The sequence below is a fragment of the Podarcis erhardii genome, assembly GCF_964252035.2.
Source record: "Podarcis erhardii genome assembly, chromosome: 17".
In the NCBI taxonomy this organism is placed as follows: Eukaryota; Metazoa; Chordata; class Lepidosauria; order Squamata; family Lacertidae; genus Podarcis; species Podarcis erhardii.
In genome coordinates this window covers 8268070-8410783 of record NC_138515.1, presented here as the reverse complement: position 1 = coordinate 8410783, position 142714 = coordinate 8268070, and the positions used below count along the sequence as shown (strand labels likewise).

The 142714-nt window shown below is 46.5% G+C and overlaps 4 protein-coding genes across 9 annotated transcripts in view; 2 read left to right on the top strand and 2 right to left on the bottom strand.

Annotated features, from left to right (window-relative positions):
* Nucleotides 1–33548, bottom strand: part of RAB3D (RAB3D, member RAS oncogene family) — a 37819-nt gene extending 4271 nt beyond the window's left edge. Inside the window, exons 1-2 of one of the 2 annotated variants that reach the window (XM_081845631.1) lie at nucleotides 33356–33548; nucleotides 5881–6108 (exon numbers count right to left, since the gene is read on the bottom strand). In XM_081845631.1, the coding sequence (XP_081701757.1) occupies nucleotides 5881–6108 (228 nt within the window). In that variant the 5' untranslated portion in view covers nucleotides 33356–33548. Of the gene's footprint in view, nucleotides 1–5880; nucleotides 6109–9893; nucleotides 10015–33355 lie in introns of those variants that run through there. The other variant, XM_081845632.1, reaches the window with a different exon arrangement.
* Nucleotides 33549–50791: 17243 nt separating this feature from the next.
* TMEM205 (transmembrane protein 205) lies at nucleotides 50792–64558 on the bottom strand. Its single transcript, XM_081845674.1, has 4 exons — nucleotides 64451–64558; nucleotides 56769–56890; nucleotides 55405–55568; nucleotides 50792–51483 (listed from the first exon to the last, which is right to left on the bottom strand). Exons 2-4 carry the CDS (start codon nucleotides 56866–56868, stop codon nucleotides 51181–51183), a joined length of 567 nt encoding a protein of 188 aa, XP_081701800.1. The 5' UTR covers nucleotides 56869–56890; nucleotides 64451–64558; the 3' UTR covers nucleotides 50792–51180.
* A 45-nt stretch (nucleotides 64559–64603) lies between these two features.
* CCDC159 (coiled-coil domain containing 159) lies at nucleotides 64604–89539 on the top strand. 2 transcript variants are annotated; one of them, XM_081845536.1, is made up of 12 exons: nucleotides 64604–64751; nucleotides 66621–66713; nucleotides 67544–67586; nucleotides 68276–68352; nucleotides 70329–70410; nucleotides 71541–71712; nucleotides 72706–72773; nucleotides 81387–81463; nucleotides 82358–82446; nucleotides 84500–84576; nucleotides 88030–88139; nucleotides 89436–89539. In XM_081845536.1, the coding sequence occupies exons 1-11, from the start codon at nucleotides 64716–64718 to the stop codon at nucleotides 88128–88130; spliced, it is 915 nt and encodes a 304-aa protein (XP_081701662.1). In that variant the 5' UTR covers nucleotides 64604–64715; the 3' UTR covers nucleotides 88131–88139; nucleotides 89436–89539. The 2 variants fall into 2 exon arrangements, with proteins under 2 accessions (XP_081701662.1, XP_081701663.1); XM_081845537.1 differs by having other exon boundaries at nucleotides 64635–64733.
* A 6152-nt stretch (nucleotides 89540–95691) lies between these two features.
* PLPPR2 (phospholipid phosphatase related 2) lies at nucleotides 95692–136641 on the top strand. Of its 4 annotated transcripts, XM_081845415.1 has the most exons (10): nucleotides 95692–96461; nucleotides 104623–104728; nucleotides 107810–107998; nucleotides 116017–116137; nucleotides 118985–119241; nucleotides 121860–122036; nucleotides 128247–128387; nucleotides 134087–134211; nucleotides 134913–134957; nucleotides 136400–136473. In XM_081845415.1, the coding sequence occupies exons 2-9, from the start codon at nucleotides 104663–104665 to the stop codon at nucleotides 134935–134937; spliced, it is 1101 nt and encodes a 366-aa protein (XP_081701541.1). In that variant the 5' UTR covers nucleotides 95692–96461; nucleotides 104623–104662; the 3' UTR covers nucleotides 134938–134957; nucleotides 136400–136473. The 4 variants fall into 4 exon arrangements, with proteins under 4 accessions (XP_081701541.1, XP_081701540.1, XP_081701542.1 ...); XM_081845414.1 differs by lacking the exon at nucleotides 134913–134957 and having other exon boundaries at nucleotides 95694–96461; nucleotides 134090–134211; nucleotides 136400–136641; XM_081845413.1 differs by lacking the exon at nucleotides 134913–134957 and having other exon boundaries at nucleotides 96282–96461; nucleotides 136400–136638.
* Nucleotides 136642–142714: the final 6073 nt, after the last annotated feature.

The window sequence follows — 142714 nt, the reverse complement described above, 5'->3', positions numbered from 1 at the left end:
ATTGTAAAACAGAAAAATTAAAAAAAGTATATTAAAAAAAGAGAAAGAGAAGGTGGTTAGCCAGTAAGAATACAGTCCTTTCAGCCAAAATTCCCAGGAAGGATCCATCTCACTTCACCCACTGTAAGGAATCCTAAGAGCTCTACTGAATCAGATCAAACTTAATAATAATAATAATAATAATAATAATAATAATAATAATAATAATTTTGTACCCTGCCCATCTGCCTGGGTTTTCCCAGCCACTCTAGGCAGCTTCCATCTTGTCTGGCAACCTGTTTCTCAAAGTGGCAAAAAAATTTCTCAGGCTTTCCCCAAACACAACACCCTTCCCTTCCACCTACCCACCCAGAACCAGTTATTGCCTGACCAGCCATACACCTTCCAGACTGGTTTGTGGCTGAAAGATGATGCCATATGCACCCAGCTTTATACACTTGGCTTTTCGTAACTCCTCGAGAGGTCAGGCTTCTCATTTGGGGTGGGAATCTATATTTTTAATTTTAAGACCACCATGTTTATTTGTGCATCACTGCGAGCCCTCTCTTGCGTGGAAAACATGACTCATAAATACATATAATAGAGCACTAGAGGAATACACAATGATGACCAAGTGAGATATGGAGCAAGCGCTAAGGTCACACATAAAGCACAGATGCAGAAAGGCTGTGGAATGATAGCTCATCCCCAGCTGCTTAGCCTTGGAGACAAGAGTCGTCCCTGGTTCTTCCTGGACACCTGCTCCCCTGCAGCCCGGAGACTTGCCGTTACTGTGGAAACCAGAGCTTACTTTTCAGGGCTATGACATAGGTTTCCTTTCATGCTGACAGCAGGCTCAAAGGAGAGTTTCCATGATGGCTCTGATGTGCGTAAGGAGTGCCATTTGACTGCTATTAAAATTTAAAGAGGTGCAAAGCTTAATGGAGCATTTAAAAGGAAAGCGAGGTCTTACGAGGCATCACCCAAGGACCAAGGGTCAGGGAGATGCTCTGGGGAGGGCAGCAGACTTAGCTGGAAGGACAACTGGGCGCCACACAGCCAAGTCTTGATCAAAGAGATTCTCAGGATTGGAGATTTCTCCCCACTGCTGACCAGTTATCATGCCACAGTCCACAAAACAGTCTTCTAAAAAGCCATTCTGTCCTGTGGTTTTGTGGGGAATCCTTTGGGGCCCTTTTGTGGTTCTATGTTTTCTTTTTTCTTTATATTTGTAGATGGTGAAAGAGTAATCCTACCGAACAACCAGCCATCTCCCCAATCCCAGAACGATCTCTGTGAAGCCCACCCTCCTGGGGCAAAAGAAGCAGGGAGGACTGAGAAAGCTCATCCACAAAGACTCACTCTTTTGCCACAGAGGAATGCTTTCACCCATTTGAAGAGACATTGCGGAGAATGTTTTCTAACAACCAGTGACTGTACATCCCATGAACTGGACCACCTGAGGTCCCTCTCTAAAGTGGGCTTCCTTTTTCTGGTCTAAGGTAGAGATGACATGCTAAGGCCACCTACACAGCAGGCAGGTGCCATTATTAGCAATAATTTATAATAATAATAATAATAATAATAATAATAATAATAATAATTTATTATTTATTATTTATTCCCCACCTGTCTGGCTGGGTTTTCTGGGCAGCTCCCAAAAGAATATTAAAAACATGTTAAAACATCAAACATTAAAAACTTCCTTAAACAGGGCTGCCTTCAGATGTCTTCTAAAAGTCAGACAGTTGTTTATTTCCTTGACATCTGATGGGAGGGTGTTCCACAGGGTGGGCAGCATTACTGAGAAGGCCCTCTGCCTGGTTCCCTGTAACCTCACTTCTTGCAGTGAGGGAACTGCCAGAAGGCCCTCGGAGCTGGACCTCAGTGTCTGGGCTGGACGATGGGTGTGGAGACGCTTCTTCAGGTATGCTGGGCTGAGGCCATTTAGGGCTTTAAAGGTCAGCAACAACACCTTTCTGGAGTCAGTGTCTGCACCGTATTTCAGGAGTAAATCTGGCCTTAGTCATTCTGTGCCAGCTGAAGGACAGCTTCTTGAGTGAGCTTTCCTTTCCTCATATGATTCCTTACTTTGTCAATCATGTGTGAACGGCTGGTCCCTACACAGCTGGATGTCACTACCTTGGAGACCATAAGAGGCCCATTAAGGAGGAAGACTCTCCACGCAGCCCCCTCCACCAAGCCCTGACCCGTTTGGCGACCAATGTCAGCTGCTGCCGCCACCTGCAAAAGACCCATTGTATCTAGTATTTGCACAGGATTATCGCACAGCTGCCAAGTGGCTTGTTTTCCCATGTCAGCCAACACTCTGGAACAATGCTCCAAGAAAGCTTGAGCTCCAAAAACAGCACACCAGAACAGTATGTTTTCTGGCACCACTTTACAGTGGGCCCAGGCAAAGGGTGAGGGTGTGTGTTAGGGGAGGGGTGGGGACACACCGTGCTCCTTCTAGGGTAGTCTGTCCACCTTTGGTTCCCAGCCTGCACTCAGCTCTCACCTGTGGCTCCTAGAAACTGTCAGCATGTGACAGCGGCCACACCTTGGAATGGCTTTGACTGGCTGGCTAAAGCAGGTGAAGGTAGCCAATGGCCGTCAAACCCTCTGTGAATTAGGGACTTCCCCTGCTTGCAAAGACAGCCTCTGGCAAATTCAGGAGACAAGACCAATAGCAGTCCAATAGCGGTTTCTGCATGAAGAAGAAGAAGAGTTTGGGTTTGATATCCTGCTTTATCACTACCCTAAGGAATCTTAAAGTGGCTAACATTCTCCTTTCCCTTCCTCCCCCACAACAAACTCTCTGTGAGGTGAGTGAGGCTGAGAGACTTCAGAGAAGTGTGACTAGCGCAAAGGCACCCAGCAGCTGCATGTGGAGGAGCGGAGACGCGAACCCGGTTCACTAGATTATGAGTCCACCGCTCTTAACCACTACACCACACTGGCTCTGTACAGCATGTGCTGTAGAGGGAAGTGAGGGGCAGATAGAGCCCATCAACCTGGGAAGGTAGCCCATCTAGGAGAAGAAAAACTCTGATCTTAAACATCTGCTGCCTTGTGGGACATCTTCAGGAGAAGAAAAGGCTAAGGAGCGAACCCTACACGAATCCAGAGTCCTTAAGATGGTTGGGATGGCGCCTTGTACGCCTTCTTCCAGAAACTCCTGCAGCCAAGCTGGTGCCAAACTTATTGCCCTGCTTTCATTTGGACCACATCAGTGAGGCTGATAGCAGGCAGCCCAGGACCTCCATACACACTGCCCAGCCTTGCACCCCGAAGAGGTCACCTCCGTGCTCCTAACGCAGCGGTTTGACTTCACCCCCGGAGGTGCACTCCATTGTCTCTGAAGGCAGACGGATGTCAACAAACAATAGACACAAGACAAGGTGCAGGCCAAGTCACTTGAGTCGAGAGTCGGTGGTGGTTCAGCTGGGCCCAGGACACTTGGACCAGAAGGTTTGCTCAGTTGTGAACATGCTGCAGTTGCTATGGACCATGGAGAATGGTGCCATGTCAAGACAAGCAGAAGATATGTTGAAAGACCCTCCTCAGGTCTGGAGTTCTCTTCCCCCATAAACCCGAAAGTCTGAGCATCTTCCAACAGAAATATCACAGTTTTATATGTGGTTCAGCTTTTTGAGGTCTGAGACACTCCTTCTCCTGAATTTGGTTTTATCAATAGGGGAGCACTTTGATGAGTTGCTTTCAAAAAATACTGTAACCTACTCTGACTTTTCAGGGTTGGTGGACGCTCAAAGTCCAAATAAAGAGGAAGCCATTGTATGCCTTTGGATGCTGCCAGCAATTTCCTGCTCCACCAGAAGGTAGGACATTGTATTCAGTACCGGCAATGGTTGTCACTGGAGACTTCCACAAGCACACAACCTTTCTAGCTAAACAGACATGTTCCATTTATTTATTTTATTTACTTATTGCAGGGTTATGTCTTCCTGTTATGTCATCTCTCTCTCTCCCAGAGGTGGCACTAGCTAGGACTCTGCTCCAAACCTGGACTGGGGACACCTGGCTGGATGTGGGTGGTGCTGTGATCAAAACCATTGAGCCTCTTGGGCTTGCTGATCAGAAGGTCAGCGGTTCAAATTCCTGCGACGGAGTGAGATCCCATTGCTCTGTCCCAGCTCCTGCCAACCTAGCAGTTCGAAAGCACACCAGTGCAAGTAGATAAATAGGTACCATTGCAGTGGGAAGATAAACGGCGTTTCCAAGAGCTCTGGCTTCCATCACGGTATTCTGTTGCGCCAGAAGCGCTGGCCACATGACCCGGAAAGCTATCCATGGACAAACACCGGCTCCCTCGGCCTGAAAGCGAGATGAGCGCCGCAATGCCATAGTCGCCTTTGACTGGACTTCACCGTCCAGGGGTCCTTTACCTTTTACCTTTTTAATGGAGGCACACAAAACTAGTGCAGCACATAGCCTGAACCTTGGGTAAAAACGGAAAGTTCAATTGGCCGCCATTCTCTACAAGCACAGTGTGAGTCTATATAGTTTCACTATATAGTTGCCAGGGAGGCGAATGGAATCGTACTGTGCCTGTAGAGAATGGCGGCCAATTGAACTTTCCATTTTTGTTATTTTGTTATTGTGAGACCAGGTTTAAATCTAGAGTGCTGATATGGCCTAGGACGTTGATGAACTCTGGCTTTTCTCTATAGCTCAGTGGCACATGAGAGCCCATGGAGCCTAAAGTCCTACATCATCAGACACCTTCAAGAGTTGTACTGTGTTAGCCCATCATACGTGTCACCTTTCAGTGACACACCCAGATGAGTGAAGCAGCAGTGCTGGCACACAAGCCAGTGCCTTTCCCCATGTGCACTTGCTTCCAGCACTCTGGCTGGAGAGAAACTTGAGGATGAAGCAAGGAAACATGGAGCTGACAAGCTGCACTCTGAGCCCAGGAATAGTCAAAGCCAGAGCTGCTGGCATAGCGAAGCAAAAACATCTCCAGAGGAATGGACCAAAAAGCTAGCCACCTCAGTGCTTGGATTCAAGGATTCAAAGAAAGCAGAGGGCTACACACCTGGCTGAATCAAGACACTAAAAATCAAAAACAGAAGAAGGTACAGTTTGGGCTTCCATAATATCTGCTCGCACCCTATTCAGGACACCCATGCCATGTAATACACACCATGGTCTGTTTCCAAGTGGAGAGAGATGCCAAGATTCTGCTGGAGCACAGAATTCAGATGAGAACCTCCCTTTTCATTTTTGTAAGTGCAAGTTTCTAGTTCTTATGACTGCCAAAATATACCCGAGTGGAAGGGGGTGGCAATGCCTCCAGAGATCTCTGAAGGCAGAAGTGTGGCTGAACTATAGTTCCATTGGTTGCTCCCCACTTTGTTCCTTCTCCCTCCTCCAGCCTAGCAAAAGAAGGGACACCTGCAGGGCTTGGATTGCCTGGGATTAGAATAGAAATTTAATTTGACATATTTACTGCATAAAAAAGGTAAAGGGACCCCTGACCATTAGGTCCAGTCGTGACCGACTCTGGGGTTACGGCACTCATCTCGCTTTATTGGCCGAGGGAGCCGGCATACAGCTTCCGGGTCATGTAGCCAGCATGACTAAGCTGCTTCTGGCGAACCAGAGCAGTGCAAAGAAACGCCGTTTACCTTCCCGCCGGAGCGGTGCCTATTTATCTACTTGCACTTTGACGTGCTTTCAAACTGCTAGGTGGGCAGGAACAGGGACCGAGCAATGGGAGCTCACCCCCGTTGCGGGGATTTGAACCGCCGACCTTCTGATCGGCAAGTCCTAGGCTCTGTGGTTTAACCCACAGCACCACCCGGGTCCCATTAACTGCATAGGATACATACAACTGGCCAAGTTTCTGTGCACACCTCGCCAAGAACGGTTTCTTACCCAAATCTGCAGCTTGACTCTCTTTTCATTCCTGTAGACAGTCTTGACCTTGAAGTCGATGCCCACAGTACTGACGAAGGCCGAAGTGAAGGAGTCGTCAGCGTATCGGAAGAGGAACGATGTCTTTCCTACACTGCTGTTGCCGATGATCAGCAGCTTGAACATGTAGTCAAAATTCTGGTCGGCGGCATCTTTGGGCGCCTGCCGGGTGTCATTTGCAGAGGCCATCTGTGAGATGAGAGGAAGGCAGTTCAAACTCCAAGGGTCAAAATCCCACTGCTCTTTCCAGAGCTCACAGAGAAAACCAGCACCAGAGAGTCAAGGCTTCTGTTTGGCCCTTGAGTTTAACCAAACTGCTCACTGCTCCAGGAGTGGCACTTTACATGAGGTACCCAAGAAGATCAGGATTAATGCAGAGAGGGAAGCCTCAGTATTCTAGGGCTGCCATACGTCCAGAATTTTCTGGAAATCACTGGTATTTAGCCATCAAAAATTGTGTCCGGGCAGAATTTTGGGGAACTGCTTTAAATGTCCAGGAAAACCCAGGCGTGTGGCAACCCATGCCAGAAGTGGGGGGTTTTTTTGCTGGTTTTCTTAAAAAACAGCTCAAACCCCGATTTTGCCAAAAAAACTCAACTCAACTTATGTGTCCGGAATTTCACTTTCTGAAATATGGCAACCCTACAGTATGGATCATGGGCATAGAAGGGAGGCTGTGTGTGCAGGGGGTAGCTGCCCACCCCATCAAGTAAATAATAATAATAAATACTTAACTCAAAGTATAAATAATCAGAATATCTGAAATTGAAATGCTTGCTGAGGTCACTTGGATAATGTTGTGAAAGGTTTTCAGCCAATCCAATAAATCTTGTTTTAGTTTAGATTTTTTAAAAAGTAGGATTTAAAAAGGTACATGTTCTTTGTAATTTTGCAAAATATACTCATTAACCGCATAAAAGTTACTCCCTGATATTATTTTTTTTTAAAAAAAACTTACTAGTTTTCAATTGACTGAAGTGTCTGACAGATTTTTTTCCTGAGCACTTGGGGTCAAAAGAAAGTTAACAACTTATTAATTATTATTATTATTATTATTCAGTTGTACCTTGGTTGACAAATGCCTTGCGACTTGAACATTTTGGCTGCAAACCCAAAAGTGAGTGTTCCGGTTTGGGAATGTTCTTTGGAACCCGAACGTCTGATGTGGCTTCCGCAGCTTCCGATTGGCTGCAGGAGCTTCCTGCAGCCAATTGGAAGCCGCACCTTGGTTTCTGAACGTTTTGGAAGTCGAACGGACTTCCGGAACGGATTCCGTTCGACTTCCGAGGTACAAATGTATTTATACCCCACCCATTTAAAACAACTGTTGTTGAGACATTTCATTCTGAATCTGCTAGACAGAGCCAGGCAGAGGATGACAGCAGGTGGGTGTCCTGCCCCCCTCAACATAAATCCTGGCTATGCATGCCTCTTGTAGGAGGGGGCCCACCGAGGGGGCCTTGCGTGACCCCCCTCCTCTCAAATCTTAAAGACGGCAGAACTCACAGACTCTGTTCTGAAGCTTTGATTAAAAGGAAGTGTCCCAAAACAGCATCACTTGCCTCCCTGCCCTTCACATGGTTCAATCCATAGTTGTTGGCAGTAGACATAGGGATTGTGGTAGGAGATAGAGAGCGCATCATGCCATTGGTGACAATAAAAGAGCAATACCTGCATAACTAGCTCTGGGCAATCTGCCATCGATTCTTGCAAAGGAACATGCCCACACCTAGTGACTCCCATTGTCCCTGCGGCTATAATATTAGAGCAATGTGTCAGGTTGCGTTATAACCCCGAAGACTGAACGCTCTGGAACATGGGTCAGCAAACTAAGGCCCAGGGGCCAGATGCGGGCCACCAGGCTCGTAAATATGGCCCATGGACCCTGCCGCCTGCTTGGTCAATCCCTCTGGGAGCAGCCGCCATCTTGGCTGCGTATATCCCGCCGCGCTCTCACATTTGCTTTCTCTCCCCATATATTGTATTGTTTTTCTTGTTTTTTGTGCACTACAAATAAAATATGTGCAGTATGCATAGGAATTCGTTCATTATTTTTTTTCAAAATATAGTCCGACCTCCCACAAGGTCTGAGGGACAGTGAACCGGCCCCCTGCTGAAAAAGTTTGCTGATCCCTGCTCTGGAAGATCATAGGCAACCAGGGACAAAAACCAGGGCCATCAGTCAGAGAAAAGTGCTGGGGGCAATCTGTGTGACTCTTTAGATCACATCCTGTGGCTGGCTCCGATATCTGCAGGCTTACTTACATGTCAAGGCAGGTGTTCTACCGGGAACGGGGACAAATTCAGTTCGGTTCACATTTAAAATGGAACCTACCCATACCTTCCAAAATGACAGGAGAACCAAAATATACGACATCACAGGTGTGCAAGGTCAAAGATGTGGCACGGCGCTGAGCCCCCAAAACGTTGGGCCCGAGGCATCACCTCTGCCTCAAAGCACTAAACAGGTAAAGGGACCCCTAACTGTTAGGTCCAGTCGTGGACGACTCTGGGGTTGCGGTGCTCATCTCACTGTACGGACCGAGGGAGCTGGCGTTTGTCCACAGACAGCTTCCGGCTCAAGTGGCCAGCATGACTAAGCTGCTTCTGGCGAACCAGAACAGTGCACGGAAATGCCGTTTACCTTCCCACCAGAGCGGTACTTATTTATCTACTTGCACTTTGACATGTTTTTGAACTGCTAGGTTGGCAGGTGCAGGGACTGAGCAACAGGAGCTCACCCCGTCGCGGGGATTCGAACCCCCAGCCTTCTGATCAGCAAGCCCTAGACTCAGTGGTTTAGACCACAGCGCCACCCGCGTCCCTACCAAAGCACTAAATAGTGCCACCCTATTTGGTTTCTACAGTTTTGTGCCTAGCATGCTCTCTAGAATTGATCTCCACCAGTGCTATCTGTTATTTTAGGGAAACAGGTGCCGGTATTTAACATGAAGTTTTTACAATAAGTGACACACTTTTAACATATTTTTTTTTTGGGGGGGGGAGAAAGTGCCAGTACTGCGTATGCTTGAGAACCCCCAGAAAAAAGCACTGATCTCCACCTTTTCTAATATAAGCTCTCTCTGCAGGGTCAGATTTGAAAGTGGGCAGAACAATGCGTGCAAATTTGACATTTGCACGGTGGCCTGGCCTCGTTTCTACAGACACCAGCCTCCATCCTTCATCCGGGCAATCAAGAGCCAATATCCAAGTTCAAGGGCATATTCCCAACAGGCAGAAACACTCAAGGAGGAGCCGTGAGGGTTGTGGCCTGGGAAGGGTGCTGAGGGAGTCCCTGGGGGGGGGGGCTGACATTCCACACCCCACCTTAGCACAAAAAACCCACATCCAACCTATTGATGGCTGCAATTCTGTTCACACCTGCAAAGACGGCTCCAAACCTAACCCCATTTACCTGGGAGTAAGCCCCACTGAGGGATGCGGGTGGCGCTGTGGGTTAAACCACAGAGCCTAGGACGGCGGTTCGAATCCCCGTGATGGGGTGAACTCCCGTTACTCGGTCCCTGCTCCTGCCAACCTAGCAGTTCAAAAGCACGTCACAGTGCAAGTAGATAAATAGGTACCGCTCCGGCAGGAAGGTAAACGGCGTTTCCATGTGCTGCTCTGGTTCGCCAGAAGTGGCTTAGTCATGCTGGCCACATGATCCAGAAGCTCCCTCGGCCAATAAAGCGAGATGAGCGCCGCAACCCCAGAGTCGGTCACGACTGGACCTAATGGTCAGGGGTCCCTTTACCTTTACCTTTAAGCCCCACTGAATCCAACAAGAACTTTTAAAACCTTATCCTCATTTAGAAACATGTGCTTTGGGTCCCCCCCCCCAATGCTAAGCCTTAAGAAAAGCTATTTAAAAAACCCAACAACTTTATGCTCAAGAAGCATACTGTGCAAATCTAAAGCTTGCACACTGCATTGTGCCCTTGGGTTGCCCCTAGCAAATACATTACTTTACTTACGCTGGTTTGTCAGCCTTTGGACTTCCCGTTTAAGTTACGTAGATTGTCAAATCCAAAGCAGAGTCTACTTCCCCTGACGCACACATATTCACACACAGAGAAACAGACCCATTTCAACAGCTGCTGGTGCAAGAAACAGCCTCTCTTCCTCTTCTCTTTGAAGACCAAACAGTGCAGAAATCCAGGAGGCAGAGGCGGCCACCTCCTTCTGACAGAGCGGAGCAGTAAAGCTCCAGTCCCTCACCACATCCGGAATCCCTCTTCAGGTGTGTCACCTCAGGCTAAGAAAGCACACAGAAGGAGTCACCGCGTTCTTCCCTGTTGTGAAAGCGAGTGCAACCCCCCCTCCAAACTATGACACATCTCGACACATCCTAAATAGCAAACAGCTGTGTTTGAACATCCACCCAGAAGGAGCCCCACCCTGGCATGACTACGGGCACCTCAGACAGTCGGAAGATGAGGAGAACCCTGCTCAGGTATGACAGAATATTTCTTTATGAAATTAGCTGTCACTATACTGCTTCTTCTCCGGGACGTGGGTGGCGCTGTAGTCTAAACCACTGAGCCTCTTGGGCTTGCCAATGAGAAGATCAGTGGTTCAAATCCCCGCAACAGGGTGAGCTCCCATTGCTCGGTCCCAGCTCCTGCCAACCTAGCAGTTCAAATGCACACCAAAAGTGCAAGTAGATAAATAGATACCGCTCTGGCGGGAAGGTAAATGGCGTTTCCATGCGCTGCTCTGGTTTCAGTGTTCTGTTGCGCCAGAAGCAGCTTACTCATGCTGGCCACATGACCTGGAAAAACTGTCTGCGGACAAACACCAGCTCCCTCGGCCTGTAAAGCAAGATGAGCGCCGCAACCCCAGAGTCATTTGCGACTGGACTTAACTGTCAGGGGTCCTTTAACTTTTTTTATACTGCTTCTCCTTAGGCAAAGCCCAACCTCCACTGTCTCAGGGAAAGGTATTGACTGATGGCTCTTTGCAAACAGAGTCAGTGGCCAGTGTTGGAAACTCAGATATATAAGCTGGACGTGAAATGGCCCCTTGAACCACATTTACAGCCACCAAAACAGAATGTCTAGTTGCCCTTCAGGGCCAGACGGCACAAAAGTCTTATCTTTCAATACAATTTTGGGGTTCCTGAAATTCTTTCTGATTGTGCAGATAAAATGTAACTGATAGAGTTCTACAGAGTGGGTGAAAACAGTCAAGATCCAAGAATCCCCAGGCATGCACCTCTAGATGGTGGAGACATCACACGCCATCTTGGCACCCAGGCATCTTCACTTGGTGTCAGAGACCAGGCTGAGGAGTACTGCTCTGATGAGGAATGGTGGGAGCATCCCCCCGCCCCGACCAGGATCCTGAAGCTGCCCAGGAGCAGGACAGTATAGAGTTGGAACAGTGGTTTGCGGAGGGGCATAGTTCTGAAGACAAAAGTTGGGAAGAACTGGGAGGTGAACAGCAAGGTGAAGAAGAACTAGAAGAGAGAGAGCTAACAGACTTTCTCTCACTGGAAAGGTAATGGGCATACTGAAGGACAGCTGGACATATAAAGGGCCCCATTACCTTCAGTAGCTTAGGGCCTCATCAAACCTAAACCCGGCCCTGGGTACAAATAATAATTATTGAACTATTTAATCTTCTTATCCATTACTGTCTACTCACTGTTATATTTTAGGCTAGCCAGCCTTCCCAGTATGCTAGTGATGTAGATGAATGAGCGCACTGATACACCTGAGCCTTACCTGGTCCTTCCTCTCTGGGCAGGCTTCCCATAGCGCAGACATGCAATCCAACCAGCCTGACAGGTTTAGCTCTCTGTGGCAAAGTGCTGCTCAGAAAAGCCACCTTTCCAGTTCCCCAAGTTTGATCAGCACCCAGGCCTACTGATTCCAGGGTTTCTGAACAGAAACAAATCCAGTTCAGGGCCAAAGAAAACCTGGGACACAGGCAGCCTCTAGCCCTGAATTCTGAATCAAGTCCTGGCTTTTTTCTCTGCAGCTACAACAGATTCCCCCGCAAGTTTTTATGTTTGGAACCAACTCTTACCAACTAAATCCCTCGTACTAAGATTCGTCTAAATAACCAGCTGAGTAGAAAGACTCAGCTACCAATAGTTCTACTGACTGACAAGAATGAGACAATATACTTTGCACTTCACATTTTACTACCGGTTTGCCACTAAATCATCTCTGCACTGCAAGAATCCTTTCATATGTTTTGTATGTGAGAACCCAGATTCAGTTTCTAAGTTTTCCTGGTTTACTTTCATTATCACTTCATAAAAGTCACTCCACATCTCTGACAGACCCTCCAAGTGTCCCTATATTCCAGGGATAGTCCTGGATTTACAGAAAACAAGAAAAAAAATTCTGTATCTCAAAGGCCAGAACAGCAAGAGGGATCGCTGCGCAGTGAAAGCAGCAATCCCTCTTGCTGTTCTGGCTTCTGGGATAGCTGCGCAGCCTGCATTCACTCCATGAGACGCACACACATTTCCCCTTACTTTTTAGGAGGGAAAAAGTGAGTCTTATAGAGCAAAAAATACGGTACTTATTTGATTTCAAAATGTCCCGCTTTTTCTTAGGACATCCCTATCTTCATTGGAGGAATGTTGGAGGCAAATCATCATCATTATTTGTGGTTTCATTTAACGTCAATTATACTTATTTTTAATTAGGATCTTCTTGTAACTTGCCTTGGGGCATTTGTTGTCAGATGAGCCGTAAGCACAATGAATAAATAAATAAATATGAGTGACGTGTTTTATACTGAAATGGTTCTGTGTTCTAAATTTGTTAGAAAAGCTTCACTGGCCTGAATCCTAATGTATTCTGAATCTGGGGTGGGGGTGAGCGGGGGGGGGGGGGGGGAGGAAGCAAGGAAATGTCAATTTTTTTTACCATTTTTCTATTAAGAATAAAATCACCATTGACTGTCCCCATCCTAAGCCACTCATCTTCAAAATCAAAACAATATGGGCACCCTCTTATATACATATGTATATAATTAATATAGTTAACCCCCAGAGCGTCGCAGAAGCTGACTGAGGGGCAGAATGCAGAGAAGAGAGAAGGAGAAGGAATGAAAGAAAGGCAGGTAAGACAAGAGAGGGCTTGAAGGAAGGGAGGCTCCAAACTGGGTGACTGGGGGGGGGGGAATAGGCTGAGGAAATAAGACATGGAGAGACATTGGGGACTCAGCTACATTAGTAAAGAAAAAGCGTTTTATATGTGTTATAACACTGTGACACCAGAGAGCGCTGTGGAGTCCCGTCTTCCGCCAACATGATTTTCCACTTTACAATGCGATTTTCCACTTTACAATGCGTTTTCCTCAAAAGCTTTTTTGCTGTGACTAGATCCAGCCTGAATCTGAAAAGACGAGTCAAATATTGATGAAAACAGCCAACAATAGCGGCTAGAGCATCAGACGAGGATTGAGGAGACCCAGGTTCAAATCTTCGCTGGGCCATTTCTTGAGCCAGCTCCTAGCTCCCAGTCTAACCTCCCTCATAGGTTATTTTAAGCATAAAATGGTAGGGGGCAGAACACCACCTCTGGCTTCTTGGAAGAAAGGCAAAACGTGAATGTAATGAAATAAATAAACGTGAGACGAAGAGCGACCTGCTATGTCACCAACACAGATCATTGTACAGTGGAACCTTGGTTTTCAAACTTAATCCCTTCCGGAAGACCATTTGGCTTCCAAAAAGTTCAAAGACTGAGGATCAATGGCTGGCTGCAAAGTCAATGGGGAAAAAATGAAAAATGCGCCTTGGAAGATGTTTGGCTTCCAAAAATCATTAGAAAACTGGGGCAGTTACTTCTTGTTTTTTGGCGTTCTGTAGCCGAAGTTTGACTGTAGAGGATAAACCTCGCACAAGGCCTCTTGCATTACCTTGAGGTGGCTAGTACTTTTAGAAGAAAAGTAAAGAGCTCAACAGACCTGCGCATGCACAGTTTGTGAGAAGTGCTGAATGTGTTAGAAGACCATTTAAACAAACCTTTCCATCTTCCAAACTCGCAAATGTATTGTGTTCCATTGGCTCTTTTAACCACTTCACTCGCATTCACTGTTCTCTGTCCTCTGCTTGTGCAATTGCCAGGGTAAGTTCAGGCTCAACCAATAACCTGACCCATCCCCTCCTCTTCAAGCAAAGTGCAAGGGACAAACACACCTTTTTAAAATGCTGCTTTTTAGAACACTGTGAAGCACGGAATAATATTTTAACTTTTGCTGAATGTGAGCCACACTGAACACCCCGCGGAATCATTAACCACTCTAATAATTAGAACATTTAAGTACGGGTAAGATGTTAACTGTTCCTCGTGAGGTGTTCCCAGATACATTACTTAAGAGCCACAAACCTGTGGGAAAGTGCTGCAGTATGGAATGGGAGTCAATTTAACTAGCCACGCAGATCCGTCTTTTCTTGGCAACAACATGGCACAGCTCAGCGCTGTGATAATCTTGCTGCTTCATCACCTCCCGCACATCACAGAGAGGAACAGGGAGCCAAAGGGGTTGGAGATCTCAGCATCAGCACAAACCGGGGTGGGGAAGGTTTAAATGGGGTATTTTCTTTTTAATCAACAAATGCAAAACCTGCTCTGCTGAGGATGTGCATTAGGTTTCTTGTCCACATTCTGTCCTGTATTAGTAGTTTTCACACGTGACACAAGTAGCGTCTGAAGGACTCAAATATTTTTTGGGGGGATGGGTGGGGGGAATCCTATTTATGACAAGCCAAAAACAGATTTTGAAATCTGTTGTACTGTAAGCAACTCGCTGGCATATGGAAGCACAAACTAACTTTTTGATTGAGAAGGGGCGGGTTCTCGAATACAGATAAGGTAAACTGGAGGTGTTATGTAGTGAAGTTTCACCCTGGGCCAGCAGGGGGATACTGTATATAGTTTTCACTCAGGTCTGTAGATAGTTTTCCCTCAGGTCCGCGTCAGTTATTTTAGGCGGGAACTCTGGGCTGTTGTTGTTACAATGTTGACAGCCGGCTGCCTATAAAAGCAGGCCGGCTGAGCTGTTTGCAGTCAGTTCTATTCCAGCTTACGAAATAAAGAGCTACTTGGAGAAATCGCTGTGTCGTCTGCTATGTCAACCCACAACTTAACTCTGGTGACAAGGATGGGATGGATGGACATCAGAGCACAGCCAGATGCGGCCAGCCTCTGAACTGAGCTGAATCACTGAGCTGAATCACAGAGCGAAATCACTGAGCGAAATCACTGGACAGAACCAATTTAGAGCTGACTGTTCTGGCTAGAGCACGGTGTTCCATCCATCGCCCTTCACGCCGGCATCGGAATCATGGCTTCACTTGTGCCTCTACCGCCGTTTGCGCCAGCCTCTGAATCATGGGATTCCTACCTCGCTCGGTTCGACTGCTACCTCCAAGCCAACGAGCTGACAGCAGTATCAAAGGATCGTAAGCGGGGCCTATTCCTCAGCCTCTGTGGGCCTGAGGTGTTTGAGACGGCCCGAGCATTGGTTGCGCCCGAAGCAGTCCAGGCAACACCATGGGACACGATCCAAGAGAAGCTCCGCAACCACTACGCACCAAAGCCGTCCAAGATTGCTGCCCGCCATGCGTTCTACCACCGGAACCAGGCAGAGGGGGAGTCAATCAACAACTACACCACCGCCCTGCGACAGGCTGCAATGCACTGTGAGTTCCGAGACTTAGACGATGCCCTGATGGATCGAATCGTCTGCGGGGTCCGGGACATCCATCTGCAACGGCGTCTCCTCGCCAAGCCAGACCTCACGCTGCAGAAAGCCATTGAGGAGGCTGTGGCCTCAGAAGCTGCTGAACGCTCCGCCCAGGAGATCCGCAAGTGCAGCAGCCCACGTCTTGCTAGGGAGCCAGTTCCGGTGCATCATGAAGAGGCCAGCAGTGATGAGGCATCCTCCAGTGAAGGCGATGACGTGCACCAGACAAAGCGGGAGCACAGGAAGTTCCAACAGAAGTCCAAGGGCCAACCGGAATGTGCCGGCTGCGGAGGCAACCATTCCCGTGCCAAGTGTCGATTCAGAGACGCCATCTGTAGGAAGTGTTCCAGAAGGGGCCACATCGCTAAGGTCTGCCGATCGGCTCCGTCTGACACCCCCCCCTTCATCGACTCGCAAGTCCAAGCCTTCACTCCAGTCTGCCAAGGAAAGTTGTTTCGCTCTCACCAACTGCCGCTGCCCGTCTGGAACCACGATTGGCCAAACCGACTCGCCTACGCGACGCAAGCTGAACGTCACGGTGCTCATTGAAGGAGCTCCATGTGACATGGAGATCGACACCGGGTCTGCCCTGTCCATCGTGTCGTGGAGCACCATCAAAAGACTGGTACCCAGAGTGTCCAAAAGGCAACTCGACTCTCACCGCGTACACCTGAGAGACTACCAGGGAAACGACATTCCCGTGGTAGGCGTTGGCCGGTTCCGGATTGCCTTCAAGGATTTTTCGGGCCTGCTCCGGTTGGTGGTGGTCGAAGGTCAGCGGCCAAGCCTCCTAGGGCTAGACTGGTTTGATGCCCTCGGCCTGGAAGTCACCGGCATCAACTGCATCTCTAACGCAGAGACTGAGGGTCTGGTCAAAGACTTTGCCGAGGTTTTTGACGGCACCTTGGGGCAATATACAGGTACGCCCATCTCCTTTAGCCTTGATCCACAAGTCGCCCCCATCAAGCTAAAGCCACGCCGGGTTCCCTTTGCTCTCAAGGCTAAGGTGGACGAACAACTGGACAAACTGATCGCCCAAGGAGTTTTGGAGCCGGTTGACCACGCCAAGTGGGAAACCCCCATCGTCACGCCTGTCAAGCCAGATGGGTCGGTGAGAATCTGCGCTGACTACAAGTGCACGATCAACAAGGCACTTCAGCAGCACGCTTATCCGGTTCCTGTTGTCCAACACCTGCTGCATTCCCTGGGTGAGGGTAAGGTCTTCGCTAAGCTGGACCTTGCCCAAGCCTATCAACAACTGCCAGTCGATGATGCCACTGCTGAAGCCCAGACGATCGTCACCCACCGGGGGGCATTCCGTTGCCGCCGGTTGCAGTTCGGGGTGAGTGTGGCTCCTGGCATCTTCCAAAGCCTTATGGAGCGTCTCCTGCAAGGGCTTCCGGGCGTGGTACCATATTTTGATGACGTCTTGGTGTCTGCAGACTCACACCAGCAGCTGTTCGAGCGCCTCCGTGCCGTGCTGACCAGGTTCCAAGAGGCCGGGCTCAAGGTAAAGAGGGAGAAGTGCCAGATCGCCGTTCCACAGGTAGAGTTCCTGGGCTATCTTATCGATGCCTCCGGCCTTCACCCGACCACATCCAAGATCCGCGCTATCCAGCAGGCCCCCACCCCAAAGAACAAGACGGAGTTGCAGGCGTTCCTGGGGCTGCTGAACTTTTATAACATGTTCCTGCCCCACAAAGCCACAGTGGCTGAGCCTCTTCACCGACTCCTTAGTACAAAGACGCCTTGGGCCTGGGGTCATCGGGAGACGGCGGCCTTCAACGCGGTTAAGGCTCTCCTTTCATCAGACAGTGTGCTGGTACAGTACAGTGAATCCAGGCCGCTGGTCCTTGCCTGCGACGCCTCACCTTTTGGCATCGGTGCTGTCCTTAGTCACCGTTTTCCAGATGGAAGAGAAGCACCGCTCGCCTACTTTTCCAGGACACTATCTCTGACGGAACGGAATTACAGCCAGCTCGACAAGGAGGCACTGGCACTTGTGGCTGGAGTGAAGAGGTTCCATGAATACCTCTATGGCAGGACTTTTGACCTCATCACTGACCACAAGCCACTCCTGGGCCTCCTCGCCGGTGATCGTCCAACTCCACCGGTCCTCTCGCCACGCATGCTGCGATGGACTGTTTTCCTGGCTGCCTACCACTACCGGCTCATCCATCGCCCGGGGAAATCGATGGGCCATGCCGACGCCCTCAGCCGTTGCCCTCTTCCAGCATTTGTGGAAGACCCGGCTCCAGCTTCATCGCTCCTTCTGATTGAGGATCTTCCGGCAGCGCCTGTATCAGCTGCCACTGTGGCCTCCGCGTCTGCCCAGGATCGCACCATCAGCCGGGTGCTCAACTGGGTGTGGAGGGGGTGGCCACAAGGGCCTTTTGCATCGGAGTTCCAGCCCTTCGCAACCAGACAACATGAACTCTCAGCTCATCGCGGCTGTCTGCTGTGGGGAGACCGCGTCGTGATTCCCCAGGGACTCCGTCAGCGCGTCCTGGAGGCTCTGCACGTTGGCCACCCGGGAATTGTCAAAATGAAGGCGTTGGCTCGGTGTTACGTCTGGTGGCCTAATATGGACGATGCCATCACTGCCTGGGTGTCCGCCTGTCAAGCGTGCCAAGAGTCGAGGCCTGCACCACCGGCAGCTAAGGGACACACCTGGGAGACGCCAAAGACACCCTGGTCGAGGGTGCATATCGATCTGGCTGGCCCCTTTCACGGCCGGACCTTTATGGTAGTGGTGGACGCCTATTCCAAATGGCTGGAGGTCGCCCTGATGCCCTCCACCACTACCGAAGCTGTCATCCGGGTGCTGCGAGGCCTGTTTGCAACGCATGGGTGTCCTGATGTCCTTGTCTCTGACAACGGACCGCAGTTCACGTCAGGCACGTTTGAGCGGTATCTTTTGGGACTGGGCATCCGCCATGCCCTAACGGCACCCTTTCATCCATCCAGCAACGGGCAAGCGGAAAGAATGGTGCGCTCGGCAAAAGAGGCACTGGCGCGCCTGGACCGGGGAGACTGGCATGAGCGGGTCGCCGAATACTTGTTCGTGCAACACATCACCCCTCATGCGGCCACAGGGAGGAGTCCTGCTGAACTGCTTATGGGCCGCCGCCTCAGGTCACCGCTCGACCGGCTACACCCGGACTTTGCCGTGGCTGAACCCCCAGGCTGTGCCAACGCGCCACGGTCATTTGTCCCAGGAAACCAGGTCTTTGCCCGGAACTATGTGGGGGACATTCCTTGGGTGCCAGCCACAGTAGTGGGAGTCACTGGACCTCGCTCGTACCAGGTGGCACTCGAAGACGGACGCTTGTGGCGATGGCACATAGACCAGCTTAGGCGCAGGGTTGGGGACTTGGACACTACCGAGGTGCCCCCAACTGCGCTTGCGGCTCCAGAAGAGACACGTACAGATGGCGAGGCCCCACCTACACCTCCCTCGCAAACTGCCAGCGTGGAGCCGAACCAAGCCGCTTCAGAGGGTCTGCCAGACTTACCACAGACTCAGACCACTCCACTTGCGGAGGCTCCATCCACAGCAGCGGATCCAGGGGAGTTGGTTCCAACGCCACCTAGGGTCGCACCACAGCCTCAGCAAGAACTGTGTGGCCCTCCGGACTTGGCTACCAGTCCCCGGCGGTCTGGCAGAGTTTCCAAGCGCCCAACTTATTTAAAGGACTATGTTGTTGGACATGTATCACTGTTGGTCTAAGTATGGGAAATGTAACCAATATGCTTTTGTGCCTAATTGAACCATTACGCGTAGTGCTGTATATAAGGAAACCATTACGATTGTAACTAACGCCTTATCTCGGTGGGGAGGGGTGTTATGTAGTGAAGTTTCACCCTGGGCCAGCAGGGGGATACTGTAGATAGTTTTCACTCAGGTCTGTAGATAGTTTTCCCTCAGGTCCGCGTCAGTTATTTTAGGCGGGAACTCTGGGCTGTTGTTGTTACAATGTTGACAGCCGGCTGCCTATAAAAGCAGGCCGGCTGAGCTGTTTGCAGTCAGTTCTATTCCAGCTTACGAAATAAAGAGCTACTTGGAGAAATCGCTGTGTCGTCTGCTATGTCAACCCACAACTTAACTGGAGGAAAAAAATAAACAAGGACAAAGGAACCATAGTGGGAAGAGGAACACACATTCCGAGACTGTAAGATTTATCACAAAATCTTGCTCCATCAGGAGGAAGAACAAGGTATGATTTTAAAAATAAGACTAGTTTTTGGAGTATCTGTTATAAGAACAATGCCCAACTACTGTAGCACCAACTGGGTTCTTGTGGCACTTTGGTGTGACAGAACCACACATCATCCTCTTTAAAAACGCAGAGGCATGCTGTTTGATGTGTCTAATTACAAATAAATAGTAAAAAAAACCCCAAAACTTTACAGAATCACACTGCCAACCGGTACATGATAAAATTAAAAACAAAACCCAAATCTCTAGAGGACAGAATTCCAAATTCCAAAGTCAGGAAACCTCTTGAAGTCTGAGGGCATATAAATGTACATGGCAGTAAATTCCATTGAACTCAATGGACTCTGTTTCTATGCAGATATGTATAGGATTGCAATGCAAGGGCACTCATGGGACCCGGGTGATATATCTAAAAAGGTATTCCTGGAGAGAAAGTCAGTACAATGCCTAATTTAATACTGAATTTCACTGGACGCCTCTCAGACTCGTGTTATTTAAAAAATAGTTTTTTTTAAAAAAGGAATGCATTGCTCTAGTCCTCACCATGCAAACAGTGTCACTGGGAGCTCACAGGTTGAATGCTGGAAAATGTACAGTATTTAGATGATAATCAGACTACATTATGTAATCTAGACAAATGCATGAATGACTGCATGATGAGTCTGCATAAAGATGAAGCAGGTCCTGCGTGCTCTGCACTTATGACATTGTTTTATACTAAGTTAGACTAATGTTGGTTCATCATCCAGCTTGGCACTTGCAGCAGCCGTCAGAGTCCTGAGGCAGAGGACTTTCTCAGCCCTGCTACCCAAAATGCTCAGGTCAAACTTAGGGCCTTCACCCTGCAAAGAGTGGGCTCCGACGTGCAGCTGCGAGTGCACTCAAAATGCTCTATCGCTTAATTAGATTATTTGCATCCTGCCTTTCAGTGAAATGATTCTCAAGAAGACTGTGATCTGAGCCTGCAATTCGAAGAGAGCACAGCTGAAATGATCTTCTGCATCCCCTCAAGACAAGACACAATTCAGCCACTCTCGGTAGTGGCACCTGCCCTGTGGAACGCCCTCCCACCAGATGTCAAAGAGAACAACAACTACCAGACTTTTAAGAGACCTCAAAAGGCAGCCCTGTTTAGGGAAGCTTTTAATGTTTAATAGACTGTTGTATTTTAATATTCTGTTGGAGGTCGCCCAGAGTGGCTGGGGAAACCCAGCCAGATGGGCGGGGTATAAATATTATTATTATGAAGAACAGCAGCAGGACATGTACATGAAATGAGGGAAAGAGGCAGGCAAAGAGAGTCACAGAATCATAAAATCATAGAGTTAGAAGGGTCCACAAGAGTCATCTAGTCCAGTGTTTCCCAACCTTGTGCCTCCAGCTGTTTTTGAACTACAACTCCCATCATCCCTGACTAGCAAGACCAGTGGCAAGGGATGATGGTAATTGTAGTCCAAAAACAGCTGGAGGCACAAGGTTGGGAAACACTGATAGTCCATCTCCCTGCAGTGCAGGAATCTCAACTAAAACACCCATGAGAGGTGGCCACCCAACCTCTGCTTAAAAACCTCCAATGAGGGAGAGTCTACCACCTCCCGAGGGAGTCTGTTCCAATGTCAAACAGCTCTTACTGTCAGAAAGTTCTTCCTAATATTTACTTGGAATCTCCTTCTTTGTCATTTGAAGCCATTCATTCCGAGTTCTACCCTCCAGAGCAGGAGAAAACAAGCTTCTCCATCTTCCATGTGGAAGCCCTTTAGATATGTGAAAATGGCCATCACACCATCTCCTCTTTTACAGGCTCAACATACCCAGACCTCCTTCAATCGTTCCTCATAAGGCTTGGTTTCCAGACCCTTGATCATCTTGATTGCCCTTGTCTGCACACTTTCCGGCTTGTCAAGATGCTTCTTAAATTGTGACACCCAGAACTGGACACAGTATTCCAGGTGTGGTCTGACCAAGGCAGAATACAGAGGCACCATTACTTCTCTCACTCTGGACACAATACATCTGTTGATGCAGTCTAGAATAGCATTACTGTAGCTTATTTTGCCTGTGCATCAAACTCAGCGCCGGATTTACGTACAGTGGTGCCTCGCAAGACGAAAAGAATCCGTTCCGCGATTCTCTTCGTCTAGCGGTTTTTTCATCTTGCGAAGCAAGCCCATTGACGGCTTATCAGATTAGCGCTATTAGCGGCTTTTAGCGGCTTATCGGCTTAGCGGATAAGCAGATAAGCGGCTTAGCGGCTTAGAAAAAGGGGGGGGAGGGGGAAAAAGCCGAAAAAACTCGCAAGACATTTTTGTCTTGCAAAGCAAGCCCATAGGAAATTCGTTTTGCGAAGCACCTCCAAAACGGAAAACCCTTTTGTCTAGCGGGTTTTTCGTCTTGCAAGGCATTCGTCTTGCAGGGCACCACTGTATAAGCTAAACAAGCTATAGGCTAGGGCCCCAGTCTCTTGGGGGCCCCCAAAAAAATTAAAGGAAAAAAACCCTGGATGTACATTTCCAAAATATAAGATAAAAACCAAATAAAATAAAACCCACATACAGCAACAGTGTTTTGTGTTGCGTAGGCTCCTATTTGTTATGTGCAAATGGCTTTAGATACCTATTGGGTCCATAAATTACCATATATTATATATTCAACACAAAAAAGCGACAATTTGTTGTTGACAAAGGGCAGCTGGACATATAAAGGGCCCCATTATCTTCAGTAGCTTAGGGCCTCATCAAACCTAAATCCGGCCCTGATCACACTGTTGACTCATATTAAGCTTGTGGTCTACTAAGACCCCTTAGATCCTTTCCACATGTACAACCAGTAAGCTAACTGTCCCGCATCTGCTTCTTCTTGCCTATGTGCAGAATGCTGCATTTGTCCCTACTGAAATTCAGTTTGCCACCACACTCCAGCAGCTGTGGGCACCTTCAAATTTATCCTTTCCCCTCAAAGTAAAGGTAAAGGTAAAGGGACCCCTGACCATTAGGTCCAGTCGTGGCTGACTCTGGGGTTGCGGCGCTCATCTCACTTTATTGGCCGGGTCATGTGGCCAGCATGACTAAGCCGCTTCTGGTGAACCAGAGCAGCACACGGAAATCCCGTTTACCTTCCCGCCAGAGTGGTACCTATTTATCTACTTGCGCTTTGACGTGCTTTCGAACTGCTAGGTTGGCAGGAGCAGGGACTGAGCAATGGAAGCTCACTCCGTCGCGGGGATTCGAACTGCCGACCTTCTGATCGGCAAGTTCTAGGCTCTGTGGTTTAACCCACGGTGCCACCCGCGTACCCTCAAAGTAATTGCATCTTATGTCTACTCCCGACGGCAACTTCCTTGCTATTTAGCTTGGTTCTGTTATGTCCACCTGTTCTCACTACTATTGAAGTGACAGCTTTGCACCTGTTCCAGTTTCTCAGAGCCTGAATTTGGGTTAAAAAAAACCATGCAGGCAGGACAGCAAGTTCTGGAGAAGGGTGGGAAGATTATTTGCCTTTTCCTAAGGTGCTTCCTGGCTTGTTTGAAGATGCGCCTTGAAGGAAACAAACTAGGGTCATTTGAGAACTCCTCATCAAGGACCCCCAATAAGGTGAGGCCACCAACTTGCAACTTCCACTGGTGAATCCAGAGAGCCTCATATGATTCTGCAGCAGAGCAGACACTTAAAAAAAAATCTTTAACAATAATTTTTTATTAACTGACCAATCACATCAAATCAAACCAAATTACATAAATTCCAAATTACACAGCTGAATTTTAAATTTTTGTTGGGGCTACCCATATTTCATGTTCTGAAGGGATCCAATCAACTTCTTGCTTCTTACTGCTGTTTTAATGTCCACAAATCTAACCTTATGATGTTCACAGTACTATCCAGTCCTTTCTTATTATTTTTCCACATCTCTTGTTGCTATTTTCATATATTTTTCCTTTCTCTTTGTGACCTCTGATAGTCTCCGCAAGCTGGTTAGTAGCCATATCCAGTAGCCATATCCAGATGTTTTCCATATAACATCACTTCCATACATCAAAACAGTCTTAGCGTCATTACTCTTCACCAATCTGCCTCCTTTCTCAAAACCTCTGAGGAGATTTACTAGGAATGCAGTCTGAAAACAAATCCGTTCTTCCTCCCGGCTATAAATCCTTTGGCAAGATGGCGACTCCGAATTAATTGCTGCACCATTCCCAAAAGCTCTTATTGCTTCTCGGTCTCCATAAAGCATACTTTTGGTTAAAGTTTATCTACACACAGACCTTAATCATCCTGCTTGGGTCAGGCAGCAAACTTGTGGCTTCTTATACACACAGAGCACTAATAGGAAAACATACTTCCTCTTCTGCCTCCAATCCCAAGTACAAACGCTGAACAGCATTCAGAAAAAGATAACCTATGTAAGTGCAGCACCTAAATCAAGTTACTACAGTACTGTACATGCATAGGGCAAGGCTGAGAAGGGCAGGTTTATTTTTTTCTCAAGCTATGTGCAAAACAATATTGCAAAAAGAGCAGGCAGGGTTCATTTCCTGCCTGCTCCTCCATAACAACATGAAGCAATAGGTCTGCTCTCTTCTGAGCACAGAAAGGGAGACCTTGAAATGTGAGCTCTCTGTCAAAATAGGCTAGCCCCTTTTCTAGGAAGCAGAGTATGTACAACCCTCTTTGAGCCAGGGCTGACCGGGACTGTGCCACTCTTGCCACACCTCTTGCCCTCCAGTGCCTTATCCAACAAAGCCTTATCACGGAGAAGCAGCGACAAGGAGAACAAAGCAGATCGGAAGAAGCCCTACGGTTCCCCTCTATTAAGTTCTGAGTGGACATAGCAGGCGATACAGAGATTTCTCCAAATGGTTCTTTATAGTAGGCTGGAACTGAACTGAACAGCTCAGCCGGCCTGCTTTTATAGGCAGCTGGCTGTCAGCATTGTAACCACCACAACAACTCAGGGTTTCCCACCTAAATTACCATATTTTTCTCCCTATAGGACACACTTTTCCCCCTCCAAAAATTAAGGGGAAATCTGTGTGCGTCCTATGGGGCGAATGCAGGCTTTCGCTGAAGCCTGGAGAGCGAGAGGGGTTGGTACGCACCGACCCCTCTCTCTCTCCAGGCTTCAGGAAGCTATCTGCAAGCCTTGGGAGCCTGTCAGGGGCGCCGACTTATAAAAAATATTGGGGGGGGCCCATACCGGGGTCCTGCCCCGGGAAGTTTTCTAAATTTTAGATGAAAATTAGTGAGTTTTAAAGTTTTTAAAAAGTATTTTAGAGTCATATGATTAACATTAGAACCCCGAAAACTCGACTCTCTATAACTCCACACTCCGGGAAACTCGACAAGCCTGAAACACTTTTTGGCTTTGAAAAAAGAAACAAAACATAAACACGCACGGTATTTTCGTAAAAAGCTAATTTAATTTACAGTAACAATTATGCTTATAGACTATTACAGAGCAGTGAATATATAGCTCTGAAAAGATTGAAATGATATTTAAATAAATCCTAAACTATCATTAAAAGAATAAAACATAAAATATTGCTGTCGCACAGTAATAGCACTTTGATTAATAAGTGAAATAGCTAATTTAAGCTTACTTTGAATAAGGCTGAGGGTTCATTAAATAAAAATAATATCTCAAAGTTAATGCTTTAATACAGTTAATAAAGTTAATACAGTATGCCTAATACTGTATGTAAATACTGTAATACTGTATGTAAATAACGGGCTTTAATTGGGTCTTACACCCTAAAAATATTTAAGTATTTGAAAATAACAATTACAGTACTATAGTAATATAGAAATACAGTACTAAACTAGTACTAGTATTTCGAAACTGAAAATTTAACATTCTGTATGTATTTAATTCTCTATTTTATAAAGATTTTTAATATCTGACAGTGAGTTTGGAGTAGCCCAATGCAAAAATCCTGAGGATCCATGTGGATCCATGCTTTGTAACCACGTTTTTGCACCACTGTGACCCTAGGCAACAGTGGGTGCGTGATTTTTTTGGTGCAAGATGTAGCCATGGACATGCTATGTGATCTGATGGTGAATTTGGGGTGACCCAATGCAAAAATCCTGAGGATCCATGTGGATCCGTGCTTTCTAACCACATTTTTGCACCACTGTGACCCTAGGCAACAGTGGGTGCGTGATTTTTTTGGTGCAAGATGTAGCCATGGACATGCTATGTGATCTGATGGTGAATTTGGGGTGACCCAATGCAAAAATCCTGAGGATCCATGTGGATCCGTGCTTTGTAACCACGTTTTTGCACCACTGTGACCCTAGGCAACGGTGGGTGCGTGATTTTTTTGGTGCAAGATGTAGCCATGGACATGCTATGTGATCTGATGGTGAATTTGGGGTGACCCAATGCAAAAATCCTGAGGATCCATGTGGATCCGTGCTTTGTAACCACGTTTTTGCACCACTGTGACCCTAGGCAACGGTGGGTGCGTGATTTTTTTGGTGCAAGATGTAGCCATGAACATGCTATGTGATCTGATGGTGAATTTGGGGTGACCCAATGCAAAAATCCTGAGGATCCATGTGGATCCGTGCTTTGTAACCACGTTTTTGCACCATTGTGGCCCCAGGCCACAGTGGGTGCGTGATTTTTTTGGTGCAGGCTGTAGCCATGGACATGCTATGTTATCTGATGGTGAATTTGGGGTGACCCAGTGCAAAGATCCTGTGGATCCATGCTTTGTAACCACGTTTTTGCACCATTGCAGCTCCAGGCCACAGTGGGTGCGTGATTTTTTTGGTACAGACTGTAGCCATGGACATGTAATGTGATCTGATGGTGAATTTGGGGTGACCCAATGCAAAAATCCTGAGGATCCATGTGGATCCGTGCTTTGTCACCACGTTTTAAATGGGGAGGGAAGGAAAAACACAGAAGGGACAAGAAGCACAAGAGGGGTGTGCGGAGAAGCAGCTGGCTAAGAATGCAGGGAAGGAGTTTAACGGGGTGGGGGCGAGGAAAGGAAGGCAAAAGTCCCGGTCCCCCCAAGCCAGCCCTCTCTCTCTCTCTCCCACCTGCGAGTCCCTAGAGCACGGAGAGGAGGAGGTGGTGGGCTGGAGCCGGCACGCAGTGTGACTAGGAAAAAATTAGAAGGAAGGACTCGATCCTTTCCTTAACCCTCTGCTTGCCAGGAGGGCAGGGGATTCCCTGCTCTTTGTTGAGTTTGAGCAAACGCAGCAACAGAAGCGGGTGGGCAGTAAGACCCTGAGGCAGAATGCAGGAAAGCAGCAGCTTCCGCCTTCCCTCCGCCCGACCGCCCGATCTTATTTTTGCCTGATTTTTGCCTATTTTTGCCCCTGCGCTCCGGAGTCAGCTCCAGGGACCACACATTCGCTCAATAACACGCACAGACATTTCCCCTTACTTTTTAGGAGAAAAAAATCTGCGTGTTAGAGAGCGAAATTTAAGGTAATAATTTTTTTAAATTATTGGGGGGGCTGAGCCCCCCAAACGAATTTTTGAGGGGGCTCGGGCCCCCTCAGGCCCCATGGAGTCGGCGCCTATGGAGCCTGTGGGAGTTCCCGCCAGACTCCGTAGGCTTGCAGAAAGCAGCCTGCACCCCGAAGCCTGGGGCGCGCTGAGCAGCACGCCCCGGGCTTCAGGCAGATATCCGCAAGCCTGGAGAGCCCGGCGGGAGTTCCCGCCAGGCTCCCAAGGCTTGCGGATAGCAGCCTGTTCTGGGGGCTGGGGTCGGGGGAAATAATTTTTTTTTCTTTATCCCCCCCCCAAAAAAAAACTAGGGGGGGAAATAATTTTTTTTCTTTATCCCCCCCCCAAAAAAAAACTAGGTGCGCCCCATAGGGCGAAAAATACGATAACTTACGTGGACCTGAGTGAAACTATGTACACAATACCCCTGGTGGCCAGGGTGAGAACGTCAATACATAACACCCTCCTTAGCTGCAAATGAGGCTCAACACATCATCAGGAGAACATGTGCATTCTGGATTGGGCTACAGAAACATCGAAATGGCGGCATAATATGAATGGGGGGGGGGAAATATTATGAGAAGGTGAATTTGGTGGGGAAATGGTTTTTGGAAGCAGAAATTATGTGCAGGGATCTGGGAAGGAGATTAAGCAGGAATGCCAGTGGGGCAGAAGAGTTGGAACTGGTTTAAATTGTTCTATAAGCACCTAAGAAGATCCCTAGCCAGATGGGTGGGGTATAAATAATAATTGGTCCAGGCAGGTTGGAATGAATCTGCCCTTCCCTGTTTGTTTGTCTCTAGCCTCTAGTAACTTACAAGTATACTGTACTATATCTTTGGATATATTATGGGCAACAGAAGGACATGCAGGAACAATACTGGTTGGAGCATCCTCACATTTTTGAGGAAACGCTGACAATGTATAAATCACCATAGGGGTAAGGGAAAGGGACCCCTGACCATTAGGTCCAGTCGTGGCCGACTCTGGGGTTGCGGCGCTCATCTTGCTTTATTGGACGAGGGAGCCGGCGTACAGCTTCTGGGTCATGTGGCCAGCATGACTAAGCTGCTTCTGGCGAACCTGAGCAGCGCACGGAAACGCCGTTTACCTTCCCGCCAGAGCGGTACCTATTTATCTACTTGCACTCTGACATGCTTTTGAACTGCTAGGTTGGCAGGAGCAGGGACCGAGCAACAGGAGCTCACCCCGTCGCGGGGATTTGAACCGCCAACCTTCTGATCGGCAAGTCCTAGGCTCTGTGGTTTAACTCACAGTGCCACCTGTGTCCCTTCACCATAGGGGAGTGCTACGTAAATATTAAATCTGCATTTGCAAAGCATCTTGGGAACAGTGCATTTCAAAGAGCTGAACATATATATATTGTGTGTGTATGTTTTGAAATTAATTCTACACATTTCTCTCCCATGCTTCAGCTGTGAACGACTCCCAGAACACCTAACAATTCTTAAAAATGAAAATCAGAAGCAAAAATACTAACTTTAAAACAACAGAAACAGATATTAAAACCAGAGCCTAGTAAGATCCAAACTGTTCTCAGTAAAACATCTAACAGGTCTTCACCCAGGGCCAAAAGGATAACCAAATTGGTGCACAACATTCATTTCTACAGAGGCCCAGGATGTAGTAAAGGGAGCCTAAGTACAACAATTCAACAAGAAACGCAATTAAAAATAATCCTACAGTTATAAAGCTACATAGTCACACAGTTATAACAATATTAAACACCTGCAGCCAAATTAAGCCTTCAGAGTGCATACCTGAGAGAACAAAACTATATGGCCTAAATATGGCCAAACGCAGGGCCAGTGGGCAGAAATTTATGTAGATGGCCCTCCTATGAACTTCAGAGATTTCTCATGGCGCAATGAAGGAGTTTCAGACAGGTCTTTCCAACAGATCTCAAAGGGTTATACAGTACAGTGGGACCTTGGTTGTTGAACTTAATCTGTTCCAGGAGTCCGTTCGACTCCTGGAACCATTCAAAAACCAAGGGGCAGCTTCCGATTGGCTGCAGGAGCTTCCTGCATTCAATTGGAAGCCACGTTGAATGTTTGGCTTCCAAAAAATGTTTGCAAACCGGAACACTCACTTCTGGGTTTGCAGCGTTTGGGAGCCAAAATGGACGAGTACCAAGGCGTTCAACAACCAAGGTACGACTGTACTGTCGTTGATACATACCGTCCATTTAGCTCTTCTGAATCCTACAGCCATGGTATAAAACCTTTTACTGGTTTGGGTGGCCGACCAAAAATCTGTGATCACCAGGCCCCTTACCCCAAAGGGTGGAATCTTGTCCCTATTTTTATTTTACATGCCTCTTGATTATAATAGGTGATAGGCGGATAAAGAAAGAAAGAAAGAAAGATAGAAATTATTGGGGTGGGGTTTACAAACAAGTATTTAAAACATTAACAAATAATTAAAATCAAAAGCAAGGTAAAACCAGATTAAAACACTGCATTTTGGAGAACATCCCCTTGCATTGGTAGAATTGTGTTGCATACTCGGAGCATGGAACCTCTCGTGATAGAATCATAGAATCACAGAGTTGGAATAGACCACAAGGGCCATCGAGTCCAACCCCCTGCCAAGCAGGTGATGCCTTTATTCAATCTGATTTTCATTAATTCTGATTAACTGCTCATTTAAAAGAGGTGCGGTAGTCGATTTTAAATTGTCGGTTTTGTGTGACTGTTTCTGCACACTGCCTGATGAGGATACTGGTCCCAACAGGCAGAATAGAAATCTGGAGCTGGAAAGGGAGACAAGGATCGCCCCTTACATTTTATGCTACCTTGCTGCAGTTGTGGGGATGCTTGGAGGCCTCAGGAGGGCAAAGCCAAACTAGAAGACCTGGCCTTCCTCTCTGGGAGATGATGGGCAGGACACTACTTAGCTCCACAGCAGATAATTAAATTGGATTGCCACTGAGCAAAAAAACAGTGGCAAAACCTGAGTGTCAAAAAGTGTCACAAGGCCATGCTGTGAAAAGCAGGCTTCCCTCCCTCTGCACTGCTGGAGTCTAACCAAAATCCAGGCCTTCCTTATTGCCACAGATAGCTTCCATGGCAGGAAGTAGCTGAAGGCTGCTGTGCACATTTGTCTATGACTGACAGTGGAATACTCCACTGTGCAATAACAACAACAACAACAATTTATTTATATCCTGTCCTCCCCAGCCAAAGTCGGGCTCAGAGCGGCTAACAACAGTAAAAATAGCACAGTTTACATAAAATCACAGTCAATTAATTGAAACACATTCTAAAATCAATTCAGAGTCAAATTAATGGCAACCATTGGGCTAGAGTTCTATGAGGATTACAGAAGGAGAGAGGGGGTCAGACTGTGCCTTGGCCAAAGGCCTGGTGGAATAGCTCTGTATTGCAGGCCCTGAAAGATGTCAAGTCCCACAGGGCCCTAGTCTCTTGTGACAGAGCGTTCCACAAGATCGGGGCCACAGCCGAAAAAGCCCTGGTTCTGGTTGAGGCCAGCCTAATATCTCTGTGGCCTGGGATCTCCAAGGTGTTTTTATTTGAAGACCGTAAGGTCCTCCGTGGGACATACCGGGAGAGGCGGTCCCGTAGGTATGAGGGTCCTAGGCCATATAGGGCTTTAAAGGTTAAAACCAGCACCTTAAACCTGATCCTGTACTCCACCGGGAGCCAGTGCAGCTGGTATAGCACCGGGGGAATGTGATCCCGGGGCGAGGACCCCGTAATTTAGGGAGGGGCATGGAGTTAAAATGAGAGTGTACTGTGCAGGTAGCCCAAATTATCAAACGGTAACAGGACTTAATTTGAACCCGATCACAATGCCAGGGACATGGCAGGTGCAACATGCCTTTCCAGTAAACAGCTACAACCAGAATTCAAACAGGTCGAACTGGGAGTCTTTTAAGGAGACTGTGACTTCCAGGCAAATATGACATCTCTGAACTACTGAACTGCAGTGAAGCAAATGGGCAGAATTTGAGGCATGGCTCTTACAGAGGTGTTGAAGATGTGCCTGGGCTGTACCACTTCTGTCACAGATGGGGGAATGCATGACAGAGTGCTTCTCCATTCAAAAGCAGAAGGAGGCTAAGTTAGAACACCTCCCCCCCCTCGACCAACAGGCAGGTTTTGGACATTAAGGGATTTATTTTTATTATGGGTGTTCAGGTTTTCCAAAACCTCACATACTGTCTGAAGTGCAGATGCAGCTTTAACACCTGGGTAAGAAGGCCTTAGACCTGGACACGGGTGGCGCTGTGGGTTAAACCACAGAGCCTAGGGCTTGCAGATCAGAAGGTCGGCGGTTCGAATCCCCGTGATGGGGTGAGCTCCCGTTGCTCGGTCCCTGCTCCTGCCAACCTAGCAGTTCAATAGCAAATCAAAGTGCAAGTAGATAAATAGGTACCGCTCCAGCGGGAAGATAAACGGCATTTCTGTGCGCTGCTCTGGTTTGCCAGAAGCAGCTTAGTCATGCTGGCCACATGACCCGGAAGCTGTACGCCGGCTCCCTCGGCCAATAAAGCGAGATGAGCGCCACAACCCCAGAGTCGTCCGCAACTGGACCTAATGGTCAGGGGTCCCTTTACCTTTTAAGAAGGCCTTAGACTTGGGCTCATTTTGTTGGGCTTTAATAAAACAAATAAACAAATGCTTTAATACTTCTCAAATTTGCCGTCGTGGCCTTTGTATGTGTGCATGGCAACACTGCTCTCAAGCTGTAACCAAGCCTTGCCCATCGTGGTGCCCTTCTGATTATGCCAGGCTACAAAACCTCTCCCCATCATCGCTGAGCATTGGCCATGCTGGTTGGGGTTGACAACATCTGGAAAGCACCGCAATGAGGAATTTTAAAAAGTCAAAGCCCTAAATGTCAATTGCAATATAGGGTAAAGAAAAAGGTGCATAAACCTAGACCTACAGTGGCTTATCTGCATACCCCACCCAAGCTGTCCTGGCTTTGGGAATGCCCCAATACTGAAAGCCAGGAAGAGGCATTCAATTCTGCGGGTGCCCTGCCCACCCCAGTGAGCACTGCCTGGAACTTATATATTTACATATATATATTTAGCTTGCTACTGCCTAGCAAGTTCTGGCTACCTGCCAGGAGCATCAGATGTTCAACTTCCTGAAACCACCTTCCTCGCTATAGGAAGCGGTTGCCAACTAATCACAAGAGGCCAGGCACGTCCTGCTCCTGCGCCCGACAGAACTCTGCAGGTGAACCTCTATGCACCATGGGGCTGAATTCAGCAGGTGATAAGCAAAGTCACCTGCTGGCCTCTGCACATCCCGGCTGCTGCCAAAAGCACAGAAGAGGCTGGGTTTTTTTTTTGTTTTGTTTTTTTTAAAAAGGGAGGGGCCAACTCATACCCCCTTCATTTTTGGAGTAAAGCCCACACTGCCTTTGTTTCTTGACTCAGGTGCTGAGCTGGCCCCAACATTGCCCAGGCGCAGAATTAATCTCCCTCCTACATCCTTTCCAAAAAGAGGGGTGGCACGGAAACCTCGATGGCCAACGCAACCCCAGCTTCAAAATAAAGGCAATGCCATTCAGGCATCCGTTCCTGATTGCTTTATCCCTGGGCTCTAAATCGTGCTGCCCAAATATTCCCCACTAACCGCATCATCATCATCATCATCATCATCATCATCATTATTATTATTTAGGGGAGAAAAGCCGCGCGCCCACAGAATCGCTAATCCGGAGCTCGCCTCCGCTGCCCAAAAAACCAACGCCTTTTCTCCTCCGGCTGCGCCTGGCGGATCCAGCCCGAAGACTCTCCAAGGAGGCGTTTCTCTCCCGGGCAAGGCGGCTCTCCACCAGCGCGCAGGGAAGGCGGGCAGGTCCGAAGCCGGCTGCGCTATTGCGCGACGCAACCCCCCAAGCCCGGTCTCGGCATCACCTCGCCTTTGGTCTCCCAGGAGGGAGCTGCCTCGCCGCCACCCCTTGCAGAAAACAAACAACACTCCCAACTCCCTCAGGATGAATGAGCAAGCAAAAATAACCATAACGAAGAAGCAAAGTTACCTTTTTTGCTGCGGGGGGCGCGGAGCCTTTGGGGGCTTTTCCTGCCGCAGCTGCTACTGGAAGTTACTTCTCCGCCTCCCCAGCCGGATGTCGGAGTCTTTGGAGGCAGCGGCAGCTCCTGGCTTGCGCGCACGAGAGCGGAGCCTCCCTGGCGAAAGGAGGAAGGTGTGCCCGGGCTGCCTTTCCGCTGCAGACCTCAGCAATCGACCTTCCACATCACCCAGCCACTCCCTCCCTCCCTCCCTCCCTCCCTCCCTCCCTCCCTCCCGGAGCGGGTAAGGAGAGGAGGGCGGCGGCGAGAAGCGCGCAGCCAGCCTGCCTGCCTGTTTGCTTTCGTCCGTGCGCCCTCGCTCATCCCTTGGCTTGGCTAATGTTGGGAATATGCGCGCCGCCTGCAAGCAGGAGCCGGGCTGCAGAAAACCCCCGAGGCGAAGCCTGCTGTCAGGGCCGGAGCAAGACGTTTGGGCGCCCGAGGCGGAACACAAAACGGAACAAGCGGGGAAGAAAGATCTACATCAGGAACAAGGGGCGCCCTATAGAGGCGCCATGGTGGGGGTCGTTTGCTGAGGAGGAGGCAGATCTGGCCACCAGTATCCGCTTCGTGGCCAGATCTGCTGTCCCTGTGGCAGTGGCGTAGCGTGGGTTGTCAGCACCCGGGGCAAGGCAAGTAATTTGCGCCCCCTAACCCATGGATTTGCGCCCCCTGACCCGTGGATTTGCGCTCCCTAACCCTAACCCCCAGATGTTGCGCCCAGTGCTCCCCCTGCACCCCCACGCTACGCCACTGCCCTGTGGATCCTGCCGCCCGAGGCAGTTGCCTCACCTTGCTGCTAAGGTGGGCCAGCCCTACCTTGCTGTACCTTTGCTTCAGCCAGACCTACAATCCAAGAGGTTCTCCTATCCACCTCACCTGCGCAGGGTGCACCCAATTCACCCACAAAGAGAGAGATAGGTTTTATGGTTTCTTATTATTTATTAGTTTTGTTAGTCGCTTTATCATGTCCAGGGTGACCCAGAGTAATTTACAACCTGTAGCTTTAAGCTGCAATCCTTACCCTGCTGACCTGGGAGTAAGCGCACTTGAATCCAATAGGGCTTCCTTCTGAGTAGAGATGGCTAGGTCGGCACCATTAGTTACTGCTGGCGGCTGGCAAAATCCAGCAGGTGTTTCATATTTTAATTTTATTTATACCCTACCTTTCCCCCTAGACAAGGACTTAAGGCAGCTTTACAGATAAAAATAAGAGCAGCTCAAAACATTGGGGGGAATAGTTTAAAATAAAACAATAAAAAAATTGATAGTATAGATATAGATGGTGCTTTTTGGGGGGAGTACGCAGGGGGTATGCATGCCCCAAAACATTTTGTGAACCTTTGTACTTTTGTCCATTTGCTGTATTTATTTTTCCCAATTTGAACTATAAAATGGTGGTTTTCTTGAGTCAAAATGAGAGTACCCCTAAACTTTTTTAAGAAAAAAACCCCACTGGAGATAGATGATAGATAGATAGATAGATAGACAGATAGATAGATAGATAGATAGATATCGAGAAATAGATACAGATAAATAGATATTGCCAATAACTACAGCAAAACAGCATGGCACTAAGCCCTTGCATTAAATGCATTCAGTTCCCAAAAGCCTGTTGGAACAAGTTAAAAGTTCAAAGGTGAACATATTCCATAATTCGCAGCCTTTTTCTCTGCCTGCTTTATTCCCACTCCATTTTGTTCCTGCTCTTCCCCCCCTTGGAAGTTCTGGCCATGTTCGAGGAGTTAGGCCACTACCAGGACCTACAGTGCAGGATGAGAAATGGGTTTGCATCCAGACCAGGGAACGGGAGCCTGTGGCCTCTGTTTCCCATCAGCCCCAGCTAGCATTGGTTGGAGATGATGTCAGTTGTGATCTAATAACCCTTGGAGGGTGCCCCCCCCATCCAGTATAGGGTGCATAAGGAGGGGCTCGCTTTATCTGGAGCTTTCTTGCAGTTGGGCTGGCATTGTGATGGATTTGGGCCTCCTCTGAAATACTTCTTTCTATTTTAAGGAATCCTCTGATTTTCATACAAGTGACTCTTGAGATGGGCTTGTTGGCAGTAGGGGGGGTGTCTCTTGCCCTGACCCCCTCGCCCAATTTGGTATTTTTGCCACTTGTTGGGAAAGAAGAAGAAATGAGATGGGAAATTAATGAACCTTACCTTTAAAGACCAAACTTTGCTGTGGGATAAAGGCATGATGTTTTGTGGCCCTTTCTCCAGCTGTCTAGCACCATGAAATATCAGAGTCTACAGGTGACCAATGGCAAGTTATTTTCAGCCCATAATAATAATAATTTATTATTTATACCACGCCCATCTGGCTGGGTTTCCCCAGACACTCTGGACGGCTTCCAACAGAACATTAAAAACATGGTCAAAACAAAATAAATAAACAAAATAAAAAAATTCCTTCCAGTAGCACCTTAAAGACCAACTGAGTTAGTTATAGGTATGAGCTTTCGTGTGCATGTGTGCATGCACACGAAAGCTCATACCTATAACTAACTCAGTTGGTCTTTAAGGTGCTACTGGAAGGAATTTTTTTATTTTGTTTATTTATTTTGTTTTGACCATGGCAGACCAACACGGCTACCTATCTGTAATTAAAAACATGATAAAACATCAGACATTAAAAACATCCCTAAACAGGGCTGCCTTCAGATGTCTTCTAAAAGTCAGAGAGTTGTTTATTTCCTTGACATCCGATGGGAGGGTGTTCCACAGGGTGGGTGCCACCACCAAGAAAGCCCTCTGCCTGGTTCCCTGTAACCTCACTTTTCGCAATGAGGGAACTGCCAGGAGGCCCTTGGAGCTGGACCTCACCGTCAAAGCTGAACGATGGGGGTGGAGATGCTCCTTCAGGTATACTGGGCTGAGGCTGTTTAGGGCTTTAAAGGTCAGCACTGTGGATTAAACCACAGAGCCTAGGGCTTGCCGATCAGAAAGTCGGCGGTTGAAATCCCCGCGACGGGGTGAGCTCCCATTGCTCAGTCCCTGCTCCTGCCAACCTAGCAGTTCGAAAGCACGTCAAAGTGCAAGTAGATAAATAGGTACTGCTCCGGCGGGAAGGTAAACGGCGTTTCCGTGCACTGCTCTGGTTCGCTGGAAGCGGCTTAGTCATGCTGGTCACATGACCCAGAAGCTCCCTTGGCCAGTAAAGCGAGATGAGCGCTACAACCCCAGAGTCGGCCACGACTGGACCTAATGGTCAGGGGTCCCTTTACCTTTAGCAATATTTTGAATTGTGTTTGGAAACCACTGCTCCTTGTCTCCACTGCTCGGCCCTAAACAGGTCTCAGCTCAGCCAGTGTCCAGATTGTGAAGACTGCCTGGCTTGCTAACTGACTTGCTCCTCTGCCTATAGCAGCCACTTCTTTTGCACAAATCAGCCGGTGCTCTTCACAATCTAGTGGTCAATGTTGTCTCTTGCTGTACTTTGCCATTAAACGCACAGGTGCAGAGGCTGGTCAAGGCAAGTTGAGAACTTCAGTCGCCAGCTTCTGAAAGAAGAGTAAAATGAGATGGGGGGCAGAGAGACCCAGAGCAGCAGAAAACCTGAAGCGTTGAGGAAGGCTGACTAGGCTTTCATTAACTAAGCAAATATTTGTTTGCAGGTCTGTAGCAATTTTCGGAAGAAACCGGATGCAGCTGTATAGCACCACCTAGTGGTGCGTAGAGTGGAAATCATACCAATTTTGAAGTGGAAAACATTTCCCTATTGCTGAAGTGTCATCTCCCCCCCGCCCCCATTTGATGTTAACATTTTATATACTAAAAATAATTTAACAATGTCCTCCCTTCCAACAAGTTAGGGGCTGCAGATCTTCTGTGCACTCAGCACCAGAGATGTGGAAGAAGTGGCAGTTTGAGTATTGCTTTTTTTTTGTAAAGCCGGAATTGGGGAATGTAGAGTGTTCCTTGCCAATCTATGGCTGATAGGCTCCTCAAGCCTCTGCGCTTTGCTGCTGTTGCTGCTGCTGCTGCATCCCTCAATGCTGCTTTCAAAGCTCTTCCTGCTTGGTCCCAGTTTCCTCCAGCTCTCAGTCCTCTCATCCATTCAACTTCATTTCTTCCTTTTTGATTTACAGTCTTGCTTTTTTCTTCCGTCTTCTTAACCTCCAATTTTAGCCTTACTCTTTCAACACATTCTGCTTGCACCTCATACCCAGGAGTAGCTCTTAAGTCATGAGGGCTGAGTTGCCATTGGGTTTTAAATAAGATCCCTTCCTTTTCTACTGTAAGTGGATCTTGGATACAGAATAAACTACGTTTGTTGTGCATTAATGCTCTTCCTGGTATCTCTTGTGGCTCATTCTGCACTAATTGGGTTCTTTAAAGCTCAGCAACCACTGCTGCCAGTCAAATATGACACATCTTGAAATTTGAGCACCCCTCTTTTTATATTGGGTTTTGTGGTTTCTGATTAAGAATTTTCCCACTTATAGCCAATTTGGCAGGCCTCTTTCCTGATCCATGAATTCTTTAAACAGCAGAACACTTGCAAGTACAGTGGTACCTCGGGTTACATACGCTTCAGGTTACATACGCTTAAGGTTACAAACTCTGCTGACCCAGAAATAGTACCTCTGGTTAAGAACTTTGCTGCAGGATGAGAACAGAAATCGTTCTCTGGCAATGCGGCAGCAGCGGGAGTCCCCATTAGCTAAAGTGATGCTTCAGGTTCAGAACAGTTTCAGGTTAAGAACGGACCTCCAGAACGAATTAAGTACTTAACCCGAAGTACCAATGTATTACTCTTTAGACCCTGTTAGGGGAGCAGGTAGCGCTGTGGTCTAAACCACGGAGCTTCTTGGGCTTGCTGATCGGAAGGTCTGTGGTTTGAAGCCATGCAGCTGGTTGAGCTCCCGTTACTGTGTCCCAGTTCCTGCCAACCTACCAGGTCGAAAGCACACCAGTGCAAGTAGATAAATAGGTACTGCTGCAGCGGGAAGGTAAATGGTGTTTCCATGCACTCTGGCACTTGTCACAGTGTCCCATTGCACCAGAAGCAGTTTAGTCATTCTGGACACATGACCCAGGAAGCTGTCTGTGGACAAACACCAGCTCCCTTGGTCTGAAAAGCAAGATGAGCACTGCAACCCCATAGTTGCCTTTGACTGGACTTAACCGTCCAGGGGTCCTTCACCTTACCTTTACCTTTTTTAGACCCTGCCTAAGGAGGTAAGGAAGTCTTAATCTCTGCTAACTTTTTGCAATGGTTGTGCACATTGTTAGATAATTATTTCAGATTGCACTTTAATTGATTGGGTGGTTTGTTCAGTTGATTATAATCTTTTTTAAAAAATAATTATTTTTATTTTGTTATTTGTTTTGGGCATTTGTGAAGAAATGTTGATAAGTGAAAAAGACGCAGCATGTTCCAGCAACCATTGCCGGTGGTCAGGGAGGGGGATATTGTGACATTCATTCCTTACATCAGAAATTGCAGCCAGTTCGGTGCTCAGGAGATTTGCACAATCATATCCGATGGAAGAGTTATTTTTTAAAAAAATTATTTTTTTTAAAAAAAATAATATTTATTAAGGTTTTAAAGGTTACAAAAAGAAAAAGAAAACACACCAAGTTAAACACAAACTTGTAAGAGAACAGAAAAATAGAAAAATAGAAACAATTAAAACAAAACAAAAAAAGAAAAAAAACACAGCAAACCTTCCTATAACTTATCTTTCACTTGCTTGTTTCCTTGACCTCCTCACACCTCCCTTTTTTGTATTCTAGTTCGGTTAGCTATTTCAACAAATCCTTTCCATCCTTCCCAATTTTTATCCTATAATTTATCTTAATATAATGTAACTTTACCTTTCCTCCTTTCATCCATTAACAGTCTATTTTTACTTAGTCCTTTATAATATTTCTGCTAAAGCCACATAACTTCATTCCAGCCTCCTTCTAACATCCCTTAATTTTACAATGTTTCTGTAAATAAACTTTAAATTTCTTCCAATCTTCTTCCACCGACTCTTCTCCCTGGTCTCGGATTCTGCCAGTCATTTCCACCAGTTCCATGTAGTCCATCACCTTCATCTGCCATTCTTCCTGGTGGGTAGATCTTCCAGTACTTTGCAATAAGTATTCTTGCTGTGATGTAGCATACATAAAGAAAGTTCTATCCTTCTTTGGCACCAATTGGCCGACCATGCCCAGGAGAAAGGCCTCTGGTTTCTGCAGAAAAGTATACTTAAATACCTTTTTCATTTCATTGTAGATCATTTCCCAGAAAGTCTTAATCCTTGGGCATGTCCACCAAAGGTGAAAGAATGTACCTTCAGTCTCTTTACATTTCCAACATTTATTATCGGGCAAATGGTAAATTTTTGCAAGCTTGACTGGTGTCATGTACCACCTGTAAATCATTTTCATTATATTCTCTCTTAAGGCATTACATGCCGTAAACTTCATACCTGTGGTCCATAACTGTTCCCAGTCAGCCATCATAATATTATTTCCAACATCTTGTGCCCATTTAATCATAACTGATTTCACTGTTTCATCCGGAAGAGTTAGGCTACCAGTGAATGTATTAATTTTTGGTGCAGTGTTCCAGGAATAAGATGTATGCACAGACTTCACCTTGCAACATCATCACAGTAGGAAAAGTGAGTGGCCTCTGTGCAGCAAATGGAACACAAAGTGTGCACTGGGCTCTGATCATGACAAAAGATGGTAACCATTCGATCTTATGCATCACTGGGAAGATCTGAGTTCAAATCTTTGCTGGCTCAAGAAGCTTCCTGGCTATAGCTTATCGCTGCTCTTGAGTTATCTGAGGGCCCTCTTCACACATGACATATTTCCTGCCACAGAAGCCGGAAAGAAAGCATCTACAACATGTGACAGTTATATTGTAAAGCTGCTGCAGGCTTTGGCTTCCCAACTTGAGCAATTTCAGCAAAACAGTCACTCAAAAGCCAGCTCTATCATAAGAGGTTGCACACAGAAGACTGGGTAATGCAGGTCTGTCACTGCATTAATAGAGAAATGACTGGTAGAAATGACTTGAAAAGGCATTTCTGGCCTCTTATGGTGTATTCATTTACAGTTTAATATAGATTTGTCCCTATATTAGATCTATTTGGAGATGATAATATATACCGCATTTTTTGCTCCATAAGACGCACTTTTTTCCTCCTAAAAAGTAAGGGGAAATGTCTGTGCGTCCTGTGGAGTGAATGCCTACAGATGGCGGGGGGTCCCACTGCAGTCGCAAGCAGAGGATCCATGGTTCCCCTTCCTTCCCTCCTCCGTGGCTCGCTTTGAAGCAGCAAAGTGGGAGAGGAGCTGCTTACACGGGTGTAAGCGGCTCCTGTCCGGATGGCTGCTTTAAGGCAAGCGTGCTCTCTGTCCCTCCCTCCTCCCCAGCTCAGCTTGCTTTGAAGCAGCAAAGCGGGAGAGGAGAGGAGCCGCTTACACCTGTGTAAGCGGCTCCTGTCCAGTTGGGCTGCTTTAAAGCGAGTGTGCTTTTTCCTTCCCTCCCCTTAAACTCCTCTCCTGGATTGTTAGTCTCCTCCTTCTCCACACACCCCACGCGTGCTCCTTGTCCCTTCAGTGTTTTTCCTTCCCTCTCCACTTAAAACGTGGTTACAAAGCATGGATCCACATGGATCCTCAGGATTTTTGCATTGGGCTACCCCAAACTCACCGTCAAATCACATGTCTGGGGCCACAATGGTGCAAAAACGTGGTTACAAATCACGGATCCACATGGATCCTCAGGATTTTTGCATTGGACTACCCCAAACTCACCGTCAAATCACATGTCTGGGGCCACAGCATGAACCACAAAAATCATACATCAACTGTTTCATTCAGAATATTTTTTCCCTTGTTTTTCTCCTCTAAAAACTAGGTGCGTCTTATGGAGCGAAAAATAGGGTACATTTCAACCAGCTTACAATGTTGATAGGGTTTTCTACTGCATTGTCCTCTGTGTTACCACACAACTCAGTGAGTTTGTACGTGCCAAACTCCAATACATTCTTGGATCCAGTAAGTGTCAGAATTTAATCAAGGCTCGGGGTGTTTAACTGGGTACCAGCCACTTAATCTCTGGGCGTAGCAAACTGAAAATTTTCAGTGCAGACTGAAAGTACTCAAATTTGCATAGGGGAAAAAATTCAACTCCGACGTTTGCTGGAAATCCCGCATCACTGCATACATCCCAATATTTTTCATATTTAGAAACTTGACCTACAAATGATGGGCAAATGTTTTATTGAAATCTTTATTAGTATGAATTCACTTTTGATAGTGTGTAAACAGTCATCTGCTTTGTACAGTGATAAACACAGCAAACAATGCATAGAGGAATGGGTCAAATGAATCCCTTTGTGCCATAGCAAAAAATGATTTCCTAATTCAGGGCAGTGGGGAAAGGGACCACCAAGAATCACAGAATAGTGCCAAGGCAAGCACACTCATTGGTACTGCACACTTTCACACAAAAGAAAGAGGCACATTTCCCTGTGTTCTCCATGCTGTAAAATTACTTGTTTGCTTGTTATCTACTGTTTCCTCATTGGGAGCTAATGGTTAGGAAATGGATCTCTCCTTCAAAGCCTCTCATGGGACTCCTCCAGGCAACATATTTCATCAGCATTCATCCTGATTTGCTTGTACAAAGCTTACGTGGTGTCTAGACTATGTCTGGCCTTTACTGAGCACCCGTTCTGATTTGTTTAAAGGGTGGTTTTATGATAATGAGCATTCCTTCTAATTTGCTTATGGGGTGTTTACTGTAAATGCCTTCCCATTAGTCATTAGTTCTCTCCCCACCCCCCTTTTCATCCCATGTACTTCTTAGCTTGGGGATGTACACCTCCAATTCCTTATTCTTTTCTGCACATTTTGGCTACTATTTGTGTGAGCAAACAGCCCTAACAGTGTGTCTCACCCAAGTGTATTGTGGGGTTCACACCCCCAGTTCCCTATTTGCTGTTGTCATCCAAGATCACCATGCGTTTATGTCAGGGAACTGCCATCAGGGCCGGAGGGAGAGAGCGGGCTCCGGAGGGGTCCCAGAGAGCGTCCCGGGATGGGGAGAGGCAGCCCATCTTCTGGGGAAGAGAATCAGCGTAGCACCAGTGGAGAAGGGGGGCAGATGGGGGAATCGGCGAGGCGGTCCCATGACTCCTTGCCAGGGACCAGCGGGGAGAGTAAGGGTCCTCCGCTGCCCACACCCTCCTTGCGCAGAAGGCTTCCGCGCAGGGAGAGTAGGCGGAGACTAGGCGTCAAAGACCTTCTTTGCTGGAAGAAGTTCAAGAAACGCCCACTGACGGATTCTGCCAGCGATTGAGACAGCCACGGGCGAGTGGCTGTCCAGACAGAAAAGGTTCACTCAGGCAACCCAGCCAGGTGTTGCACCGGTTTACGCACGAGCAACCCCTAGAACCATTACAGTTTAGGAGCAACGCACAAATACAACAGGTTTTTTTATTAATAATTTTATTGTTTATTTAACATAATTGTTACAAAATATAAGCAAAATATTACAAATACATACATACATATATATTTCAAATAAGCACATATATATGAAAAAGGGAAAAAAGAAGAAAAGAAAAAAGAAAAAATAAAGAGAAAAAAGAAGAAGAAAAGTTGGAAGAATTTCTTCCAAATTTATTCTACAAATATCTCAATATGAAAATAGTAATAAAATTTCATTGATTGACTTCCATTGCTTACACTACACTTCCTATATACATTTTAAGCAAGACTGTATCTGTTATTCCATATTTTTCCCAATCTCCAACAAATATTCTAACCAATAAGTTTTCTACATCTCTTATAAATCTATTGTAAACATAACCAATGCTTGCATTTAATCCTTGTCTACATAGATAATCATTTAAGCATTTCCATTGTTTCTGGATTATATTTTTTGGTTTTTGTCTTATCAAATCTGTCAACTTTGCTAATTCCAAGTATTCACATAATTTATTCAACCATTCTTCTTTGGTTGGAATATAATTTCCTTTCCAATTATACAGTTTTGATTTGAGAAAAGTGTTGTGGATCTCGGTGGACAGCCCCCTGTTCATGGAGATATGATATGGGATAGACCAAAGGTTATTCTGGGGCTGAGGGAGATAAATCTCTTTTTTTGAAGTTTTCTAATTGAGTTGTGTGTCATGCAAAGAAGAAACATGGAACTAGTCACCAGCTGTTTTCAGAGAAACAGGAAATTGTGCCCAGCAGTTGTGATGAATGTGCTGCTATGTATGTGATCGTCCCCACTGCGTTCCATCCATCTCAGATCATCCCCAGGGGAGCAACCGGGAATTTAGCTTTTGCAGCTTCCTCTTACGCAGCGCTAAAGTGCTGCAATCTTTCTTCTTCAGAACTGTCTGCTGTTCAAGGGAACTTACTGGTGCCTGGAGCATAGCTATAGCTACGGGGAGTGGGGTGGGGGGGGGGTTGGCAGGTTTTTAGCCCTAGTCGAAGCCTGCAGAGAGCGCCATCGAGGCTCCTGGCATGTGTGTGTGTGTGTGTGTGTGTTTGTACACAAATGCACATTACGGTGCCAAACTGGGTCTTTGACCTGGGTGAAATAAAGCCGTTCGTTTCTTTTTCTTTTAAAATTTTTTTTTATTAACAATTTCAACATAACAAATTATCAAAACAAATCATCTTCATTATTTCCCCCCCTTTTCCCCTCCTCCCTCCCTCCTCCCAAGACCTCCCTCAGCTCCTCTCTCTGATTTCTCAACTCATGTTATTCTCTGCATACTGTAAAATTGTACATATCCTTTTATTATCTGTTTACTATATTAACCCTCAATAAATTTGTGTATGTTTATTCAAAACCTGCCAAGGAGTCCAGTTCATTTCGCTGTCTTTTTAAATAATTTGTAAAAAGTTCCCCTTCTTCTTTAAAGTCACAGTTGTCCTTATCTCGCAATTTGTATGTCAGTTTCTCCAGTTCTGCATAGTTCATCCATTTCTCTTGCCGCTGTTCTTTTGTCAGGGTTTCCTCATTCTTCCATCTTGTGCTGTCAAGACTCTTCCCTCTCTTCCTCCTCTTCCAGCCCAGGGGCGAAACTGGGCAAGAAATGAAGCCCAGTTTCGCCCCTGGGCTGGAAGAGGAGAAAGAGAGGGAAGATGCGATTGTTGGTGTGTCTTGCAATGGCAGGCTCTCCCATGCAAACTTGCCTCTGCAGCAAGTACCGTATTTTTTGCTCTATAAGACTCACTTTTCCCCTCCTAAAAAGTAAGGGGAAATGTGTGTCCGTCTTATGGAGCGAATGCAAGCTGCACAGCTATCCCAGAAGCCAGAACAGCAAGAGGGATTGCTGCTTTCACTGCGCAGCGATCCCTCTTGCTGTTCTGGCTTCAGAATATTTTTTTTCTTGTTTTCCTCCTCCAAAAACTAGGTGCATCTTGTGGTCTGGTGTGACTTATAGAGTGAAAAATACGGTACTTGAAAGCTTGTCTCACAAAGGCGGAGGTGGGCGCAGGCTTGTGGAAAAAGGCTGTATTCCCAACTTGTAGCAGGCTTCCCAGAGTTTGCCACCAGTGTCCCTATAAACTAAGAAAGGTGGGAACTTCCCCGAGAGTCAAAGGCCTTTCATTAAAGCTGTCAGGTTTTGCAGACAGGAAGGAAAGACTTTTGCCAGAGCTGATGTGCTAGTGGGATCTGGTGAGCTGCATGGCCCCAGTCAGACAGCGGATGCAGGAAGCATTTCGGGGCAATTGCTTCTGTCAGGAGACGAGGATGACAATCATGGAAGCAGGCAGAGCTGCTAGCCCAGCTGGTGGCAGAAAAGACATGCTTCCTTTTCTGACATCGCTTTGCAGCCGCAGCCCAAATCCAAGCCACAGCCGGGTCTGCAAACGGAGAATCGAGTTCCAAGTGTCTTCCAGGTTCCTTCTTTCCAGCTGCAATCCAGCGCGTTTTGAACAGGTGTCAGAAAAGGGGTGCCAAATTATACCAGCAACCGGAGTGAAAGAGTCAGGGGTGTGCTCCTGGTTCTTCCCGTTTCAATACGTCCCCAGTGCCGGATTTACGTATAAACTAAACAAACTATAGCTTAAGGCCCCACTCGCTTACAGGACCCCTGACTATTAGGTCCAGTCGTGACCGACTCTGGGGTTGCGGCGCTCATCTCGCTTTATTGGCCGAGGGAGCTGGCGTTTGTCCGCAGACAGCTTCCGGGTCATGTGGCCAGCATGACTAAGCCGCTTCTGGCGAACCAGAGCAGCGCGCCGAACCGCCGTTTACCTTCCCGCCAGAGCGGTACCTATTTATCTACTTGCACTTTGATGTGCTTTCGAACTGCTAGGTTGGCAGGAGCAGGGACCGAACAATGGGAGCTCACCCCGTCATGGGGATTCAAACAGCCGACCTTCTGAACAGCAAGTCCTAGGCTCTGTAGTTTAGCCCACAGCGCCACCCGTGTCCCTCCCCACTCGCTTGGGAGACCCCCAAAAAATATAAAGGGGAAAAACCTGGATGTACATTTCCAAAATATAAGATAAAAAACAACTAAAATAAAACTACATACAGTAACAGTGTTTTGTGTTGTGTAGGCTCCTATGATGCAAGTAATGGGCCCCGCCTGCTAGCCTGTTCCCTAAAATATCACTGGTTTGCTCATTTCTATGTATAGGGTGGCTACATTCTGCATGGACTGGTACAGTGGTGCCCCGCAAGACGAACGCCTTGCAAGATGGAAAACCTGCTAGACGAAAGGGTTTTCCGTTTTGGAGGTGCTTTGCAAAACGAATTTCCCTATGGGCTTCCTTCGCAAGACGAAAATGTCTTGCGAGTTCCTGCGGGTTTTTTTCCTCCCCCCTTTTTTCTAAGCCGCTAAACCGCTTATCAGCTGATCCGATAAGCCGCTAAAAGCCGCTAAAAGCCGCTAATAGCGCTAATCCGCTAAGCCGTCAATGGGCTTGCTTCGCAAGACGAAAAAACCGCTAGACGAAGAGACTCGCGGAACGGATCAATTTCGTCTTGCGAGGCACCACTGTATATACTTCTTAATTGTATTTCACTATTAATATACTTCTTAATTGTATTTCAATTCAACAATTACTTTGTTAAAATACATATTTTGTTAGGTGCAAATGGCTTTAGATACCTATTAGGTCCATAAATTACCATATAGCATATATTCAACACAAAAAACAGCAACAATTTGTTCTTGACAAAGGACAGGTGGACATATAAAGGGCCCCATTACATTCAGTAGTTTAGGGGTCCCATCAAACCTAAATCAGTCCCTGTACATCCCTTTGGGTTTACCTGGCCTGTGCCTGATGTCAGGTGATGGGCAGGTAGGGTGGTCTCTGTGAATTGAGGCCCAGCAGGCCAGAAATTCCCAACAGCTGTTTTATGACAAAAAGGGGAAGGAATGCTGCACTTCCAACAGAGAGAGGTTGCTGCGGAAGGAGACACTCTGGCAACAAAAGACGGCAAGTGTGAACAAGACTAACATTGGCTACAAGTCAAAATGGCTACGCCCTACCTCTACTGTCAGAGGCCGCACGCTTCTGAATGCCCATGGCTGGGTATCCCAGGTGGGCACAGTGCTGTTGCACTCAAATCCAGCTTATAGGCTTTCCCATAGGCATCTGACTGGCCATTAAGAACAAGAAGGCTGGACGACATGAGCCACTGGTCTGATCTAGCAGGCTCATCCTATGTTCTTAAGTACATGTGATACCACCCATAATCTGTTGATTGAGTCAAAAGTGGCAGGTAGCTCTGGAAAGAAGACAAAGTCCCTGCCAGAGAGGAATGGCAAGCTAAGATGATTGACTGTGCCGAAATGGCAAAGCTGACTGAAAAGCTCAGGAACCAAGAGGACAAAAACTTTAAAAAGGGATGGGGAAAATTCGTAATTTATTTAGGAAACCGCTGCAAGCAGATGAAAACATTAGCAGGATTTTAATCCCACTTGTAATCTAACAAATACCATGGATAATATGGATTGATATAAAATATAGATTATGGAATAATATGCAGTTTATAATGTTTAAGACCCACAAAGGGGGTGGGGGTGGGGGAGTCGCGAGATTCAGAGTAATCTCTATATATGGATATGTATTTGGATTCTTACAATTTTACATTTGTAAAACCAATAAAAATAATTACAAAAAAGAAGTGATGGGTAAGATAGCTCAATTAAGGCATCATAAAGCTTGCATTTGTTTTGCTTAATGTATTTGCTAATGATGTACTATAGCTAGCTCTAAACCCTGTTTGTTCCTCATATAGGATGTTATTTTCATGGAGCCAAAATCTGTCAGTTTGATGAGCGGGTGTCTAACTCAAGAGATTGGAAGGAACATCCAGTAAACGATAACTGGGGGGGGGGGGTATACACTTTCTTATGAATTGTGACAATGATATTCGATTTCCAGCCTGCTGGCATTTGGGCTGTGTTATTTATATGGGATTTTACTTTCTTGGGCTCCATGATCACTGCAGATGGTGACAGCAGCCACGAAATTAAAAGACGCCTGTTTCTTGGGAGAAAAGCAATGACAAACCTAGACAGCATCTTAAAAAGCAGAGACATCACCTTGCCAACAAAGGTCCGTATAGTAAAAGCTATGGTTTTCCCAGTAGTGATGTATGGAAGCGAGAGCTGGACCATAAAGAAGGCTGATCGCCGAAGAATTGATGCTTTTGAATTATGGTGCTGAAGGAGACTCTTGAGAGTCCCATGGACTGCAAGAAGATCAAACACATCCATTCTTATGGAAATCAGCCCTGAGTGCTCACTGGAAGGACAGATCCTGAAGCTGAGACTCCAATACTTTGGCCACCTCATGAGAAGAGAAGACTCCCTGGAAAAGACCCTGATGTTGGGAAAGGTACAAGGAGAAGGGGACACAAGGAGTTGACACAAGGAGAAGGGGACGACAGAGGACGAGATGGTTCTCGCAGCTACCAGCATGAGTTTGACCAAACTGTGGGAGGCAGTGGAAAACAGAAGTGCCTGGCGTGCTCTGGTCCATGGGGTCACGAAGAGTCGGACATGACTAAACGACTAAACAACAACAAATTTATATGGGTAATAGCCTAGCCAGGATGGGTTGCCAGCCCTCTGTGTGTGCCTTAAAGAGCTCTCTGGTGGCATCATATTCTCACCTGGCGCATTATTTAGTTTCAGGCTTTCTATGAAAGATTTGATTTCTGTAGGGGATACTGCTTGCCATTCTGGTAGTTTTGACCAATCAATGGTCATCTCTGCAGAATCTGATTTCTTTCCGCAGGGCGTGTAAGACAAGAGTTGTTCCGCCTGGCCTTTGGCTTGGAATCAACTTGATCCACTTCCCCTCTTTCCTTTTTCCTTCTGTGATGGAACTCCTATTTGGGGACTTCCCTGGCTTTTTTCTGGCCCACGTAGGACCAGTCTGGATAGTTGGCCTTGGTGAAGATTTGACGTTTTCATCCCCAAGAAGTTTTTGATTCGAGTTTCTACTGAAATGAGGCTGCACCTTAATGTTGTATTTTAATCTTGTTTTTAAGTTGTATTTTAATCAATTGTTTTTATATCTGGTGTTGGCCACCCTGAGCCTGGTCTAGGCTGTGGAGGGCGGGGTATAAATAAAATTTACTATTATTATTATTATTATTATTATTATTATTATTATTATTATCATCATCATCATCATCATCATCATCTCGGTAGCTGTGGTTGCCCTACCTGCAACACGCAATACCTGGTGTGTTGGTTTTTGGTGCTCACCATCAACTGCCCCTAATGTAGGTGGGCGCAAATTTTGGAAGTCTGACATTTTATCAGAAGCAGTGGTGAGTCTTTTTTCGGTTTTTAAACGAGCTCCGTGGCAGGAACAAGCATGGACTGACATTTAAGTGGCCTCTATTTAGAGGACTTTCAGTAATTTTGTATTGTTAAAAATGCCTGCTAGCTCCAATTAAGTGTTGGAAGTGTAAAGAGGAAGAAGGCACGTTTTATCATATGTGGTGGAATTGTAAAATACCGTATTTTTTGCACCATAACACTCACTTTTTTCCTCCTAGAAAGTAAGGGGAAATGTCTGTGCGTGTTATGGAGGGAATGCCTATGGGTGGCATGCCTACAGATTTTCCTCCTCTAAAAACTACTTGCGTGTTATGGTCGGGTACGTGTTATAGAGCGAAAAATACGGTAATCAAAAACTATTGGGAAATGATAAGAATGTTTAAGACAATGTTTCTTAAAAGACCAGAAGCCTTTTTGTTAGGCATTATAGGTCAAGACTTGCCAAAAGTGTGGGAAAAAACTATTTATATATGCTACAACAGTGGTTAGGATGTTACTAGCCCAAAGTTGGAAAGACAACAAGACACCAATGAAAGAAGAATGGCAAGAAAAACTGATGGAATATGCTGAAATGGCAAAGCTAACTGGAAAATAAAGAGAGAAGGACAATAGAGATTTCAAAAAGGACTGTGAACCATTTATGTTGTACTTACAAAAACACTGTAAAGAAGTGGACTCACCAGCAGAGTTTGAGTAAGCACTTGCAATTAAGAAAACAAGCATAAAAAGTGTAAGCGTAAGATGTAATAATAGGGAAAATAACAAAATGTAAGGGTAATTTGAAAAAGATGGTACAAAAATGATAAGAATATAACAATATTTAACTAAAAGATTACAAACTTAAGGTAGAATAGGACAGGCAGGAGAAGCAAATATTTAAAGAACCAGAATAAGAAGTTGAGGGAAGTCAAGGGAGGGGGAGATTGGGATTTATATACTCTATGTGGGGCTACCTTTGAAGGTGACCTGGAAACTGCAATTAATCCAGAATGCGGCAGCTAGACTGGTGACTGGGAGTGGCTGCCGGGACCACATAACACCGGTTCTGAGAGACCTGCACTGGCTCCCAGTATGTTTCCGAGCACAATTCAAAGTGTTGGTGCTGACCTTTAAAGCCCTAAAGGGCGTCGGCCCAGTATACCTGAAGGAGCGTCTCCACCCCCATCATTCTGCCCAGACACTGAGATCCAGCGCCGAGGGCCTTCTGGCAGTTCCCTCATTGCGAGAAGTGAGGCTACAGGGAACCAGACAGAGGGGCTTCTCGGTAGTGGCGCCCGCCCTGTGGAACTCCCATCAGATGTCTCTCTGCAACCTGGCATAAACAACTACCTAACATTCAGAAGACATCTTAAGGCAGCCCTGTTCAGGAACGTTTTTAATATGTAACGCTGTACTGTTTTTAACACTTGATTGGGAGCCGCCCAGAGTGGCTGGGGAAACTCAGCCAGATGGGCGGGGTATAAATAATAAATTGTTGTTGTTGTTGTTGTTGTTGTTGTTGTTGTTGTTATATTAGTATTTTGTGATAATGATGTTTGTGTTGAATATAAAACTGTAAAACTTAATAAAAACTATTTTTTAAAAATGGGTGCTAGGCAATCTGAGATGCAGAAATAGAAATGGCTTTTATTTATGCAAAAGTGTCCAAAACATGATCATAGAATCTTAAAGAGTTGGAAGGGACCCAGAGGTCTGGGCACTGAGGAATATGACCAAACAGGCTTTAGTCTAGATTGCAAAACAGATTATCCAATTCTGTCCTTCAGGGAGGGGGAAAATCTGGCTGTTTGGGGAGTGGGTAGTTTCCCCCACACCCATTCACTCCAATGAATTGATTTCTGGCCGCTGTCAAACTCCTTCTCTCCAAGTGGTCAATCATAGCTCAGAATACAGGCTGTCATCTTTGCTTCGAGAGAAAGTGCGGATTTGTGCCTTAGAAAACAATCCTGGAGCGACAGCAGGAGTAGATGGGTAGAGCGCCCCCTGCAGTCTAAAGGCTGTCCAGCTGCAGTGCTAAGCATGCCAAATTCACCCCGGTGCAGAAGACGCCGGCCAGGTTGCAGAGAGAGGACAGGCCGTGGAACTTGAAGAACTTTTGGCGCAGGCTCTGATACTTGGCATCCTTCTCCTTCAGAAGCTGGTAAGCCTCCCGCCGAGCCGACAGCCCCACCTCGTCCCCGAGGCCATGCTCCCTTTCAATCTCCTGCATCTTGAACATGGTCTTGGTGGTGACTTGGGAGAGCCAGGAAGCATTGGAAGCCGCCAGAACGAGGCCAATAAAAAAGGACACAATCTGCAGAGGAGACACAAGGTATACTGTGACCTTTTCTGGAATTCTGGGGTGAAAACAGGGTGGATAAAAATCAATTTAAAAAAAAAATCAAGAAGATTTTTTTTATTTAATTCAGATTTTTTTTATTTAAATAAGATTTTTAAAATTTAATTCAGATTTTTTTTATTTAAATCAGATTTCTTAAAAATTTAAATTGGATTTTTAAATAAAATGCTTTTGGTCATGTCACAGGAAACAACGTGGAAGGTCAAATCCACCACGATAAGGAACAGATGGAACCCCTTCAATGGATAAAAACTACTGGAACAAAAGACATTCGGTGGAAACTATCCTCCATGGCTGAGGATAATAGTTTGAACCCTTCCAATGGATAATTGGGGGGGGGGGGAGGGAGGAGGGAGGAAAAGGAAAAAATTGTATGGGAAATTTAAAATTGGAAGGAGATAATATAATGTATGTAAAAATCCCAAACTCAAATAAAACTTCAAAAAAGAAAGAAAGAAAGAAAGAAAGAAAGAAAACAAAAAATAAAAATAAAATGCTTTTGGAGGAAAAATCTTTCTATTTATGTTACATTATAGTCCAAAGGCTGTTCATCAGGATATAAGGATTTGTTTAAGTTTTTCATGTGTGCTAAAACTCAGTCTAAGCTTTTTTGTTTTAATTGTTTAACCACATCAGTTAACAAACATACATACATATGCTATAATGTTATTGCTTTAGTTAAATAAATTGTTTAAATTGTTCACAAGGAAATGATTATTTTTCTCCTTCCAATAAAGCACAGCAGAAAAGTTGTCCAAATATAAACAGTTAATTTATTAAACCTCACAACAATTTCATAATTATCGTTCTGTGTATTTCTAATAGAATAACCCAGGCATGTACAACACGTCAATTGACTGGTGGAACCTGAGACTGATTATGGTCAATCGCAACGCTCCTGGTTTTTGACCCGGAAAGCTGTCTGTGGACAAACGCCAGCTCCCTCGGCCTGAAAGCGAGATGAGCGCCGCAACCCCATAGTCACCTTTGACTGGACTTAACTGTCCAGGGGTCATTTACCTTTTACCTATGGCTCCTATCTGGTAGATCAAATAGTCCCACCTCCTGTCCTCTAAAAGGATAGGCTGTACTTCTGTGCCTTATCAACAAAGAGATTCCATGGCCACTCTGAACAGGTTTTTCCAGAGCTGGACTGCTCATATTTCTTCCTGATGTGCTCAGGTTTAAGAAACGGGAGGTAGCTGTTCATGAAACCTACTGTGTCTAAAGTATCTGCAGCACACAAGGTGAAAACTGCTCCTCTTCCTCCTCACACCAGCCTCCCAGATACAAAGGACTGCTTTCCTTGCTGGAATGTTGTATTTTGTTTCCCGCCTTCCTCATATGACACAATGGTCTTTATGGTAAATGATGTTCTAAGATTGAATTACAAACATTTTTAAAATGTTTGGGGGTGGGCAGAGGTTTGTGTAGCAGCAGGGTTGAATGAGGAGGAGTAGATCTCGGGTTCCTTTATACAGTTGTACCTCGGGTTACATACGCTTCAGATTACAGATGCTTCAGGTTACAGACTCCGCTAACCCAGAAATAGTACCTCGGGTTAAGAACTTTGCTTCAGGATGAGAACAAAAATTGCGCAGTGGCGGCACAGCGGCCCCATTAGCTAAAGTGGTGCTTCAGGTTAAGAACAGTTTCAGGTTAAGAATGGACCTCCGGAACGAATTAAGTACGTAACCAGAGGTACCACTGTAAATATAAAACTTCTGAATGCGTTGTGATTGCCTTAGGCGAGGGGCCGCCAACCTAAGGCCCATGGGCCACAAGCGGCCCTTGTTGTTGTTGTTGTTGTTTAGTCGTTTAGTCGTGTCCGACTCTTCGTGACCCCATGGACCAGAGTATGCCAGGCACTTCTGTCTTCCACTGCCTCCAGCAGTTTGGTCAGACTCATGTTTGTAGCTTTGAGAACACCGTCCAACCATCTCATCCTCTGTTGTCCCCTTCTCCTTGTGCCTTCCATCTTTCCCAACATCAGAGTCTTTTCCAGGGAGTCTTCTCTTCTCATGAGGTGGCCAAAGTATTGGAGCCTCAGCTTCAGGATCTGTCCTTCCAGTGAGCACTCAGGGCTGATTTCCTTCAGAATGGAGAGGTTTGATCTTCTTGGAGTCCATGGGACTCTCAAGAGTCTCCTCCAGCACCATAATTCAAAAGCATCAATTCTTCAGCGATCAGCCTTCTTTATGGTCCAGCTCTCACTTCCATACATCACTACTGGGAAAACCATGGCTTTAACTATACGGACCTTTATTGGCAAGGTGATGTCTCTGCTTTTTAAGATACTGTCTAGGTTTGCCATCGCCTTTCTTCCAAGGAGCAGGTGTCTCTTAATTTCGTGACTGCTGTCACCACAAGCGGCCCTGGGAGTTGTTTAACCGGCCCACGAGATGACCTCGACTGCCCGCTTGGGAAGCCCAAACATGCTGCGCTAAACCGGCGCAGCACAGCACAGGGACTTGCTTTCGCGGTGCCGCAAATCACATCCGCACAGATACCGGAAATTGCGGGCGCGATCTGGGCCACAGAGGGATCTCCGCTGGAGTGAACCGGCCCAGGCGAGGTAAACCTTGCTGACCCCTGCCTTAGGCCTAAGCCTGCCTGTGCTGTGATGGAACTAGGGAGGCAGGAAGAACACGGGGAAATCATGCAAAGGATCTTGGGACAGAAAGGCCTTGAAAGGTGAGGGAAATTCCATACAAAATACAAAGGAAGGAAAGAGGAGGTCTTAGAATCATAGAATCATAGAGTTGGAAGAGGCCACAAGGGCCATCGAGTCCAACCCCCTGCCAAGCAGGAAACACCATCAGAGCACTCCTGACATATGGTTGTCAAGCCTCTGCTTAAAGACCTCCAAAGAAGGAGACTCCACCACACTCCTTGGCAGCAAATTCCACTGTCGAACAGCTCTTACTGTCAGGAAGTTCTTCCTAATGTTTAGGTGGAATCTTCTTTCTTGTAGTTTGGAGCCATTGCTCCGTGTCCGCTTCTCTGGAGCAGCAGAAAACAACCTTTCTCCCTCCTCTATGTGACATCCTTTTATATATTTGAACATGGCTATCATATCACCCCTTAACCTCCTCTTCTCCAGGCTAAACATGCCCAGCTCCCTTAGCCGTTCCTCATAAGGCATCGTTTCCAGGCCTTTGACCATTTTGGTTGCCCTCCTCTGGACATGTTCCAGTTTGTCAGTGTCCTTCTTGAACTGTGGTGCCCAGAACTGGACTTCTTCTAAGAGACACAAATTGAACAGTAAAGCAGCTAGGCTTATTCCACAGAGGAAAGAATTTTCGCAGCATCAACACTTGTAGGTTTGGGGGGCTCACTTCTTCAAACTGCAGGTGTCCAGTGTGGGTGCAGGAGCCAGGCCACTGTGACCAATAGGACTCTGCAGGACTGGGGCCTTCCTAAGTTTGTTCTGAAGAGGCAATGCGAGGCCGATTGGTAACTCACAGCACCTGGTGGCAAGAGCTGGGAAGAGATATAAGGTCAGCGTTTTCCCTTCAGCTCTTTGCCACAGCAACACGTTCCCTGCCTTGCTGTGTCTTGCTTCTTGATCCTCGGACCCTTGACTTCATGACTCCTTGCTTCCTTACCTTCTGGCCCTTGGCTTCTTGACTCCCGGCTCTCTGACCCTCGGACTCTTGACTTCCTGAGTCCTGGCTTCTGGACTCCCGTTCCTGCTCCCACCCCATCTTGCCCCTGTTCCCGACGTCCCCAGCCGGGACTTCGATCGCCCATGAACCGGACTGTGACAGAAGGTCCATAGTTGATGATCTCAAGAAGCTACATGAAGGAGCACCTCCTGCACACAGGCCCCAGACGAAAAGCTGCAAGATTTGTAGATGACCGGTTGGTACCTACCTGGACTGTATCCCAGGCGCTGAGAAGCTCCCGCGGGTGGTACGAAGCGAAGATGACCAAGTTCAGGAAGGTGCAGCCAAGCAGGGTGTAGAAATAGAAAGGAAACAGCTTGCTTTGCACCAGGCCAAAGGTATGGCGGCTCACACCCCGGAAGAGAACAAACCCTGTGCAGGTGAGAGAAGGGAGTGGGTTACAGCAGGTGGATGAAGGGCTCGTCCACACTTCCAATTGTCCCGTGCTTGGAGACCACAGGTCTTCACTTGTCCTGTGCTTTTCTATGCAGGTGTCTTGAGGGATTTTGCCTTTGCCTTGTTGCTTGCCCCCAGAAAACCTGCTATTTAGTGCTGCATCGGAACAAACCGTGGAAAACCCAGTAGCTGCCCCCCCCCCCCGATTCAGTGCTAAACCAAAGGGCAAAGCCAAGGCCGGATTTAGGTTTGATGAGGCCCTAAGCTACTGAAGGTAATGGGACCCTTTAAATGTCCAGCTGTCAACAACAAATTCTCACTGTTTTTTGTGTTGAATATGTGCTATATGGTAATTTATGGACCTAATAGGTATCTAAAGCCATTTGCACATAACAAAATATGTATTTTATCAAAGTAATTGTTGAACTGAAATACAATTAAGAAGAGGTATATTAATAGTGAAATAATTATTAAGCTCTAACTTAAAATGATTCTCTATTCATAACAAACTTAGTAATGCAAACACATTGGCATTTGGCAATAACAAAAGTTCATTTACAAACATAATTTGCAAAGACTCATAATCTAGTCTCTAGAATCCTGCTATAACATTAAATTATAATAGGTGTAAATATACGATGCAAACTACTAATAATTCTAAATAGCAGAATGTAGGCACCCTATACATAGAAATGAGCAAACTAGTGATATTTTAGGGAGCAGGCTAGCAGGCAGGGCCCATGACTTACATCATAGGAGCCTACACAACACAAAACACTGTTGCTGTATGTAGGTTTTATTTTATTTGTTTGTTATTTTATATTTTGGAAATGTACACCCAGTTTTTTTCCTTTAATTTTTTGGGGGGCCTAAGCTATAGCTTGTTTAGCTTATACGTAAATCTGGCACTGGGCAAAGCAGCAGGGCAAACAAAGGTGTGAATAAGCCCTGAGTTCTGGAAGTGAGAGGCAATGGGCACAACAGGATCTGAAACGAATGCGTTACAGCAGCCTTCTCCAGCAGCTGCTTTGTAGTCCAAAGTATTTGGAGGGCACCAGGTTAAGAAGGGCTGCACTGGAGAAAAGGATCCGAGGAGCCCATACCATTTCCTCCCCGGGCAGGCTAAAAATCCAAGTAAGCTTTGTCCCACCCCCACCCCACCCCGGGGAAACGTACCTGCAATAAAGGTAACCCATATCTGCATCCCCCAGGCTGTGGAGAGCACAAAAAGCTGGATGATTTTGACATAGCTGCTCGGCTCCCCCTCTGTTGCCATCTCTGCGGTAAGAGACCTAAGACTGGGCAGAGAGAAACGAAGATAATTGTGATAATTATAATAACAATTTATTATTTATACCCCACCCATCCGGCTGGGTTTCTCCAGCCACTCTGGGCAGCTCCCAACAGAACACTAAAAACACAATAAAATATCAAACATAAAAAAACTTCCCTAAACAGGGATGCCTTCAGATGCCTTCTAAAAGTCAGAGAGTTGTTTATTTCCTTGACATCTGCTGGGAGGGCGTTCCACAGGGCAGGTACCACTACCGAGAAGGCCCTCTGCCTGGTTCCCTGTAACCTCACCTCTCTCAGTGAGGGAACCCCCAGAAGGCCCTCAGAGCTGGACCTCAGTGTCCGGGCTGAACGATGGGGGTGGAGACACTCCTTCAGGAATGAAAACAGCAGTACAGTGGTACCTCTGGTTAAGAACTTAATTCGTTCTGGAGGTCCGTTCTTAACCTGAAACTGTTCTTAACCTGAGGCACCACTTTAGCTAATGGGGCCTCCCACTGCCACACGATTTCTGTTCTCATCGTGCGGTAAAGTTCTTAACCTGAGGTACTACTTCAGGGTTAGTGGACTCTGTATCCTGAAGCGTCTGTAATCCGAGGTACCACTGTAATGAATAGGACATACGGACCTTCTCCTATCTCTCTCTCTCTCTGTGTTTTATGGTGATCACAGCAGTCTACCCTGGAAACTTGGCTGACCTTAGCCTCATCACGGAAGGATGGCAGTCGGCTCCAGAAATTAACAGGGTCAGAAATATTCAAAAGAACTCGGGACACAGAACCACAAGAAACATCTAGAAAGGAATTCTGGCAAGTCTCAATCAGCCTAACATAATGGTGTCAGAGGCAGAATGCCTCTGAGTATCCGCTGCGATGAGCCACAGGGAAGGAGAGGGCAGTTGGACCCACATCCTGCTTATGCGCACCCCACAAGCATTTAGTTGGTCCATGCGAGAACAGGATGCTTGGGCTAGAGGGAGCTCTTGGCTGGGCCCAGCAGGCTCTTCTCGTGTTCTCAACTCCGTTGCCATGGATGGAAATGAAGGAAGCAGGGAACAGGTCAGAGCCTTATGCATTGTGACAGTTTTCACAGATATTAGCACAATGCCCTTCATCCTTCTCTTCAGCCCCAGCCCAAAGACAGCAGGAAACTCTTACTCAGACGACTCCTTTGCTCTCTGGCAAGATGAGCCGTAATCAGTATAAAGTTGTTGTGCTCTGAAAGTGCACTGTTCTATGTGCTATGGCATGCCAAGATAGCGGGATATGGTTAGCTGCAACACAGGAAATACCCCATGAATCAGATCACAAGAGCTTAAAAATATATACACAATTCCTGATAAGAGAGGAAGATGAGCGGAGACTACTATGGATATATAACTGGTTGGCTTGCATATCAAGACTATCCAAGGAATCAGCAACAGTGCAGAAGTTCTTTCAATATTTTGGTTAATTATTGGAACTGTTTTTCTCTTCGTTTATTTTATTTTCAACACGTTGGCTCGAAGAACAGATGTTTCTGTTTTTGTATGTTTTACTGAGCTGTGAATCATGTATTGTAATGGCAATGGAAAGGAAATCATCCGCTCACATCATGCTAACAGTATTTAAAAATCATTAGCATTTGAAAAACAAACGCTCAGAAGGCCTGGGTAAGTTTCTACTGCCTTCCCCACACTGTTCCAAACAGCAGCTGGCAGAAGGTGATAAGACGAGATGGGAGAGGCAGGCCCCACACAGGAGTCACGTGCAAAGCGATCTGGTCTTGTGTTTACTGAAAGCAGTTGTGCCACAGCGATCAAGTTTGAATTTCACCTCTGCCACGATCTCGCCAGGTGGTCTTAGGCAAGCTCCCCACCCCACCCCACCCCCACCCCCAGTCCCCTTCCACCATCCAGCATTCAAAATTTGCCAGGTGCATTTTGCACTTGGTTATTGCCCGTTTGTGACCAAGTGAGGATGCCCGGGCGCCAAGATGGCTCCTGAAGTCTCCACCATCTGGAGCTATGCATGCCTGGCGTTCCTTGGATCTTCACTGTTTTCACACACTAGCAACACATCCTGTAGAATTCTGTCTGTGATATTTCGTCTGTACAATTGGAATGAATGTTGGGAACCAAAAAGTTGTTATCGAAATGACGACTTTTGAACCACTTGGCCCCCAAATGGTAACTAGCCATTGTGTTTTGGTGACAGTAACCCTGGTTTTAAGGAGCCATTATATCTGAATTTCTTTTTTTCTATATAATTTTTATTGAATTTTCTGTTTTACAATTTAAAGTACTCATTTTTACAACCTTAAGATATCTACGACTTCCCTTCTTCTCTCTCCATGGTTCATTTTACTTTTCATAAATCCCTGCATATTTACAAAAACTATACCATTCACTATTCCATTATTGCATCCTTCAAAACTTACTTACACTGTTGAATTTATCTTAATGCTGCCAGCGTTTTCAGCTGTACACAATTATTTCCCATATATTCAGTAAACGTTTTCCAATCTTCTCTAAACGTATGTTCTTCGTGTTCTCTTATTCTATATGTTAGGTCTGCAAGCTGCGCATAGTCTGTCAACTTAAGTTGCCATTCTTCTTTGGTTGGGACCTCGCTTGTTTTCCATTTTGGGGCTAACAAAACACGGGCCGCAGTAGTGGCATACATAAATGACCTTTTTTGACACCTGGGAATTTCAGTCTGAATTATCCCCAACAGAAATGACTCTGGGGTTTTTGGGGGGAGAAAGTACTTTTAAACATTTTTCCCCCCATTATGGATCATTTCACAATACTCTTTATAAGTCCACCACATATGAAAGAACGTTCCCTTATTATATCTTAATTTCTAACACTGACCCCATCCATGGAATGGGGATCATAAGACTAACTTACTTGACAATACGGGAGATGTGCAGTACTTTGAATACTCAAAAGTAGAGCAGGCGCAAGGAATTTTGCAGACCCTGACCATGCTATGTTCCTGAACTGGTTGGGAGTCAGAAGGCATTGTTTTATGGTCGTTCCACTCATACCTGCATGGCTGGCCTCAGAAAACAAGGTGCCACAAACAAGGTGTTTTGTCTCCAGTGCCACTATATGAAGTCACTGGGAGCAGCCATCAGGAGGTTTGGGGAATAGTGTCACCCATGTGTGCTGATGACACCCAGCTCTAGTGGTAGCCTCACATTTAGACTACTGTAATGTCTGCTTCATGGGGCTTCCCTTGTGGCTGTTCTGGAGAGTCTGCAGCTGGCACAGAATGCCGCAACCTAGCTGGTAAGCAGAGCCCATTATCGATCACCTATTACACCAACATTACAGGATCTGTCACAGTGGCCGGCTCTTAACCACCAATCCAGTCTTAAGATCCTGGACGTGGGTGGTGCTGTGGGTTAAACCACAGAGCCTAGGACTTGTTGATCAGAAAGTCAGCAGTTCAAATCCCCACAATGGGGTGAGCTCCCGTTGTTTGGTCCCTGCTCCTGCTAACCTAGCAGTTTGAAAGCATGTCAAAATGCAAGTAGCTAAATAGGTATCACTCCGGCAGGAAGGTAAACAGCGTTTCCATGCTCTGCTCTGGTTCGCCAGAAGTGGCTTAGTCATGCTGGCCACACGCCTCGGAAGCTGTACGCCGGCTCCCTCGGCCAATAAAGCGAGATGAGCGCCGCAACCCCAGAGTCGGCCATGACTGGACCTAATGGTCAGGGGTCCCTTTACCTTTACCCTCATATAAAGCCTTCTTACCCAAAACAGGCAGTTACCCTCCTCCCCTCCATTGTAAGGGCATGTAGCTGAACAAGTGGTTCTACCACAGCTGGATGATTGGGGTAAAACAGTGTTCGAAACTCCCATTCTAGGCGCATTTTGCGACAGGGAATTTCATGAGCGCGAGCAATTTCTGAGCTCTGGGCGCAGTACTGCGCCTAAGATTTCAGAGTAAAACTGCAGAGTGGAAGGAAAGGACATTTTTCTGCCTCCCCACTTCCAGCTACTCTCTGAAGACCGGAGAAGAGACCCTCTTAAGAATATTGGGGGGACGGGAAGGACTGGACCATGTGAAAAATGAAGTTAATATTTTAGCTGCAGTTTGTTCATTTCCAGCTTTGTGTTCTCGTTATAAAAAAGCACGCCTTGACATTCCGTTGCTGCAGCCATAACCTAAGTTTAAGGTACCATTTAGCTCCTAGCTTTCATGTCTCAGTTTCTAACCCTAGGGTAACATGGAGGCAGGCCTTTTCTGTGGTGGCCCCAATGCTGTGGAATGCAGTCTTCCTGCTGAAATGCGAGAGGCCCCATCAGTTCTGTCTGAAAGACGACATAGCGCTTCGGACAAGCATTACCCTCACCTCGTGCATGAACCTCCTGTCTTAATTGTTTTAACCACTTGTTCTAATTGTTACGTCGTATGATAATGGCCTAGTGATGTATGGAAGTGAGAGCTGGACCATCAAGAAGGCTGATTGCTGAAGAATTGATGCTTTTGAATTATGGTGCTGGAGGAGACTCTTGAGAGTCCCATGGACTGCAAGAAGATCAAACGTATCCATTCTTAAGGAAATCAGCCCTGAGTGCTCACTGGAAGGACAGATCGTGAAGCTGAGGCTCCAATACTTTGGCCACCTCATGAGAAGAGAAGACTCCCTGGAAAAGACTCTGATGTTGGGAAAGATGGAAGGCACAAGGAGAAGGGGACGACAGAGGACGAGATGGTTGGACAGTGTTCTTGAAGCTACAAACATGAGTCTGACCAAACTGCGGGAGGCAGTGGAAGACAGGAGTGCCTGGCGTGCTCTGGTCCATGGGGTCACGAAGAGTCGGACACAACTAAATGACTAAACAACAAATGATAATGGCCTACCCTACTTTTTAACGAAGGGTGCTTATTTTAACGAATTAGTTTTATTGTGCATTTGAATTACGTGCTGCTCAATTTTTTTGTAACTGCTTTTATAGTAAACCTCTTAGGAGCCATTTGGGCAGGTAAGTCTTATATAGATCCATTATCAAGACAGTGTTCCACCTGTCCCATTCAATATACTGGTGCATCCTGGAGGGACACACAAGGGAGGGAAGCAGTCCAGCTTAATGGCCATGCCATGTGGCACATGCCGCTCTGCCCAACAATCCACCCTTGCTCCCCTGCTCCCCAAGGCAGCCACCTAACTCAACCTCATGGGAGTCTGGCTCTGCCAAAAGCACAACACAAATGCTATGTATTAAGCAAGCCTGACTGAGTTTCACGTGACTCACTCCCAACAGCCCACACTGCCTCCAAAAGCCTTTGCTCTTTTCTCCTAAGGGAGGTCTGGACGGTGCCCAAAATGCATTTCTGTAGAATCCCAGGATTCCGCAATTGCTTTTCCATTTCAAAACAAAACAAAAACACCATTGGATGTCAGCCATAGTTGTTCCATTCCCAGCTCAAAAACCGTACGTTTACTCCAAAGTCACATCTGTTGTGTTGAAGGAAACCGAGCAGTATGCCTTTTGAAAGCACATTTTCCTTCTCAAACAACGCAGACACAACCTTAGTTGTTAATTCACAGCAATCCTTAACAAACTACAGTGGTACCTCGGGTTACATATGCTTCAGGTTACATACGCTTCAGATTACAGACTCCGCTAACCCAGAAATAGTACCTCGGGTTAAGAACTTTGCTTCAGGATGAGAACAGCAATCGTGCTCGAGCGGCGCGGCGGCAGCAGGAGGCCCCATTAGCTAAAGTGGTGCTTCAGGTTAAGAACAGTTTCAGGTTAAGAACAGACCTTCAGAACAAATTAAGTTCTTAACCCAAGGTACCACTGTACAGTTCACAGAATCCTCTGAGGGGAAGCATGTGTTTTGAAGTGTGTACACCATGGGTAGGCAAACTAAGGCCCAGGGGCCAGATCCGGCCTAATCGCCCTCTGAATCCGGCCCACGGACGGTCTGAGAATCAGTGTGCTTTTACATGAGTAGAATGTGTCCTTTTATTTAAAATGCATCTCTGCGTTATTTGTGGGGCACAGAAATTCATTCATTCTCCCCCCCCATATAATCTGGCCCTCCATAAGGTCTGAGGGGCAGTGGACCGGCCCCCTGCTGAAAAAGTTTGCTGACTCCTGGTTTGCACAAACCTTGCTGTCTGGCAGGGGGTGAAGAGGCTGACAGCCCCAGGATTATAGAAGTCTGCTGGAATGGAGCCCAGGGATACTGGCTGGCTGCTCCCTTCTGGCCCTCCCCACCCAAGGGTGCTATGTTTCCTGTGCTGGGTGAGTGGGGCGGTGAGTGGGGCGGAAGGGATGGGGATAAAGTCCAAACGCAAAGGGCAGACACTTACCTGCATGCCAGGAGCACAAAGGAAGGTGGTGGGCTGGCAGGTGGGAACATAGGAGCCAACTCCTAGGGGCTGGTGTGTCTTCGCCCCCCCCCCCCCAAAGTTAATGTACACTGCCATTCAAATGGTATGTGTGTGCTATGTTATGTGATCAATTCTGCGATGATTACCTACTGTCCCCCAATATTTTATTCAAGTTAACACCCCCTTGTGGGAGGTTGCCAACTCATTCTATAGCAGTAAACGAAATGGGGTTAAGACCTGCTTTTGCTGTATTTCTTTTTGTATTTGAATCTTGTTTTTAAGTTGTATTCATTCAACTTGTTTTTATTATTGCTTGTTAGCCGCCCTGAGCCCGGCCTTGGCTGGGGAGGGCGGGGTATAAATAAAATTTATTATTATTATTATTATTGCAGTGGCACCTCGGGTTAAGTACTTAATTCGTTCCGGAGGTCTATTCTTAACCTGAAACGGTTCTTAACCTGAAGCACCACTTTAGCTAATGGGGCCTCCTGCTGCCGCCGCACTGCCGGAGCCCGATTTCTGTTCTTATCCTGAAGCAAAGTTCTTAACCCGATGTAATATTTCTGGGTTAGCAGAGTCTGTATGTAACCTGAAGCGTATGTAACCCGAGGTACCACTGTATTGCCACAAGAGGCGCCAGTAGCCGTCCGGTCGTTACGCAACCCAGCTCGTGTCAGCGGAGGCAAGATCCAGGACGGCAGCTCAAGCCTCTGGCGATATTTGCAAGAAAGACGCGTGTCGAGCGTTGAAAGGAAGCGGGTCGGGCTGCTGAGCTGCGGGAGTAAGAAATGCAAGGGGGGGGTGTCTGTTGGAAAACCCCTCCCACCCCCGCACCCCTACAAGAGGTGGGGGGCACGGGTGCCAACTTGAATTAAATGAAATATTGGGGCGGCCCAGTTAAATCCCGCCCCGCACAATCGGTGCAGCCCCCTCCAATTTTTTATATGGGGGTGTGCGTGCAAAGACCCTTCGGCCCCTAGAACTGGCTCCTCTGAGTGGAGGGGAGAGAGGGAAAGGGGGCTTCCATGCTCCTGCAGCCCCCGTCCCAACAGTAGTATCTGCATCGGAAGGAGGTGGGAGGGAAATCGGGGGTGGGGTCGTTGGAACTCCCCGCCACCCCCTGAAAAAAAGAAGACGGGGTGAGCTAGGAAAAGGGGGGCTTCGATGCTCCTGCACCCCCGCCCCGTCCCCTTACACGCCGGACCCCGAGATCGCGCCTCCCCTACCTGATGTGCTTCTTCCGCCCTCGCGGCCGAGCTCCTCCGCAGCGCCTTAAGCAAGACCCCGCCCCACGGAGGCGGATCGCATTGGGGGGTGTGTGGCTGTGCTAAACAGCAGCGTCATGAAGAGAGGCGAGGCCACGAGGGACCACGCCCCTTTGTTACACGCCGGGGGGGGGGGGCGGCGTGCGGGATCCCTCGGGCTGCGCTCAGGCAGCTCCTGTCTGCGCCCGGCAGGGCAAGTGGAGGGCGCTCGGGGCAGAGCCGCGCGATGGACTCGAGAGAGGAGGTGGTGTTGGCCACGACGGTAAAAGAGGGGGAGATGGGGTGGGAAAGAATAGCATCCGCCGGGGGCAGGGTACCTGGGGGGCCAGAATCGGCGCAGGATCCGGATCAAGAGGCGCTCTTCCTCCCGGAGGTCTGAGCATCAGGTCCACCCCAGGCACTCGGTCAGCCATGGAAGCTGGTGGTGGTTGGAAAAGTATATTTTTGGGAAAGTACTTTCCAAAACACACACACACCACCACCACCACCACCACAACAACAACACACAAGCACACACAAAAGAGTCCTTTTTATTAGGGATAATTCAGATGGAAACAACAACAACAACAACACAGAAATACAAAAAACCAGAGTTTCAAAAAAAAGGCTATTTATGTATGCCACTACTGCGCCCATGTTTTGTTAGCCCCAAAATGGAAAACGAGCAATGTCCCAATTAAAGAAGAATGGCAACTTAAACTGATGGAATATGTGCAGCTGGCAGACTAATAATTGTGTACGTTTGAAAACGTTGGCAGCATTAAGATAAGTTCAACAGTGTAAATAAGTTTTTATGGATGTAACAATGGATTACTGAATGGTTTAGTTTATGTAAAATATGCAGGGATCTATGGCGTGCAAATTGAACCATGGAAGGAGGAGAAGGGAAGCCACTGATATTTTAAGGTTGCTCAAATGAGTAGTCTAAAATGTAAAATAGAAAAACTTAATACAAATTATATACCCCCCTCCAAAGGAATCTGCAGCTGGTTGGAAGAAGGTGCCTGACCAAGGCAGCTGCTGCCTCCTTGCCTGTTTCAGGTGGTTTTAAGAAGCAAGTCTGAGGTCTCGCTTGCCTAGAAAGAAGGGACCCTGTGCAGTTCTCTGTTTGACTCATGATTTTGAGGGGGAAACCGCTGTTTAGTCATAAATCAGAGCAAATGGTGATCCGCTCCCTTCAGGAAACACTGTTCTGAACTGTAATTAATAAAAATAACAGCAACTCAGTGCATAAAACATCACAATGCACATCGAAAGCAAAAGATACAACTTATACAATTTAATAATAATAATAATAATAATAATAATAATAAATTGCCATAGCTGCCTATTTATACTTAATTTCATGCACACGACCTCCACCCAGTCAGGCCTGTAGGCAAAAAGAGGAAGAATCTCTCAAATAGCTTAGTGGGATATTTCTTTCTCTGAATAAGCCTTTCTCTAAAATGATTGAAACTAATTCTCTTAAGCCCTTCTACTTGTACATATATTAAGACAACTGTGCAGGAGATTTTCTTCTCCAGACTTTGCACTGGCTGAAGCTGATGTTCAGTTGTAAGGCAAAGGTAAAGGGACCCCTGACCATTAGGTCCAGTCGTGACCGACTCTGGGGTTGCGGCGCTCATCTCGCCTTATTGGCCGAGGGAGCCGGCTTACAGCTTCCAGGTCATGTGGCCAGCATGATTAAGCCGCTTCTGGCGAACCAGAGCAGCGCATGGAAATGCCGTTTACCTTCCCGCCGGAGCGGTACCTATTTATCTACTTGCACTTTGACGTGCTTTCGAACTGCTAGGTTGGCATGAGCTGGGACTGAGCAACGGGAGCTCACCTCGTTGCGGGGATTCAAACCGCTGACCTTCTGATCGGCAAGTCCTAGGCTCTGTGGTTTAACCCACAGTGCCACCCGCGTCCGTCTGATGTTCAGTTGTAGGCGCTGGGAATAAAAACTTGCAGCACCACCTAGTGGCAAGTTTTCACACCTTCAGTCCAGGGGCTTGGAAACCAAGAGACTGGGGCACTATAGGGACTCGCCGCTCAGGTCCCAGCGTTCTGCTGGTTATTGGTCTGGGCCTCCTTTCTCTGACCCCCCTGCCAAATCAAATGTAAACTCTGCCTCCTTCTCTCCCAGGAGCCATTGTTGATGCCAGTTTCCTACGATGATAAGTGCCGAAACCTCTCTCCTAGCTGGTGCCTGTCTCGGGCAGGCAGCAGGATGCCAATGGTAAGTGCTGTGGGTGGGCCACGAAAGGGTGGCAGAAAGTGCTTGTGTTCCACTAAAGGAAGGTTGGGAGTGGCAATCCTGGCTCCTTGGTGGGGACTACTTAAATAGAGAGCCTGCCAAAGCTACAAGTGACCCACAAGCCACAACTGTAGCCCGGGCTCTTGAGTATCTGGCTTGAAGGTGACATGAATTGCCAGCTTGAATTTTCTTGTTGCAGTCCTGGCATTGCGGGTGGGCAGGCAAGCCTGTTCTGGTTATCCCTGACATGTGTGTGAGAGGGAGGCAGGTTTGCACCCACCAAGTGTTACTGACTAGTGATTTAAATCAAATCCACCCTGCTGTAAACCATGGCCTGCTCAGTCGTTATCCCTCTATGAGACAGGGAGAAGCAGGATTGCGCCCTCTAGCACTGCTTCTGACTTACAGAGGAGTCCATTCCACTGCTGAACGTTTCCTGAGGTTTAGGGGGAATCTCCTTTTTTGTAACTTGAAAGTATTGGTTTGCATCCTGTCCTCCGAAGCAGGAGAAAACAAGCTTGCTCCATCTAGAAAGGATAGCTTATGCTTGTACAACCTATAAGATTTAAGCATCCATCCCATGAGAAACCCAGTTCCTGACTGTCAGAATTCTGTCATCGGCTCCTGTCTGGTCGCCCAGCAAAGTATAAAGACAAGGAAAAGACACTGGGTGCCAGGCTATCTGATTCCATCCCACATGTCTCCACCAGGTTCTCTGGAGTTCTTGTGGACCATTGTTAAAGAGTTAGCTTATTGGAATGAGGCAGATGGTGATGCTTATTATTATTATTATTTTGCTCCTTTTTGTGCAGCACGCCCAGACCCAGCTTGAGACAGCTACTATGAAGCCAACTGGTAAGTGATGTTCTTTGCCTTGTGACCTTGCAGAAACTTAGTTGACTGGTGATGGGGATAAATGTGGAAAGGCTAAGTGTCTCTCCCACTTGGAGCTGATCTGGAAGGAAGCAGGGAAAACAGCAGAGCTGGACCAACACTTTCTGGTTTACAGTCCCAGGCTCCAGCTGCAATGAGAATCGGGCTTCCGATGGAAGATAAAGGAGATAAAGTCCCTAACAGAGAAGATTGGCAGATTAAGTTGATGGATTATGCCAAAATGGCAAAAATGACCAGAAGAATCAGAAATCAGGAAGACAAATTTTTAAATAAGGAATGGGGGGAATTTATAATATATCTTAAAAACCACTGTAAACAGCTAAGATTGTTAGTAAGATTGAAATAACATTTGTAGTTTAATGGTGAATTTCGGCTACAATGGAGATGTAAAAGATTTGGATTATCATAAAAGATTCAGGAGGAAATGATTAACAATAGGACCCACAAAGGGGAGGAGGAAAGTGCAGGAGATTCTTTGGATTCTTGTTTTTATGTTGTATGTTGGATATGTAAAATTTTAATTTGAAAAACCAAATAAATAATTTCATATAAAAAAGAGAGAATTGGGCTTTCTGATTTTAGCCTGAGCTTCAGATGTTGAATTCCACCCCTGGTGTTTCTTATGCATAGCTGCTGCCTTTCTCTTGCAGTGATGGTCCCAGAATCCCAGATGATGGTGAAAAACGAAGTGGATCTTATCAAAGCTCAGCTGCATGCTCAAACCAAGGTAAGGTCTTGGGCAGAGGTAAGGCTGTGGAAGATGCTCGTTTCTGATCCAGGTACATTTGGGAAAGCACTGGGCATTTAACCATTGGAGTTGGGAAGCTTTGGCTTAGTAGAAAGGGAAGGAGTCAGATAATAGAGCTTAGCATTGGCTACAGCAACAGGTAGGTAATCTCTAGGGTTTCAAGCAAAGAACATTCCCAGCCCTACTTGGAGACTTGGAAGAATTTAACCTGGAACCTTTCCCACATTATTGCAGCACAGTTAATATCGGAAATGTATCTAACATGGCCAACAGCTTGGACTACTGCAATCCGCTCTACGTGGGGCTACCTTTGAAGGTGACTCGGAAACTACAACTGATCCAGAATGCGGCAGCTAGACTGGTGACTGGGAGTGGCTGCCAAGACCATATAACACTGGTCCTGAAAGACCTACATTGGCTCCCAGTACGTTTCCAAGCACAACTCAAAGTGTTGGTGCTGACCTTTAAAGCCCTAAATGGCCTCGGCCTAGTATACCTAAAGGAGCGTCTCCACCTCCATCGTTCTGCCCGGACATGAGGTCCAGCACCGAGGGCCTTCTGGTGGTTCCCTCACTGCAATAAGTGAGATTACGGGGAACCAGGCAGAGGGCCTTCTCGGTAGTGGCACCTGCCCTGTGGAACACCCTCCCATCAGATGTCAAGGATATAAACAACTAGCTGGCTTTTAGAAGACATCTGAAGGCAGCCCTGTTTGGGGAAGTTTTAAATGTCTAATGTTTTGCGATTTTTTTATGTGCTGTAAGCCGCCCAGAGTGGCTGGAGAAAGCCAGCCAGATGGGTGGAATATAAATATGATGATGATGATAGTGGTAGTAGTAGTAGTAGTTGTTGTTACCAGATAACCTCCAGGAAGCTCACAAGCAGAGCATGAAGGCAAGAGTTTTCTTTCTGCACTGTGGTGAAGTCAGGGACCTTGATTACAAGAGGACTGTGTCTTCATGCCAGTCATCCAGTGCTGCCTTCCACTCTGCAGCCTCTGCTCTCCCCCGCTCTGGTACCCTAACACAGAGGAGAGAGACTTTCTGTTCCTCATCAGGCAATGGCATTACCATCTGCCCTGCCCCACCTAGCCTTTCCCAGACTATGACTTTGAGAACAGCAGCAGCAGCTGGGAAGAGTTCAGGGACATTTTTTTTTTTAAATAGTTTTATAAATTGTGCTTCTTTGTTTCTCAGTTTGACCCTTTTACATGGTTTTGTATGTTTTTGTGGTATTTTATGCATTGTGATCTGCTGTTACTTCTGTTGATTATAGATTGGTAATTCTTTATTGTGGTTGAACTGCTGTTTAATTATTATTTGCTGGTGTTTAATTTTACTGTTTACTGTTAGGTTACTGATGGATTGTTGAATGTTGCTTTGTTTGATATAAGTTGTTTATTTTAAAGTTATTGTGATTTTTATATTGGATCAGATTGTTTTATTATGTTTTCATGTCTTGGAGGCTTCCCAGAATGGCTTGGGCAACCCAGCCAGATGGGTGGGGTATAAATGAAATATTACTATTACTACTACTACTAAAGTTAAAGGTAAAGGGACCCCTGACCATTTGGTCCACTCGTGACCGACTCTGGGGTTGCGGCGCTCATCTCGTGTTATTGGCCGAGGGAGCCAGCATACAGCTTCCGGGTCATGTGGCCAGCATGACTAAGCTGCTTCTGGCGAACTAGAGCAGCGCGCAGAAACACCGTTTACCTTCCTGCCAGAGTGGTACCTATTTATCTACTTGCACTTTGAAGTGCTTTTGAACTGCTAGGTTGGCAGGAGCAGGGACCCAGCAAGTCCTAGGCTCTGTGGTTGGGTTTCCCCAGCCACTCTGGGCTGCTTCCAAAAGAATCTTAAAATACTGTGATACATCAAACATTAAAAGCTTCCCTAAACACAAAGGCAGTGGCTGTGTGCATTAACCCTGTCTGTGCCATGTTTTCCTGCCAGGCTTTTCAGGCACTGAGCCACTCAATCACCTTGTTGGAGCACGAGAGCAACCAGCAACAAGGTCGGATCAAGGAGCTGGAAGGTAAGGATTGTAGAGACTCCTAAGCACCAGCCAATCTGGAGCATGGCTTTAAAATACATTGGTGCTGCTTACGGCTTTGCAGAATGTGGTCTGCTCAGTATTTAGTATAGCTCCAAATGGGGCATCACTTACCTGTGCAAAGGAGGAATGATGCTCATCTTTGGGGATTCCGTGTGTTCAGAATTCCCCATGAAGCCTGGTGTCTTAATGTGTCTGGTCCTGATGGCTATGAAATTTCTGCAGGTCTTCTATAGAAACACCACAGAAGTGAACTAGATCACAATATCCGTTCATTTCAGTGTGACTCCATCTGGAATAATTCCTAGTGCAGTTTTCCTTAGGATCCCAAGTCTATCACGACTAAGACTTTGAACAATTGGAGGAAAGTAACTTATTACAATGCCCCATGTTAATCGCAGCTCATGCTCTGTGTTCCAGTGTGTGCTAATGAGTTGGGTATTCTTCACAATTCTACGTAGCCAGTTGATATTGATTTTTTAAATTACTATATTTTTTGGTAAGACGCACCTAGTTTTTGGAGGAGGAAAAGAAGAAAAAAAATATTCTGAATCCTAGAAGCCAGAACAGCAAGAGGGATCGCTGCGCAGCGAAAGCAGCAATCCCTCTTGCTGTTCTGGCTTCTGGGATAGCTGCGCAGCCTGCATTCGCTCCATAAGACACACGCACATTTCCCCTTACTTTTTAGGAGGGAAAAAGTGAGTCTTATAGAGCAAAAAATACGGTAATTACCCTACTCTGTTAAAAGGAAAACCTGGAATGCTGCACCATGGAAAGGCCAAATTCTTCTATTCCGCCTCCGTTCTGCAAAGAACTTTGTAGCCTCCTGAAGTCCACCTTGCTCAGCTCTCCTAGCAAGACCAATATATTTTCAAGCTTCTCTCCACAGCCATAAGGACAAGAAACCCAATAATTTAAAAAAAACGAAAGCCAAGAATGTTGGCAGGCTAAGTTCTGCACGTGATACGAAACCCCACACGTGCGCAGGTCGATCAAAGGTGTGCTGAATACCTGCCGCCTCCTCAGAACAGTGCAGGCCATTTTGTCCTGCCTCTCCTTTGGTGGTCTTGGAAAGCTCTGCTCCAACGACTCCTTTGTCTCTTCCTGTCCAGAGGAGGTGCAGTTTTTTGCCCGCTCACCTCATGGAGAGATGTTTGATAGCCTCATCCAGAAAAGGATCCAGGATGTATGGAAAGTCATGACCAGAGAGGTCCAAGGACTCCATGGATCCATGATCGAGAAGGAAAGCTCCATGGAGAACCTGTCGCAAGAGGTCCTTGAGAGGTGGGAGAAAACACAGAGGGCGGGAGAAGAAGGAAGGGGCTGTTGGGTGGAGTGTGAGGTCATATTTCACAGTCCTCAGTGCAGTATCCAATGCATATCTGATCCTGGCCCGACTGCGCTGACTGCCAATTAGTTTCTGTGCCCAATTCAAAGTGCTGGTTTTGACCTATAAAGCCTTAAATGGCTCAGAACCACAATACCTCAAGGATCGCCTCTTTCCATATGAACCTACCCGGACCCTGAGACCAACTTCTGAGGCCCTCCTTCGTGTGCCTCCTCCTTGAGAGGTCCGGAGGGTGGCAACACGAGAACAGGGCCTTTTCTGCAGTGGCTCCCCATCTGTGGAATGCTCTCCCCAGGGAAGTTCGCCTGGCAGCTTCATTAGACACCTTTAGGCACCAGGCAAAACTGTTCCCTTTTAACCAGGCCTTTGGCTGACCAGATTGACATCCTATACCCTTTTAAAATGTGGCTCTTTTGGGGGGGGTGTTATTGGGTTATTGTTTTTATTTTGATTTTATAGAATGTGATATTTTCTATGAACCACCCTGAGACCTCCGGGTATAGGGCGGTATATAAATTCAATAAATAAATACTGGGAGGAAGACTTGATCAAGGGCACCCCTGACTGACCTGGGTCTCCATAGACCCACTGAAACATTTAAGCAGGCTTAGGTGTCAGGTTGGAGTGGAAGGAGTTTGGTGGATGATCTTAATCCAGATGTAACCAAGGTGGTACGCTTTAGATGTTGGACTACAACTCTAGATGTTGGACTACAACTCCCATAATTCTTGACTATGCCCATAGTGGCTAGAGCTGGTGGGAGTTGTAGTCCCAGAACAAGTGCCATGCACCATGTTGGAGACCTTCAGCAGACCAAACTGGAGTGTGTTGCTCTCTTATTTTCTCAGTGAGTCTCCATTACTGTGTTTTGAAGTTCTCCCTTCTTTCTTTTCTCCCCCTCTCCCTACCCACCTTCCCTCAACCTGCAGCAAGAAGTTCCTTTGGGAGGAGCTGGAAGCTGTGCAGAGTGAACTGCGGCGCATTCATCAGAAACTGAGTATGTAGCTGCTCTGCTCATATTCCTTGTGTCCTTTGCAGGACCCAGAGCGTTCCCCCTCTCTGACATGCAGTGGGTGCCTCTCCAGCCATGTTGGAAGGAATTCGGCAATTACTGGTCATTCCGCCAATCAAAGTCTTTCAGCTTGTCAGGCGGAACAATCCCCCCTCTCCTCCTTCTCTCCTAGGTTTCAAAAATAAAATGGGTTGGCTTAATACACACACACACACACACACACACACACACACACAGTGGACCCTCGGGTTGCAAACGTGATCTGTGAAGGAGGCACGTTCGCAACCTGCAGCGCCGCATCTGCGCACGCGTGGATCGCGATTTGGTGCTTTGCATGCATGAGCGCCGAAACCCGGAAGTAACCTGTTCCAGTACTTCCGGGTTTCAGCGCGTCCATAACCTGAAAACACGCAACCTGAAGTGTCTGTAACCCGAGGTATGACTCTGTGTGTGTGCGTGTGTGTGCGTGTGTGTATCTCAGAGAAATACAGTGGTGCCTCGCAAGACGAAATTAATCCGTTCCGCGAGTCTCTTCGTCTAGCGGTTTTTTCGTCTTGTGAAGCAAGCCCATTGACGGCTTAGCGGATTAGCGCTATTAGCGCTATTAGCGCTATTAGCGGCTTTTAGCGGCTTAGCGGCTTAGCGGATAAGCAGATAAGCGGCTTAGCGGCTTAGAAAATGGGGGGGGGGAGGAAAAAACCCCCACAGGAACTCGCAAGACATTTTCGTCTTGCGAAGCAAGCCCATAGGGAAATTCGTTTTGCCAAGCACCTCCAAAGCGGAAAACCCTTTCGTCTAGCGGATTTTCTGTCTTGCGAGGCATTTGTCCTGTGGGGCACTACTGTAGAAGTTTGGAAACTGGACCTAACCCATTCACACATCACTAGCACTGCTAAAAATGGTAAAATAAATTAAGCAGGGGTTTCATTCGTAAAGGGAAAAAAGGGTTCTTTACTTCCTGTTACAGTCAAACCTCGGTTGCCGAAAAGCTCTGTTTTGGAACGTTTCGGCTCCCGAATGCCGAAAACCCGGACATAAACACTCTGGATTTCAAACGTTTTTTGGAAGCCGAACGTCTGACGCGGCTTCTGCTTGAGTGCAGGAAGCTCCTGCAACGAATTGGAAGCCGCGCCTCGGTTGTCGAACGTTTTGGAAGCCAAACGGGCTTCTGGAACGGATTGCGTTTGACAACCAAGGTTTGACTGTGCTTTATATTTAATGAACGAATAAATAAATATTTGCAAGGATGGCTTTGGATTCTGACTCTGGGTTGTGAGAGAAGGTTTTCCAGGTTGCCTTGTGCAGCAGAGAGAGAGAGAGAGAGAGAGAGAGAACATGCAGAAGGAAGGAGTGTACCTTAGGTGTTTAGTGGGACAGCACACAGTGTATTTGCCTTGACTATCTGTTAGTCTCAACCATGGGCAGGCAAACTTAGGCCTGGGGGCCGGATACAGCCCAATCGCCTTCTAAATCCGGCCCGCAGATGGTCCAGGAATCAGCATGTTTTTACATGAGTAGAATGTGTCCATTTATTTAAAATGCATCTCTGGGTTATTTGTGGGGCATAGGAATTCGTTCATTTTTTTTCCCTTCAAAATACAGTCTGGCCCCCCACAAGGTCTGAGGGACAGTGGACCGGCCTCCTGCTGAAAAAGTTTGCTGACCCCCCCCAGGACTTCCGGGTTAGCGCGAACGGCTAATGGCGGATTCCCTCCGAGCTCCGGAGGGAATCGGCTCTACTGAGGACGGGTCTTGCCGTGCCGGCGACACGGGGACCCTCAGAAACCGCAGGCGCGGAAGCCTGCGGACTTGGTGACTCGGTGGGCACCTTAAGCGCCCTCCCCGACCCATGAAGAGCCTTTTTAAAGGCTGCGGAGAGGGTACGGAGAGTGGCGTGGTGCTGAGAGTAGACCGCTACCTCAGTGGAGTGAAGCCGCAAGCCATGGCCGGAGAGCGCTGACTTTCTTCCCAAAATTTGGACTGGATAACAAAGGACCCGTGAGTAGTGGAATTTGGACTTTAAAAATTTTATCCTGTGAATTCGGCACGATCGGGGGATGTGTTAAAGGGAAGTCCGCACCCCCTCTACTTATAGACGATTTAAAGCAAGGAACGGAGAATTAAGGCGGAATGAATACTGTTTTGATGATTTAAAAGTTTTTCACAAATTTGATAGAAGAAGATTTTGTGCTGGAGAGAAAGGGAATTTTGGAACTTTGTGTGTAATCCCCCCCCAAAACCCGGGAGTGTCCTATTTGGGTGCCGGAGGAAGAAGTGAAAGGAGTTTGACAGCTGTCAAAGAAGCTGTCAAACGGGCGGACAAAGTAAAGAATTTTGTTATTTAACAACTCTGGGAATTAAAGCTGATACATTTGGACTGAGGCGATTGGAAACAAAGTATTGATAATAACAAAGTAACAGATTATTGGAAAAGGACTACTAAATAACTGAAAGCCCCCTAGGGGGAATTAGTGACATTACAATGGCTGCAGAGGGAAAATTACTGGCGGAGATAGAAAAAATGTTCTTTCTCGTGGGAATCCTGCAGGAGCAGAGTATGGCTTTGAGTAAAGTTTTTATGACCTTGAATTCTGAAAGAAACAACTCTGCTGAATGCACAAAGGAGACGCATGATAAAAACTCTGCAGCTGAGCAGGAAGAGATGCCTTTGGAATTGACAGAGAAGAAAGAAGGAGTTCAGACACTACAAGTGGAAAATATCAACCAGGAATCTGCATTGTTAGAGTATGAGCAAGAAGACCTTTGGATTACAAACCTGCGAAAGATGAGAAAGAAGAAGAGAGAAGTCCCTGGAGTACTTGGAATATTAAAACTAAAAAGAATAAAGCAACATGATTGGGACTTTCCTCCTGAGTATGGAAAACTAGATGGTCTTTCGCAGCAAACACTCTTTAACATTCTGGATGAAAGAAAATATGATGTGACTCTGACTGAACTCCTTCGGGGTCTTAGGACCAACAAAGAGGACTACCAACATAGTTGGCAGAGAGGGACTGACAGAGAATCAGACGCCTCGGACGTGAGGAATCCGGGCTAAGAACTATTTTTTGTTTGTTTTTTTTGGACATTTGTCTGGGAAGGGACAGAAACCGGGGCGGGGGGGGGGAGAGAATAGAACTATAAAATGTTATGTTTTGTTTTACTTGGTCAATGTGACCTATAATTAATATAATAAAGGGAAAATTTGTGGAGGGGAAGTTAGATCGACCTTAAAAAAAAAAAAGAAATTAATGATTATAAGAGAATTGGATAAGTTGAATATAGATAAACAAAAAGAATTTAATTTTTAAAAATAATATGAATATCTTTAAGAGGTTAGGTAAGAACTTGCTGAATTAATTTTGGAACTGGGATGTAAGAGGAGGGGGTGGGGGGAAGTCAATGAAAGTGGGTAAAGAAAATTAGGGTATGTAATTGTATTTGTGTGTTTGTGTGTTCTTGTCTTTGTGTGTGTGTTTGTTGTTATAAAATGTGAAAACCCAATAAAAATTATTAAAAAAAAAAAAAAAGTTTGCTGACCCCTGGAACCCTACCATCTGCTGGCTGGAGCCATGCAAGGTTGCTTATACCCAACATTCTCAATGCAAGAGCCAGTTTGAGGAGTGGGGGAACAGGAAGGGTAAGAGAGTATTAGGAAATGATATATAATGAATTGGGAAAAAATGTTTAAAAGTACCTTTCCAAAAAACCCAGAGTCCTCTCTGTTGGGGAGGGAAATTCCCAGGTGTCAGAAAAGACTATTAATGTATGCCACTACTGCGCCCTGTGTTTTGCCAGCCCAAAAATGGAAAACAAGTGAGGTCCCAACTAAAGAAGAATGGCAACTTAAACTGATGGAATATGTGCAGCTTGCAGATTTTACATATAGAATAAGAGGACAAGAAGAATATACGTTTAAAGACTGGGAAAAGTTTACTGAATATATGGGTGAAAATTGTGTACAATTGAAAACGTTGGCAGCATTAAGATAAATTCAACAGTGTAAATAAGTTTTGATGAATGTAACAATGGATTACTGAATGGTTTAGTTCATGTAAAATATGCAGGTATGTTGGGTATGCAAAATGAACCACGGAAAGAGAAGAAGGGAAGTCTTTGATTTAAGGTTGTTTAAATGAATATTTTGAAATGTAAATTAGAAAATTTAATTTTATATCTATATATTGTCAGATGGCTGGTGTGGTTGCTCGAGAGTAACCAGGCAGGACTCGAACCTGTCTTTTACAGGCTTAATTTTGGTGCAAACTATTTACAGTGAAGAGCGTCTAAAGTTCATGTCTGGCTCAATCGCTAGCAGAATCCGGGAGTGGTCTTTTTTTGGACCTCCCCCAACGTAAGAGTTTTGTTACCCCCAACCTTCTCCTTCCCTCTTTGCGCCTTAGGCTACTGCGCAGGATGGGCGATGGCAAGGGCGTGTTTCCCTTCTGTCCGCCTTGCCCAGGAGCAATGTTAAGGCTCCCACCAGCATCCTCTGGTCCTTGCACCTCTTCCCCACTAGAGGTGGGGCTTTCCTCCTCCCCAGAAGGGGAACTGCTTCGCAAGATTTTCGGAGGCTCCCTGTAACACAACTGCCCTTCTGTTCCTCACTTCTGAGCCGATGGCAGTTCCCTGACATATATATCTATATCTATCTATATAGATATAGATATCTATATAGATATCTATCACTGGAAGGACAGATCGTGAAGCTGAGGCTCCAATACTTTGGCCACCTCATGAGAAGAGAAGACTCCCTGGAAAAGACCCTGATGTTGGGAAAGATGGAGGGCACAAGGAGAAGGAGACGACAGAGGACGAGATGGTTGGATAGTGTTCTCGAAGCTACCAGCATGAGTTTGACCAAACTGCGGTAGGCAGTGGAAGACAGGAGGGCCTGGCGTGCTCTGGTCCATGGGGTCACAAAGAGTCGGACACGACTAAACGACTAAACAACAACAACATATAGATATATATATATATAGATGGGGGGGGGTACAGAGGAGGAGAGATGAGCAAAGCCCCTTTGCACTAGTGGAAGAACCTGCTGCTTCTGACTGCTAGTTGGGCTCTTTACCTGAATCCAGCCAGCATTCCTTCCCCTCCCTTCTGCAAACTCAAGCCATCCTGAATCTTCCTCTACAGCAGACCCTCCGTTATCCTCCCACAATGTGAGCGGGTGGCAAATGTGAATGGCTTTGGACTCAAGCGTAACTCTGTCTGCTGGGCCACCTAGTTTATACCTTCAGGGTATATATATAGAGGGGAAGGGTCTTTGCCCTCCCACTCAACTAGGGTAATAGAATTAAAATCTCCCAGGTCCACATGTGTTCATTCAGTTGGCATTAGCCAGCCAAACTCTCCCTCCTACAACTGAATATTTTATAGACTTAAAAGCTTTTTTCTGGACCTTTTGCAACCTTTGCATTAAAAATCTTGGAGGAAGGAGACCTTCCCAGCCTCCCTAAGCGACATGTTCTATCGCTGAGCTGCTCCTGTTAATTAGAAAGATTTCCTTTAATTTAACACTCTTGCTTAATCTCGTCTCGTCCTCAGCGGTGAACTCTCTCATTCGCCTGTCTTCCGTTTGATTTTGTAACATCAGCAGCTGACCTTTGAGTGTGGTTTTTAAATTAATTGTTCCGCTTGCAGGAGGTTCCCCGTCCCCCCAGTTCTACATATCTCAGGTTTGCTTAGGAGAATTGTGACCAATGTCGAGACCCCAGACATTGAGACTCTAGGCCCTGCCTCCCTTCCGCCTTCAAGTCAGGATCCACTAGGGCAAGGATGGGGAACCTGTGGCCTAGCAGATTTTGAGATCCAGCTCCATTCAGCCCCAGTATATGGTCAAGGAGGGTGGGAGTTGCCTGTGTCCTAAATCATTGCTAGGATGCCTAAGGAAGGTTGCAGGAGCAGCATAATCACCCTACAAAAGGGGTGTCGGGGGTTCATTAAGATGTGGGTCCCCCACAGCATGTTAGAACAAATTCAATCCTGGATCTGAAAAGGCTGCTATTTCCATTTTTAAAAATTATTTTTGCGTTTTCAATTTTACAACCAATAACAACAAAAAAGAAACAAAGTACAAACATCATTTTCCCTTTGACTTCCCTCCCCCTTTTTATAGATCCTTTATGTTTTAATTTTCATTCTGCATCTCTTCACTAACTCAAAATGTTATTCATACTTCAGATTTTAATACAAGTTTTCTGTCAAACCTACTAATAAATGTCGTTGTTTACAATATAAAAAAATTCCTTCCAGTAGCACCTTAGAGACCAACTAAGTTTGTTATTGGTATGAGCTTTCGTGTGCATGCACACTTCTTCAGGTAGCAATAACTATTTACAATAGTTTTTCAAATACATTATATACCTTCCCCATTCTTTATTAAAGTTTGATTCTTCCTGACTCCTAATTCTTCCTGTAAGATTTGCCAATTCAGCATAGTTCGTTAATTATATCTGCCACTTGGTTGGAACTGTATTTCCTGAGGATCTCTGTTATAAACCACCAGTGACTTTAACAAAGGGGAAAACTATGTTGGTGCTGGCATGATTTGAATGACACAAATCCCATGTTGTCTGCTAGGTTCTTGTATATGTGTATCAAGATTCAGGCAGGCCTGCCTCCAATCCCTTGCTATAGCTGTTCTGCTTTCTAGAGAAGGGAATTCTGAGGAAGTGCTGTGGGGAGCCCATCCCAAAATGGCTGCCACCTCTAAAAGCAGGAAAAGATACAAGGATGCAAAATGATGTAGCCCCACACCAAAGTGGGGGGGGGGGGGGAGAGAGAGACCTACGTCAACTGCCACCACCATCTTCACATTCGCTTTCGGAGAGGAGCTGTGTTTTTGTTTTGTTTTTTCAAATTTATACATTTTATCAGTTTTACAATCAATTCATCATTTCAAAATTTGACTTCCTTCCCCCTCTTTCTGTGGTTCCTTAAATTTATTTTTTAATACCTTCTGCATATGCAAATTCATTTAACTTGCTCATTTAATTATCTACTGTAAATATCTACTCTTATGAAACTGCAGGTTATTACAATAATCCTGCTAATGTTTTTATCTGTTTACAATTTATTTGTAAATATTCAATCAACCATTTCCATTCTTTCATAAAAAAGTTTGTTATCTTGATTTTTTATTCCTCCGGTAAGTTTTACCATTTCTGCATATTCCAGAAGTTTTTGTATCCATTCTTCCTTTGCTGGGACTTCTTTCCATTTTGGGGCAAGTAACATTCTTGCTGATGTAGATTTCTATACAAGTTAGGTAGTTCTGTCCCTATAATTCCCAAAATAAAAGCTTCTGGGTTATTTTGTTTTTAAAATAAAAGTTATTTTGAACATCTTTTTCAATTCATTGTATATCATTTGCACCTCTGTTTGCACCTCTCCCCAGTTCTGAATGAACGGAAAGAGGGTCCAATCCCAGAATCCAATGAAATGTTGGCATGTTTAACAAGGAAAGTTTGGTGCAGGAGAGGCCAAGCCAATGCAAGCAGGAGCTGAGAGCAAGCAACCTCTTGTGCATCATTGAATTTGAAGGGGTTATTTGCTGAGACCTTTGGCAGACACCATAGGTGGCATTGGCGGGCACATTGGTGACTCTCTGGGCTAAGCGCACTCCACCCCTTTGCATCTAGTAGAGCGCAAGCAAGGGGTCCTTGCTGCACCAGACTCCAGAAACCTTCAGGCCTCTACTCCCAGCTGAGGGTCTAGGCTCTGGCTGTTGCGTGGCAAGTCCCCCCCCCCCCAAGGTGGAAATAATGACACATGACACAATTATTAAGGTTAATGGGCTAAAAAGGGTCACAACTTTAGTGGTTACAGTTATTGGCTTAGGCATTGGTCCTAACCAACTATATCCAACTTCAGCCCGTCCGCTTGAAGTCTGGGAAGGGTTAACCACCAGTAGGCGGAGTCCTGCTGATGCACATCAACTAGAAACTCCCCTGGAGTCACGCCTTAGGCCCTCACCTCCGTAGGCTTCAGACAGGGCCACGCCCCCTGGAATCCTTTACCGGACTACCCTTCAATATATGATGGCGCTACCTCCCCTCTTCCATCTACAGAACTATACCAATGCCTAACTGCCAATCCCAGAAAGTTGTGACGATTTGCTACGAGGTAGGCAAAAACCAAGTGGCTGGTGCCAATTTGCCAAGTGGAAAAAAATCCTACCAGGCCCCTCAACAGCGACCAACCAAGGTCCATAGCAAGGTGAAAGAACGAAAAACCTTATAGGGCGGGAGGGTGGGAAACCGGAACAGCTGATGAGTGGCAATGAGGGAGATCCCCGGCCGTGTCCTGCCTTTATAGGGCAGGCCACGCCCCCTGACCCAGCCGATTGGCCAGCCAGAGGCTGACGTGGCCAGGAATCCCCCCAATCACACGGGGCTGGCCTCCACCCACCGTGTGCCTGGTGGGGCCGTGAAGCCCGCAACCCCACCTCCTTCGTAGGGTGGAAGTGGCTTTTGCAAGGTCTAGCTGGCACAAGGAGGGTGTGTGTGCACAATTCCTGGGCAAGAAACAGAAGGGTTGAAATGCAGAGGGGAAAATCTTGACCCAAGTGTGTTTGGACTCTTACCATAGAGGACCAGGAGGTTGATATCACCAGGAACCTAGTCAGCATTAAGAAAATGCAGGCGAATCAGCTGAAGTGCACCAAGGTGAGTAGCTTCTCTTGGCTCAGTTCTCTGCGATTTCCAGCGTTGAGAGGTGGGTGTGTTTGTTGGACCTCTGCAAGGAGCCGATGCTGTTTGTTGCACAAGTCTGTATTAAAGGAAGCAACACCCCATTGCCTTCAACTGTAGATTAATGGGTTGTGTTCAACTAACTCCGGACAGACTCAAAGAAATTAACAGCTGCGATTAACATAGGTTCATTAATTTCAATAGGTCATCTGTGAGGTAGTGTCCGAGGCTGAGGCCACCTGGGGTTCTGAGGATCCTAGAGATCCAAAGATGGAGATCTCTGACCCAGATGAATAAGAAAACAGAAGCGCCAGCTCCTTTGACTTTGATGGGGGGTGAAGTGTGTGTCATATAGATCACACAACACTTGTGTCCTGTTCGATGTGTGGCCATCTAGGCCATGGATCCTGTGGCAATAAGCTTGAGAAATTCATGCTCCTCCTTGGATCTTCTCTTCTTTGGCGATCACTCATAGCTGAGTAAGATTGTCTTCCATAAACACGGTTTTAACAGAGAGTCCGTAAGTGACGGTGGAGGTCAATTCTGGATCCACACGTCCTTCCACAGTAGGGACATAGGTTTCCGGGTGGGAGTTAATCGCAGTGAGGGTTTGCCAAGTGTGCCTTCCTCTTAGCACATTTCTCCCTTTCGTCCTGAGTTTGAGCATCTTCAAAGCCCATGACACCTTTGGTAAAGGCTGTTCTCCAACTAGAGCGCTCACAGGCCAGTGGTTCCCAGTTGTCAGTGTTTATACTACCTTTTTAAAAGATTTGCCTCCTTGGAGCACCCCTACTGGACAGCAGCAAATAGCTGCTGGCTGCCGTCCTCCCAGTTTTGTTCCTTACTTGTATCCTTCCCTGGTCTTCCTAGTTTCTGGGCCAGCTGAAGTGCAGAACAGCAGGCGATGCCTTAGAACCTGCAGATAATAAGCCTGTGACTGAAGAGCTGAACAATATCTGGTAAGTACATCATTTTGGGGATTCCTGTCAAGAAATCCCACCCTAAACACTCTCTAAAGCTTCAGCCTGCCCTGTCCCTTCTATTTCGTGCCCATGTGAGCTGCCTTGAGGGGTGAAAGAAAGGACAGCCCTCCCTCTTCCACTTTTGTGGACTTTGGTGTTGTGAGACATCACCTTGCCAACAAAGGTCCGTATAGTTAAAGCTATGGTTTTCCCAGTAGTGATGTATGGAAGTGAGAGCTGGACCATAAAGAAGGCTGATCGCCGAAGAATTGATGCTTTTGAATTATGGTGCTGGAGGAGACTCTTGAGAGTCCCATGGACTGCAAGAAGATCAAACCTATCCATTCTGAAGGAAATGAGCCCTGAGTGCTCACTGGAAGGACAGATCCTGAAGCTGAGGCTCCAGTATTTTGGCCACCTCATGAGAAGAGAAGACTCTGGAAAAGACCCTGATGTTGGGAAAGATGGAGGGCACAAGGAGAAGGGGACGACAGAGGACAAGATGGTTGGATAGTGTTCTTGAAGCTACTAGCATGAGTTTGACCAAGCTGTGGGAGGCAGTGGAAGACAGGAGTGCCTGGCGTGCTCTGGTCCATGGGGTCACGAAGAGTCGGACATGACTAAGCAACTAAACAACAACAACAGCAGCAGCTTGTTCAACTCTGTAGGCCTTGGATTTCCTGTACCAGGAAGTTCCACCTCTGCTCCTTACTTTTACATTTTCATACACACAGATCCAAATTCCGGCATAAAGATCTACCTGTATTTTGGATCAATGTGTACACATATCTGGAAATGAAAGGCTCAGTTTTCTTCCAGACACATACATCAGATTGAGAGAGAGAGAGAGAGAGAGAGAGAGAGAGAAGCATGTTAATGTTTTCACATTACAACATACATACCTTGGATTTGTGTATGAAAATGTAAAGAAGTCGCCTGGGTCTGAGGGATCAATTAGATCAATGGTTCTTAATCTTTTTTGGGTCATAGACTCCTATGAGAACCTGATGAAAGCCATGGGTCACAGAAAAATGCACGCAAGGATACAGAAATAAACAGGAAATAAATCAAATGAGGGGGATTGGGGTTTTTTTGCACCCGGTTCATGGCCCCTCTGAAGCCTATCCACGGCTCCAAGGTTAAGAACCCCTGAGCTAACCTGCCAAAGAAGTTGGAAAACATCTTCATGTATGCGACAACAGCGGCAAGAGTCTTAATAGCACAAGGATGAAAGACTGAGGAAATCCCGACTAAAGAATTATGGCAAGAGAAACTGATGGACTATGCAGAACTGGCAAAAATGACACATAAACTACGGGACAAGGATAACTGTGACTTTAAATGGGAACCTTTTACAAAGTATCTAAAGATGCAACAAAGTGAATTGGACTCCTTGGCAGGCCTCGAATAAACACTCACAAACTTTTTATTGATAATAATCAGTTAGATAAATTAAGGACTTATACAATTCTGTAACATGCAGAGTATAGCATTTATTGAGAAACCAAAGACTGGAACTGAGGGAAGTTGGGTTTGTTTATGGGAGGGAGGGGGAGGGGGGAAATGAGGGGGAAAATTAAGGATATGTTTTAAGATAATATGTTTTGTTGAATTACCTAATAATTTTTTTTAAAACAAAACCCCTGAGCTAGACGTTGGTGACCACAGTGATCAAGAGCCTGGGTTCAGCCTGGAGAGTTTATTTCCTGTACTAGCTACCAAAGGGGAATGAAGACCCATGAAGGGGTGGGTCATGTTTCTGCTCTGCAGTCTCAGCAGCAGGCAGTCTACACAGAGGTCCTTGTACAGTGGTACCTCAGGTTAAGTACTTAATTCGTTCCGGAGGTCCGTTCTTAACCTGAAACTGTTCTTAACCTGAAGCACCACTTTAGCTAATGGGGCCTCCAGCTGCTGCCGCGCTGTGGGAGCACAATTTCTGTCCTCATCCTGAAGCAAAGTTCTTAACCTGAGGTACTGTTTCTGGGTTAGTGGAGTCTGTAACCTGAAGCATATGTAACCCGAGGTACCACTGTATCTTCCTCCCGTACAGGTCAGCTGTCAACACACTGCGCAACTCCTTCACCAACAGCATCTGGAGTGACAAGAGGGGGTCTCAGAGGATGAAAGGTGAGTTGCAGCAATGGTCCAGACTAGAGAGAAGGCACGTTGGACAAAAGATTCCTGCATTGCAGGGGGTTGCACTAGATCACCCTCGTGGTCCCTTCCAACTCTACGGTTCTACGATTCTATGAAGTGTGGACCCCTTTGGGCTGGGTGACCTCAACCTATCTGGCATGGCTTTCCAATGGGGGCCTCTCCCTCTTGACTTCTTTGGACTTGAATCTTCAGCTTGCAGCTTGCATTTCTTAGTACAGAAAGTATTGATCTGATGTCTAGATATCTTTCCTATTTAATTAATTCAAGAGGGTTCTGGAAGCTTCTCTGTGTGAAAGAAACAAGCAGAAGACTCATGATGTTTGGGTTATTCCTTCAGAGAAGGCTTCAACTGGCTCTCTTATCTCTTTCTGTCAAGGTCCTGCTGACTATAATAGTGAGGCCAGAAGGAGCCTGGGTTTCACTTTCTCTTTCGATCTCTCTTCCTTCTGGTGTAGTGTTCTGTATATAGCATGCTTACTGTTAAGGTTTAGTCTTATTAAGTTAAGTCTGTTGCAACCGGATTTCTTATGGACAGTGCTAATCCTGAATACATTAGATATGTGACCATTGTGCTCATTTGCCTTCAGTAGCAGTACAGCTCTGCTGGATGAAATATTAATTGCCTCTGGTCTATGTTTTGGGAATCCCGCAACGTGTTTGATTTTTTACTCTGCTAACTATACGTTGGAGTTCTGCTCTAGATCAATATTGAGTAGAATTCCATGACAGGTGTCATCCTCATCAACCTTTTATTCGACCGTCAGTCAGAAAAAGAAAAAGAAATACATTTGTCAATACACAGTTAAAAACATCCAAGAAGATTTTAGAGCTTAGCCAACACTAAAAGGGCTAAACAGATAGCCCCATGTCAATACAGTCAATTATGGTCTCGCGACGCTTAAAGGCTAAAAAAAGAAATTTGGCCACCAAGAAAGGTATAGCTCTAGTGACCTTAGTTTTAGAAAGATATAGCTCTAGTGACCTATAAAGTTTTGTCTAAGCTCTGCATAAGAAGGGCAAGTCAAGAGAATGTGTTCGGTGGACTCAACCACACCGATAGCACAATGACAGGTTCTCTGGGCGTATGGTACTCCCCTGTACCTTCCCCACAATATCGCAGAGTCAAGGACATTTAATCTAACTGCTGTAAGAAGTCTGTGGTATTCCACATAGTGGATTTCTGCAAGGTAGGGGGCTGGTATGGTCCGATAAATCTGGTCCCCTAGGAACATTCCAGGTTTTACCTGGGCTATGTCCTCTTGTCTGGCAATATCACTCAGTCTCCGGGAGATCACATCTCTAGCTTGATTGTACGTCATAGACTCAAAGTAAAGGTGAGACAATCCACAGGATTGAACCTCGTTAATGACCTCCCTTTCCCACGATGATTGAAAATCATCCCTCAATATCAAGGGGGCAACACCCACTGGTTTAAAACAAAGCTTGAGCCATAGCCAGAGCTTCGTCTTCAAGGCCACGTACCGTAGAGCTTGCCAGCCGACCTCTAATCTCATGACCGCACCCGCTACCGAGGGGGGAATCCTAAGGATGGCTCTAAGGAATCGCATTTGAATAGAATCCAGTTTCAAAAAATCCCTATGGGAACCTAAAGAGATGCCCACCAAAAGAAGGGGGAGGATTTTCATTTGAAAGAGTCTCAAAGCCAACTTCACTGATTGGGCCTGATTCTTAGCATATAGAGATCTAATCTGGATGGCTGCTTTAGATGCATTAGTTGTTATATAGTCTCTATGGGCCAGAAAAGACCTATTTGACCGTATTACTTGTCCCAGATATTTAAAGCAGTTAACTTGCTCTAGGGGAATCCCGTTCATCGACCATCGATGGAGTCTTGGTCGGGCAGAGAAGACCATGATCTTGGTCTTAGCATAGTTGGGTTGAAGCTCATGCTGAACACAGTATTCATGTAGAGCTTGCAACATTCTCCTCAGTCCAATAGGGGATCTGGCAAGAAGTGCGGCGTCATCCGCGTACAGAAGAACATTCAGAGATCGGCCTGCTAATTTGGGGGGGTGGAATGCATCATTGGCCATGTGAGTCACCAGTGAGTTAATATAAAAACTAAACAATGCTGGGGCCAGTAGACATCCCTGTCTTACCCCTCTAGTGGTGGTAACAGGGTTGGAGACTAGGCCTTTATTGTCTAGCCTGATTCTCAAAGAGGTGTTTGTATGGAGGCTAATAATCAGATGAAGGAGACGACGATCGATCTTTGTAGCAGCCAATTTTGTCCATAGCTGCTTTCTAGAAATTTGATCAAATGCCTGCTTAAAGTCAATAAAAGCCACATGAAGGACCTTTGGGGCTTTGCCGGCATACTTTTCCGCCAGGTGATTCAAGGTTAATATTTGGTCTGTGGTAGATCTTCCAAGGCGAAAGCCTGCCTGTTCATCGGCAATGATATTGTCGTCCTCCATCCATTTTGATATTTTGTTTAGCAGGTACCTCGAGTAAATCTTCCCAATGACATTTAGCAAGCTGATTGGCCTAAAGTTGCTCGGCTCTGTACGTGGGCCTTTCTTATGTATTAATACAATCAACGCAGAGCTCCAGCTTGAGGGAAATTTTGCTGTTTTGTTTATATACATGTAAAGTGCTGCTAGAAGTGGGATCCACCAATCTTTATTTGCTTTGATGGCATCAATAGATATAAGGTCATCACCGGGGGCCTTGCCTGCTTTAAATTGGTCTATGAGCGTTTCAACTTCAGGGCATGTAACTGGGTCCCAATCGGGCAGTGCTTCCGGCTCCACCGTATCTCCGCAGGCATCGTGGGCTGCATACAGATCGGCGAAATATCTTTCCCAAGTGTCCGCTGAGATGTGGGGTTATATTCTTGCAAGCGGCCTACCCAGGTATCTGGAGATTAACTGCCAAAAAGAGGCTGGATTTCTATTCTCTGCAGCTATCAAAAGGTTGTCCCAATTGTTTCTTTCTGTCTTGAGCTTCTTTTCCTTTAATAGGGCTTTGTAACTTCTCTTGAGGGTGATAAGACGGTTATTTGGCATGGGGTCATTTGATGCTCTATATGCCAACCATTCATTATACAGATGATTCTTGAAGTTTTTGCACTCCTCATCGAACCATTTTTTGTGAACAGACTGTTTACCATACTTTGTGGGGAACCGAGCTAGTGTTGGTTTTAGAAGTTCTACTAAATCGTCATATATTGGCAGAGGCTCGTCAGCCTGCATAAGGGACAGGTGTGTATCGACCATTCTGGGGATAACAATTAGTGGAAAGGGTGGAGGGGACGTCGAAAGGAAAGGAAAGGAAAGTGCTAGAATAGGCCCGTCTTGCTTAGTTTGATTTGAAGACACCAGGAAAGGTAGGGGCAAGGGGTGAGATGCTCAGCCATGTATAGCTCAGAGCTTTAAAAAGCGCTCTTGGATCTTTTTACAGGTCGGGGCAGCCGACATCACCGGAAATCTAGCTCACCTGAGGCCTTTTTATCGGACTCAGCCCTGTACCAGGCCCGCAGTAGCTCAGAGCACAGCTCGTAGAATGCAGAGGTGAGTCTGCAGGTTGTTTCTCGTCTCTCTCCCTCCTCATCCTAAATAAATAAATAAATAAATAAATCCCCCACCCATATGGCTGGGTTTCCCCAGCCACTCTGGGCAGCTTCCAACAAGGGATTAAAAATACATTAAAACATCAGTCCTTAAAAACTTCCCTAAACAGGGCTGCCTTCAGATGTCTTCTAAACGTCAAATAGTTGTTTATTTCTTTGACATCTGGTGGGAGGGCGTTCCACAGGGCGGGCACCACTACCGAGAAGGCCCTCTGCCTGGTTCACTGTAACTTCGCTTCCCAGTGTCCGGGTTGAATGATGAGGGTGGAGACGCTCCTTCAGGTATACAGTGGTACCTCGGGTTACATACACTTCAGGTTAAAGACTCTGCTAACCCAGAAATAGTACCTTGGGTTAAGAACTTTGCTTCAGTATGAGAACAGAAATCGTGCTCCGGCGGCGCGGCAGCAGTGGGAGGCCCCATTAGCTAAAGTGCTGCTTCAGGTTAAGAACAGTTTCAGGTTAAGAACAGACCTCTGGAACGAATTAAGTACTTAACCCGAGGTACCACTGTACAGGTAAATGGATGTACAAGCAATCTGTTCCCTCACACTCCACTTAAGAGACCACCAGGTGACCTCAGGCCAGTCCCTCACTCTCAGTCTAAACCTACCCTACAGAGTTGTTTGTGAGGATGAAATGCGGTGAAACCAGGGAGGGGGAAGAGAGGTAGGTACACTACCTTGAGTGCCTCAGAGGAAAGGTGAGGGTTCGAGGTCCCAACCCAAGAAGAACAGCAACTTAAACTGTTGGAATATGCGCAGCTTGTGGACCTAACATATAGAATAAGAGAACAAGAAGAACATACGTTTAAAGGAGATGGAAAATGTTTATTGAATATATGGGGGGGGGAATTGTGTACACTTGAAAACTTTGGCAGCATTAAGATAAATTCAACAGCGGGAACAAGTTTTGATGGTTTTAATAATGGAATACTGAATGGTTGAGTTTATATTCAACAGCGTAAACAAGTTTTGATGGTTGTAATAATGGAATACTGAACGGTTTAGTTTATGCAAAATATGCAGGGATTTATGTTATGCAAAATGAACCATGGAAAGAGAAGAAGGGAAGTCATTGACCTTTTAAGGTTGCTTAAATGAATATTCTCAGAAAATTTAATAAAAATTATACACAAAAGAAGAAGAAAGGTGGGGGCATAAATGCAATAAGTAAAAGAAATGAATAAGACTCAGGCGCCGGGCAGACTAACTGCACCTCCTGTCCTGTCTTTTAGGTATAGAGCAAGACTCAACTCAGGAACCTGGAAAGACTGGCACCTTCCTGAGGGCCGAATTATGGAAAGTGCAGATGAAATTAAACCGCGCTGGTTGGAAAGAAGGTTGTCCTGGACATGACTAGCACAGGAACCCAGAAAGCTCCTTTCTACCAAGTCTCAGGCCCTTGGTTCATCTAACACAATATCACCTGCACGCTGGTTAGCAGAGGTCTTTGCCAGTCCCACCTGGAGATGTCTAAAGGTGAACTAGGAGACCTGGGGTGTGCAGAGTGTGTGATCTGCCCCTGAGCCTTGGACCTTTCCTGTTGTTGTTTAGTCGTTTAGTCCTGTCCGACTCTTCGTGACCCCATGGACCAGAGCACGCCAGGCACTCCTGTCTTCCACTGCCTCCCGCAGTTTAGTCAAACTCATGCTGGTAGCTTCGAGAACACTGTCCAACCATCTCGTCCTCTGTCGTCCCCTTCTCCTTGTGCCCTCCATCTTTCCCAACATCAGGGTCTTTTCCAGGGAGTCTTCTCTTTTCATGAGGTGGCCAAAGTATTGGAGCCTCAGCTTCAGGATCTGTCCTTCCAGTGAGCACTCAGGGCTGATTTCCTTCAGAATGGATAGGTTTGATCTTCTTGCAGTCCATGGGACTCTCAAGAGTCTCCTCCAGCACCATAATTCAAAAGCATCAATTCTTTGGCGATCAGCCTTCTTTATGGTCCAGCTCTCACTTCCATACATCACTACTGGGAAAACCATAGCTTTCCTTGCTCCTTGCTTTTGGGCAGCTGGGGATCACCTGGTCAGCTACATTCCTGCCCCCCCCCCCCATAGTGGGTACCTGAACCCTGCCTCTTAGTCCCCACTCGTGCCTTTTCCATCCACTAGGCACTACTTCCCTTGTTTAAAGTGTGGTGTGAACTTCAATTAGTGCCAGCGCCTTCCTTCCCATGGAAGCGCAGGTTGCAGCCACAGCAAAGGTGGCATTTTTCCATTTCCATAAAGGATATTAATTAGGATTAATATTAAGGAGTTGGTCCCTTACCTTTCTCGCCCTGATCTGGCCACAGTGATCCATGCGACGGTCACCTCCAGGCTTGATTATTGTAACTCGCTGTGTGTGGGGCTGCTCTTGAAGCTGACCCAGAAACTCAAGCGGGTGCAGAATGCCGCGGCGAGGCTCCTTACAGGGTCCTTGCCACGGGATCACATTCATCCCGTGCTTTACCAACTGCACTGGCTCCCGGTGGAGTACTTGGTCAGGTTTAAGGTGCTGGTTTTGACCTTTAAAGCCCTATGCAGCCTAGGACCCACGTACCTACGGGACCGCCTCTCCTCGTATGCCCCACAGAGGACCTTAAGGTCCACAAATGACAACATTTTGGAGGCCTAGTTGGAGATTGGTCTCAACTAGGGCCAGGGCCTTTTCAGTACTGGCCCCGACGTGGTGGAAGGCTCTGTCACAAAAGACTAGGGCCTGCGGGACTTGACATCTTTCCGCAGGGCCTGCAAGACAGAGCCATTTCCGCCTGGCCTTTAGTTTGGACTCAGCCTGACCCTTATGTTTCCCTCCCCTTATGGTTTTGATCTATGGGCTACTTTTTAAATGAGACTGCATTTTAAACTGCATTTTAACCTGTATTTTAAATTGGTTTTTCCCTCCTACAGTTTTTACTGTAATTTTACTGGTGTTAGCTGCCCTGAGCCTGTCTCTAACTGGGGAGGGCGGGGTATAAATAAAATTTATTATTATTATTATTATTATTATTAAGGCTGAACGATCCAATGTTGGAGCCAAGGCTACAGCAAGAGAAGAAGGCTACTCGTTAGTCAAGTTATCTTGTTTTCCTTAAGTGCCGTTGCATTGAAAATGAGCTCGAACCAGCTTACTATTTTTAGCTTTCTGCGCTTGTCTGAACAGCGGAAAGGCAGGATCTGAGTTAAGCAACTGCCTTTCAATGCACAAAGGCGTCCTTGCGTGGGTTGCTCCCCTTGTTTACTCTGGGAAATAGGACTATGCTAGTTGGCTGAGGAACATAGGAAGTTTCCTGATACTGAGTCACACCAGAGGCTCATTTAACTCAGTATTGTTTGCACGGACAGGTACAGCTCTTGCGGGGGGGGGGGGTTCAGGCAGGAGTCTTTCCTAGCCCTACGTGGAGATAACCCTCCTCTAGAGGTGCAGAGGGTAGTAACCACAAGAACGGGGCCTTCTCTGCAGTGGCTCCCCGTCTGTGGAATGCGTTCCCCAGGGAAGTTCGCCTGGCACCTTCATTACACACCTTTAGGTGCCAGGCAAAAACATTTCTTTTTAACCAGGCCCTTGGTTGATCTTATTGACATCCAACACCCTTTTAGAATGTGGCTCTTTTCGGGGTTGGGTTGTTGTTTTTATTCTGATTATATATGTTGTGATCTTTTCTGTGAACCACCCTGAGTCCTCCGGGTATAGGGCAGTAAGGTAAAGGGACCCCTGACCATTAGGTCCAGTTGTGGACGAGTCTGGAGTTGCAACGCTCATCTCAGTTTACTGGCTGAGGGAGCCGGTGTACAGCTTCTGGTTCATGTGGCCAGCATGACTAAGCCACTTCTGGCGAACCAGAGCAGTGCACAGAAACGCCGTTTACCTTCCCACCGGAGTGGTACCTATTTATCTACTTGCACTTTGACGTGCTTTTGAACTGCTAGGTTGGCAGGAGCAGGGACTGAGCAATGGGAGCTCACCCCGTCGTGGGGATTCGAACCGCCAAACTTCCAATCGGCAAGCCCAAGAGACTCAGTGGTTTAACCCATAGCACCACCCGTGTCCCTATAGGGCAGTATATAGACTCAATTAAGAAGAAGAAGAAGGATGGAACCTGAGACTTCTGCACTCAAAGCAAATGCTTTCCTTAACAACATAAGCAGAGCATGCTGGAATCAGGCCAGTGGACCATCTAGTGCAGACAATCCTTTGTGTGGGGGTTATGTTCCAGACCCCCATGTGGCATAGCACGCACAGGCGTACCCTGCCCTTTTTTGTGTGACGTCCTTATGACATTTGGGGGCTACTTCCAGGTTAGGTGCTGTGTGTGTGTGTGCATCATTGTGCATCATTCAGGCACGTCTAAATCAGTTGTTGCCTGTACAGTGGTACCTCTGGTTAAGAACTTAATTCGTTCCGGAGGTCTGTTTTTAACCTGAAACTGTTCTTAACCTGAGGTACCACTTTAGCTAATGGGGCCTCCTGCTGCCGCCTCACGATTTCTGTTCTCATCCTGAAGCAAAGTTTAACCCGAGGTACTATTTCTGTGTTAGCGGAGTCTGTAACCTGAAGCGTCTATAACCTGAAGTGTCTGCAACCTGAGGTACCACTGTACAACAACTAGTGGCCAACTAGAAGCCTGTGGGAAACTCTGCTGGGTTCTTTTGAAGGTGTTGCTGCTTTTTTCATTCCGTTCTATTTTCAGATTTCCCAGAAGGGTCTTCTAAACGGGCCATTTTGCTTTTCCCCTTGGACTTAGCAGTGTCAAAAGCTTTTCCTGTCTCCAGCCTGCAGTCAATTGGCTATGCTTTGCTGCGATACTTGGGAATGCTCATTGGGGCAAACTTTGCAATCCCCCAAGTTCTCTCCAGGCCTTCTGAGTACCCCATAATATCCTATCCGTCATAGGAGAATCCACATCCCAAACCACGGATAAGCTGTAGGGTGGAATCTACCTTCCCCAAATATCCTTGGAACATATTTTTTTAACCTTTATGTCATTATTTCTGCTTCAGAGAAGGATTTTCTGCTCTACTTAAAGCGTGGTCTGATTCTTCTTCCCTTTGGTTATTTTTTCACACTTTTGTCCTCTCAGCCTCTTTTGATTGTGCTTAAAATTTAGCAGCCTTGGGATCTATTCTGATGTTGAGTACAGTGGTACCTCGGGTTAAGAACTTAATTCGTTCTGGAGGCCTGTTCTTAACCTGAAACTGTTCTTAACCTGAAGCACCACTTTAGCTAATGGGGCCTCCTGCTGCCGCCGCACCGCCAGAGCCCGATTTTTGTTCTTATCCTGAAGCAAAGTTCTTAACCTGAAGCACTATTTCTGGGTTAGCGGAGTATGTAACCTGAAGCGTATGTAGCCTGAGGTACCACTGTATCTCTCTTGATGGCTTCTGCCCCTGGACCCCACCCTACAAAGGATTTTCCCCTCACCTCTTTGAGTCACGATGAGTCAGGCTGTTTCTAAGAAGCTGGATTACAAAAAGATTTCTGCTGTTATCCTTATCTTGCCTTTCCACTTCATATGAGCTCATCCACACTTTTTGCTTGACCCACATTTTGATCGCATCGTGTACCAATTAATTCCCCCCGGGCCTGAGAGCTTTTCTCATTGTTCTGCAGCTGTGTTTTTGTCAAAGTCCCCTCTCACCCACTGAACTGAAACTCCGTTGAAGTAAAACCTCGCTTTGGATGCTCTGCTCATCTGACAAGGTCCGATTCAGCGGGTAGGATCGGATTTTGGCAAGGCACAGCCGCCGAGCCATGAGAAAAGCTTGCGCACAGATGGCTTCTTCCTTGCAGAGGAGGAGGTGTTTTTTTGGGGGGGGGGGACAAATTAAGTAATGCACATCAGGTAAAGACTCCCCCTCCCACCTCTCTGGTGTCTACAGCAACATAAAAATGTGACTTGAAATGCAGCAAAGGGGCTACTAATGTGTCAGAGGTGGTGACTGGTCAACATGCATTGGAGTCACACACCAACTTGCCTCCCATTTCAAAGCTCTGCTGGTGACGTCAGTCAGGGATCTGTCCTGGAAGAGAGAGAGAGAGAGAGAGAGAGAGAGAGTGTGTGTGTGTGTGTGTGTGTGTGTGAATGAATGAATGTGCAGCACAACCAGGCAGGTTCCCCCAGTGGCAGTAGGGATGCCAAGGGGCCCTTCTATCTATCTATCTATCATCTATCTATCTATCTATTTATTTATCTATCTATCTATCTGTCTGTCTGTCTGTCTATCTGTCTATCTATCTATCTATCTATCTATCTATCTATCTATCTATCATCTATCTATCTATCTATCTATCTACACACACTTTGATTTTTAAAAGTACAGTCAGACCTTGGGTTACAGCCGCTTCAGGTTGCATTTTTTCGGGTTACGGACCACCGAAACCCGGAAGTGCAGGAACGGGTTACTTCTGGATTCCTGCGGTCGTGCATGCGCAGAAGCGCCGAATAGCAACCCATGCGCAGACATGCAGACACGGGGTGTGAATGCTGCAGGTTGCAAACATGCATCCCGCATGGATCATGTCCGCAACCTGAGCGTCCACTGTATATACATACAACAAAAAGCAATTCTGAATCCAAATGTTGAGATTGCTCTGAAGCTCATGACTCCCCCCCCCCCCATCCCTTCCATGGGTCCTCACAGTATTTTTTTTACAATTGCATATCCATACTTATCCAAATTTTTAATCCTTCTAAATTATCCATACTTTCCATTACTTTATAAGCGTGGTAAAAGTCCTGCTAACATTTTAACCTGTTTATAGCGGTCTCGTAAATACATTATAAACTTCCCATTCCTCCTTAAAGTTTTTGTCTTCTCAGTTTCTGAGCTTCCCAGTTAATTTTGCCATTTTGGCATAGTCCATCAACTTGGTTTGCCGTTCTTTTCTGTTCGGGGTTAGTTTCTTTCTTCCGCCAATGGGCCCTTCTGATCCCCAAGGAAACAGTACTGATCCCTCTGGCAACCTCTCCCTAACTCGGTTCCATGTGTTGCTCTTAAAAACAACAAACTCAAATACTTTCCCAGATCGGAGTCAAGAGAATTGGATCATTAACCACGTTCCCTAAGACAGAGTCCAGCTGGCCGCAGAGGGTGTATTCAGAGGGTGATTCCTGCTTCTGAGGCATGATTTTTTTTATTTTTTATTTTTTGCTAAAGTGCTAAAATGAGGTAAAGGTAAAGGGACTCCTGACCATTAGGTCCAGTCGCGGACGACTCTGGGGTTGCTGCGCTCATCTCGCTTTATTGGCCGAGGGAGCCGGCGTACAGCTTCCAGGTCATGTGGCCAGCATGACTAAGCCGCTTCTGGCAAACCAGAGCAGCACACAGAAATGCCGTTTACCTTCCCACCGGAGCGGTACCTATTTATCTACTTGCACTTTGATGTGCTTTTGAACTGCCAGGGTGGCAGGAGCAGGGACCGAGCAACGGGAACTCACCCTGTTGCGGGGATTCGAACTGCCAACCTTCTGATCGGCAAGCCCTATTAAAGCCTTGTTGTTGAGAGTTCAGAAGATGAAGGTGCTTTTCATACCAACTTAATTCGCAGTGCCTGGCTGAATTACGGTTTTCACTCTGGGGTAATTAAACCTTGGAGTTTACTGTTCGGTTCGACACAAATGTGCTAGCTTGACAATGTGAAGATTCGGCACTTGCTCTTGGTACACGCCTGGTAAGTAAGCCAGGCTCGGTCAGCTGGTGCCTTAACTTTCCCATCTGTAAAATAGGAAGAAATTCCCAAGCAGGGCTCGACCATTTAGGGCAAGAGAAGAGGGCAACCCGTAGCTATTGGAAGTTACTTTTCAACAGCAGAGCGAAAGAGGCCAACACAATTGCAAGTACAGGCTGGTCGCAGACACGGGGAATCGAATGGATTTCAGCGAACCCGTCTAGGTTGCTCCTCTTGCCCTTCTGACCCAGAGCGGACACAGGCAGCATTTCAATGAATTCTCCCCCTTGAAATATCCTCTCTCTCCCCTCTCTCCTCCCTCTGTGTGTGTGCGCGTGAATGCATGTGTATATGTGTGTCGCTCCCCCCTCTCTCCTCTCCTCTCCCTGGAAGGGCTCCAGCTGCTAACACGAAACAACGTTTTAATCCAGCAGTCCAGCTTCTAATTGGGATATTGGCATGATCAGCATGGATTCCCTGCTGCATCCTGCAGACCCTTGAAATTGCTTAGGAGAGGAGGAAGAGAGCAAGGAGGAGAAGAGATTGGATGTGGGCCGAGGAAGCCATGGCTGCTGCCTAAAAAATACACAACACTCGCTGACATACAGAAGGTGAGAGAAGCAGTGGCTGGGCTGTGGGGCTGATGTGATGGCGGGGGGGCTGGGGGGGGCAGAGTCTCACTTCATTCTGTGTCAAATGGGCTCTCCGTTTTCGAAGCATCAATTGCCTCTTTCTGTTTCCTTCTCCTCTCTCCCTCCACCCCAAACCCCCAGTTATCCATACAGTCATTGTCACAGCTTTGACAATTACTGGGCTCTCTCTCTCTCTCTCTCTCTCTCTCTCTGTGTGTGTGTGTATGTATATATATATGTCTGCATTTCTGTTTTAAAGGCCACGTTGCTAAGTTACACACTCTGATGGTGGTGCAGAGATATGTGTGTGTGTGTTTGTTGGTGTGTCTGTCACTGTGTGTGTATACACGCACAGACACGGGTGCAGATTTGCTGGCGCTCGCTCTTTGCAGCCAAGCAGTAAGCAGATTCAGTTTGCCAGGAAGACGGAGCAGGCGGACTTCACGTCTTAATCTCGGCTCATGGGGCTGGCGAGTTGCTCTTGGCGATGGGATGTTGGACTGAGGAAGAGGAGGGGGCAGGCAGCGGAGCATCTTTGCAGCTGGATTCTCATGGCCCCGGCCCTACCGCTAGCCAAGTTGGGACAGGTGGCACTGTGCTGGCATCTGTTGGGAGCGACCTGGTTCTGCTGCTCTGGGGGTGGGTCATCTCCAGTTCTTTTAGGTGGGGCGTTGGTGGTGCGGTGGTCATGCAAAAAGAAAGGAAGGAGGGCAGTTGAAGCCAGAACCTTTGCTTCATAATGGGAGAGACCTAGAGAAAGAGCTTGTGTCCCATGTGCATTTATCATGATTGACAGTGTGGATTGATTGAGCCCGTAATAGAAGACTTGAGGGTGTTCTCACGTACATCTCTGAGTCTTACTATTTAGAAGAGGGGCAATCCTCCGCTGCAAATCTCCCCGATCCAAATCCTGCACTATAAAGAAACCTGATTCTTTGCTCAAAATGAGGTCTGCTAATCACTATAGTATACTAAAAAACAACACTTACCTCGTCCAGAGTTGTGCCTCCTTTATCCTGAACAGGGCATTTTGAATTTTCAGATTCTGTTGCCGGAGAGAAACATGGAGGCGGAGGCCAGGAAGTAAGAGGGGAGCAATAGAGGATCAGGGAGAAGGAAGCAGGGAGACAATTGCAGGGCCCAGCCGGGTAGGAACATGGAGACAATTGGACCCAGCTCCCAAGTCCTAGATGCCAGTGTAATCTATATACCGTTTCCCTCTTGCTGTATGCTAAAACGCAGAGACCAAAATAAACTGCTGAAAGTTAACATTTGTTGAAATAAAACCGTGTTAAGTCCTCTAGAAATTGATCAAAAACGTAACAATTCTACTCATGGCTTGCTCCTCCCTTTCCCCTCAAATGTGAGATCGAGGGGTTTATTGTTTTAATCGATCTTCTGGCATGAGTTGGTCAATGGTTCTATAACGTTATAGTGAGGCAGAAACTTTCATTAAACCATTAAAATAAAAATCCGGGCCCTGAAGGAAAGGTGCAGCTTCATCATCAGCCTGGTTATGAAGGCTGCTGAGTTCTTGCTCCCTGGTAAGCATGCATAGGATGCCAGCCTAAAGGACATGGAAGTTGCCGCTGCCAATTGACTTGGCCCATCTGTGTGTACAGTGGTACCTCTGAATGTAAACAGGATCCATTCCGGAGCCCCGATCGCATCCTGAGTAGAACTCAACCCGTGTCTGCGTGTGCACGGGTTGCAATTCGCCGCTTCTGTGCATGCGTATGACGTCATTTTGTGTGTCTGCGCGTGCGCGAGCAGCGAAACCCAGAAGTAACATGTTCCATTACTTCCGGGTCGCTGTGGAGCGCAACCTGAAAACACTCAAACTGAAGCGACTTTAACCCGAGGTATGACTGTATAATACAGTGTGTGGGTGTGGGTGTGGGTGTACGTACACACACACACACACACACACACACACACACACGGGAGCACCAGCCCTACCTTTAAGTAACGTGAGATTACCTCAGGCAGTGCATGCTAGGAGATACCGGTGCTATCAGAACAGTTTGGGCCTGCGCCCTAAAAAAGGTAAAGGACCCCTGGATGGTTAAGTCCAGTCAAAGGCGACTATGGGGTGCGGCACTCCTCTTGGTTTCAGGCCGAGGGAGCCGGTGTTTGTCCACAGCTTTCCGGGTCATGTGGCCAGCATGACTAAACTGCTTCTGGCGCAATGGGACACCATGACGGAAGCCAGAGCACACGGAAATGCCGTTTACCTTCCCACTGCAGCAGTACCTATTTATCTACTTGCACTGGTGTGCGTTTGAACTGCTAGGTTGGCAGGAGCTGGGACAAAACAACCAGAGCTCACTCTGTCGCGGGGATTCAAACCACCGACCTTCTGACTGGCAAGCCCAAGAGGCTCAGTGGTTTAGACCACAGCGCCACCTCCGTCCCTTTTGCCCTATACCTAGTTCACTGCCCTCAGGTCAACTGCCAGTCCAGTCCACTTCTGACAGGAACACCATACATTGCTACCTCTGGTTGTGAACAGGATCCATTCCGAGGTCCGGCCGCATCCTGAGGAATTCGCAACTAAAGGACTGCTTCTGCGCATGTGCGCGGCACGTAAAGCGCTTCTGTGCATGTGCGTGGTGAAACCCGGAAAAATACTTCTGGGTTTGCTCCGTTCGCATCCCGAAGATTACGTATCCAGAGGGCTACACAAGTGTATTGTCCTTCACATCAGGTAGCAAAATTTCTTGGGATGGCTCTGCATATAAGTTTGCACAGAAGCCCACACACCCCAGTTCACTATGCTTATGTACTACATTGAACTACAGTTTTTCTCCCCAGATACTATTGACACAAATTCAAATGCAATGTAGCAACTATGAGAGCTAGAACGGAGCTTCCTGTGAACTGGAAACTTGGATTTCTTTATGAGGTGTTCAAATTCTCTGTCAGATGCAGTTTTGTGCACCTCTGTTGACAGATGTGTCCATGATGATATGTGGGAACAGGAAAATGGGCAGGCTGGATTTCTGGGGTGGATTTCTGAGCCTGCTGAACACAAACTCTATTCCCTCGATCCCTTCAACACATTAAAATCATCCCACTAGGTTCATCTTCTTGAAGAACTTGACCCCTTCTTCAGCCTCTCAGAAGAATCAAATACAGGCTATATGATGAAGCAGCAAAGTGACTTTTCATTTTTTATATGTCAAGATGTACAAAGTGACTCTATGTATGTCTGACTCACATAAAATCTCACTATTCAATAGTACCTACTTGCAAGAAAGTGTGGATTGCATTCTTAGGTGTGTTAAATATCGCAGAATATAATTTTGGGTGGTGAAAGTGGGGTTGGTGAAGAAGTTCTACTCAGGACCAATTTAAAGCCAAATTTGCACTTTGTGAACCAAAATGCAGGTATCCTTTGAAATTCGCACATAGACAAATATTGCTATGCAGTTCGTCAACAAGACAGTATTTACAAAAATGCATATATTCGGGGAAAGCGTGCATAAACATGAAAATAGCACACAAAAATGCATTACATATGGGGAAATTGCTTGCCAAAATGTGTTATGGTAGTCAAAATGGGACATTTATTAGAAATTCATCAAATGTTGATGAATTTTAATGAGGATTCTTTTTTAAAAAACACACAAATTGTTTGCAAAATCCGGAGAATGGAATTTAAGACTGGAGAAAGGAGGAGAAGTGAAACTGACATATATTTAGGTGTGAGTAATACAAACTGAGAGAGGTTTGAAAAAAGAAATGGCTAGTTTTCATCCTGCTGTTTTTAACCATTCTGTCCTGTTTTCTTGTCTTAACACTGATTTCATTTTATCCTCCCTCTTTTTAACAAACCACCCTGGTATCATTTATTCATTTTTAAAATGAAAGATGCTATTGTTTTAATTTTATTCATTTAGGTGCCATAGCCCTCTTTCAACTAGATGCTGGAACATCCTTTCCATTACAGAGTATGTGAAACCATCAATTTAACAGCCAGTGTAGCATAGTGCAGTATAGTGGTTAGAGCATCAGATGAGGACTTAGGAGACCATGGTTCAAATACCCACCCAACCATGCAGCACCCTGGGCCAGTCACTATTTCTCAGAGTAATCCTACCTGGAGTGGTTGTGGTGAGGATAAAATGGAAGCAGGGATTATGTAAGTAGCCTTGAGAAACTTGGAGGAAAGACACAATATACAGGCATCGCCATCCCCCACCTATGCAGGGGTTATGTTCTGGCCTCCATAACTGAAATCATGTAAAATGGGGAGCATTCACTAAAAAGCACCTGAACACCTGCTTTTTTCCTGCTCTCCAGCTCTCTCTCCAATCTAGACTAAAATATCTAGAGTTGAAGCTCTGGGGACCAGCTGGAGGCTGAAGAAGGCACAAGAAAGCAGTTGTTGCTGAACTTTCCTGCACGTCAGCTATTAAGTGGGGAGGCTGAGCTGCCTAAACAAAGCCCCGCTGTGCCTTGAGTCTATTTGGGGCTTCCTCTGCCCTCACTGACGTCCTCTTTAGGCTCTGGGGAGGGTCTCCTTGTGAGCCACAAGGACTCTCAACCTCTCTCCCACCATTCCCGGGTTTGAATTAAATCGTTTATTTATTTCCCAGCACTGTTTGTAAACACTATGGTTACCAGATGTCCCTGTCTCCCAGGAACAGTCCCCGGATTTACAAATCTGTTCCCAGACAAAATCCGTCCCCGGAATGTCCCCGGATTTCATTTAATGTCCCCGGATTTATATTTTAAGTGTTGTAGATTTCTTAGTAGGGAATGAATGTTGAGTGATTGGTTCAACGGCACAAGACACAACATATGGGGACTTCCTTCGAGGCAAAATAGTGGGTGCCATGGCAGTGAGCAGCTCCTGAAGCCAGCCAGAGCCAACTGCACTACCAGACTGGCTCCGAGCTGCTGAGACCGCCGCTTCCAAGAGGGAACCGGGGACGCCTGGCGCGTCAACTGGGGGAACTGCTGACCCCCCCATAACCCAAATCGAGCCAGGAGCGAGAGCCCCTGGCCACCTGGCCAAATGCCCAGCAGCGCTCCAGGGCCAGTAAAAACCCTGGAGCTGGTGTAGGGAGAAGGAGGAAAGGAGAAGGAGAAGGAAGAGAGAGAAAGAGGAAGGAGAAAAAAGGGGGGAGCCCCGACCTTGCTGCATTGCTGCCACCCCCACTGCTGAGGAAGAGAGGTAGGAGTAGGAGTAGGAGTAGTAGTAGTAGTAGTAGTTTGGATTTGATATCCCACTTTATCACTACCTGAAGGAGTCTCAAAGTGGCTAACAATCTCCTTTCCCTTCCTCCCCCACAACAAACACTCTGTGAGGTGAGGGGGCCTGAGAGAGTTCAGAGAAGTGTGACTAGCCCAAGGTCACCCAGCAGCTGCATGCGGAGGAGCGGGGACGCAAACCCAGTTCCCCAGATTACAAGTCCACCACTCTTAACCACTACACCACACTGGCTCTACACTCTACACACTGGCTCTACACTCACACTGGTAGGACAGCACGGGAAGTGCAAGGACACGTGGCTGAGCCCAGGCCCGACCCGAGCCTACTCCACGGCAGATAGCACTCCAAAAGATCAGGCTGGGGCCCAGAGGAAGGCTGCATGATAGAAGAGACCCAGAAGAGAAGATATTACTTCTTAATTATTTTAAAAAATGATTTTTCAAAAAAAAAAAAAAGTGTCCCCGGATTCTTTGAAAACAATCTGGTAACCTTAGTAAACACAGTTGTGTGAGAATCCATTGTGCATAAGTGGAGGGGAAGTCTGTAAATGAAAATGCAACTAAAATAATAAATGCCATCAAGGAGCAGGAAGGGTCAGGAGCTGGAGAGATTTAACTTAGGGCTATACTGAAGAGCTCCACAATGAATTTCACCCTTATTCAAAAGAGAAGTCATTTCAAACTTACAAACAAAATGCCACCCTGGTCCTGTAGCTTAGGGATGATGAACTTGAGGCCCTCCAGGTGTTGCTGGACTCCAACTCCCATCAGTGCCGGTCAGCATGGCCAATGGTCAGGGATGATGGGAGTTAAAGTTCAGCTATATATACAAGGTCACAGCCAGTTCCTTCATCTATGATATGACTTCTGTGGAATGGGAAACGTCCAAATGTGACAAGGTAAAGGGAAATCCCCATACGAACCATGAACAATAACTTGCCTGTGGGGCTACAGAGACCTCCATGGTGGAAGCTGGCTGGAGCAGCAAACTCTTTATCATCTCCTGATAGGATCACATGAAAAAGCATTTGGCCACAAGTGGCAGTGAGTCAAGGATTAAATACTTTGCATGCGCATGTGCTGTACCATCGCCGCTGCCAGTAGGAGTTTGAAACACCTGGTTTGAAGCCTGATCTCCAGACTTTCAGGTCAGATTTATTTTTAGCAGTTAAGGAAAGCTTTCCACGGGCTCAGCTTGCGAAACCAAAGCTAAGCACAGAAACAGCTTTGACTCCTCCGCAGACTAGCTGAAATAAGCCTTGGGAAACCCAAGCTGCTAGACAAAATCTGAGCTTCCTTTGCAAAGCATGAGTAGCTGAAACAACAACAACATACTTAAATTGGTGCATGCTTATCCTTCAAGCAGGGCAACATGAAGTGGTGACTTTCAAGGGTTGAGATTATGACCATGCACTGGAGAAAAATGTGTGTGTGTGTGTGTGTGTGTGTGTGTGTGACACCAAATCAGAATATATTGTTATGGATGGGGGGGGGGGACAGATTCCCCTAAATGCCTGGGTGTCAGATCCTCTCCATAATTCCTGCATTTAGCATAACTTAGAAATGAAGTTTGATTAAACTTTACTAAACATGGAACCCCCCTGGATTTAGTTAGGCTTAAAAGCCAAGCCAGCTCAGCAGAGCTAGCAGGGTGGCTCTTTAATGGTAAAGGTAAAGGGACCCCTGACCATTAGGTCCAGTCATGGCCGACTCTGGGGTTGCGGTGCTCATCTCGCTTTACTGGCCGAGGGAGCCGGTGTACAGCTTCCGGATCATGTGGCCAGCATGACTAAGCTCCTTCTGGTGCAACAGAGCAGTGCATGGAAACGCCGTTTACCTTCCCGCCGGAGTGGTACCTATTTATCTACTTGCACTTTTGAGGTGCTTTCGAACTGCTAGGTTAGCAGGAGCAGGGACCGAGCAACGGGAGCTCACCCTGTTGCGAGGATTCGAACTGCCGACCTTCTGTTCGGCAAGTCCTAGGCTCTGTGGTTTAACCCAGGGACAAAGGCCAGTGATGACTCACCAAGGAAACCATTAGAGGGCAAGACTGTTAGGTAAGGGGGCCTCCTTTGTGGGGTGCTAGTGGGCAGAGGCAACGGCTGAGTTTACGGTTTTAACTTTGAATGGCATAGGCTGGGGGCAGGTCTTTGGTGTCAGTCAGGAGCAAGAAGGAGAGGCAGAACTCCAAGTCAGCTGGGGATGACAGGTTGGAATGAAGAGACACAGAGGACAGCTTTTTGCTGACTTGTGAATCCAATGTTGCCCTTATGGGGAAAGCCAGACCCTCATTTTTTTAAAAAAAGTTACAGGACCCCTGGACAGTTAAGTGCAGTCAAAGGTGACCATGGGGTTGCGGCGCTCATATCGCTTTCAGGCCGAGGGAGCCAGCGTTTGTCCACAGACAGCTTTCCAGGTCACGTGGCCAGCATGACTAAACCGCTTCTAGTGCAATGGGACACCGTGACGGAAGCCAGAGCACATGGAAATGCTGTTTACCTCCCCTCCGCAGTGGTACCTATTTATCTACTTGCACTGGTGTGCTTTCAAACTGCTAGGTTGGCAGGAGCTGGGACAGAGCAACGGAAGCTCACCCCGTCGCGGGGATTTGAACCACCAACCTTCTGATCTGCAAGCCCAAGGGGCTCAGTGGTTTAGACCACAGCGCCACCCGTGTCAACCATAGGCTGCAAATGCTCTGCAATCACTCCATCTAGGTGCAGGTTGTGTAAATAAAACCATATATTGTAAAGACACCACAGTCTTTACCTAATTTCTGTGCCTAATTTCTGAAAGAAACATGAATCCTAGGTAAGTGCCTGGAATCTCACACTTTTCAGAGAGAGGAATGGCGCGTAACAATATTCTTGCTTGTCCGGAAGCCACTTGACCAGCTTGCTTTGGTATCTCCTTTCTGTAGTTTACATCTTTCCTTGAGGAGAGATCCAGGCCCTGTCGACATGGCTGGTGATAAGCAGGAGCTTAAGAGAAGCATCTCCATCATTCCCTGCTTTGTGTTTGTAGAGGTAAGGATGCCACTGGATTTTGCCAAATGAACAAGTGACTGTTTCCCTGGTACTGAGAAAGGAGTAGGCGGCATGGGTTAGTTAGGCCTCCAGGGCGCAGTTGCATAAGGACAACCCCAATGCTGTAGTTAAGGGGTGTTGTTTCTTCTTTGGCGATCACTCGTAGCTGAGTAAGATTGTCTTCCATGAACACGGCTTTAACAGCGAGTCCGTAAGTGACTGTGGAGGCCAATTCTGGATCCACACGTCCTTCCACAGTGGGGACATAGGTCTCCGGGCGAGAGTTGATCACGGTGTGGATTTGCCAAGCATGCCTTCCTCTCAGCACGTTTCTCTCTTTCGTCCTGAGTCCGGGCGTCTTCAAAGCCCATGACACCTTTGGTAAAGGCTGTTCTTCAATTGGAGCGCTCACAGGCCAGTGTTTGTTTCCCAACTGTCAGTGTTTATACTACTTTTTTTTTTTTAAGGTTTGTCTTGAGAGAGTCTTCAAACCTCTTTTGTTGACCACCAGCATTACGCTTTCCATTGTTAAGTTTTGAATAGAGTAGTTGCTTTGGAAGACAATAATCAGGCATCCGCACAACATGAACAGTCCAACAAAGTTGATGTTGTAGAATCATTGTTCAGCAGTGTGCTTGAACATACTGCGTTTCGCATTAACTGTGCTTCCAAGTCCTTTGAAGCCGTTCAAAAGTATTTTATTCATGTCCAGTGCAGAGCATTTTGCCAGTCCTGGAGCAGCTGCTCAGTGCAATCTAAGCAAATTTGCTGCAGCAGCCTTTAGAATATCAACAGGGACTGTGATTGCACACAGTTGTTTCCTCAGTTGCTGGGTCCTGTTGCTTTGCTGGGGTGCAGAGACTGATCCTGCATTTGCTTCATGATGAATGGTTCAGGAAGTTGGGTATGTTTAGCCTGGAGAAGACCGAGAGGGGACGACAGCTACCTTCAAATATCTAAAGCAGGGGTCAGCAACCTTTTTCAGCCGTGGGCTGGCCCACTGTCCCTCAGACCTTGTGGGGGGCCAGACTATATTTTTTGGGGGAAAACATGAACAAATTCCTATGCCCCACAAATAACCCAGAGATGCTTTTTAAATGAAAGGACACATTCTATTCATGTAAAAACACGCTGATTCCCAGACAGTCCGTGGGCCGGATTGAGAAGGTGATTGGGCCGGATCCAGCCCCCGGGCCTTAGGTTGCCTACCCCTGATCTAAAGGGCTATTCCATGGAAGATGGAGCAAGCTTGTTCCCTGCTGCCCCAGAGGTTGGGACCCAAACCAATGGATTCACATCACAAAAACAGAGATTCTGACTAAACATCAGGAGGAATTTTCTGACGGTAAGAGCCATTCGACTGTGGAATAGACTCCCTTGGAACGTGGTGGAGTCTCCTTCCTTGGGGGGTTTTTAAGCAGGTGTTGGATGGCCATCTGTCTGAGATTCTTTAGCGGTGTTTCTTATATTGCAGGGGGTTGGCCTAGATCAGTGTTTCCCAACCTTGTGCCTCCAGCTGTTTTTGGACTACAATTCCCATCATCCCTTGCCACTGGTCTTGCTAGTCAGGGATGATGGGAGTTGTAGTTCAAAAACAGCTGGAGGCACAAGGTTGGGAAACACTGGCCTAGATAATCTTTGAGGTCCCTTCCAAGTCAACAATTCTATGGTTCCTTGCTAATTTTTCAAGGGCCTCTCTTTCCACACCTACCCACCCCATGGAGCCAGGAGCAGCTCTGGGAGATATTGAGTATGGACATCTGAAGAGGGGCATGCAGACATAGACTTCCCCACTCCAGACCTCCCCAAGCAACCTAGAGGAGCCCTGGGAGGGAGGCTGGCAAGGAGGTATACATCTCTGGGGCAGTGTCAGCAGTGAGACACCGCTGCCCCTTCCTTGCATAGAGCTCCCTAGCATGTACCACACACATGGGGTGCAGTTTGAAAAGTTGCCTGGCCGTGGCAGGCAGGCAGGGATGGGAAATAAAACGGGCAGGTGTACGAGAGCTCTTGTGCTGGGCCCGGGAGTTAACCCGAGCAACGCAGTCCAGGTCCGGTTCCGAATCCAAGGATTCCGCAAGGAGTCACTCCAACAGAGCCAAGGCAAGTCACAAGGCTAGGTCACAGGCTAGGTCAGGCACAGGGTCTCAGGCAGGTTCTAGCAAGCAGCAATGTTGCTCCCACACCCTGGGGTGGGGCCCGACAGCCTTTTATCTCTGTGGGGGTAATGGCCGGTCCTGATCCCCCAGTGACTCACCTCCCTGTCTCGCCCGAATGCAAGCACTCCTCCTGCGAGTACTCAGGGGTCCCCTGCTCTCAGACCTGAGTCTCTGCAGCTTGGAAGATGTCAGTGGGTTACTAGATCCAGAGACTGCCTCAACCTCTCCTGACCCAACTGGTAGTGGAGCAGCTGTAAGTGATGGCCCAGCAGAGGGCAACGAGGTAATCCCCGCATCTGGAGCCAGGGCAAGCCCAGGCCCCTGACTCGGCCCAGCTGGTGTTTGTTGTAGGGGAACCTGTGCAGACTGGAATTCTTCAGGGTCAGGCCCCAGACCTGGTTCAGATGCCGCCCGAGGCAGAGGATCCGGTGTGGACTGAGACTCCTCCTGTTCTGAGTCCGAGCCCAAGTCCCAGGCCATCACAGCTCAGCCCTTCCACTCCCAAGCCCCTGAAAATGCGGCCACCTACACGTGGTCTCAGACACCAGCCCTCTCCCTGCGATCATCTGCAGTAAATCGCCAGGATATGGAACGGAGCCCGGGGAGTTCTTGGGTGCTCAGGAGGAGGGGGGCAGGAGAAGAAGAAGGAGGGGTTGCATCAGAAGGAGGCAACTGTCTGCCTGACTTTGAGTCAGCAGGCTCGGTGCCTCTCCCGCCAGCCGTGATGTGATGCACAGCTACAGCAGGCACCCAAGCGTGAAAAGGAGTACACGAGGAATCTTGCACGGAGGAGCAGGCAGAGGGCGGGGTGGGGGCTGCCAAGCTCCAGCTACTCCAGGGACCCAGTTCTCTTGGCTGCGTCCGTCTCCCATTCAGTCCTCAGCCCCGCTTCCCTGCCTGATGTGCCATGTTCTACTTCCAGCTGGTGATTATGGCGGGCACTGTGGTGCTGGCGTACCACTTCGAATACACGAACACTTTCCCGGTCCACCTCCAAGGCTTCTTCTGCTATGACAGTGCCTACGCAAAGCCCTACCCTGGCCCCGAAGACACAAGCCGAGCACCTCCCGTCCTCGTCTACTCTCTCGTCACTGCTGTGCCCACCATAACGGTAAGAGCCCAGCAGGGCACGTGGTGGGTGGATGGGTGTGGAAGGGGTGACAACCCCCCTGCTGCTGTTGTGAGATTTGGGGCCACATGTTCCCTCTGGGGGTAAGATCACCAGGGAGCGTGGTTTCAGATATCAAAGTCAAGGGGCCTCAAGGAAGCAGAGGTACAGCTAGCTCTTTCTTTGCAAAGAACTTTGAAGCTCCTCCGGAAAAATGGTGTGGAATTGTTCAGTCATTTTCTTTTGTACTAGAATTCAATAACCATTCCGGCTTGTAGATCAACTGTGCCTAATGCACACATGCAGATATATGTGCTTGAGATGTAGGTGTGCTGTGACTACCCACCAAAGTCGGGCAGATCCATCCATTTCGGGCGCATGAATTTGACATGCGCTCATTCATGTCAGTACTGTCCCATTTCTGCATTAACCTGCAATTATGAATAAAGTCCTTACAAAAATGCATATTTAAAGGTGAACTTAAATTGTATTTTGGAAATCATTTTCTGAGAAAACACACACACAACCCTAAATTATGCATTTTGGTACATTTTATTAGCTGAACACTACATCACAAACTTTGGAGGCACACATTTCAAGCTCTGCGTTCGCTCAGGAGCTTCTTGTCAGGCCACTTTGTATAGGAATTTCTAATGTATGAATTCTTCAAGAACTGCCGCTACACGCAAAAAAAGTCTGAGCAAGACACTCACATATAGGGATAGAGGAGAAATTAAATTTGGATTTCATTTAAAGCTGAATCCATGAAATCCACATGTTCTAGAACAATATGCAAACCAAAATACAGCTATCCTTTGAAATTCACACGTCTCTGAACTTTGCAATGCAGTTCTCTAACCAACCAATGTTTACAAAAAGGCATGTTTTAGAGGGAAGGATGCATAGAAATGAAGATATTACTGAAAATAACATACAATAGCATTGCATGTTTGACACAAACATGTGTCGAAACTACATATAAAATATGTTAATTAGGAGAAATTCGCAGAACTATGGAAAAATGAGAAACTGAGAGAACCAGAACTGAAATGTCCTTCCATCCTTACCCTTGTGTATGTTGAGAATTTACAATGCTCCACCTCAAATTTATTAATCTAATCTATTGTTACATTTTAATCCCACCCTTCCTGTAAGGAGCTCAAGGAAGCATGCGCAGATCTCCCGCCCTCTTTCCATGTATCCTCACACCATCTTGGTGAAGTGGGAGAGAGTGGGAGACAGGGATTGGCCTAAGAGCACTGAGCAGGTATTTGAACCCAGTTCTCCCTACACCCACAGTCAAACCCGTTTGCCAGTCCATCATACTGGATCTCATCTTAAGTGCATCATGAATTAATATGCAGGAGAAATTGCAGACTGATATGCATACAGTAGGACTGAGCCAAGCTTACTGGGACTGTCTTCACTGCACACATTTAGAGTTAATATTACCCTACCGTTCTGTTAAGCATGCAAGCTGAATGTCTGACTATTCTCGCTGCTGCTATCCCAGTGCCCTCCTTTAATTCAGATGCCATCTCTTGTCAGTGTCTGGATAGCAGTTCCCTTGGAGCAAGGACAGTGACCCACATTGCAAGAAGGTCGCTGGTTAATGATATCCTGACCAACCCAATCTTAAACCAGCTTTTTCAAAACAATCATCTTGCCATCATTTTATCTATTTTCAGACTTGTGTCTGTGGGATACCCAAAGTACAGATGCAACATTTAAATCAACAACACAGTTTTTTGGGTAACAACCTCCCAATCACCTATTAATTAAAAAATATAATGCCCTAACTTAAAAAGCTTGTCTAAAAAAGGACAAGTTTTTGTTGGAGTGTTCAGGGATGCAGGAGAGGATATATTGTTTGATTATATGCTTTCCAACTTGTCTTAACAATTTAGCAGAGTAACATTCCCCTTTTTAAACCTGCACAGTGTTTGCTCAGGCTCGCTAAAGCCTCTAAAATACACTTTCCTTTTGTTAATTCCTCATTTAGTCCCCATTTTTTAAAAGATAGACACAACGCAGTCTTCTATAAAAGTATAAAAAGGGTTTACTCACACATTCTGTTCACAATTGGATCCCAGAAGGCAGACTTAAGTTAGAAAAGTAATATATACCTGAAAACTATCCCATAAGGCGACAGCTCCTTTGTCCTCTCTTGGCTTTCAGATGTTGCTTCTTTGATGAATATGATCAGAGAGAGAGAGATGGCTGACCAGTCCTGCTCTTTTGTTACCTGGGCAGGTGAGGTCACAGCCACCTCTAGTCACATGCAGAGGAAGTCTTGCCCAGACAGGAGAAACAGGAAGTTCCAACTGGCTGGTCCAGACATCCCCTTTTATGTCCACTCTAGGGATCTTGTGCTTGACTGCTCTTGTGTTTCACGTCCCACAGTTTTCAGCTGTGACATAAAGCTATACAGTGTTGATGACAGGCTAACCTTCAGAAGGAGCATGTTCTGCAACCGGGGTGCTGTTGCTGACAAATCCCTCTGATCAATTAGCCCCCAGATGTCACTTAATGCTGGAGCGACTAATAGGGCTTCTCCAATAGATCTCAAGTCATGGGCTGGGCTGGGACAAGGTATTCCTACAGGTAGCAGAGTCTCAAACAAAAACCTTGAATTGGACTTGGTGGCAAATGGAAACCCTTCAAGCCTTCACCAATCTCAACCAGGCAGATCTCTGGGGGATGCTGTCTGGTTAGGATGCTATAGAGCAGCCTTTCTCAACCTGTGCATCCCCAGATGTTGTTGGACTACAACTCCCATCACCCCTAGCTAGCAAGGCCAGAGCTCAGGGATGATGGGAGTTGTAGTCCAACAACATCTGGGGACCCACAGGTTGAGAACCACTACTATAGAGGCAGGTGTCCTTGCGGGAAATGTAGACCAATTTGGGTGTTGGGTGTTTGTTGAAGTGTGACCGAAAGAACAGGGTAAGGACATAAGAAGAGCTTGAAGGATCAGATCCAGCGCCTATCTAGTCCAGCATCCTGTTTTCACAGTAGACAACCAGATGCCTACAGGATGCCCACAGTAAAAAGAAAAGGTAAAGGACCCCATGACAATTAAGTCCAGTCAAAGGCGACTATGGGGTTGTGGCGCTCATCTCTCTTTCAGGCCAAGGGAGCCGGCGTTTGTCCACAGAAAGCTTTCCGGGTCATGTGGCCAGCATGACTAAACCGCTTCTGGTGCATGGAGGACCATGACAAGTGCCAGAGCACATGGAAACGCTGTTTACCTTCCCGCCACAGTGGTACCTTTTTATCTACTTGCACTGGCGTGCTTTTGAACTGCTAGGTTGGCAGGAGCTGGGACAGAGCAATGGGAGCTCACCCTGTTGCGGAGATTCGAACAGTGCCACCCATGTCGCTAGGATGTCCACAAGCAGAATATCAGTGCAACGGCACTCTCCGCACCTGCAATTCCTTCCAACTGGTATTCAGAGGCCTACTGCCTCTGATGGTGCACACAGGTTCAACTCAGGAAATGTTTCTGCACACCATCCTATTTTTATCCAAAGTCTACCAAATGGTGTTGCCATCTTTAGTCAGGGAAAGCCCAAGACATTTGGGCACCGGAGGCAAACCCCAAAATGACGCCTAACGCTGTCAAGGAATAAGAGGGGAGTGAAGAACTACATCAGAACAAGGAGGGAATAAAGATCTACACTGAGATCTGCTGCTCCTGTGGATCCTGCTGCCTCAGATGGTTGTCTCACCTTGCCTCATGGGTGGGCCGGCCCTGTCATGATGCATTCTTGCCATGTGGGTTCAAAAGCATTAGTGGACTGGAAGCCCTTTAGAATGCAGTAAGTTATTGTTCTGCTCTAGAAAGCCTGGAATGGATTCCCATTGTTGCTTCCTGCTAAGGCTTGTCCTGCTAGACTTGTTGTTGTTGTTGTTTAGTCCTTTAGTCGTGTCCGACTCTTCGTGACCCCATGGACCAGAGCACGCCAGGCACTCCTGTCTTCCACTGCCTCCCGCAGTTTGGTCAAACTCATGTTAGTAGCTTCGAGAACACTGTCCTACCTTCTCGTCCTCCATCGTCCCCTTCTCCTTGTGCCCTCCATCTTTCCCAAAATCAGGGTCTTTTCCAAGGAGTCTTCTCTTCTCATGAGGTGGCCAAAGTATTGGAGCCTCAGCTTCAGGATCTGTCCTTCCAGTGAGCACTCCGGGCTGATTTCCTTCAGAATGGATAGCCCTGCTAGACTAGGGTTGCCATATTTCAAACTGTGAAAATCCAGACAGAAAAGTTGTCAAGCTTTTTTTGGCAACATCGCTTTTAAAAATGCCATTTTTGAGCTATTTTTATGGAAAAACGGCACTGTCGACATGGGCTGTCATACGTCCGTATTTTCCCAGACATTTTTCCTGATTTCCACCTGGACACTGCTACCGACTACAGTATTCCATCTATCGGAAAATCCAGACGTATGGCAAACCCTATCTAGACTTCCATCCCATTACCGTCAGATTCCTGTCAGGCCTTTTCCTAAGTGGAAATGAAAAAATCCAGAAAAGGAAAATGTGCTACTTCCTAAAGGTAACACGTTCCAACAACATACTGCTGTTATCATTAGGAGATGCTTCCAGATGATCAAATCCTTTTTTTCCCTTTCGGTCAGTGGCCTGGGGGAAATAGACTCCCTCAGTGATTTCTGTTGACCTTCATCCTGTGTGGGAGAATGTGAAATAGTACCCAAAAACCTTGTGGAAATGTCCAAAAATTCATAATGGAGCTTCTGACACTCCAAGTGATTCACAGCCTTTGGCCATTCCTTTGCAAGCCTTCTGTTGCTTTGCAATCATTTGTTTTTATTGAAGGATTTTCATCATTAACAAGGATACATTTAATGTCTCTGTTTTCAATTCGTAGAGTCCTTTCTACAGGTCTGTTACATTCGGCATGAAACTCTGCTGTCATAGACCTTGTGAGATGTGGGGGGAGATAAATGGGGAGGGGGGGTGGGAGGAAAGAAGAGGGGATAATGATCTTTCATGCTTTTTTAAAAAAAAAATTATTAAGATTTTTTAAACATAAATGCAAATATAATAAACAATGTAACATATATCATAACATAATTTCTTAACGTTTTTGGACTCCCTCACGTCTTCCACTCCCACTTGCATCATTGTCAATTCTTGCCCGCAATTTATCATCTTGTTTACATTCTTATGTCCCGTTCATTTAGAATATAATCTAATAGTTCTCCCAAAGGTTTATGATTTTTCCTCAATCTCACTTATCATCCTAATTGCATCTAATTTAGTGGTGGTCAATTATTTATGATCTAGCCTCCATCTTAACATTCAACCAAATTACAATGCTTTTTTAAATAAATCTTAAATTTCTTCCAATCTTCTTCAACCTTCTCTTCTGCCAGGTCTCGGATTCTGCCGGTCATCTCGGCTAGTTCCATATAGTCTATCAGTTGCATCTGCCACTCTTCCAGTGTGGGTAGATCTTGAGTTTTCCAGTACTTAGCGATGAGTATCCTTGCTGCCATTGTTGCATTTGATCTTTCATGCTTTTGCTTACTGTATGTGCAGAGTTTTTTATGTCAGCGTCACGAGATTTTGCCAGCAAAAACAGACAAATAAAGAACCTCCAATCCTATTTTTAAATATCTATCTAATTTGTTTACTTACCGTATTTTCTTTGCCCTTCCCTCCCATTGCAAAGAACTCTTTGCCAAGCAGACTGTTCAGAGATGTCTGAAAGAAAGATTAAATACTTCTGCTCACCCCCCAAAATAGTCCTCTTGGCTGGTACATCGTGTTACTGTATACCCTGGGCTTCCCACATTTAAACCACACCTTTTGGCATACCAACATGTGAAATGTGGAGAAAAGATGAGCAGGTCCCCCACCCCCAAAGTAGTCTGTGGTCCATGAAAGTCTATGCTGAAATTCGGGATTTTGTGTCTTTTTATGCTGCGAACTGCCCTGAGATCTTCAGATAAAGGGCAGTATAGAGATTTAATGCATGGAAATAAAAATAAATAAACACCTGTGCATAATTAATGTCTAAACACACAATACTGCCAGAAATGTAAAAAGCTAAAACAAATGGAACTAAGAGAAGCTAAAGGACACCCTCTGTTTTTTCCAAAAGAACTATTCTTTAGTTGGGTGGGTGGGTAATTTATTTGAGGTTATATATATGTGCAGTGACTACATTTCATATACAGTGGTACCTCGGAAGTCAAACAGAATTTATTTTGGAAGTCTGTTCAACTTCCAAAACTTTCGGGAACCAAGGCGCAGCTTCTGATTGGCTGCAGGAAGCTCCTGCAGCCAATCAGAAGCTGCATCAGACGTTCGGGCTCCAAAGAACGTTCACAAACTGGAACACTCACTTCCGCGTTTGTGAGCCAAAACGTTCAACTTGCAAGGTGTTCACGAATCAAGGTATGACTGTATTTTATTTAAAGGGGGGGGGGAGGAAATGTGGATTTATTATTATTCAATTCAATTCACTTTATTTAAATTTTCATTTTTGAAAGGAGATAATAGACCCTCTCCTAGTCACTTTACAGTATGGAAAGCAGGATCATATATAACTATTCCGATACCACCATGAGCGTAACTGAAGATTAAAAAAGAATGTCTGGAGAAATCCTAAGTAACAAATGTCAGGATTAGTAGCAGAGATACACATAATTTTACATGGTTTTCTGATATTACCCTTAAACTCGGGCAAATAGGGATTGCAATAGATTCCCTTCTTCTATCGGATAAGTCACAAATCTTCTCTCTCATCAAGCAGAGACTGCTAGACCATGAAATCCCAAAACTCTACTTCTTTGTATGCCTTTTGTATGTTCATCTGCTTACTTAGGTTTGCAGCCCTACCATGGAGTAATGCCTAATTACCTTTATAATCTAGATATTGCATCGCAGACCTTTTATATCTACTCGTCTAAATGCATTCCCCTCATCTGTTTTGTTTGGAAGGTTTCCAGAAACCCCCTTCCAGAACAGATTCTGCTCCTGTAATAAGAAAACACCAGATACAGCACATAATTTTGGACTGCACTCTTGGCAGAGGTCTCCTTGTGCTTTCCTTACACCCTAAAATATCAATTTACAAAGAGTCTGTAATCCAATATTTATTGAGAGATGATACTCCTGAAACTACCAAGATTGTTTTGGGGTATTTTGCTGAGATTTTTTAAGCTAAATCTAAAGTTGCCTGATTAACTCAATGGCGGCTATCTAGTCTTTTATATATTGTGTGTGTTTTGGATTATTAATGTATTTTGATGACATTGTATGATTTTATTGCTTAAACTTATGCCAATAAAAGCCAATAACAATAGCAATAACAGTATCTCTGCAGACAGGTAAAGGTAAAGGGACCCCTGACCATTAGGTCCAGTCGTGACCGACTCTGGGGTTGCGGCACTCATCTCACTTTATTGGCCGAGGGAGCCGGCGTACAGCTTCCGGGTCATGTGGCCAGCATGGCAAACCAGAGCAGCGCAAGGAAACGCCGTTTACCTTCCCGCTGGAGTGGTACCTATTTATCTACTTGCACTTTGACGTGCTTTCGAACTGCTAGGTTGGCAGGAGCAGGGACCACCAACGGGAGCTCACCCCGTCGCGGGGATTTGAACTGCCAACCTTCTGATCGGCAAGTCCTAGGCTCTGTGGTTTAGCCCACAGTGCCACCCGCGCCCATTATCTGCAGACAGGAGCAGACTTAAATTGGACTCGGCTGGGTACCAGGCTCAAAGAGCAGAATTAGGTAGTCACATCTTTTTCTGCAGCGAGTGCCCATATATTTATTTCAGCCATTTATGGTCACAGAAATGGATACCCCGACAAAGAGTGAGGTCCCGTCCTGCTAAATAAGTGTGTTGGACCCACAAGTGGTGTAAAATCACTGTGTCTGAAGCACTTTCAAAGAAACAGATTCTTTCTCACTTCGGTGGTTAATGAATTGGGCTTGACTTGGCCAAAGCTTATCTTCTCTCTCTCGCTTACCCATTACTTGCCTGCCTCAGATTCTTGTTGGAGAACTGGCTGCCTTCTTCCTCCAGCCTGAGAGACGTGAGGAGAAGACAATCATCTCAGGAGAGTGTTGCTATTTCAACCCCCTTCTACGGCGCATCATTCGTTTTCTGGGTAAGAGAAAGATGACTTTACCACGCTGCCTCGTTTTCTTGCCTCAAGGTCACTCCCAAGATTCCCTCCCCACTTTCAGCTCCACCCTGTCAAGAGTTATGTGAGCAGAATTCCCTGATCTGGACCTTGTGCAGAATATGGATCAATAAGCTCTCCACGCCGAGAAAAATAGAGTTCCAAAGTTTTACTGCAAACCATCTTTAAACTGGTTACAAAAAAAGGTAACCGACTAAAATACAAATTAGCTCATTGCTCTTAAACAACTAGCAATGCAGTCCAGTTTTCTTTAGGTTCTTACCTAAGGACTGTTCTCTCTCTGGTCCCAGAGAGAGAGACATAAATAAGCAAGTTATCTGGCAATATGCCAGCAGTTTCTAAGAGAGGCCCAGTCTCCCAGTCATCAGTTAACATAAATACTGAAGCAAAAGGCCTATCTGCACTTCTGTTCAGCCCATGATTTCAAGTGTTTTCAAATCACAGATCTGAGAGGTTGGATTTTTTTGGTCCCACCCCTTTCCTCAGGAAAAGGAGCTGTTTACTGCTGAATTGGAAGAGAAAACTCGATTGAGGTTTGTTCCAATTTGACAGTAAACGACAAGGTTTTGTGGGGAAAGCAGCGGGACAAAAAATATATTCCTCTTGGACCTGTGACATGAAAGCATGGGACAAATGAAAGTGTAAGGTAAAGGTAAAGGTACAGGGACCACTGACCATTAGGTCCAGTCGTGGCCGACTCTGGGGTTGTGGCGCTCATCTCACTTTATTGGCCAAGGGAGCCGGCGTACAGCTTCCGGGTCATGTGGCCAGCATGACTAAGCCACTTCTGGCAAACCAGAGCAGCGCACGGAAATGCCGTTTACCTTCCCGCCGGAGCAGTGCCTATTTATCTACTTGCACTTTGACATGCTTTTGAACTGCTAGGTTGGCAGGAGCAGGGACCGAGCAATGGGAGCTCACCCCATCACAGGGATTCAAACAAGCGACCTTCTGATCGGCAAGTCCTAGGCTCTGTGGTTTAACCCACAGCGCCACCCGCGTCCCCAAATGAAAGTGTGGATGGGCCCAAAGTTTCCATCCTCTTGTGGCAGCTTTAGCTTCAATAGCACCTTTATTTGCACTTGCCACAATTCTCTGCAAAGCAGACGTTCTGCAGATGCAAAGCTCACTACGTTCCACACACAATGCACACTAGGACTGGGTGATATCTCGTTTTCAAGATCGCAGTATATAGGCCAGCTAAACATCGTGATATACAGTTATATCATGGTGTCTGAAATAAGGAGGGAGCTATGTAGAGGCATCGGCTGGCCTCATAGTTTTTCCTGCATCGTGATTTTGCTCTTGTGATTTATTGCTGCCTGCTTGAGGCAGGGGAGAGTTGATCCAGCAGAGTTAATGGGAGATGCAGGAATTGAGAGACACATAGGCTGGCTTCATGGTTTTGCCCACATTGTGATTTTTGCATAGCGCACACATACATGATAATTCATGATTTACTGCCAGGAAGGGCCCGATTTAGGTTTGATGAGGCCCTAAGCTACTGAAGATAATGGGGCCCATTATATGTCCAGCTGTCCTTTGTCAGCAACAAATTGTTGCTGTTTTTGTGTGTTGAATATATGCTGTATGGTAAAGCCATTTGTACATAACAAAATATGTATTTTATCAAAGTAATTGTTGAACTGAAATACAATTAAGAAGAAGTATATTAATAGTGAAATAATTGTTAAGCTCTAACTTAAAATGATTTTTTATTCATAACAAACTTAATGCAAACACACTGGCATTTGGCAATAACAAAAGTTCCTTTAGAAAGACAAGTTACTTATAATCTAGTCTCTATAAACTTGCTATAACATGAAATAATAATAGGTGTAAATATATGATGCAAATTACTAATAATTATAAATAGCAGAATGTAGGCACCCTATATATAGAAATGAGCAAACCAGTGATATTTTAGGGAGCAGGCTAGCAGGCGGGGCCCATGACTTACATCATAGGAGCCTACACAACACAAAACACCTATGTTGTATATAGGTTTTAATTTATTTGTTTTTTATCTTATATTTTGGAAATGTATATCCAGGGTTTTTTTCCTTAATTTTCTTGGGGGGCCCCCAACAGAGTGGAACCCTAAGCTACAGCTTGTTTAGCTTATACGTAAATCCGGCACTGCTGCCAGGTGAAAAATTATGAAACCGATATCACGATATGGACTTCAAACTAGTTTTGGACGATATACCGTATTTTTCGCTCTATAGGACACACTTTCCCCCCTCCAAAAATGAAGGGGAAATGTGTGTGTGTCCTATAGAGCGAATGCAGGCTTTCGCTGAAGCTATCCGCAAGCCTTCGGAGCACCGCGGGAGTGCCCGCCAGGCTCCGAAGGCTTGCGGATAGCAGCCTGCAGCCTGAAGCCCGGGGAGCGCAGTGCCAACTGCACTCCCCGGGCTTCAGGCAGCTATCCGCAAACCTTCAGAGCGCTCCCCCAGCCCACGAGCTCTGGGAGCGGCGACAAGGCTGTGCAACCTTGCCTCTGCTCCCAGACCTGTTCTGGGGCCTGGGGTCGGGGGAAGCTTGGGCTGCCCCAGCCCCACGGCTAAAAATGAAGCCGTGCGCAGCCTCTCCTTGCTGGACAGTCTTGGCTTCTTTGATCTTTGGGGCGGGGGGAGGGGAGAAATAATTTTTTTTCTTTATTTCCCCCCAAAAAACTAGGTGCGCCCTATGGTCCGGTGCACCCTATAGAGCGAAAAATACGGTATCTTTTACAAACCCCAGCTTCCCCACCTCCAGCTGCTCATCTCCTTCCTTTCAGCCCATTTCTTCCCCTTTCCTTTCCCACAGGCATTTATTCCTTTGGCCTCTTCACTACCACTATCTTTGCCAACGCTGGCCAGGTGGTGACTGGCAACCAGACTCCACACTTCCTATCGGTGTGTCGACCCAACTACACTGCCCTCGGCTGCCAGGCGCCCCCGGGCACCATCTACATCACGGACAAGGCCGCCTGCACAGGCAACCCCGTCTTGGTCACCGCCGCCCGCAAGGCCTTCCCCTCCAAGGATGCTGCTCTCAGTGCCTACGCTGTAGCCTATACTGTGGTACGAGGCTCTGGTGGGTGGCGGGGCCGGGGAAATGGGTGTCAGAGTGAGGAAGGAGCTGAAGTGACAGGGGTACGAAGAAAGCGCCCATCTCTTCCCACAAGGACATGTTGGATGTGGTGGAGGTGATTGCTGGGCCTGACCTTTCAGAGGCCACCTACACCAAATTTCCCCAAACTTGGGTCTCCAGCTGGTTTTCGACTACAGTTCCCATCATCTCTGGCCACTGCTCCTGCTAGCTAGGGATGATGAGAGTTGTAGCCCAAAAACAGCTGGAGATTCAAATCTGGGAGATCTAGGGTTGCCATATTTCAAAAAGGAAAAACCAGGGCACCCCGAAAGTTAGGAAGACCCCAGCATTGTTGAGTTGTTGTTTTTTTAGGAAAACCCAAAAGCTGTAGAGTTGTTGTTTTGAATAACAAAAACGCCTCCCCCCCAAACCCAAATTCAATTGACTTGCCTTAAATCCAGGACAAAGCGTCACCTTTTGGGAATTCCCTCCCAAATGTCATTTCTGCCTTCGAAATCCTGATAATGTCTGGGGAAATCTGGATGTATCGCAGCCCTGGGGAAACCCTGACCTACGATCGCAAGGCATGCCAGCCAGCTCTGGGTTTTGTTTGCTCCACCCCAAAATGGGCTCCTTAGGAGGGCTGGGGTGCCTTCTGATGGACATGAAGGGGAAAAGAGGGGAGGAAAGTGGGCCTTTTGCTATCAAGGCTCAGAAAAGAAATGGGTTTGGTGGCTCAGCAATGTCACAAAGTGTTGCCTGTTCTGAGCAGAGAACCTTCCCTCTTTTCAGATGGAGAAGACTGAATGGTCTACCTCCACAATTGGAGGCAACCATGCTTCTGAATACCTGTAGCTGGTAACCACGGGAGAGGAGAGGGCTTTTGTACTCATGTTCCCCTCGCTGGTTCCCCACAAGACGTATCTGGTTGGCCACTGTGAGAACAGGACACTGGACTAGATGGGTCATTGGCCTGATCAGGCTGACGAGTTTGTTTCTATGTTCCTAAATAATTTCCCTTTGCCTCTCCAACAACATCTGGGGGATGCCCAGGATCAGCAAAGAAAGACTTTAGCTGAGGTGGTGGCAGGAATCTGCTATGGGGTGGGAAGACATAAAGGCAGGAATAAAGGTTCATCCAAAATTCCATTTGCTCCACTACTGAATTGGAACCAATGGCAATTGGCTTTCTGCAGAATGCTGCTTGTTCCAGAGAGAGGATTTCCAGGGAAAGTGACAGAGCAGAGGCAAAATTGCTCGGACCAGAAAACCGCCCAGACCTGTGCTTTCTAGGCAAGGGACAAGCAGAAGTGTGGATGAGCCCTTAATATCTGCATGTCGAACAAGACTTTTCAATGTGTTTGCCTATGTTTGTTTGTTTGTGTGTGTGTGTGTGTGTGTAAGAGAGAGAAAGGGGGAGAAAGAAGATACATGGGCTCTGCCCTGGGCAGCAAAATGTCTTGGGGCAAGCAGTGGATGTCAGCCGCAAACGATGTCAGCCGAAACTCATCATATCAAAGAACTGGAAGAGACCAAAAGATGATTAGAGCAGCCTCTATTCTGGGCTGCAGAGCCAGCTTCCCCATTAGGCTTCTTCCTGCATATGAAACACCATGCAATTCAGACCATGCAGCGCTGCCGAAAGGTGCTTGCTTATTTATTAGCTTTGTGCACTCGCTGGTTTCATGATTAAGATTTACATTATTAAGATTTATTATTATTAAGATTTTCATTATTAACATGATTAATAAGCTGAACAACCAGCTCTAGAGAACAAAGCAGCCGAGTTTTGCAGGAAGAAAGACACACACGCAGAGATGCACTGCTGGCCAAACTGACTTGGCAGAGAACCTTTCCTGACCCCAGATATGTGGGCTGGTCAGCCCCCCCCCCCCCGAGAATGAAGAAAAGGAGCCTTCCCACAGGAGAACGGATATGGGGCACACTGTTTCAATTGGGATTAAAGCAGTGCTGTGTGTACTGAGCTTTCCATTGGGGGTGTGTGTGTGTGTGAGAGAGAGAGAGAGAGAGAGAGAATGAATTAGGGAGGAGGCACAGTGGTCAGGGGCAGGGATGCTGACTTGCCCCCACTATTGAGGGATCCAGTGTCTAATGTCACACGACACGTCATGCAATGTGCTGATTTCGCACGTGCCACGTAGTGCGAAGCGCTGATGTAACATGGGGGCCTGGCTCCCTCCTTAAGAACTTCGGGAGGGGCAAAGTATCTTGGCCCCCACTAGCTAACGCACCTGGTCACAGGTCTTGAGGAAATGTGGTGGCAGTGGCTACAGGAATGTAGGAAACTGCTGGTTGCTCTAAGGGCCATTTCAGTGGGAAGTTGCGGGGGGCAGGCGGGGAATGATTCAGGACTCTGCAGTTGACTGCTACCTCCCTGGAAGCTCCACAATACAGAATATTCGCAATAAGAACTGTAAACCCGCCTTCTTTATTTACATTTTAAAAAGACCACAACATAATAGCTGTGCATCCTGCAATGCCCGCTGCTCTGTTATGCGTTCCTAACGCCCTCCAAGGAAGACTAAGCAACTGCCCCCATTGCCAGCCTCCGACTGTGACCCTCTGTTGCTCCTCCCTCCCCCTGCAGATGTACGTGACCCTGGTCTTCCGGCTGAAGGGCTCTCGCCTGGCCAAGCCCTCCCTGTGCCTGGCTCTCTTGTGCCCTGCTTTCCTGGTGGGTGTGGTTCGCGTTGCGGAGTATCGGAACCACTGGTCCGATGTGCTGGCGGGGTTCCTCACTGGTGGGGCCATTGCTGCCTTCCTGGTAAGTGATGGTGTGTCTGTCGTGGGCAAGACTGAAGGCAGGCAGGGGGAGGTGGGGCTTCCGCACAGGACATGGGGAAGAGAGAGATCGGGTCACCCCACCTGCAGATGCAGGATGTTATCTGGTGCAAGACCTTGAGATACAGGGAAATGGCCTAGATGCTCAGGAGTTGTGCCACATGGGCCTTCAAGGGGGGGGGGAGGACTTTGTGAGCAGTAGGCTAATGTTCTGTTCTGTTCTCTTCATTCTTTTCTGTTTGGCGATTAATAATAATAATTGGGACGAGGGTGGTGCTGTGGGTTAAACCACAGAGCCTAGGACTTGCTGATCAGAAGGTCGGCGGTTCAAATCCCCATCACGGGGTGAGCTCCCGTTGCTCAGTCCCTGCTCCTGCCAACCTAGCAGGTGGAAAGCACGTCAAAGTGCAAGTAGATAAATAGGTACCACTCTGGTGGGAAGGTAAACGGCATTTCCGTGTGTTGCTCTGGTTCACCAGAAGTGGCTTAATCACTTGGCCACATGACCCGGAAGCTGTATGCCGGCTCCCTCGGCCAATAAAGCGAGATGAGCACTGCAACCCCAGAGTCGGTCACAACTGGACCTAATGGTCAGGGGTCCCTTTACCTTTTAATAATAATAATTAAAAAATGTTGTTTATATCCCACCCTCCCCAGCCGAAGCCGGGCTCAGAGCAGCTAACAACAGTAAAAATAACACAGTTTACATAAATTCAGTTAATTGAAATACATTCTAAAATAAATTCATTCTAAAATAAATTCAGAGTCAAATTAATGGCAACCATTGGGCTAGAGTTCTATGAGGATTACAGAAGGAGAGAGGGGGTCAGATTGTGCCTTGGCCAAAGGCCTGGTGGAACAGCTCTGTCTTGCAGGCCCTGCGGAAAGATGTCAAGTCCCAAAGGGCCCTAGTCTCTTGTGACAGAGCGTTCCACCAGATCGGGGCCATGGTTGAAAAAGCCCTGGCTCTGGTTGAGGCCAGCCTAACCTCCCTGTGGCCCGGGATCTCCAAGGTGTTTTTATTTGAAGACCGTAAGGTCCTCCGTGGGACATACCAGGAGAGGCGGTCCCGTAGGTATGAGGGTCCGAGGCTGTATAGGGCTTTAAGGGTTAAAACCAGCACCTTAAACCTGACCCTGTACTCCACTGGGAGCCAGTGCAGCTGGTATAGCACCGGGTGAATGTGATCCCACAGTGAGGACCCCATAAGGAGTCTTGTCATGGCATTCTGCACCCACTGGAGTTTCAAGGGCAGCCCACACAGAGTGAGTTCCATAATCAAGTCTGCAGGTGACCATCACGTGGATCATAGTGGCTAGGACAGGGCGAGAGAGGTAAGAAGATTGTCTTCTATAAACACGGTTTTAACAATGCGTCCCTAAGTGACTGTGGAGGCCAATTCTGGATCCACACGTCCTTCCACAGTGGGGACATAGGTTTCCTGGTGGGAGTTGATCACGGTGAGGGTTTGCCAAGCGTGCCTTCCTCTTAGCACATTTCTCCCTTTCGTCCTGAATTTGAGTGTCTTCAATGCCCATGGCACCTTTTGTAAAGGCTGTTCTCCAACTGGAGCACTCACAGGCCAGTGTATCCCAGTTATCAGTGCTTATACTATATTTTTTCAGATTAGCGTTGAGAACATCTTTAAACCTCTTTTGTTGTCCACCGGTATTTCGCTTTCTATTCTTAAGCTGGGAATAGAGTAGTTGCTTTGGAAGACGAAAGAAGGCTAATTTAATAAGTGTCTGCACAGCAGCTACAGGAGCCTCCTCACCAGATTATTAGTATTATTATCAGATTAGTACTTCACCTACACCAAAGCCTCTAGGTGCCGTACAACATACAAAGTAGGAAATGCAATTACATGGAAACATTGGCAAGCATTGTACAAAACTACGTGTAAAAAGCTTGCCTCTCCAAAATAACAGCCTCCGTAAATAATGTTACAAACCAACAGCAGGGCTGAGATGTTAATTCTAACACCTTAAAAATCCCACCACTGTTAAAGCTGACAAAACTACCAAGGACTACAGAAAAATGAACAAACTCGTGGGGTGGGGCATAGCTTTGCCTGGTACCGAAAAGATGGCACAGAAGGCACCAGGTGATTTTCCCTGGGGAAAGTGTACTATAGGAATCATAGAATCATAGAGTTTGAAGAGACCACAAGGGCCATCGAGTCCAACTCCCTGCCAAGCAGGAAACAAGGGAAGGGTGCCATCACCCAAAAAAGTCCTGTCTCTTGACGCCACTCTTGTTTGTTCATTTGTTTGTTTGTTATAATTTCCAATTTTAGACATTTCAGTAATTTTACAATCATTTTAACATTTCAGTTTTTGATGTATTTTTGTTTTAATTATACTTTTCAAGTTTATACATTTCATTAGTTTCACAATCAATTTAACATTTCAAAACTTGACTTCCTTTCCCCTCTTTCTGCGGTTTTAAAAAATATATTCTGCATATCCAAATTCATTTAATTTGCTCATTTAATTATCTACTTTAAATATATACTCTTATAAAACTGCAGGTTATTACAATAATCCTGCTAATGTTTCTATCTGTTTGCAATTTATCTGGAAATATATCATTTTAACATTCATAACTTGACTTCCTTCCTCCTCTTCCTGCGGTTCCTTAAATTCATTTTTAATATTTTCTGCATTTCCAAATTAACTGAATTTGCTCATTTATTCATCTATTTTAAATACATACTCTTATAAAACTGCAGGTTATTACAATAATCCTGCTATTGTTCTTATCTGTTTGCAATTTATTTGTAAATATTCAACAAACCGTTTCCATTCTTTTAAAAAGTTTGTTATATTGATTTCTTATTCCTCCAGTAAGTTTCACCATTTCTGTGTATTCCAGAAGTTTCTGTATCCATTCTTCCTTTGCTGGGACTTCTTCTTCTTTCCACTTTTGGGCGAGTAACATTCTTGCTGCTGTAGTTGCATACATGAATAAATTTCTATACAGTTTGGGTAGCTCTGTCCCTATAATTTCCATCTTGATGCCACTCTCTATACTTCCAGTGGAGACATAATCTTGAAGAGAGCCCCCACTGACAATTGCAAAGTTAAGGTAGGCTCATCTAGGAGGAGTTCAGGTACCAGGTTCCTAAGCTGCATAAGGCTTTAAAAGTTAATACCAACACTTTGAATTGGCCCCAAAAACATCTGGCACCCACCTGTGTAATATCCTCAGAACACCTGATCCTAGTAAGTCACCATGCTGCCAATTTCTCCACCAACTGAAGTTTCTGAACCAACTTCAATGGCAGCCTCCTGCATTAATCTAGAGCAGGGGTCTGCAACCTTTAAGACAAAAAGAGCCACTTGGACCCGTTTCCGAAGAAAAAAAAACTGGGAGCCGCAAAACCATTGCGACATTTAAAACAAATATATCTCCGGAGCCACAATCTGACAGCGGGTGGGAAGGTGACGTCGGGACTGTGCGTGACTAATGCACGCACCGCCCCCATGCGACGTCACGGCCAGTACAGCACCCGCCACAGTGGGGAGTGTCGGGGTGCACAATGCGCCTCCTCCCCTCGCTAGTATCCGCCCCGGAGCCGCGGCAAAGGTGTAAAAGAGCCACATGCGGCTCCAGAGCCGTGGGTTGCAGACCCCTGATCTAGAGGGAGGTTACCAGAGCATACCGTATTTTTCGCTCTATAAGACGCACCAGACCACAAGACGCATCTAGTTTTTGGAGGAGGAAAACAAGAAAAAAAATATTCTGAATCTCAGAAGCCAGAACAGCAAGAGGGATCACTGCACAGTGCAAGCAGCAATCCCTCTTGCTGTTGTGGCTTCTGTGATAGCTGCGCAGCCTGCATTCACTCCATAAGACACACACACATTTCCCCTTACTTTTTAAGAGGGAAAAAGTGAGTCTTATAGAGCAAAAAATACGATAGGTCACTAATGCTAGGCTATCTCCATCCAAGACAGGGTCACAGTTGTGCCACCAGCAGTCCACACCACAGGGAACGCCTGTGCCTTCAGTGGTAACAATGGATGTAGGAATGTTCCCAGTCTCCTTCAGGAAGAGTACAACCACCTCGAGAACTGGCTGGGTACCACTTCTCTGGACCAAGAAGCCATCCTCAAACAGCACCTCTGTCTTGTTTGGATTTAGCCTAATTTTGTTGCTCTCATCCAGTCCATTGCTACGCCCAGCACATCCACACCCAGAGGAGATGAAAAAGAGAAACGTGTTTGTGTGTCCATCCGAAAAGTTGATAATGCACTCCAGAATGCCCCACTTGGCAGTTTAATGTACTGTAGATATTAAACAGCATAGGGGATGAGATTGAACCCTGTGGAGCCACAACCCCTAACTAGGTCAGCCATCCTAGAAGCGTACCATGGTAGATGATGCCAAAAATGGTTAGAGCAGTTCTCAACCTGTGGGTCCCCAGATGTTGTTAGACTACACTCCCATCATCCTTGAGCTCTGGCCTTGCTAGCTAGGGGTGATGGGAGTTGTAGTTCAACAACATCTGGGGACCCACAGGTTGAGAAAAACTGGCTAGAAGAACCAAGAGGATCACATTTCTACTGTCTCCTTCCTAGCACAGGGCAACCCAAGGTAGTGACAAAAGCACACCTAACCCTCGGTTGATATGGATCCAGAAAACCAGTGTCCTCCAAGAATATCTGAATCTGATCAGGTTTGGTGGTGCCTTTTAACAGGACCTTACCAGGGTTTCATTTGAGTTCATTTATGAACACGGAAGTGTGTTTGTTTAAATGCCAGCAGGTGGTGGTATTGCTGCAGGGGACCTCAAATTAACTGCTGTAAGGGACCTCAAGAAACACCAGGAACAACTTAACATGACACAGCAGGGGGTTATTGGAATTGTAGTCCAAGAACTTCAGGAGGCCCGATGATACTCATACCTTCCCTAGGTACTGTAGTGCACATAGAACTGAGTCCTACAGCCCCAAACAAATTGTGTGGCTCATTGTGTGGCTAGGGTACTCTTTCCCCATTGTGGGAAAATAATGTGTGACTGCTTGGGCCCCTTTGGTCTGACCCAGCAGGACTTTCCCCATATATGGAAAGGAGTCAAGGAGCTTGGCCAATAGCCGTTGGCACGGAGTCAAGGAAGGCTAGCATTAGCAGAAAGTGCCATATGTGGTGGACCAGTAAAAGGGTAAAAGAGTATTGGGTAATAATTCATAATGAATTGAAGAAAATGTTTATAAGTACTTTTCCAGAGTCCTTTTTGTTGAGGATAATTCAGCCGGAAATTCCCAGGTGTCAAAAAGGTTATTTATGTATGCCGCCACTGTGGCCCGTGTTTTGTTAGCCCAAAAATGGAAAACGAGTGATGTCCCAACCAAAGAAGAATGGCAACTTAAACTGATGGAATATGCACAGCTTGTGGACCTAACATATAGAATAAGAGAACGATAAGAATGTACATTTAAAGAAGATTTGAATATGTTTATTGCATATATGGGGGGGGGAATTGTGTACACTCGAAAACATGGGCAGCATTAAGATAAATTCAACAATGCAAACAAGGTTTGATGGATGTAATAATGGAATACTGAATGGTTTAGTTTATGTAAAATATGCAGGGATTTATGTTATGCAAAATGAACTATGGAAAGAGAAGAGGGGAAGTCATTGATGTTTTAAGGTTGTTTAAATGCATTTTCTAAAGTGTAAAACAGAAAATTTAATAAAAAATATACACAAAAAGGAAAAAAAGTAAAGGAAAGGACTTGGGGAGCTTGGCCTATAGCCATGTGCATGGAGTCAAGGAAGGCTAGCATGAGCAGAAAGTGAAGAACTAAAGTAGAAGAACTAAAATTGGGCAGAAAGTTTAGTTGTTGTTGTTGTTGTTGTTGTTTAGTCATTTAGTCGTGTCCGACTCTTCGTGACCCCATGGACCAGAGCACGCCAGACATTCCTGTCTTCCACTGCCTCCCGCAGTTTGGTCAGACTCATGTTTGTAGCTTCGAGAGTCTTCTCTTCTCATAAGGTGGCCAAAGTATTGGAGCCTCAGCTTCACGATCTGTCCTGCCAGTGAGCACTCAGGGCTGATTTCCTTAAGAATTGATAGGTTTGATCTTCTTGCAGTCCATGGGACTCTCAAGAGTCTTTTCTTTCACTGTATTGTTCGGGATCAGGCGAAGAGGGTTTTTATGCTCCTATCTTCTTTTGCTGGCAGGTGACTTGCGTGGTCAACAATTTCCAGAGCAGCCCACCTACGGCCAAGAAAACAACCCCAACTGAAAGCAGCTTGCCCAGTGTCCCTGTCATGGGCTTGCCCTGTGTGGACAGTTCCCTAGAAAAGTTGAGTGTGGCTCAGGTAAGCGGCATCCCGCCCAGCAACCCTTGCCTACCTCCTGCTCTGCGACGTCCTGAAACATCTCTACAACTTATGCACAGACACACAGTTGGCTCTAGGTTTGGGGGTGGGCTGTGGGCGAAATGTGGCCCTCCATTGGGCTCCCTCCTCAGTCAGTGGGCCATGACAGGCCTACATGGCACAGTGGGAGCAGGAGCGGGGAGCAACTAGAGCTCTCTGATCAACTGGCTTTAGCCACCACTTAAATCCCATACAGCATCCCAGAGGAACACTATGTTGGGGCATTATGGGAAATTCCTCCAGTTTAGATGCTAGATCCAGTCGCTTGGAGTGCTGGGTCTGATAGATAGATAGATAGATAGATAGATAGATAGATAGATCTTCTGATATACATGTAAGGCTATCATCATTCAGTCCTACTTGGAGAATTTCTCATCACAACCCTGAGTTTGCATGAAGTTAGGGTGGGGAAGGGCAGCAAAAGCAGGTTGTAAAATGCCGCTTTTAAACAGCAGCATAGGTTGGACTAAAGGAAAAAGAGAAGGAGAAAGTGGTGATTTTAAAGAATGCAAAGGGTTTAAGTAGAGTGAGGAGAGGGTGGCACTGAGGAATGGAAAGTGGCAGTTTAAAAGTTTGAGCACTGGAAGGAGTGAGTTAGGAAATGTTCTGTTGTGTTAGCTTCAGATAGTCCATAAGTAGCTTCCCACAATCATACATTTCATTCCTGGTGCCTTGTGTTGTCCTCAACATGAAGTTCTGGGCTCGATGCAGTAATTTAGAAGAGATATTCTATGGGGAATTCCATGTATGACTACCTGAGTTCCACCATGAAAGTGGGATGTACCATAATAGACCAAACAAGGAGAATTCAAAAGTTTCTGTTGCTTAGAGGCCCATATAATCTTGTAAAGGACAAAACTGGGAGAAGACATTATGTGTCTAGTGAAAAATGAGAGATGATAGCTGGAGGGAGTAATCAGGAAGCAAGAAAGGAGGTTGTGGTAATCCAGGAAATGTTTGGGTGGAAGAAATGAGTTTTAAGAGGGAAGGCAAAGATGAAAAACAGGTTGTCTCTGATGTAGGGAGCAGCTTAGCAAAAGGCTCCAAAGTGAGTGTTGAAGGCTGGAGAGCAGATGAATTTGGGCAGAGGGAAGGGGGCAGGGGTTGAGGAAGACGGGAGGGCAGAGCTATAGAACAAGTTCACATAAAGCAACCTCTTTTGTGTGATGGGACATGTCTGGCTGTCCATCACATGGTACCTAAGCTGTCCTGCAGCCATCTTCTCATCTCTTTGCTCCACTTCAGGAGTGGTCAAAAGGAGGACTGACTAGCTGTTGCCTTGATGAACAAATGGGCAGCCGTTTTGACATGGTTTCCGAGAATTGCCCTTCTTACAGGGATATCTGAAACCTGGTGAATATCATCATTCACACATGAGTACCCACCATCACAGATGAATTTCATGATTGTCTGAAAGTAGAGTATGTGTTTCCCCAGTTTTAGAAATGTACGAATGAATGCCAACAGCCAAACCAAGGTGACTATAAACATTCATTGGTGTATCTCCAAGCTTTCAGTTACAGATAGGTAGCCGTGTTGGTCTGCCATAGTCAAAACAAAACAAATTCCTTCCAGTAGCACCTTAAAGACCAACTAAGTCAGTTCTTGGTATGAGCTTTCGTGTGCATGCACACTTCTTCAGATACACTGTGCATGCACACGAAAGCTCATACCAAGAACTGACTTAGTTGGTCTTTAAGGTGCTACTGGAAGGAATTTGTTTTGTTTTGTCCAAGCTTTCAGTTATTCACAAAATCTGTTTAGATTGCCAACCTTCACACGTGAATTGTGACACACCCCAACTATTCTTTTGGCCTCTTTTACACTTACAACTGTTCTCTTTCTTCGTTATTTTCAGCACCAGAGCTTTCACTCACTAATAATCTATATGCATAGCATTGAGTTTTCCCCTCCATTCTAAACCACCTTTCCCCCCCCCACTCGATAAGGATTTGGGTCTCCAATTCTCTATCCAAGTATGTAGCCTTGGTGAGGTGTGTGTGTCAGGGGTGTGTGTTTGTGTAACTTTTTCTCACCCACCCACCCACCCACCTCATCAAATTCTCTCTCTCTCTGTAGATCATGCCACGTATTTCCTTTTAATATTGCCAGAATCCATCCCTTTCTATAATCAGTTGCTAAATCATTGCGTGGACAGGCGGAGTCCCCAGATCCCGAGTGGTCCCCCCCGTCATGTGGAATAACGACTCTAGACAACGTGCTATGGGATTAAATTGGCCACAACTTTATTAAATCTCAAATGTGGGTAGACCTTGGCTCAGGCATTGGGCGTTCTCCCTCCCTAGTCCCCAGCCGGGGACCTAGGGAGCATCAGGGTTATCCAGTGTGTGTGGGGGGGGGATGGGCCGGCTTTGGAGAACATATGTTCAAGCAGAGATAGCCGCCCCCGTTACGCCGCCGCAGGGGAGAGCAATGACGACCTTTCGGCGTACGGCCAAAGCCTCCCTTCAAAAACCCCTTTAACGGGGAACCCTGGTATCGCCGCCGCAAAGAGGAAGATGGACTAAAGGATTCCGCCCAAGGCCTGATACCGCCAAAGTTGTGACATTTTGCTACGGGAAAGGCGAAACCTGCCAATGCAGGGAAATTCCTTTCCGGCCCTTTAACAGCGACCTTATCATAGCAGCGCCCGCATACCTGTGGAGACAGGTTAACCTGCAAAACCTATGAAGAAAAGTTAACCTGCAAAAGAAGACATTAACTGAGGGTGGGTAGGGTGGGAGAAGCTCTGGAGCCAAGTGAGGGTTACCAATTAAGATCCACCCTCTATTGTGTGGGCAGGTAATCCCTCCCCTTACCTGGCCTGGTTTCCCTGGCAACGCTTCCCCCAGGTGGGATAGGACAACTCACTGGGGTAGGCGGGGACCTCCAGGTATCCCACCTGAGGGAAGGCAAAGCCTATGCTGATGGGGCCACTCCAGATCCAGGGCTGCACGCGTCCACGCAAAAGGCGCCCCCCGTTTTAAGTGGGGAGCGGTCATTGCTTCGGGCTCTGATTGTTTCTCATCTAGGATTCCCATCATGTTTTGTTTTCTGTCTGGCTCTCTCCCACCTTAAATGTTTCATTTCTCTTCCAAGTTCTGCTTGCTGAATAATCCATACTGCATGGCGGTGCTTTGATCATGTCATTCCTCTTTACTGCTTACTGGACTGGCTCCCTATTATCTTCCAGAGACACTTTTGCTTCCTGCTTCGACATCCTGGAAAGACCTTTTTGCCTCTTTGCACTTGCAGTTTCCGCTCGCTCGCTATGTTGCACCGTCCGCTCTTTGCTCCCTCTCCTGACAAGGCCTTGGGTTTCTTGCCCTGTCCTTCCTTTCTCTACTTGCTAGGAGCCCTCTTTCTCCTGCTAATGTCTTGCTTTCTTCCATAAAAAAGCAAACAGAATACACAGGTGCTTTTTTAAAAAGTGCCTTGCTGTCTAAACAAATAACCACAGGAAAAAATAATCCACCATGCAAAAAGTGCTTGATCCATTGGCTCACAGTCTGAATGCAGAGAGCTTTTAGAGATGCCTGGACTTGATGCCAAGAATAAAATGGAGCAGTGCCAAAAAATTGAGTAGGGTGGGTTCATTTGTCAGAAGGAAAAAGGCTCTTCTTGGCTGAGCTATTCTGAACCGTTTGAGAGGGGAAGGTTAGCATAAGGGAAGGCCAGGAAACAGAAGGTAAGCTGTTGCAGAACCTGGAAAGGTGGATCTTTAGGGTGATGAAAAGGAGGAGGAAGCAGGGGGCAGCAAGACATGGCCAATATCTTGCCAGCTCTAACCTTAACAGGGAAGTGTGTCAGGCTAGCTACTCCCCTTAGTTCTTGAGCCCCTAACTCTAGCTGCCTCCCTGGATGTGGGAATGCTAACTGCCACAATGATGCTTGGACCACATGGGAGGAAGCCACCTGCCAGCCAACTCTCTTGAATTCCCAATCTCCTTGCAATTTGCTTATCTCAGAGCCTGCTCAGTCCACCCTTCCTTTCTCTGCTCACATATCTGTAAGCCCAGAGCGACTCCTGTTCAAGCAAAGTCTCACCTTCAGCATGGTTGGGTGGGATTGGCAGTGTAGGGCATGGGTAGGGGACCTGTGGGTCCTCCAGATGTTGGTGAACTACCTCACCCCTGGCTATTGTCCATACTAGCTGGGACTGATGCAAATTTGAAGTGGGAAGTTCTCTGTGTCTACTTTCCCCCGTGCAGACACATCAGTCTCCAGTACAAGCTGAGTTGCAGTCCCAACACTTTCAAGCAACATCTGAAGGGCCACCTAGTCTCCATCCCTGCTTTAGACACAACCCCTGTGATAGTTACAGATATCTGTGTATCTGAAGAAGTGTGCATGCACACAAAAGCTCATACCAAGAACTGACTTAGTTGGTCTTTAAGGTGCTACTGGAAGGATTTTTTTTTGTTTTAACCCCTGTGATGGAATTGTGGGACTGATTATGGACCTGTTTGGTCCTCTGCCCCAACCAAATGCTGCAGGCAGGCAAGGAGAAAGTGGCCCTTCTACACAGAAGGCATGAGTTTACATAGTTGTGAGTCAAGGCCCTGCTTTGTGGTGAAATAAGACACACGGACACAAGTAGTTTAGGTTAATGGGCTAAAAAAGGCCACAACTTTATTGGTTACAGAATGTGAGTGGTATTGGCTTAGGCATTGGGATCCGAACAGACTATACTTGACTCCTGCCCGCTCTGCAGGGAGTCACATGAGTGTTAACAACCTGTAGGGGGAGCTTGTTGATGCAAATCAACTGGAAGCTTTCCCCTAGAGTCACCCAAGGGTCATGCCATGGCCCTAGCCACCACCTGGGCTTCGGACAGGAACCACGACCGCCGGATCCCTTTAACAGAATACCCTTCAAGGGGGGGGGGAGGTGATGGCCACAACCTCTCCTCCAACACACAATGCATTTCCAATGCCTAACAGCCAAACCTTACAAAGTTGTGATGATTTGCTACAAGGTAGGCAAAAAACCAAGTGGCTGGACCCAATCTGCCAAGTGGAAAATATTTACTACCAGGCCCCTTGGGCAACCAAGGTGACCGACTGAGGTCCATAGCAAGGTCAGGTGCTGAGGCAAAGCCTAAAGGGAGGGCGGGTGATCTGAGGAAGCCAGGAACAAGAAGGAGGAGCTTGTGGGGCCCGTGGCCTTTTTAAACAGCAAAACCACACCCACCAGCCTGCCGGATTGGCTGGCTGGAGTGCGTGACATGGGCCCAGGACTCCAATGACACAGGGGGCCTGGCCACGCCCCCTGCGGCCGCGGGAAGCGATTCCTGCTCACAACACCTCCCCACCGGGAAGAGGAGAGGCTTTACACATAAACAGAGTGAGTTTTTGTGAATCTATCCATGCCCCGAATTCTGGAACTTTGGGGATTCACAAGTCCTTCTTTGTGTGGCATGAGCCACTGTGTCCCCAAGCCCTCGCCATTCCCCACACCTTGAAAATAACCCAAAACTTCCATTTTCTTCCCTCCCCAATCCAAGCAAGTGTGTGTTGACCAAGCAGCTAATTGTTTCAATCTCTGTGTCGTTCTCTCCCAACCATCCATGTGTGTTCCCCCACTCCCCTGCTATGGTGCTGCCTGCCCGCCCCCCTTGGGGTGGGGTGGGGATGTAGCAGGTGAGGGACCCCCCAGAAGAACAGGAGTTTTCTACACTACTCTCAAGAGGCCTGGAAAGGCAGCTAGCACGATCTCTCCGCTTGGCGGCGCCTGGAAACGCAGCAATGGCCCGCCCCTACGAGTAAGTGACTGATCTGGAGGAAGGGGGAGGGAACTGCCTTTGGGTCAGACTCAGCCCCCTGCAAGATGCCATCCCCACTGCTTGCTCAAGGCGGAACACTCATTGAGGGAGAATAATATTTGGGCAGGGCGTCAGCGTAGGGAATAACTAGAGGTCAAGAAAGTTGAGGGCCGCAAGAGTTGAGAAGAGTGGGCTGTGGGAATGGATGTGTCCAGAGAGACAGACATGAAGATGTCAAGGGAGTTGGGTCAGTTGCTTTGATGGTTTGAGGAGACCCTTCAGGCGGAAAGGAAGCATTGAAGGAAGCAAGAAGTTTCCCATCCACCTTGGCAGGGTGTATGGAGGTCCTGGGCTGCCCAGATGATAAGACCCCGCCTCTCGGCCTTGCTGATGTGGTCCAAAGGAAAGCAGAGCAAAATGTACAAGGCACCATGCAACTGTCTTAGGAACTCGGCTCTGGATTTGTGTAGAGTTTACTCCTTAGCCTTTTCTTCTCCCGAAGATATCCTGCAAGGGGGCAGACGTTTAGGACCAGAGTTTTCCTACTCCTAGATGGGTCCCTTTCCAGGTTGACGAGCCCCATCTGCCCCTCAGTGAGGGGGCAGCATCACCCTAAATCACAGAGAGCTCTCTTCATTTTAAGGGCAGGGGATAGTCATCCTTGGGCGAGATCCTTATTCTGACAATTCTGTGTGCAACAGGAGGCCTGGCAACATGGCGGAGTAGGTTAACTAATGCCCTTGGAGGTGTGTTTGCATGGACAGCTTATCTGTGGATGCCCATTGCCCATCCTGCAGGCAACATGCACCAGCCTTCCCCCTCCCCGCCCCCTGCTTCCCTGAGCTTGAGCATTAATAACCCGCTTGCTCTGGCTGTGCCATGCTTTCTCTGATGCTTTGCAGAACAGCAGGAAGTGACCTCAACATAGTGAGCAAAGTCCTGAGGGTTAGCCTGCTTGAGCAGCTGGGGTACAACCCAGCAGCTGGCTTCCTTAAGAATGTGACTGCCACACCATGCTTCTGCTTTGGTTTTGAGCACTGGAGGAAGACAGCACCTCTCTCTGAAGAGCAGCAGGGATGAGGTGGCAGTTCAGGAGAGCAAGGGACTCATGTTTGGTGGTAACTAGCTCTACTGGGTCCCAGGCTCCCTTCCCAGCAGCGCTGATGGGTCAAAGACAGGCTGAAAACAGAGCGTTGAATGCACTTCGTATCATATCTGCTGCAGATCATATGACCCTTGAGAAACAAACCCTTGCAGGCACATCCTTCAAAGGAAACCAGCAGCAATGTTGTGTTTATGTGTGTGTGTATTTGTGTGTGTGTGTGGTTCTGTGCTAGATACTCCAAATTCCGCAACTAGAAAAATTCTGAGACAAGAATAAATTATTCCAGCTAGATAAATATACATAGCCAACCTAATCCACACACATAGGTCGCAATCTTATGCCCACTTACAGGGGTATAAGCCCCACTGAACACAGTGGAACTTACTCTTGAGTAAGTAGGCACAGAACTGTGCTGCAAGTCTTGGTTTTCTTTGTTGCTGTGCTGCTTTGCCTTTTATATATATGTGTTGTTCACACCAAAATAAACTTTTTGTTGTTGTTTGAGACATTTTTTCAACAACCAGAAGACGGGGGGGGGGGTGAAGTCTCATATGGCAGGGCTATAAGTAAAGACTAGGTCAACTTTTCCTCTGAATTTTCCAAACCTATAAGCGGAAAATCCTCCCTTGCACTTAAAAACACCATCTTACAGCCACAAGGACTAGGAGTGTGCTTCTTTAAAATGCACACACATCAACAAGATGAGGAAAGCTTTAAAATTACTGGATTTACTCGAATGTAATGCACACCTTTTTTTGGCCGAATTATGTCGCGAAAATTCAGGTGCGCATTATGTTTGATGGCACATTTACATTTGCCAGCAAATACTTTTTTGGTTTCAAGGTTTTGAAAATTGAGGTGTGCATTAGATTCGATGGCCCATTACATTTGAGTAAATGTGGTACTAAATTCTGCTTGATAGATTACCTTGGGTGTTGCACCACAGTCATGATCCTGCCATTTTGGTTCTAGTAGGGCCCAGCTGAAGGTTCTGATCAAACTCAGACCTCTCTAACAATTTGTTACTGTTTCTGAAGGCAGAACTGACTATCTTTCTTTTGCCTCTCCCTCTTTCTGTTCCAGAATCACGGAGTTGTGTTCTCAGAGGTCACCTGATCCTCAGCTGTGTCTTTTCCCCACCACCCCAGATGTCCTCATTCCCTCCCGGTCAGTCACAAGCGAAGTCTGACCTATGGAGGCACTCCTGGTCTCCTTACTGTGGGACTGGGCCTTTTTTTTCAGGGGGGTGGGGGCGTCTAACTTCTCACACTCTCAATTTCCCAACCTCCTCCTTGGCCTTTCCTGGGACCAGGTTCGTTGATTGTCATGACATACTTCAGATTATCTGATGCGAGTGTGCAACATAGCTTGGGGGCAGGGAGAGTAAGAATGAAACCTTCTACATTTTCCAGGGAGCCTGGGGCTGTTTGCAGGGGCTCGATCTTGCTGCTAGTTGTGTGTCTTCTGGAAGACTGAACCTACTGGGACTTTAAGAGTTAAGACTCCTCACCACTTCCTTCTTGCTGTGGCCTTTTGTGCCTCTTTAAGGAAAGTGGGATGCACACTGACCGACTTGGCACCCCCATCCTTTCCACCGCTGCTTTTTTCTCTTTTGGAATGGGGTTCAGTCCTGTTTCCAAGAAGTAGCTTTGTCTACATGGAATGACATCCCATACCCTTTGAGCCCAAAGGAAGCAGGTTCTCAGTTATATTCAACCAAGAATGAGCTGGGTGGAGTTTTGTCCAAAGACAAGGCCAATGGCCAGTGTCTGAGGATTTGGTTGGGGAACAAAGGAAGAGAAACCCAGGCAGGGAGGACAGAATGACTAAACCCAGGGGCTACTATAGCATTGTTTGGGAGGCTGGGGGCAAGGATAGGAAGTGTTTCCTTCTAGTGTTCAGCAAAGCAGACTAGAGGGAGGCATTTATGGAACACCAGCTTAGCGACTTACAGGCCGGCATCAGTCGGTCCACCAGAAAAGACAAAGGCCTCCAAATGCCAATCACTTAACAAGTGCTGTTTGCATACCAGCCTCTGTACACCCTGGGGAAGGGGAGGAACATGGGGAATGATGGGTTGGAAGCATTTCAGGAAGGCGTCTGTGGTGGGCTCTGTTTCTATGTGCAGCAGCTGATCTTGGCACCTTCTGGTGGCCCCCAAAACTGGTGGTCATTTTAATAAAGAGCAGTTGTGTCAGGATCTCAATCTCAATCAGCAGAGAAGGACCTCTGCCTGAGACCTTGGAAAAACCATTGCTGGTCAGAATAGACATGATTCTGGTCTAGGCAGACCAATGACCTGAAACATACAGCCTCCACATGCTCATAGAACCAGGTTATGTGGCATTCTGCAAATTTTCCAGATCACTTTTTGCTGTGGCTCAAATTAAGCCTTTCCTAGTATGGACCAGGACCAGCTGCTGTGCTCTAGAAAGGGCTCCCGGAGCTCTGCGTTAGCATGACTCTAAGCATATAGAGTCCCTTGAGCCCTGAACCTTCAATGGCCCATTAGACCAGTTCCCTGTATCACATCCCCCATTGGGCTTGGGTATTCTAGGGTGACTTAGGGCAGACCCTCCAACCCTGTTGTCTCTTAGGGGCATGCTCTCACTACTGATACAAGAGTTGAAGCAACTTCTCTCAATTCCCATTCCCACTGTGGTCGAAGCCAGGTCAGGAATAACATTAGCTTACATGCATGACATAGATAGCTTCATTGTCCCCGCCACACCTCTTTTGCCCGCCAGCAGCAACCCCACTCTTCCAGATATTTCAGTTGCAAGCATCTTGGCAGACAGTGCTGTCCTCACAACAACCTGCCTGCCCACTGTGGGTAACCCCCCAGCTTCTGGGAAGAAGCACTGCCCTGGGCCTCTCCGCCCATACATTTGAGAGACCCCCAACTCCCAGCCAAGCCAGCACCTCGCCCTGGTGCCGACAACCGCTGCTGTGCCAATGCAGCATAACCACTGGGCATATTTTGGATACAACCTGGGGGCAGAGGGATGCTTCAGAGAGCACCAGAGGGTCTGGGCTGCTGCTACTATGCTTGGAGCAATGGAACACCCACACGTTTCCAGAATGAATTGAATAAACTAATGTTTTAACAATCTCTCTTGTTCAGGCGAGTCATTCATTTGAGAAAGGGTTGTGGTGATTTGAGTGGAACTTGGGGGTGCCCAGTTCACTGTGGATCAAATATGGAGGGGTCACTGTTGGTTTCTCATTTTTCCAATCTTAAGTTCGATTCTCCACGTCAGTTTGCAATTTTAGCCTTCCTTCATGCTCTTCTTGAGTGCTTTTGCCTGGTCTCCTTGAACTGTCATAATGCCTCTTGTTTGGCTGGATGGAGAATGGAGTGGATGGGTGGGTGTGTCTAAACCTCTGACTTTCTGAGTGGCTGGAATAGAGCCTACTGTGCAAAGGTAAGAGCCACATCCATTAACCTGCGTATTGTTGCTTCGGGTGCCCTTCCATAAGGCGGAAGGAGTGAGGCAGCTGCCTCAGACAGCAAATTCTGAGGGAGGAAAGGTGGCTAGAAATGTGCCATGTGGTCTGTCCTACAGCCCCTAAATTAGCTTGCTGCCCTAAGGGTGTAGTGGAAGACATTATTATTATTATTATTATTATTATTATTATTATTATTATTTGTACCCCACCCATCTGACTGGGTTGTCCCAGTCTATTCCATCACCAGTGCTGAAGTAAGATTCAGCTGTCTAGTCAAATTTTGTGCAAAAAATGGGGAATTCACTTCCTTTCCCTTTGCCCCAGGTAGCAAAATGGCTTGGGCAGACCCTGACCTCTGGCCTGGAGTCCCATAAGGGAGAATATGGCCTCCAGGCTGAAAAGGTCTTGGTCTAAAGTGTCCTGGGTGCAGGGTCAGTGTAAAAAATAAATGATTTGCGAATGGTATATGCCCAAAGGTGGAAAGAAGAAACAGTCCCAATGAAAGAAGATCGGCGATTAAAACTGATGGAATATATGAAGAGATGGTGAAACTTGCCAGAAGAATAAGAGATCCAGACGAGAGACTTTTTCAATAACAGAATGTGAATTTGTTGAATTTATGAAGACAAATTGTAAACAATTCAAAACGTTAGCAGGATTGACATAAACAGGAGCAGTAAAAAAACAACAACATAGAGAGTAAAAAGATTAAATTTATAAATAGGTTGGAATTGGTGATGCAGTAAGATTGTGATATAAAATAAGGAACAGCAAAGAGGAGAGGCAAGTCCAAGAAAATGTTGGTTTTTGTTTAGATTAGATTTTTTTTTTTTTTTGGTAGAAACATTGTAAAATGAAAAATTGGAAAAATAAAATATTTTAAAAATAAATAAAATATTGATTGGCTTGCAGGGGGACAAGACAGAGTTTTGATGATTGTGTAAGGTGGCATGGGAGAAACTTCGTTCCAAGTTAGTTTCCCCTACCTCTTTCCTCCCTGATTAGGCTTCACAGTTTCAAAAACAACAGCAGTATTGGTAGGCCTCTTCCAGGATCGGGTTTTCCTGCCAGTAATCTCCCTTTAATGAGGAGACGCCTTTGTATATGCCTGACCTGGAACAGAACAGCTGTTTTGTGTTGCAATGGGTATACATGATCTCTGGCAAATGACAGGGCTTTCTTTCTTCCTTGACTGTGGAGAATTCTTAGAAAAATTAAATTTGACTTCCCTATAACTTTAGGTATTAGCTAGCATTCTTATTCTCTCCCCATTCCCAGTTGTGTTTCATGTTTCGATTGTGATGAGCTGTATTTCTCTTATTAGAAATCTAGCCCATTTGTTTTTTGGGGGGGTTTTAGGCTGTGGCCAAGGAACTTAAGGAGGCTTGTCACTATGCTCCTGGCACAACTTTGCAGCTTTGCAGTAACTGTAAAATATGGGGTGAGATCCAACATCAATCATACTCAAAGTAGACCCATTAAAAGTACTGGATTAAGTAACTTCAAGTTGATTGATTTCAAAGGGTCTTTTCTGACTTAGTTGGATATCACCCATGGCATTTATTGCCTATAAAGATAGTTAAAAGTTTTGCTCGTTATTTTCCATAACTGGGAATTTCTCATTCCATCTAAAGAAATCCAGTACATGTGGAAAACTGTCATTGATTGATTTAACACCATCTGCTAACACAATTTTTCTTAACACCATCTGTTTACCATCCCATTTTGATGATAAGAAAAAGCAGTTTATGGAGAGGAACAGAAACACCTCTATCAAATATGAGAGTAACCCCTAAAATCGGGGAACAACATAAATAACAACTGAGAGAAGCCAGAGTAAGTTAGTTAACCATACATCAAATATTGCTTCTTGTAAGAAGAGAAGAAGAAGAGTTTGGATTTGATATCCCGCCTTTCACTCCCTTTAAGGAGTCTCAAAGCGGCTAACATTCTCCTTTCCCTTCCTCCCCCACAACAAACACTCTGTGAGGTGAGTGGGGCTGAGAGACTTCAGAGAAGTGTGACTGGCCCAAGGTCACCCAGCAGCTGCAGGTGGAGGAGCGGGGAATCGAACCCGGTTCACCAGACTACGAGTCCACTGCTCTTAACCACTACACCACACTGGCTCTCATCCAAGACAGACATGACAAGGCCATTATCTGAAAATCTTATTACTGACACATATTTGCCAAATAGTAAAGGTATAGTCTCAACTTTATATAAATTGCAGGGTTTGTTTAGCTTGGGAACAGAAGGGTTAACATTGATATGGGAACCAGGCATTGGGGAAACAATAGGTAAAGAAAAATGGCAAGCCCTCAGAGAGCAGGGAAGACTTTTTAAGATGGTCTCAGCAGAAGTTAGAGAGTCCTCTTTTAAACCATTGCTGGTATCATTCCCCAATTAAATTAACTCTGTCTGTTGCAGAGGTTGCAGTAATAAAGGTACATTCCTCCACATGTGGTGGACTTGCCTCACTGTGCAATTTTTTGGAGACAAAGGTCTTTGCTGAACCTGGTAATGTAATTTGGCACAATGTACAACCATCTCAGAAGGCTGATCGCCAAAGAATGGATGCTTTTGAATTATGGTGCTGGAGGAGATTCTTGAGAGTCCCATGGACTGCAAGAAGATCAAACCTCTCCATTCTTAAGGAAATCAGCCCTGAGTGCTCACTGGAAGGAAAGATCCTGGAGCTGAGGCTCCAATACTTTGGCCACCTCATGAGAAGAGAAGACTCCCTGGAAAAGACCCTGATGTTGGGAAAGATGGAGGGCACAAGGAGAAGGGGACGACAGAGGACGAGATGGTTGGACAGTGTTCTCGAAGCTACGAACATGAGTTTGACCAAACTGCGGGAGGCAGTGGAAGACAGGAGTGCCTGGCGTGCTCTGGTCCATGGGGTCACGAAGAGTTGGACCCGACTAAACGACTAAACAACAACAACAACCATCTCTGGAACTTGCCCTGTTGCTATTGTCCAGAAAGCAAAACTGATTGCTACCTTTTATAGAAATAGTGACATACCTTCAGGATGCAGCAAGACAGTGAAAAGCACTAGATTTCTGAAATAAATAACATTTTGGGAGTGGTTCAAGCAAGCATTTGCCGAAAACCCAACTAAACAATTAACAGCGTGAATAAACAAAAATTCTGAAGATGAATTTGCAGCACTGTCACTTAGATACATAATATATGTTAATGAACAAAGAAGGGAGGATCTCACTGAATGGTGATTCACTTGGGTTAAGTATCCCATCTAAAATGGAACTGGTTTTAAGCTCTTTTGGACTATAGGTCTTGTTAGATCAGAGATTCCTTAACAAATCCTCCCATGGCTATGGAACAAAACAGACAATAAGAATATACTGTACTTCATGCTTATTGTTGGCAGATGGGGTGAAGGAGATAGGTACTCATACCTGTGAACAATAAAAATAAAATTCTAAGAAGATTTGGCAAAAACCTCAGGCAGCAGCAGCTCCTCCTCTTGCCATCCTGTCCTCCTTCCTGAAGCTAAGCTGAATTTTTATTATTTCGGTCACAGACCAGTTCCAGCCTACATACAATATCAAGGAAGTCATAAAACACAATAGGGATACATTTGAATTTGCAATTAGGCATAACAGGGACAATACAGATAGCGCAACAGTTAAAATATATATAAATTAAAACTTAGTCACTAACATATAACCTAAAATTATCATTTAAAACCTTAATCATTATGATAGCACAGCTTGTTCCCTAAGTTTTATGGCAATCGCACAGAATTTGGGTACCCTTAACGTGATCTCAGGATCCTTTTCCTCTACCAGGGATTTTAGACATTGAAGAGCATAAGACTCTTAACCTCAGGGTCATGGATTCGTGCCCCACGTTGGGCCTGAAGCTAAGCTTGCTTGGTGCCCTCCTTCAGGTATGGTGGAACATCACCAATTTTGAAACAAG

What these genes read in the sequence shown, in the direction of transcription:
- TMEM205 (XM_081845674.1), bottom strand. Translation starts at nt 56,868, where the DNA reads ATGGCAACAGAGGGGGAGCCGAGCAGCTATGTCAAAATCATCCAGCTT. An exon ending in ATGGGTTACCTTTATTGCAG is followed by an intron (nt 55,569 to 56,768) that starts GTACGTTTCCCC and finishes TCACCTGCACAG; the next exon opens with GGTTTGTTCTCTTCCGGGGT. An exon ending in GCGCCTGGGATACAGTCCAG is followed by an intron (nt 51,484 to 55,404) that starts GTAGGTACCAAC and finishes TCTCCTCTGCAG; the next exon opens with ATTGTGTCCTTTTTTATTGG.
- PLPPR2 (XM_081845413.1), top strand. Translation starts at nt 104,663, where the DNA reads ATGGCTGGTGATAAGCAGGAGCTTAAGAGAAGCATCTCCATCATTCCC. An exon ending in GCGCATCATTCGTTTTCTGG is followed by an intron (nt 116,138 to 118,984) that starts GTAAGAGAAAGA and finishes CCTTTCCCACAG; the next exon opens with GCATTTATTCCTTTGGCCTC. An exon ending in AAAAGTTGAGTGTGGCTCAG is followed by an intron (nt 128,388 to 134,086) that starts GTAAGCGGCATC and finishes GTGGGGATGTAG; the next exon opens with CAGGTGAGGGACCCCCCAGA.
- CCDC159 (XM_081845536.1), top strand. Translation starts at nt 64,716, where the DNA reads ATGGACTCGAGAGAGGAGGTGGTGTTGGCCACGACG. An exon ending in AGCTGCATGCTCAAACCAAG is followed by an intron (nt 68,353 to 70,328) that starts GTAAGGTCTTGG and finishes TTTTCCTGCCAG; the next exon opens with GCTTTTCAGGCACTGAGCCA. An exon ending in GCGCATTCATCAGAAACTGA is followed by an intron (nt 72,774 to 81,386) that starts GTATGTAGCTGC and finishes CTCTTACCATAG; the next exon opens with AGGACCAGGAGGTTGATATC.